Raw genomic sequence first — 121,269 nt, 5'->3', positions numbered from 1 at the left:
GTTCCGTTCATTATCATCACCTTCAGCTATGTCAACATCGTAAGAACCCTCAAGACTGTGAGTATTTGTATTAGACTATAATCTAATAGTAGATTGTATAACACGTGCATAAAATGCATCATTTTACCCAAGTCGTGAATATCCATAGGGTTGATAATCGAGGATAAAGTACTCTTCTTTTCACTTCGGTAGGGTGGGAGGAAATTGAACTTTTTTCTCTATAGAAACTTTTACAATAAAATTGACGTAAAAAGAAAAAATAGTACCTTATTTTTGTAATATAATGTATACAATAGAATATTTCTAGTTCACAATACCCCTTTCCGTACTTCAATATAATAAAGTGTACGTGGACAGGTAAGCTCTGGAAACGTATGTACCTATTATAAATATATATCTAATTTCAAAAGCTTGAAGCACCGATGTACGCTATACCTACCTATGTGATTCAGGTTCGGTATACAATATCAGTTAAAAAATCTATAAATGCAGTTTTGTTTCTTTTTAAAAATAAAAGAAATTTATTGTAGAGTCTTGGGTGTGTATTTTGCTATATAAATATAAATAAGTCTATCTATTTAAATAAGTTAATCCGTTGCCTAGCACCTACCCATAACACAAGCTTTATTTACATTGGGACTAAGTCAATGAGGGCTATCGCGTATGAATTCGCCGCTAGAGGCGCTAGTGTCGCGTGAGGTCTCCAAAATGTAGAAATGTCAAATCTCATAGTTTTTGGGTGAGCTACGCGGGTTTATTTATAATTAAAATAATTTTGTGAATATTTTGCATTACCTTAAATTAATTGTGGCAATTATGCGTTACGGAGCAATGAATGTCTGTGTTTTGAGACAGTTTTGTCTTTCGGAAACTTTTCCCCTCCCTTTTTTCCGGACAAAACGGGACTATGGAACACTGTGGTTGGTCGATATTTTTATGGTACGGTTTTAAGGTGTATTAAATATGATTTTAGTCTAAACTTCGTTTTCACGCCCGTAATAACAGACTTTGAAAGCCACACTTAAAACCTCACGCAACAGTGGCGCCATCTAGAAAGACAAAAAACGATAGCCCTCATTGGTGTAGTGAAGAAGAAGAGTATTTATTTATTTATTTATTCCCTTCAGGGCCCTTGAATTTTTCCCAACCTGTATGTTATAGTGTGAATGACAATACTAAGTTACGACAGGATAAGTGTCCATTTATATAAATCCTATTTCGCCCTTTGAAAGTTAACTGTGTGTACATTTTAATACCGTTAATGTATGTGTCATTTAGACTTGGCAAGCCGACATGACCCTAAACCCTTGTCAGCTTAAAACGTTCGAAGCGTTTGGGAAGGCCTTCCTATCGGAATTCGGGAAACCAGTTTTGCTACTTTTTCAACCTCCGAATAAAGACAACAATATACGGATATTTATATTGAAATCGTCAAAGGATAAATAAGATTAATAAAAAAATAAAATTACAATACACGGATGATAAAATTAGCGACAGTACAATTTGGTTTGATCTGTTCTAACTTACATATTTTTAATAATGTAAGTTTTATTTTTCAAAACGTGCGGGTCTGATTCCCGGACTGAGTGCAAGTTTTTTTAAATGTATCAATGCAGTTTTTCTTGTTACTAAAATCGATGACATGGTTCCTAAGAACAGATCTTCGTATGTCGTATAGTTTCAGACTTTCCATACTGACCCATCTAAATGGGCCACCCTGTATACAACTTTCGACGCTCTTCCTTCGAACTTCGGTCCCCAAGCATAACACCCGCCTGGAGAGAGATTTCTCTATTGGAGCCTTCCCCAAAGCACTGACATTCAATTGTTTTAGTTAATTGAGTAATTTATCAATACTTGTTTGTAATATTCTCTAACTTTAGGAAATAAATAAATTTATCTATCAATCTACCATACCTGAGTCCTATGTCCAAAATATTTAACATTTACCCGAGTAAAATGCCGTCCCGTTAAGGCAACTCTTCGCTACAAAATAGTAGTAAGTACATTTTTTTTTACTTAACTAAATTGCTGAAAAACACTGACTCAGGGATCTGTTAAGTTTACTCCTGGCGGTATTATACATCGTAGCTAACGACTAAAACTGTGTCAGCAAATGACTAGCCTTGGCGCTGTGATTTTCTTTTTACACCTCTCCTTCAGAAAAGTAACTTTTCCTCCCTGACGAGGGGAGCAAAGTGCAACTTTTCTGTTCAAGGCTTTTCTAAGTGTTTTATTGCAAATGCTATTTTTTGAAGTTGATAATTGTAAAGCCACGCCATTTTCTTATGCTGGTTGTTCTTTAATAATATTTCGATTTTTTTTTCAAGTTCCTCAATGCTCGGTGTGAAAAGTTGTATGAGCCACTCGGGAGCAAAATTATTTTCATCTTTGGCGTTAACACTTGAATCCCTCATTACGCTCAGGATTCTACTTTAGAATCCCTCGCTTCGCTCAAGATTCTATTGTAGAATCCTTCGCTACATTCTGGATTCAATGTACGCCCTCGCCGTAAATACACCATTTTGCTCCCTTGTGACACAAATAACTATTTATCACCTGCGGTAAAGTGGATGTAGCCGGATATCAGTGGTATCAAAGTGAGCTATTATTTAAAACTTTCATCGCTAAGTTTTAAATCTGTTAAATTATGTCTGTATCACAATTTATATTTTATTTTATAAAAGCCGAGCAAATCGCACCAATATAATCAGCCGAAATTGTTAAGTATGGCAACAGCCGCCTTTTTTATGTCCCAAGGCGCGCGGCAAAGGACTTGCGCCAATCAGCCACCGACATCCAAAGAGGATGAAAATGCAAATAATTTTTCTCCATCCAAATACTTGCATAATAGTATTTTATGCAACTGTATCGTAATAGGGGTCCTTAAAACACGAGTGTGGGCTTATGAAACGAGGCGTAGCCGAGTTTCATGATAGGGTCACATGAGTCTTTTAAAGCCTAATTACGTACAGTTGCATACAATATTTTATCTATGTCGATATATTAAGAACCTGCTGCTGCACGTGGCCGCCCCCCCCCCCCTGCTGTAATGATGTATGAAATCTCATTACGATACAGCGGGGTTCATAATAGAATCCAATGTCGTAATGCTGGTCATTACCTATGGTTTTTGAACGCATAATTGAGGATTTACTATAAGGGTGTATATAGATAGAATCTATATTTCCTACCTTTGTGATGTGAATGCGAATAAATAATAGAGTTCTAGACTTATTACACGAGCTTGGTGTCGCACTGCTTGACGGCATTACGATTAAGATCCGACCGCTGGAAGTGGGTCAAAATGATCATGCAAGATTTGAAGCAAACACACTAAAAGTTTGTTACAACAAAAAACAAAGTGCAAGTCGAACTTGTAGGTATCTATGAATATTCAGTGTTAGCAAAGCCTTTCTTCTAATAAAGCAAAATGTACGCAGTGTGGGGTCATTTTAGTTAATAACTAACAAAGTGTGGCAAACATAGTAAAAAAATATGATTTTCGGATTGTTTTCATGGCTTGTGCTACATTCATTCACACTAAATTTCAAGTTCCTCAGACGACACTGAAAGTATCTAGTACTCTATGTTTTGATTCCTGGCAATTTGTACGGTAACAGCTTTTGTAATGACTGACTGTGACTTAGAAGTTTGATTTCTTCTTTGTTTCATAAGCTAGCGGATCTGAATATTTGATATTAATTTCAGCTTGGTACGATCAAGGACTTAAATTCATGAGCCACCATGGAACCTTTTCAAAGGAAAATTAATAACCATTTTCTTTGTTAATTAATGCGATGTGACTACTTTTACTTTACTTTATAATGAATTAAAGTCCTTAACCGTACCTACACGCGTTCCTGAGAAAAAGGGTCTTGGCAAACGAACAGACAGGCAGACAAGAAGTGATCCTGTGAGGGTTTCGTTTTCCTTTTGAACTACGAAACTCTCAGAAAAACTTAATAAAAATACTCTTTCCTTTTACAAATACCTATTTTAGTAAACCTACATGTAAACACTTAACAATTTAGATAGGTACCTTTTTGCTATTTCAATTAACCTATTTCCCGCTGTAATGGTAGAGTGAAAGTGAATAAATAAATTATATGAACTCGAGACTTGCTTTGGAATCGATTAAGGTCATAAATAAACCGCCTACATTAGGCGGTGTAGCGGCGGTTCGGGGAAACTTCTGCGGAGATCTGCCACTCTAATAAATGTGAAATCTGAACGTATCTACAGACTTCTTTTACAAGGACTTTATCATTGCCGTGTTTCCTTAGATGCCTATTTTACTCAGCTGCTCGGTCCGTTATGACAAACATCGAAAACTCGAAAAAAATATACAAGAGTCAAGTACCCTAAAAATGTAAAACTCGTCTTATTGAGCCCGATGGTCATAAAACACTTTCAGAGCATAACAAAACAAGTTGGAAAAGTTGAAAAATCGCCGCCACTCTCTTTTCAAGGTTAAATACCTATCGCTACTTGAGAACAAAACCGTCACGAAATACGTCAGTTCGCAAAATTAAAGTATGCGTTAATATGTCATAGTTATAGTGTCATTTATGCGAGGTGACTAATTTTGTTTAGTGACGGTTTTGTTCTCAAGTAGCGCTATCTTATAAACGGTGGCGATTGGCGATTTTAATGAAAATTTGCTACGAAACGAACGAAACTTCTGAAGTTATCAACGTAAATAAACACGAAAATCTAGGCATTCCAATTATTTTGCTCAAAGTTCGTGTTTACAAACTGCAGAATATAATTGCTTAACCCCGCACGTGCCCGCATCATCAAAACGGGCAATTAACCCGGCTCAAAAGCGTTTATTCATCTGTGAATCTTAATTATTTCGAAGGAGTAACTTGAACACGATGCCGGCAGTTAAAACGTCAATTAAAAGCCTGCTCACGACGCCAGTTTTGAAGCCACTGTTAATATCAAAGCGGTACTTTTAAAAAATAAAAGACAGTGCCGAAGTTGGGGACAAATTGAAGATGTTTTTTTTTATGGCGAGAAAAGACGGCGGCGTAATTTTCAGAGTTCTGTAGCTCAGGCAAAAACACTGATTATAAGAGCACTTTGATGTCCGTTCGTCTGTATAAACGATGGATAAAAAGGAACGCGTGGAGGTATCATGCCGAAATTAATGCCAAATTAAGGGTGTGTAGTGATCGGTATAACAACATTTGATATAATTTCAAAGGATATAACAACATTTGATATAATTTGAAAGGATAGAAGCTTCAGATTCAGAGAACTATTTTATAAAATAAACCTAACTTAACCTAACCCAAAGTACATCAAATCGAATTAAAAACAATAGAAATAAGTTTGGTTTTTAAGATAAATTACATTATATCAAATGAAAATTATATCAATTGTTGCATTATATCAATGGTTGTTATATCCTTCGTTGCGCACCGGCAAGGGTTTACTACTAGAATGCGACACGCGTTTGGTCGGAGTGTCGTTTGTGCGTTCTTTATCCCGCAGGGACTAACTAATTATCCACGATAAAAACAATACTCTTTTCTTAGGGCTATCATTTAATAGTTATTTGTGTCACAAGGGAGCAAAATGGTGTATTTACGGCGAGGGCGTACATTGAATCGAGAATGTAGCGAAGGATTCTACAATAGAATCCTGAGCGTAGCGAGGGATTCTAAAGTAGAATCCTGAGCGTAATGAGGGATTCAAGTGTTAACGCCCAAGATGAAAATAATTTTGCTCCCGAGTGGCTCATATAACTTTTCACACCGAGCATTAAGAAACTTGAAAAAAAGAATTCTAAATATTATTAAAGAACAACCAGCATAGAAAATGGCGTGGCTTTACAATTATCAACTTCAAAAAATGGCATTTGCAATAAAACACTTAGAAAAGCCTTGAACAGAAAAGTTGAACTTTGCTCCCTCTCGTCAGGGAGGAAAAGTTACTTTTCTGAAGGGGAGGTGTGAAAAAGTTATTTGTTAGACAAATTGCCTTCAAATCTGTTCAGCCGTTTAACAAACTTCCATCCATACATCTTTTCTAACCTACAAGTACTTTCGCGTTAGTACAGATGTATTGAACAATGTTTTGACATGGTTTTTTTGTCGGAAAAGTTCGTAATTATCTTGCTTTCTCAACTAGCTTATTGAATTTTAGAGAAGATATTAGGGAAAGCAAGATACCTACTATTTATCCGACATAATACGATGAAAAAACTACTGATTTACTGAATAATTCACTAGATCTGGAATAATAGTAATATTAGGACGGGTTTTAGTAATAGTAAGCCATTATAAAGCTTAGCTTACGGTCCGTTACCTTTACAGCAGTTACAGACGAATAGGCAACCTGTGTAACGTCACACGACGTGCCCAGCCAAGCATAATGCATTGAAAACGATGGCGCATAATGCAGCCAATCGCATGATCGATCGTGATTTACACCTCACTTCATACACTGTTCAATGATGGTTTTTGTGACATCCAGTGTTGACAAAGACAGACACACATATATTTAATAAAAATTTTTTGGCTTTTACTATTGATTGGCAGTCGGCTGGTAAAACTGTGGATGAGACTTGCACTAGACCGGGCAAAGTGGCGTAGAAATGAAGAGGTTACACGGCAGGGGGTGGATATGGGCTGATTTGGTTGATATTGGTTGCGCTATAAGAGCTACTTTCATACCAAATTTCAAGTTTCTCTAACAACTGAAAGTAGGTACTTACTATAGATAGAGGTTTTGAGTCCCCGACAATTTGTATCATCATCATCATCATCATCATGTCAGCCGAAAGACGTCCACTGCTGGACATAGGCCTCCCCCAAGGCTCTCCACTCAGACCGGTCTAATTTGTATGGAAACACCTTTTCTACTGACTGTATCTTATGATTCCGTTGACTTAGGAATTTGATTTTTTTCACTGCTTCAAGAGGTAGCAGACTTAGGTATTAATTTGGGGATTATCACATAAGTGCGACCCCGAGTGTGCGATGTGCGATTGTGCGACATTTCTATTGAACGACAGTGCATTTCTGCGATGTATTACTGTTGGACAGTACAAATGTAAGACAGTATCTATGTGCGCAGTTAAATTGTACGCAAAAAGAACTGCAACCAGAAAAGTGGGTTAGGCTAGGTTAGAACCTCGACCCTTGCACATAGAGGAACTGCTACCAAAAAAGTGGGTTAGGTTAGGTTAGAACTGCAACCCTTCCACAAAAGGAACTGCTACAAAAAAGTAGGTTAGGTTAGGTTAGAACTGCGACCCTTGCACAAAAGGAACTGCTAAGAACCAAAAAGCAACATAGGTTATATATAACTGGGATCATTAGTATTGCATGCTATTGCACAGCCGTGCATATCGCTTGATCATACTTCGCACAAAATGGTTCGGACAAATGACGTGTCGCACAGTCGTGCATCGCCTAATCGTTTGTCGCACAAACGACACTCCGACCAAACGCGTGTCGCATTCTAGTAGTAAACCCGTAACTATGTTTGCTCGGGTGGAATCTTTCAACTCAAATTTGAAGTGGATATCTTCAACCGATTGAGCTGAAATTTTACACGCATGTATAAATCTGATGACAATGCAATATTATTATAACATGGAGTTGATCTGATGATAAAGCTAGCGGGTGACCATAGGAACTCTGTGATAAACCACACGACCGCATAGAGTTTGGACTCGTTTGTCGTCTTGACGAGTACTTTGGTAACCAGGGGCATAAAGTACAGTCAGCAAAAAAAACTTATATTAGAAAAATTTTAAGAAAATCTTTTACTGAACTGTTTTCGGAACCCTTCATATACGAGTCCGACTCGCACTTGACCATTTTTTTATATGATACGGGCAAATAATTAGCATTCTTTAAACAGACCCGCTTTGTTTCTTTTTTTTTCACTTTTTAGAACTTTCGTTACATATTTATTGTTTTAGATGACCCTGCGAAAGACAGTTACGTCGGATTTAAAAACTAAATTATTAAGCACTATAGGGACTTCGTCAATTTGATCACGGAAAGTTTAAGCCGATTTGGCAGGGGCCGGCTCTGGTCTTTTAATTTTACAAGCTTGCTAATTGCTTTCGGATTTAAGGTTGTTTTCAGATTTAACTAAGCCTCATTTAGCCACCTTTTAGGGTTGCGTTGACAAGGAAGGGACTGTCCATAAATTACATCACACTCGTAGAGGGAGTGGCAGGGATTTCGAAATTTGTGACACAAGAATGAAATAATGGACCGGTTTCGTAAAAAAATCTAATGAGATCGCCGGCAATAACTACATATATACATATAGGTACAAGGTGTTTGGCAGATGGATGGACATACGTATATAGGGGATAGATGGGGCCCTGGCAGCGTTCTTTATCTGAATAGCTAAGCTAATCTGTCCGAGGAAACGGCCAGCTGTTCGGTACCCGGTGACATCGAATAACCACTTTGCAAAGTGCACTACACGGACCAAGGAACATGAAGGACAAAACGTATAGGTATTTCACATATTTTAGTCCCCACAAAAGGACGAAAATCAAAATACCAACTTGCAGATTTTATGATATTCACGATTCCTAAAGATCATACAATTTATCATTAAATAGCACAGCGCACAGCACCGATCTTTATTCTGATATCACTTACGTATGCATCTGAAACTCGAGAGGCACGTTCTACCTATATACGAGTACACAAGGTGAGCCCCAAGGAGGTCCCTAAACTTGAAGCTGGTATAACAAGGGAGGAATAAGTAGTGCGCCTTTACCCGCAAAATTTATTTAATATATCCTTCAGGTTTGTGGGTAGCATGTGCTGGTAATGTACGAGTACTGGTAAATTTATGGCGGATTATATATGCTCCACTTGATGTTTTTTACTTGATATTAGTTTTGTTTTCAACCCTCGACGCAAAAAGAGGTGTGTTATAAGTTTGACCGCTATGGTGTATCAAACGACTTCTGTGTGTGTCTGTCTGTGTGTCTGTCTGCGTGTCTGTCTGTGCCTGCACCGTAGCTCTTAAACGGGTGAAGCGAACCGATTTGAATGCGGTTTTTAGGGTTCCGTAGGCAAAATGGCAAAAACGGAACCCTTATAGTTTCGCCATGTCTGTCTGTCTATCTGTAAACTATGCCGACAAAATGGTACAGTAAAAATTCAAAAAAAAAATTTTTATAGTAGGTACCTCCCGTAGACGTAAAGTGGGTGTGATTTTTTTTCTTATCTAACCTTGTAATGTGGGGTATCGTTCGATAGGTCTTTTAAAATCATTAGGGGTTGCTAATACGATTTTTCGGTTCAGTAATTTGTTAGCAAAATATTCTACTTTAAGGTGCAAATTTTCACTAAAATCGAGCGTCTATCTAAACCGGTAAGTATATCAAAATTATAAGGAAAACTATGACGGTTAAGTTTTCTTGAGAATTATTAGTAGTTTAAGAGTGAATAGCAGCCTAAGGTATAAGATACACCTAAATGATGATGAAGAATTAGGATTCCAGTGTCATCCGCTGAAACGAAGTTAGGGCACACAAAGTAGACTCCTGAGTGGATTAAGCCAGTTGTAGGACAAAATGAGGTCATAATATTCATTCGAGTTCGGTTTATTTAAGGGGATCCCATGCCCCAATGACCTTCGATCAGAATTCCTTAGTTTTCTAATGTTTTTTGTAAGCTTATTAAGTATATTAACAACAACGGCTTTAAGCAATATAGTATCCCATATTTACTTCAAAGTTCATTGTCTTCGAGATATTTGGGATCAAATGAACAATGTCAGATAGTATTTATTGCTTTTCCTTGTTATTTCTTTATATGTTAAAATTAAATATGTAGACATTCAAAAAAAAAAAAAAAAAAATTTTAGGCCAAAAAACTGGTTTTCTGGCCATAACTTTTGTGTTTATTAGTTTCAAATGAAAACCCTTGATACGTTTTTAGAGACTTCAAAGACGAACCCGAATATGTAGATTTGGTATATGTTCGATCTTTTACGTCAATAGAGATGCGAAATAAGTGTTTTTGTAGACAATGTTTAAAAAAAACACACAAAATTAAGTATGCTTTTTTTTTCAAAATCCGGTAGACAACAATGGAGATAAAAGATTGAAGAACCGGTAGCAGTTTGACTTATAATTATATCTGTAGTGCAAATAGATTCAAAACTTGTCAAAAATCGATGAAAACCTTGGGTAGACCCTTAATTTAAAGAAATCAACCGTATTGTATAACTGTTATTTGGCTCCTAAAAGTTATGCACATCTCCTGGAATGAGGCAAACACGGATTATACGCAGTTGGGACCTAATGCTGGTAATAAAACGATTTGCAGATTACTAGAAATGAATGGGTGTAGTTAATGTACGACTTGTTAATGCACGACTAAATAATGCACGGCCTGATAATCCGTGCTTATGTGCATGAATTATCATGTCGTGCATTATCACCCCGTACCGAACTAGAAGGGAACCAATAATTTACGCGCAATAATGTACGACGTGATAATCCGAAGCATTATGTCTTCTGATTATCATGCCTTACGATTTCCGTGATTGAAATAAAAAAACCTAACCTAACCCGGCCGTTTCGGTTCTGCTCCGACTATATCGATCGCACTCGTTGCGCTCGCTCGATCCGCGTCGATAAATGTCTATTCATTCGAATCGATTGGATTCAGATTATCACGTCGTACATTATCACTACGTACATTACAGCGCGCGCAATATTTTGTACGCCCTGATAATGCGCGATCATGATAATGTACCTACGGCATGATAATTGGAAGCAATGGGGAATGAGTGAATGGGGAATTGAGGTATATAGAGCATCTCAATATTAAAATAAGAAACGCGTTTTACAGACTCAAGACCCTGTACAGACTGCGGAAATACCTGTCTGTTAGAGTACGTGAAACGGTTACAGAGGCCCTTGTCCTTTCGCATTTGAATTACGGAGATATAGTTTACGGTCCTAGGCTTTTGGAAAAGACTAAGAAAATGATACAACGTCTGCAAAATGCATGCGTACGATTTTGTTACGACGTTCCTAGACGAGCTCACATCACTCCGTATCTTAATGACAGGGGTATATTAAACATGGCGAACCGAAGAAACCTTCACCTGGCTTTCACTGTCCGTAAGGTAATCGAATTCGAGAAACCTCGGTATTTGTTTAACGTGTTAAAATGGGTGAAAGATCAACGCAAGAAACCACTTCGGAGCCACAGAGCGACCAAGCTTATTGTACCGGAGCACAGGACCGTATCTTTCAGGGGGGGATTTAAATTTGCAGCATCCAAGATCTGGAATGATTTACCTCCACCGATGCGGGAGCCTATGCCTTTGCTCAAATTTAAAGAAACAGTAAAATCATACTATCTAAAACAACAGAAGCAAATTTAGGTCACCCGACACTGTCATTCACACATTCATGAACCCATACAAGCACACACTAATGTACTCACAAGGACTCACATTCTCACACACACAACACGCAAACACGACACACGCACGAACGCACACGCTCACACACACACACATACACACACACTTATCACACTTTCAACTAAACTCAGTCAGACCATGCTTGTTTTTTTTTTTGTAATTAGTTTCGTTTGTTATTTGTTATTTGAATATATTTTTTTTTACTATACGTCTTCTTCAAATAATGATTTTGTAGCATAATAATGTTACAACTAGCCTCCGCTAAAGGGGCCGGTCTGAAAATCAGCGCTGGGTGCATGCTGCCATGTGTCCAGCATTCGCTGAGATTGGTACCCATTGCCGGAACGTAGGTAGCTGCTGGGTTGTAATTATGATGTGGCAATAAATGATTTTTTATTTTTATTTAATTTTTATTTTTTAATGCTTCGGATTATTACGTCGTACATTATTGCACGTACATTCCGAGTTGTACATTATTGTTTCCCGAAATGAATCTCTAGAACTAAGTAGAGTATGATGGAGTTAATCTAATTGAACTAGTTCATACCTATAAATCACTCGTTCGGAAAGTACCTACACATCTCTTCTTCATAACGCAAACCTTCAATCACATCTGACGCGTAATGGTAAGTTTACACGAGCGTAGCAACTAACGCTTAGTTACTTGTCAGTTGCACTTTACACGTATGTAACATATTTTATTGATGCTTAATATTAGTGCTACGGCGAGTGAATAGGAGCCGATCGTGCTTAATAAGCAACAAGTAAAACTTTAACCTAAAAATCAAGTACGGCCACTACGAAGACTAAGCCGGGCCTTATAAAGTAAGCCAGGTTTTGGGTAAAACCGACGTCCGGTCTTGCACTTAAGGCGTTTAAGAACGGTCGGTAGTAAACAGGAGCCTATAATGCGGCTCCAAACTGAAATTGAATTAGTTTTCCTTGCTTACTTATTTAATACTGCCTTTTATCCTTTTGCCGTTTGCATTTATCCATTTGAGATTAGACTGCCTCTGTTTTGTCTGTTTTATGTATGAGTACCACCACCACCCCCACTATCGATGGGGAAGGGGAAGGGTGTTTTTTTGGAGTTTATACCCACAGTGGCGGTGTGATTGGGCTATGGTAGTGATACGACTCGAGCCGTTTTTTACTCGATACACTCAAGTTTAAATTCCCATGGGACGAGCATAAAATTACGACATCTCAACGGTTAGAAATATTAAATTTGGCGCGGGTGTGCTACATGCAGACGTTCATGAAATCCATGACTTTATTTTTGGGAATTCGTATGGGAATCAGTGACATTGCGGAATTTCAGTTCAACAGCTGGATCTAATGGTATACATACGCGTGCGAAGCCACGGGTAAAGTCTTGTATTATAATATTCTGTTTACATAAAATAAGCTTGAATAAAGTTCTCTCTCTCTCTTTCTCTTTTTAACCCCCGACGCAAAAAGAGGGGTGTTATAAGTTTGACCGCTGTGTGTCTGTATGTCTGTGTGTGTGTCTGTCTGTCTGTCTATGGCACCGTAGCTCTTAAACAGGTAGACCGATTTGAATGCGGTTTTTTTAATTGAAAGCAGGTTTTCTAGTGATGGTTCTTAGACATGTTTTATCAAAATCGGTTCAGCCGTTTTAGAGATATTGAACTTTGAAGTGACAAAGTCGAGGATTTTCCAACTTTTTGTTGGTAAGGTTATAAGTGTTGTGTTAATTTAAGTCAAATACAAGAACTTGCATGCGAGTTGCGTTACATTATGACCAGCGGAACAGTCTAAATCAATTGACTTGATATAATATAAATATAATAATAATTTTATATGAATTTGATATAATAGAATTTTATGTGAAATTATTATACAAACTTTTAAGATCGTTTAATCCACAGATTGGTTTACGTTAGGTCTGGTTTATTTTATAACAATCTTGTAAAAACTTAACGGCCATTATGTATTTGTCCATTATTATATTATATAAACTTTATATATTTTAATACGTACCCATCTACAGCTGAATAAGGCTTAATTGTATTTAAATCAGAAGCAGGAGAAGATGTTTACGTAATTTAGCCCTCATTCAATGCTACGTCATTCAGCGTAATATTAGTTTGTTAGACAGCGCTGTAAGAGCTACAGATTCCAAGACAGGTTTAATATACTTTATATCTTATTAGCCTTTTTTACAAGACTTCGTCTGCCAAGAATTCATCCGTGGCTCCTACAGCAACTATGCAATTTTCGTGGATACAACTATAAATAACCTCCTTCTTTTTGAAGTCGGTTAAAAAAGCCGTGGTGGCCGAGTGGTTTGTCGTATGGCCTCTCAAGCAGAGGATCGTGGGTTCAAACCCCAGCTCGCACCTCTGAGTTTTTCGAAATTCATGTGCTTAATAACATTTGAAATTTACCACGAGCTTTACGGCCCCAGCTCTCTCATTATGAGAGGAGTCCTGTGCCCAGCAGTGGGACTTATATAGGGTGGGATGATGATGATGAAAACTATCCTGTCCTTTCTTGTCTTTCTAGATCATGGGAAGGAAAGCCAAAACACAAGTAAGCACTAGTGGCGTAGCGTCAGATATTTCCGTGCTAAAGCCGAAGCAAAGATCGCTTACATGTCGCTTACGTCTTGTTGTTCTATTTTGTAAATATTGGGGAAGCTAATGGGAATGGGATTCTATGGACGCTTCGCCACTACTGCAAGCAGCTGATAAACCAATACCCATTGAAACTTCCGCACGCTCCGGTCGAGACTGTAATGAAATTTGGTCCGTATTAGATTTTATCCAATTTTCTCAGCCTCTGTCTTTTAGTGCTTCGTATGGCACTCGCGTTCGTACTTATACCTATTCCCTAACGTGAACTGACACGTACTGCCGTCCACGATTAAGACAGTCATGTGGGCACAGGTGAGTGAAAATAAATGAATATTTTCTCACTAAGTGACCCTACATTACAAGCTTTTATATAACTTGCACTGTCCATAATTATATCAAATAAATAAATAATATTGTAAATATCATGGGATACACTACTTGACACCAATTGACCTAGTCCCAAACTAAGCAAAGCTTGTACTATGGGCAACAGATAAATATACTTATATAGATAGATACATACTTAAATACATATTAAACATCCAAAACCCGAGAAAAACATTCGTATTATTCATGGCACCAAAAAACCAAAAAAAGGACAGGAAATTATGCACGTGTAAGGGGTTTTTAAATCTCGTAAATCGAATTTCATCTACTTTAGGTCGTCGGATTGACTTGAAGCTTCCTACGGTCATGTTGTAATTTGGATGACAATGCAAGTATTGCGTGAAAAACATTCGCAAAGGGTATTTTGTAAAACCAACCATGTGCTAAAATATTTTTGAACAATTTTGAATAGGTACACATTGTATATTAATTATGATTTAGGGGGGCATAGAATACAGTTATTTTGGCTTTTATAATATTTTTTAAATGTTTTTTATAAGAAGCAATACAAGCCTAGTGCATAGTTATTAGCTATGCCAAGCAAATACTAAACAATTACTAACGATATCGATCATAATGCAGAGACCTAGGAGCCATCCACGATTGACGTCACACCAATTTTGATAATTTTTAGCCCCATCATCATCATCATGTCAGCTAAAAGACATCCACTGCAGGACATAGGCCTCCACCAAGGCTCTCCACTTAGACCCCCGTAAACGACAAACACACACAACCTGACATAACCCTATATATAATATTAAACTGAATAAAATCACAGCAATTCTGCGAAAATTTCTCGCATATAAACGTAATAAGCCGACTGGTTATTTGTATCCATTTAATTTCGGCAAACTATATTGTTACTCCAGAGATTTGGGACTGGACGATCAATGTGTTACTATGTTACTTTTCCAATACTGTCGACGACTGACGAATTTATTCGGAACTATATTAAAATTTGATTGAAATTGAATTGACCCAGGACAAACAGAAATTAATAAACAGTTCAATAATTCATTCAAACTTTTTCAATATATTGTTAGTGTGCATGTCGTCTGGAATTACTGGAAGGACTGAAACTCTTGTTAAACACGGTAGATTAGATAATCTACCAATTTGAACCAATACTTTTATAAACAAATATAATATTGGTAAGTATACAAATGAAAAGACTATGACAATTATGTAAATAAAAAAATGTCGAAACCCTATTTTGCCGACCCACGGCAGCATGCCCAGCATGCTTGCGGCAATTCCCTTCACTACAGGCTGTGCTCAGCCGCTGGGCGAAATATCCTAACCATAAAAAAAACATTTTTAATACAAGCTTTTTTTGCTGACTGTACTTTTTGTTGACTGTTCTGGCATTGTCACCCAAACTACATTTGCATACCGAATTTCAAGTCGATGCTATTAACCGTTGAAGAGTTCCGTCCTGCGGAGACGATCCTGGCTGGACTAACGGAATGTCACTACTAGGGTAATTCCAGGATAGATGCCCCACTTTTTGAAAAAGCTTTATAACTCTATAATTCATCATTTTATAGCAATGCGTCCAATGCGCATGATAACTATGATCCTTAGGGGCTGTTTCACCATCCATTGATAAGTGTTAACTGGCGGATAGGTGTGATGCCGTCTCTATTTTTTTGTTCGATAAGACGGAGACGGCATCACATTTAACCGTAGGTTAACGCTAATCAATGGATGGTGAAACAGCCCCTAAATCTATTATTTTCCTGTACTTGTTTTGACATAAATGTCGTATAGATTTCGTGTAAATCGTACTTTTTTGACCCCTTAAAAATGGGATAGATGCTTACCGTGGGGAATAGACGACTCGGCGGCAAAAACGGGTTAGAAGATAGATTCCTTTAAAATCAAACAAGCTAAATTGAACATTATCAGTTTATATTTTGATTATTTTAAACTAATTAGTTTTTTTTTGTATTTGCAAATACAAGAGAACCACACTAAATACAAGTTTTGTATACTTATAATTTGTTTTTCGTCATTCCTGGTAAAACTTCGTCAGAGTCCTAGGCGGTATTCCATGTTATGGCGATAGCCAAAATCAAAATATTGTTGACTCCTTTTTCTCCCTTCTTCATTTCCTCGAAAGCTGCTTGCACGCCACTACAACGCCCTGTTTTCTCTTATATTATTTATGAGGCATTTTGGCCGTATCAATAACATCATTATCGGCCGTAGATCGTTCACTGTTGGTTGGCATAGGCCGCCCATATACCTCCAGTTGCTTCGGTTGGAAGGGACCTGCATCTACCGCCCCTCTGTAACAAAATTATTCTATATTTAAAACAAGTTGAGGATAGAAGCCCTTAGGGCCTTAGGGGCATCTAGGGCGATTAAAAAACGGGGCAACTATACTTTTCGAAGAGAATAGATGCCCTTTTAGGTACTAAATAAAGTAATGATAAAATCACAAAAAAAAAACATATTAATCAAAGTACTTGAATATTGTAATTGAATATTAATATGTTATGTATAATTTAATTAATGTAATGAACTTAAAATTGCCACGCCCCAACAGGGCATCATTATTTATAATTTTTTGTAAAAGGTGTTGCAATAAATAAATACTGAATACTGAAGACTTGATGAGTATGCGAAGCCCCTTTACCAGGTTTAGATACGAGATTTGATATTTGTTAAAAAGGTTGCCTGGTAGAGATCGCTCTTAAGCGATTAGGCCACCTATTGCTTCTTGTAATTTTTTCTCTGTGTACCTGCAGGTCTACTACGAAACTCGAAACTCGAAGTTCGTGTCGTGCGGTCCCTCTGACACTTATGCTATTTAATACGAGAGCGAGAGGGATCGCACGACACGAACTTGGAGTTTCGAGTTTCGTAGTAGCCCTCCTGTTTGTGTATGGCTTACTATTTGTGCTGTACAATAAAGAGTCATTGTACCTATTTTATTGTAATGTGTTTATCTACACCCATATAGTAAATCCTCAATTATGCGTTGAAAACCATAGTTAATGACCAGCATTACGACAGTGGATTCTATTATGAACACGGCTGTATCGTAATGATCATTACGATACAGATTTCATACATCATTACAGCACGGGGGCGGCGCGCCGCGCAGCTCGTGGGGCAGACATATCTACCTAGTTCTCGTTAATGCAGGTCATTCCCAGTGGTTCTTGAACACATGATAGAGGATTTAATATATGGATATAGATAAAATATTGTATGCAACTGTACGTAATTAGGCCTTAAACCACTCATGTGAAGACCCACACTCGTGTTTCAAGGACCCCTATTACGATACAGTTGCATAAAATACTATTATATTTGTCAACAGAACTCTCAGCGCTTGGGGCGCGTCAGCCGCGCGGAGGCCAAGGTCACGGGCATGGTGTTCGTCATGATCATCTCCTTCACTGTCGCCTGGACGCCTTACTCGATCTTCGCACTCATCGAACAGTTCGCCACCGACGGGATCGTAAGTTTAAAGTTTAGTTAATCCTTAGCTGACTGCAGTGTTGAAGCCTTATTGTCTAATGCACTCGGAATCAGAACCGTGTTCACCACTTCTTTCTGACACACGATACGAGTTAGAAGGTGGGTAGAAAGAAATTGTGAATCCAATCGCGAACGAGCGCCTTAATTAGACAATAGCTCTGCTAAGTTAGCTTCACCATATTGGTTACTCGGTGAGAACTGTTGGTAGAATGCCATTTACAACAATTTTATTTGGTAATTTTGTGTTGATGTACAGGTAGCTTAGAGCAACGCGGGCTTCCTACCGGAAGGGAGTAGCCTTAGCGGTAGATTACCTTTAAAATAGTTCTGGCGTTTGTTGCGGGGGGAAATATGCACACAAGCGCAGTTCCGCACACTTACATGCAAAAACGAAACTGCCAACTGACTGTAATGACGACGTTAACACATAAATAATCCAACAATACACTAATCCGAATTAAATATCACGGGACACTTGACACCAATTGACCTAGTCCCAAACTAAGCAAAGCGTGTACTATGGATACTAGGCAACGGATAAACATACTTATATAGATAAATACATACTTAAATACATATTAAACACCCAAGACCCGAGAACAAACATTCGTATTTTTCATACAAATATCTGCCCCGACACGGGATCGAACCCGGGACCTCAAGCTTCGTAGTCAGGTTCTCTAACCACTAGGCCATCTGGTCGTCAACAATTTCGTATGACTTTTAAACATGACGTTAAAGTGACAAGGTACAAGAGTGATCACTTATTTATGACGTTGACTGTACTTACATATTTGTCTCTTCCCTTCAATGTCATTATAAGCGGATTCTACTGTAAATCCATATCACAAAGCTTCGCCTATTGGGGACTTCAATTGGTGTCAAAGTGTCCCGGTCCCGTGATATTTATTTATTTCTATTGCAACTCACGGTGCACGGCACTCTCCTCTCAATCCTTTCCACCGACTCGCAGCAATCTAAATCGGAATAGCCTGCATTCCACTCTGTTAAATTGGTATGAAATTGACATGAGAGTATAGTCGTGGAATTTAGACAAGTTGGAATGAAAGTAATGAAACGTCACGTTGAAACTTGAAATGCGTGCTTAATTCATTTGTTTCACGATTCTTGGAGCGGCCTCAACGTCTGAAGTCGCTTAGTACCGAAATGGATTAAGTAATACGTAGGCAACTTTATGCAAAAGAGTACCTTTAAATAGGAATAGTAGTAGAATACTATTTAAAAAAATCGATGCAAGAAGTAAAAATCATTAAATCGAATCAGAAACGAGGAGATAAACAGGGTGTTTCCACAGGGTGTGTAATAATTATATTAAATAGGTGATATATATAAATGGACCTCCTACTTGCACTAAGTCTTCTGCTGCAAATTTAAATAGTGGTTTGTTCTTAACTAAATAGTCGATTGTAGCTCGGTTAATTCCCAAGCAGCCAAAGTGAAACTTTAGTTGTGTTGGTAGAACAGCTGTTACGAGTATAACAGAATAGTTGATTCTAAACATAACAAACCCTCTCTGGCTGCTTTGTTTTGTCTACTTTAGTTGACTGTAGTTCCCACTACGTGGAAACTATTCCGAGTGAGGACTGGTCACGTTTAGTCGGTAATTTACGATTAAAACCATACAACCACATGCTTCGTTAAATCAATTAAAAAACATGCAAATACAGATTAATAACATCCGTAACAAGCCTCGTCAAATCAAAGTTCGATGTCAGTAAAAAATCATAGTACCTATTAATCATAGTACCTTACCTGGATGCCTTGGGCCTGGTTTTACGAGCATATCAAGCTATCAATCTCTCAAAGGGCAACGCGCCTGTGATATATACGTCTGGTGTCTATGGGCGGCTGTGATTGCTTGGTATCAGGTGGCCCAAATTGTTTTCCCACTCTTATATAAAAAAAAACCTAGATAAAGACTAAAACTAGACAACACGCTTTTTCCTAGACATACTCGTAGTCTAGGCTAGATCGACAATTCTTCACCGGAAAACCCACAATGCAAGTTTCATCGAAATCGCCAGAGCTGTTAAGATATTAGATAAATAGGGTAGGATTAAAATATATATTTTATGTACTGTGTCAAATGTAACTTGTCTAACAAAAGTTCAGGGCAAACTGCCATAAAAGTTTTTGATTCGGTCCTGAAGATTCTGTGAATAAATGAGTAGGTATGTTTGTAGTTTGCGCTGACATCTTACCTGTCCGCAAGTTAGTTAGGTCAAGGCATTTTAACCCCTGGAGCGGCAAGCGTCCGGGTCCCGGCACACCCTTGTTTGGCACGCTTCCTTATATACTCTCTCTTTTACTCTGGAAACTTTTGACATTTGTTTTGATGCAGTCCGAATAAAATAAACTATTTATACCCTACTAGCTTTTGCCCGCGGCTTCGCCCGCGTGAATTTGGTTATCGCGCGCTGTTCTCGAGAGAATTGTGCATTTTTTTTTTCGGAATAAAAAGTAGCCTACGTCACTCTCTGGCTCGTAAACTATCTCTATGCCAAAAATCACGTCGATCCGTCGCTCCGTTACCACGTGAAAGGCGGACAGACATACAAACACACACTTTCGCATTGATAATATTACCTAATATGGATATATAACAGTTCGACAGTTGGTAAAATTGTGCAATTTCAATTCAGCTCTCAGACCCAACGGTTCTCGTGGTTCCGTACTAAAAAAAATGTTTTACAAAAAATAGAACCGACTACAAAAACCATGAAAATAATTATCTACCAGTCTGAGGTCGGTGCCTCAGCACGAGCCAGCAGGAGTGATTGAAGCCCAATATACTCGAGTTTTTGTAGTCGGTTCTATTTTTTGTTAAACTTTTTTTTTCACGCTTTTTAGTGTAAAAGATCTAAGATTTTAAGTTTTAAGCTCGTCACCTTTTACGAAAAATTGTTTTTCCCGATGAAGAGACGTTCATTATTGAGGAGTCCTGGTGCTTCATCACCCGTTCCATTTCATCATATGAATTACGATGAGCTTAAATTGCTTAGCAACTGCGTTAAAGTAATTGAAATTCAACCCGTGAAGTACTTGTTATTGAGTAGTCGCTCCATTGGTCAAATTTAGTCTTCATCATCAGTTTCACTTCACCAAATGATGATTTTTCAAAAGCAAATACACGAGTTACTCCTAAATATATCGAAATTACTATAGGCGTTCCTACAATATTTTAAGAGTTCCCTCAATTTCCTTAGGATCCAATCATCAGATCCTGATTTGGTGCTTATGGGACCTAATTGAAAGCATTTTTAGACGAACGAAAAAAATATATTTTCAAATCGGTTCATAGATCTGTTCTGTTTCTGGGAGTTCTGAGGTAACAAACATAAAAAAATACAACTGAATTGATAACCTCCTCCTTTTTTGAAGTCGGTTAAAAATAGTAAAAGCTAGTACTAAAAAAATTTGAAGAAGTGTCAGTTTTATTGCGAAAGACACAGTTACTTCTATATTTATTTTGACGTAGATACAGATAGAAAATTTAGTTGTAATAAGACAACTGAAAGACATCCTTTGCTTTCACCGTTTTCATATATAAAGTCTTATTTTCGTATTTTGAACATTGAAATTTTATTTATTTACCTCGAAATTTCTGCTGACATAGCACCTAGCAAGCGTGGCCGCAAGCGACCGTCTTTTGTACACTTTTAAACCAAAACTTGTAAACTAAAGTCAGTTACAATCGAGTTCATAAACTTGAGATCAAAAATTTGTATTAAAATATCTAATTGATTTTTTGGAGTCTTTTTGTATTGTCTTTTTGTCTGGGTGAGCGGTTAGTTCCGAAAGAATGTGACGTCTGTCGACGCAACATAGATGTCGCAAACAACGCAACAAAAAGCAACCTGAGATATGTATGCATAGGAAAAAAATCGTGTCTAGATTCCTGTCCAGCAGTGGTGTAGGGGTTATAGGGGTTATAGCACGCAGCACGGAATGCTGAGGACCTGGGTTCGATTTGAGAATCGAACCCAGGTCCTCAGCATTCCGTGCTGCGCTGAGCACTGAGGTGCTGGTCTCTTTTTCTGGTTTTTCTGTGCATCTATGTCTCAGTTGTATTTACGGTTTGTATTTACAAAATATCTGAACACGCCTCTACGCCGTTGACAATAGAGTCGTATTCAGATATTTTTGATAAAATTTTTGCTCACAAGTTTATGAACTCGACTGTAACTACTTATTTGAAAGCAGTGCCTAGTGACCTTAGTGTTGTGTTTTGATCTATAGCCTCGCGAGCAGAGGATCGTGAATTTTTTTATATAATAGGGGGGAAATGAGCATGCGGGTCACCTGATGGGAAGCATACTTTCCTACGTGTTGTCTATTTGTACTTATTACTATTGTTGTGTCTTGTGTTGTGAATAAATGTATTTTCTTTCTTTCTTTCTTTCAATTACCGCCACCTATGGACACCCGCAATACGATGGGTACCTCAGATGCGTTGCCGGCTCTTTGAGAGACTGTTAGGCCTGATATAAGTTCGGTGTCCACCATTATTTAGATAATTTTTCACGAAAGGTTTATTATATGTACGTATACGAATGGTTCATATACTAGCGACGCGTTCTGGATTTAGTTTTAGGAAATGGAGCTGAAAAATGTGAAGTGCTTTAATAAGAGACCTTTTTTGAAAATTGTACCTACCTGAGCAAAGCCGCGGGTTGCTAGTTGAAAATAACATAATTATTAAAATGTTTAATAGCATGTACATACTTACGTAACCCTCGCTACGTGAATTCGAATTTATCCGGTTATACTCGTATAACAAATTCTGGTGATTGAATGTTCTCATCAAAACTACATTCTTGTAGCATAAATGCATTGCGAATGCGGACGTTGCCATTCCAGTGCCGTTAGTCACCGAATACTTACCGTATTTTACCTTTCCAGATTTCTCCGGGAGCGGGGGTAATACCGGCACTCGTGGCTAAAAGCTCCATTTGCTACGATCCTCTCATCTACGTCGGGATGAACACTCAAGTAAATAACCCACACTTAAACTCAGGTATAATCTGCTCTTCGAATTCTACAGATCCGTTTTGTTTATTCGCAGTTTCGGCAGTCAATTAAACGCTTCTTCGGGCACCACAGCAAATCCGGGCTGTCGCAGACAGAGAAAGGCTACGACAACACCCTCATGTCCCCGGCCCACAGAATGTCCTGCATCAACGAGTCCTCCCGCTACTGCTCCGAGTCCAAAGTCTCTACTGTACTAAAAAAACAGAGGAACAAAAAAATAATCATCGCCGAAGATGCCTCCGAAATCACTAACGATGGAACTATAAGGAACTTTTTGAGAGAAACCGAGCTTTGTACCATTAAAGAGTTCAAGACGTCCTCGGAAGCAGGAAAGTCCGGAGACACGAGTAACGAAGAAGACAGCGCGGCCAGCAGGAGACATGAATACGAGGAATCCTCGCAGTTGTACGACGCACACGCCAACACCTCGCCCTGCCCTCACGATGACGTCAGCTACATGATGAAGAACATATACGGAAACCTCGCTTTCGAGGGACACGCTACAGACGTGCAACATTCCGAAGAAATCCCTACCGAGTTCCGAATTACCAAAAAACCTAAACTTATTAAACACAGCTACTCCCTCGACTTGAGCGGCGTCTCCAACCAAAACAAAAAGAGAAAGCTCTCAATAGAAAGCAAACTAGAAGCACTTAACCAGTCCAAAAGTTTTTTTAAAAATACAGTCGTTAGCAAGTTTTTCGATCACAACCCGAAACTTGGTCAGGATAACTTCAAGAGCTACCTCAGTCGGTTCGACAAAAATGAGAGTGAGGAGGACAACTTGTAGTTCATGATGCACTTGTCCAAGAGGGCACCTACGAAAATCGAAGTTCGTATCGTACCGTCCCTCTCATTCTCGTACTAAATAATATTAGCGTCAGCGGGACGGCAAGGTACGAAGTTCGAATTTTGCACTTCCTAGTATAGTGGGCCTGTTCGTAGCCTGATGGGATCAAAGACAAATGTTTTCAATTAGGTATATTTTTTGATGCGTGAACGATGTGAAAACGGTTAATATATACGTAGTGTTTATATATTCTGTGATCCTCTCTTATTGGGAAGGGTTTATCGGTGCTGAAAGCCGGTGCAGGCAACGTTTTTATGAAGAGAGCTATCGTCAAGCGTCTGTGATATAGGTACGAGTGCCAAACGAAAATATTTTTTTTCCTTGGTAATGTTATGCTAACGATAGGGGCTGTACAGTGGTTTTAGAACTATTTTAATAAACGACAATGCGGAATACCTTCAGTGTTCATTCTAAATTTTATTATACGTACGTGGACGTATGGGAATACAGTAGATAGTGAACTTGCCAATTATTGTAATTAATCAATTATAGAATATCTACTTACGTAGTGTAAAGAAATTTTACGAGGTCGGTTAGTTTTATATGTAATAATGTTAAATTTTTAATCGAATTTCGTGCGATTTGTGTGGCGTGATAAACGAATTAATTAAAGCTTAAGTAGATTAGTTTATTTTATTTGTAAGAAGTACTTAAGGGAATTGATTCGACATTGATTCGACGATTCGAAAGGAGATGGCTTTCACGACTGTCAAATTGGAAAAACCTAGGCATTACACGACGAATTAAATCTAGTTTTGCTACATTGTCTAAAGGAAACTAGTTTTTGCTCGTTTTTGTGTCATACATTTGATATTTCTGACTAATTTATAGGTTTCTTGTTGAAATTAAAACAAAATTATTATTTTGAAAATCTCACAACTATAAATTTCTAAATTGCTATTCCGCTACTAAAGTAGCGGTAAAAAAGTAGTGGTAGCGGAGTAGAAAGGAAAAAGTTTGTAGTTTATTAACGCCTGAATCTATCAATTATGAAAAGTCTCTATCACACATATTTTTGGTCAAAGACCACCGATGTACTTGTACACTGCAAAAGAATCAGTTCCATGGTCCATATTAAAACTAATTAGGGTTTGATTAAGTTTAATTGTTGACATTCCATTAAAAATCACGGCAAATATTAATAAAATAGTGCCTGACAAGAGATAAGCTTAAACTTTAAAAAAAACCTGTTTTTACAATCGAGAACTTAAACGTTCGATGTCAAGAATCGAACTAAGCATACATACTTACATACGCATTGGATAATTTAATGTTTGTCAGAAATTGAAAAAAATCTCCATCGCTTAATTAGACATCAATAAGTAGAAAAAACATCACCAAATATTATATTATACGTACTAGAGCTGCATTTGTTGAGTTGTTGGTACTCATGGGTTGTGGGGATCGCTTTCCCATCAGATGACCCTCATGCTCGTTTGCCTCTCTCTCATAATAAAAAAAAAGTTTTAATATAACCAATAAAAATTTGCTAATATGGACCCTCGCAAAATTACACCAGAATCTAGGATTCGTCGTAATAAACATGAATTACAATTTCAATATTTTCATAACACGTGAAATAACCAATCATGAATATTGCGACAGGCGAACAAATATCATGTTTTTCTATTACAAAATACTTCCATGCTGTAAAAAACACCACCAGTACCTTTTATAGTGGTAGTTTTTAATCATCCTTTTTTTTATTTTTGACGATATGGTGAGAACAACTACAAATTTTTATAAAGCTACAAAAATATTGTTATAATAATTATTGTAGAAATATTTATATTTATTTTTTCAGTGTCGAGGCAAGACCTAAATAATTTTGTATAAAATGACCCTGACAGGACAGTGCACAGAGAGCACAACTTTATAATAAGTTTTATCGCTGCGCGTGTCCCTTTTCATCGAGCCCGGAAAAGGGACACACCAAGCATTCAATCGTGGGGTATTTTTAGAATAGAAGCTGTATTTTATTTCAAGTAGAGATTCAAGATAAGAGGTTAAATAAAGCCTAATCCTGAAGAATTTTAGTAAATAAGATGTAGATCCAAAAACAACGTAAGTAACTACTCGTACGTTAAAAGACCACAAGGTGAAATCTAAAATTCGGAGCTGAAACAAGCCATCAAAATTGATTGTGCCAGCCGATTCACGCAACTGCCTTTAGAGAGGTCCAACATGAAGCTTTCGTTTTCATTTTTTAAAATTTCACTTGAGTGGAGTTAAAAGTTTAATTGAACATTATTTTGATTTATTTATTTATTCAATGAAATTACACAATATAACAGTAAAACTAAAGCATTGTGAATTTTAGAGTAAACTATACGTACAAACATGCAGATTATAAAAAAATGCTGTACTTATAATGTTCCATATTAGACTTGAAAGTGGAAGCTTCGTGAGATGGACCCAGGAACCGCTACAGTGCAATGTTTCTGTTAGAATAATGACGTTCATTGTTACAATAATTTAGACTAAGAAATATTTTTATGTAGGTAAGTAAGTTCTCTTAAATGTTTAAATAAATGATCTTTTTCAAATAAGTGGAATATTTTACTATTTCTAGCTGCCTTTCCCATATAGTATATCACATTCAAGTGCAAAAATATGTACCTATCTATTAGAACCACTGAAAAACATGTTGCCACGGCGGGCCTTATGACGTCGTAATAAGAATCTGTGGTACATATTTTTATTTAAAGGAATAAATACATTTTTATAGCTGATAGCCATTGTGGCCTAGTATAGCCGTGGTGGCCTAGTGGTTTGACCTATCGCCTCTCAAGCAGAGGTTCGTGGGTTCAAACCCCAGCCCGCACCTCTGAGTTTTTCGAAAATTCATGTGCGAAATTACATTTGAAATTTACCACGAGCTTTACGGTGAAGGAAAACATCGTGAGGAAACCTGCACACACCTGTGAAATACTTAATTCAATGGTATGTGTGAAGTTCCCAATCCACACTAGGCCCGCGTGGGAACTACGGCCCAAGCCCTCTCATTCTGAGAGGAGGCCTGTGCCCAGCAGTGGGACGTAAATAGGCAGGGATGATGATGATGATGAAGTACATTTTTTTGCACTCCACTGTAACTACACTGGTAGTTTACATACAGGAATTAATTAAAGTCATTTAGGTAAAGCTGCGGGCAATACCTATCTATACAGCGTTAAATATATATAATGTATACATCGATCTTATGGTTAGTGGCATAAAGGTGTACAGGTACATATTTTTGACGTCTTAGTAACGTAGGTACAATGTGTTTCAGTCATAAAAATATGAATGAATGAATAAAGATATCTCTATTCTGAGGTCTAATTTTGAGACCGTTAGAAATTCCAACAGACTGATGGTTTTAAATACCATCACCACCATAATGTCATGTCTAATGTCCATGTTGTACCAACCCCCGTAATAGTCGGAGACTCTGCGCTCGAAGTTGTTGACGACTATGTATACCTGGGACAAACGGTCCAGTTAGGTAGGTCCAACTTTGAGAAAGAGATCACTCGTCGAATCCGACTCGGCTGGGCAGCGTTCGGGAAGCTTCGCAGTGTCTTTTCGTCCAAATTACCGCAGTGTTTGAAGTCAAAAGTCTTTGACCAGTGTGTGTTGCCAGTGATAGAATAGAATAGAATAGAAAGAAAGGACTGATGGCCGATGGGGTCAGAAGGTTCTCGAATGGCGTCCGCGGACCGGGAGACGAGCTGTCGGTAGGCTTCCAACAAGATGGAGCGACGACTTGGTTAAGATCGCGGGATCGCGGTGGATGCGGAAAGCACAAGACCGGTCTGAGTGGAGAGCCTTGGGGGAGGCCTATGTCCAGCAGTGGACGTCATTCGGCTGACATGATGATGATGATGATGACCACCATAATAACATAGACTTTTGACGACCGGATGGCCAAGTGGTTAGAGAACCTGCGTGACTACTAAGCTTGAGGTCCCTGATTCGATTCCCGGCCGGGCAGATATTTGTATGAATAATACTAATGTTTGTTCTCGGGTCTTGGATGTTTAATATATATTTAAGTATATATTTATCTATATAAATATGTTTATCCGTTGCCTAGTATCCATAGTACAAGCTTTGTTTAGTTAGAGACTAGGTCAATTGGTGTCAAGTGTCCCATGCATGATATTTATTTATTTATTTACTTTATAGAACAACGTAATCTAAACAAATTTTCCCACTTCTTCGCTATTAACCGTGCTCCAGTTATGTCTGAGTGACACATATATTATGTTTACCTACAAATAAATATATATGTGTCGGGACACGGTTTGCAGCTGAAAAGCAAGAGAGCTGTGGGAATGTTGAGACAGAGAAAGAGAAAAAGGAAACACGTGCGTGCACGGGTAAATTAGTGAAGTTTATAATTATGGACCCAGTTCCATTTGGCCAGACAAAGTAACGCCTGAATCAATCAATTATCGAATTACTAAAAATAGCTAGCAATAACAAGAGCTAGCAATAGCTCGCGACTGTCCGCGTAGAATTCGTAAAATTTTCCGGGATAAAAACCTATTCTATGTCCTTCCCCGAGACTCAAACTATCTATATATCGAATTTCAACCAAATCGGTTCAGCGGTTTAGACGTGAAAAGGTAGCAAACAACAAAACAGACTTACAAACTTTCGCATTTAATATTAGCGGGATATAAAATTCAAATTAAAAAAGGAATAATTAACGTTCCATTAATTAAAGATACGGAATAGTGTAATAGTACATTACTGCAGAGGCCATGAAGTAAGGGATTGATGGACGAGTTTGGGGTAGACGGCCGAGTCGTAGACGAGGCCGGATAAAAGGAGTCCAGCAATCCCTGTTCTGGCCGAGGTTTGTATAGTGCTTTTCTCAAACAATGTGAGGAAATATTTCATTCATCCATCCATCCATCCATCCATCCGTCCGTCCGTCCGTCCGTCCGACCGTCCATCCATCCATCCATCCATCCATCCGTCCGTCCGTCCGTCCTTCCATCCATCCATCCATCCGTCCATCCATCCGTCCGTCCGTCCGTCCTTCCATCCATCCATCCATCCGTCCGTCCGTCCGTCCGTCCGTCCTTCCATCCATCCATCCATCCATCCGTCCGTCCGTCCGTCCGTCCGTCCTTCCATCCATCCATCCATCCATCCGTCCGTCCGTCCGTCCTTCCATCCGTCCATCCATCCGTCCGTCCGTCCGTCCGTCCGTCCTTCCATCTATCCATCCATCCGTCCGTCCGTCCGTCCGTCCGTCCTTCCATCCATCCATCCATCTGTCCGTCCGTCCGTCCGTCCTTCCATCCATCCATCCATCCGTCCGTCCGTCCTTCCATCCATCCATCCATCCATCCGTCCGTCCGTCCGTCCGTCCGTCCTTCCATCCATCCATCCATCCATTCATCCATCCGTCCGTCCGTCCTTCCTTCCATCCATCCGTCCGTCCGTCCGTCCGTCCGTCCTTCCATCCATCCATCCGTTCGTCCGTCGTCCATCCATCCATCCATCAGTCCGTCCGTCCGTCCGTCCTTCCATCCATCCATCCGTCCGTCCGTCCGTCCCATCCATCCATCCATCCATCCATCCATCCATCCATCCATCCATCCATCCATCGCATCGCATCGCAGTATCGCAAATGCTTACAGAGTAGTGGTGGTTGGCTGTTCGTAATTTTTCCTTTGTCAGTTTAATGTTAGTAAGCAAAATTAAAAAGTTAGAGCAGCGGACAATAATGGATTTTCATACATACTTCATGGCCTAGGCCAAGAAGTTATGTAGGGAGGTGGTAGGGAGCCATAAATGAGAAACTTCATGTCTCCATTTCGTGACATTAACGCATACATTTCCGAGCATGTTTGAGAAAATAGTTTTATTTAGGTGCTAAGGTGCCTTAGCACCTAAATAAATCCTAGGTCCATGTTTAATTTTTATTAGAGTTTGCCTCCGCAGTCCGCAAAGTTGCCCCAGATGCCATATTATCAAACGCAGCAATCCTAAAATTGTAGTCCGAAGCTTCTGGAGGAGCTCCGTCAAAGAACAACCCATAATCAAAATAAATAGGTAAGTACTTAAGGGGTACCTTCTGTGAGTTTGCAGAGAACTATGTTCCATTGAAAATGTTAATGTGGAGTTCCCTATTCGCACTGGGCCCGCGTGGGAACTACGGCTCACGCCCTTTCAATCCGAGAAGAGGCCTGGCCCTTAACTACGAAGTGCAAAACTCGAACTTCGTATGTTGCCGTCCCGCTGACGCTGTGTCATTTAATACGCGAGTGAAAGGGACGGTGCGATACGAACTTCGATTTTCGAGTTTCGTAGTAGCCCCTCTGTGCCCAGTAGTGGGACGTATATACTAACTTAGTTTTTCAAAAACATTCCGTAATCAAAAAACTTTGAGAACCACTGATCCAACGCATGCGTACTTATATAATTGCAATCACAATCTCTTTCTGGACACTCGTAATATGAGGGGTAGGAAGTAGGAGATCGTAAATGCGATATGGCCATCTATTAATTACAATGGGTTCTATCAGGTTCTCGTTAAATATTTATCCATTAATTACTAACACCCTGTATCCTTGGGGATTGCTTACATGGTGTCGTATTGCAAGGGTGGCAATTTTATTGAACTAATTATTATTGAAGTGGCAATGGGCAGGCCACATCGCTCGAAGAACAGATAACCGTTGGGGGAGGAAAGTCCTCGAGTGGCGACAACGAACCGGAAGACGAAGCGTTGGCAGGCCTCCCACCAGGTGGACTGACGACATCGTGAGAGTAGCGGGAAACCGGTGGATGCAAGTGGCGAGTTGTCGTTAATTGTGGCGTTCTCAGGGGGAGGCCTTTGTCCAGCAGTGGACGTCTTCGGACTGATGATGATGATGATGAATTATTATGCCCTTCACCTTCGCCAAATAACATCGCCTTGCTTATTTATTACATTACTAGCCTCTATACACGGCTTCGCTCACGTAAACCATTAGATCTATCAGTGCGATTCCGGAATTTACTAACGTCCCTCCCATGGGAATCCCCAAAAAATTAAATCGTGCTCTTCATTTATGTTCTTTGACCAATATCTGTGCAAAATTTTCTGTCTCTATAGCGGGGGCATTTTGGGATTTCACATGGAGCCTGTTTGATTATCGGGGTAAAAAGTAACCTACGTAAGAGTTACTTATTCCAGAATTTCCCTCTATTTTTCTATTATTTAAGAGATTTACGGAGGATATAGGTTAAGGTATACCTACTGTAGGCGACAGGCTAGCAACCTGTCACTATTGTACCGTTTTTGTCAAACTTAAAACCTAAAATTGCTAAAAGTGGCTCCGAAGCGGTAACGTTTCGTGTGCTCTGCCTACCCCATTTGGGATACAGGCGTGATGTTTGTGTGTTGTTTACGGAATCCTTGGAGTGCAAGCCCGACTCATTCTTGGCTGTTTTTAGCAAAGCTAAAAAGCTATTCGATAGAAATCCATGATGGTACTTAAATCTCAGCAACAGGCGTGATTGTCATGTCAGTGAAAGAAACTGAATGACGTACTAGGTACCAGGGTGGAACCTTTGAGCTACTGATGTTTATTGACAGTCCTTACTTCTGTCTGTAGGCGTCCTGTGGCACGGTGGACGGACAACCTAAACGAGGGGCTGAAGACAGTGTTGTGGCGCGCCATGGAAGATACCTATGTCCAGCAGTGGACTGCTGTAGGCTGATGAAGATGATTACGATTTCTTCTGACAAAGGTTCCATAGCGAAATTGGTTATGAAAAGGTCCCGCCCTGATACGATTCAGTTTCCTCAGCTGTGCGCGGTTTCGCGTTTTGAGCTATTCCTAAACCTCTTGCATTTAGCCGTGTATAGGTTGAAAGCTTTTATCATTCTTTCTGTATTACGCATGGACACCTAGAGCTTGCCTCTTGTATGGAAATAGGCGCAGAGTGTTTGTGCGGAACGCATAGTAATGTAGTGTGGCTTACGCAGTAAATGTGACAAGCAGCAAAGCAACTCAGTTCGACGATTTGACTGTTTGAGGACTGCTAAGAACGCGCAGTTTATAAAATGAAAATGCTGTACAAGACGTAACGATTAGGTGCTGCATAACATCTATTATTATAATGTACATGATTTTACAATAAAATAAATAAATATACTCACCAGCACAAAATTTGGCCTACTTTGCATACAAAATTACCTATTATCACAGAGTACTTTATACATATACCCTATTATTGCATACATTTGAGGGCCAGATTTTTTGCCGCTCGTAAGTTATAAAATATAAAACTTACAACGAAAATCGTAAATTATGTATGTTTAATTAACCCCTGAAGCAAAAAGTGGGGTGTTATAAGTTGGACGTTAATGTATGTCTGTCTGTGGTATCGTAGCTTCCAAACAGATGGACCGATTTTGATGCTATTTTTTTTAATTAGGAAATACGAATACAAATACGACGCCAGGGACCTAGTTACCACCTACCAACTGCATTATTTACATCACGGCCAATGATGTAAGTAATGCAGTTGTTCTTTCGATAAATAATATTTATTATTGCGTTTTATATATATTATTTTAATACTTGAACCACATTTAGATAACCAATGATAATTACTAGGTATAGGGACATTACATTGGAGATATTACATTAGTTTATCATTACTATGGGGAAGTGTCAAAAGAACGCTGTACAGTGCTTCGGGACAGGGAACCTGTTTAAATGATTACTGTGGTTTAGCCCTCTGCAGTATGCAAACGCAAGTAAGTATTTCAGTGTCTTGAATATGTATCAAGGAAGTGTAAGAGCTACACGATACTCAGCTGACTCCACGAAACTCCCATCTTGAATGCCTAACGTGAATTCACTATGTATACTGCTCTTTTAAAACACACATTCCTTCGTAAACTAGACTTGACTTTGTAGGGCTCCCCATACTTGCGGACTCTAATTCTTCGTTTATGGCTTGTACCAATATCAGTAGATATCTTTAAGAAATTGGACAGTAAAAACATGTCGGAAAGGTCAAACGGTTAAACCCCCTTCTGCCATGGGTACCCAAGCACCCACTTATACCTATTTATAAAAGGTCGTTAAGTTTATGTTTATGTTTACTTATTGACATGTTTCCCTTTTAGGATTATTTCCTACTAGTATATTACAGATACATTATTCATGAGTGTCCGGTACAGTTCCTCTCTCACGTTAATAAGACGGAAGGTACTTCGGTAGTTTATCTCTTTTTGCTGAGTACTTTGATACAGCTATCAGGTATAATAAAGTACTCAGCAAAGATACCTACAGCAGGGCTACTACGAAACTCGAAACTCGAAGTTCGTATCGTACACTCACAGGGACCGCACGACACGAACTTCGAGTTTCGAGTTTCATAGTAGCCCTGCAGGTCCTACAGCGATAGAAGAATTCTGCTCAGACGAAAATGTTTACAGCAAATAGTTCTACTAGTTATCTTATTAATATTATACATACATGTGGAAGTTTGTTTGGGTGTGCGTGCGTTCATGCTAAAACTTGCTGAATGTATTTAAATTATATTTGACATGTGGATAGTTGAACATCTGGTAGGTCAGGAATAAGTGATAGGCTACTTTTGATCCCGATATTTATATATTTAGTAATGTAGTTAGATCCCGAAACTTCAATTTGACTGCCAGATCTAAATCACGAGAGAAGATAATGATAATGATAATGTAAATGAGAATGATGGAGTGTTAGTAAGTGCATCACGCAAAAACGATTAAACGCATTGAGATGAAAGACACACTGGTAGTTTATAACTTATATAAGATAATAGTCCCGGTAAATTCTTAATTCATGCATACCTACCTAATTCAAACCAAAGTCCTAAGTAGGGGAGACCGACGAGAGTAGTGACAACGTCGATTCTTTAGAACATAGTAACTGCTAGCGAGCTCGCAATAGCAAGCGTTTTTTAGTTCAGGTCTTGAGCTATCAAACACACGCTGTTGCGAGCTTGCTGGCAGTAAATATAAGTTCCTAAAAATCGATGATGTCACAACTTTCCTCTGTCACAACTCCTCGGTCTCCCCTACCAATAAGTTCTTGTGCTTTCGACTTTACCTACAGTGAGGGTTTCTACAGAAGCGAAATATCGCTAGATGGCGTTCGTGAGGTCCGTTTGATTTGCTCGTGATTAGTTGAATGAGCCAATCGCAAGCGTCAAACGGCCCTCACGACACTAACGCCATCTTGCGATATTTTATGATATATTTGTGAAAACCCACATTCATACTTCTGTCACTCTCCATATCAACTTGCCCCCCCCCCCCCCTGGGCATCGGCTGGCGGCGCCCTTGAGAACAGCGAGCATTCGCCGCTTTTAAATTTGTCGAACTGAACAACGAACAGAGCTAAGCATAGAGCTTGTACTATTATGTACTTATTCTGTGATAGAGCCAAACATTGCTACGAACATTTACACGATCATTCTACGAAACGCTCTAGTAAATATAAATGGTAGTCAAAAACTTTATTATTCACAATTTCGGACGGGTGCTCGGCAATAACCTCTAAGCAAATTTACTGTGGTTTCGCTTGAATTGTCGCTAACGCTCCTGTTTACTTTATGCCTGTTTACTGGCGCAAACATTGCCCGATTTGATATAGAGTCGATAACTTAGCATCCGTATTATATTATAGCACCTAGGTTTTTAAACTTTTATCCCCGTAATAATAATCCCCGTGTAGATAAAAGTTTAAAAACCTATACGAGTGCTAAGTTATCGACTCTAAATCAAATCAGGCAATGTTGGGGCAGAAGGCAAAGTTGAAGCAGTTTATGGCACCTTTAATTTTATTTTAGACTATCGCGGCCATTACTAATTTTAATTTTGTGCCGAAATATCGAGCTTCAGTAAAATCATGGTACGCTAAACAAAACCCGAATTTAATTCATAAAACCTTTGATATTCTTACATAGTTGTATGGAGCGTAGCGCAGAATAAGCCCGGGAGCAGCTGCCATCCGGTAGTCATTTATCTCAATCACTTTACGTATAGGATATTGACGTTTACAGATACACCATTATTCTTTATTATCTTTAACAGTGTTGCGGAAATTCTGTGACGCTAGCATACTTGACGTAGATTCACGATGGGAATTACACAATGATAAAAATAACACGCGAATGTATTCGAACAGCCAAACAAACTGAATCAAGTAACAGGGTGGCACCTTTGTGTTACTAATGTCATGAACATCCCATACTTTTGTCAAGGAAATAACCATGGACGTACTATCTTAATATGTAAAATGGTTCCAGGTAGTTCATGAATCAGTTTGTTTGACTGTACATTCCAAACACATTACGCCAGACGTTTTCAATATTTTCAGGTGTGCCGCGATTGCCGCGCAGTGTATGCTGCATTGAAATCATAAATAGCTATTTTAATGAGAAAATAGTACAAAAACAACTGACGCGTGCCGTGTGCGATTCGCGTTGTCAGGTTGTTATGGTAAGGCCGCTTGTAGACGGTCCGTGGTTTTCATCGAACAACGGACCGTTTATTTTTTGCCGGACTTGCAGTGTTGTTATGGCTTACAATTAATGTGTGTACACGCACCGGACACTTGTCCGGCGATGAAGCCATACAACACCGCAAAAAACGGTCCGTTGTCCGGTGAAATCAACGGACGTCTACAAGCGGCCCAACGGAGCGAAAGCCGGTCCGACTCGCACTTGGCATTTTTTTACTGGAGTGCCGTGAAACTTTGATTAACGAAAAGTGTGCCGTTTGTCTTAGGTTGAAAACGCCTGCATTACGCAATGTTAGGTACAGTCAGCATCAAACACAAGGGAGCACCAACGAACGAACAGGGCCCGATACAAACGCAATACGTACGCGAGATGTATGGTATGGAAAGAAAAACGCGCTGTCAACGCGCGTCGAAGGCGCATTTAAAAAACGTGGTGTGCAAAAGGAATGTACCTCTACAGTGTATAGTACATACAGTACACTATAACCCCCTTATTCATAAAACTTAACAAGCCTATGTTAACTAACAAATGCTTTGTCCCTTTCTAACAAATACAAATGTCGAAGTGACAGATAAGGACAAACGAATTTTAGCGGCATTTTAACTAAAATAGGTTTAATTGTCGTTTATGAATAAGGGGGTAAGTGTATACAGAATATCAAGTACATATATTATTTGTCCGGTTGCCTCTGTACCGGCAACATGATATGGATATAAGTAATTGTTATGATATCCAATGTTAGACCAAAGAATAGAGATCTAAATTTTCACACCTCACCATTATAAAGATGAGGTCCAGAGTGCAATACTAAGGAGAAAAATAATTGTTTATTGGTGTCTGGAGTAAAACAATATTAGTGTTTCAAGTTTTTATTAAATAGTGTTTATATTAAGGTACAATATATTAATGTACAGTCAACAACACGTATCATCGCATGGCGTGCCAAACCTTAACAGCAAAACATGACATAATCACTTTTAATTACGGTTTATTTTTGCGTGAAAAGTTTTGAAACGCGCAGCCTGGTTGCATGCACAGCTATACGCTTAAAAAATACTGAACAAAACATAAAATTTACATACAAACTCTCATAGACACGCCATTTCAATAAATTACTTATTAAAATCTCATCGTAACGAATTTAGATTAATTAAAATTATATTTACAACGCATCAGAATAAAAAATTAATTTAATAGTGTTGGGGCAATGTAAATGTATCCAAAAAATTTATGTTAGTTATTAAAGTATTAAAAATGTCAAAATCCTATCGGCACGTACAGAATACACTCAATTCCTAATCTATGGTCTCCTCCCACAGACGTACTATAAAGAGAAACTTGAGCGCATCGAACTGTAGAACAACGCGTGTATAATTTATATTACATAGGTACTGTACACGCTTTGTAAGTCAAATTTAAAGGCAATTCAAAAGATCAATTTGAATCGACAGTCCCCTGACCGTGTACATTGATGACTCAATCATCTGTTGGGTAGATTCACTTGCATTCTATCTCTACAGTACGTCTGCGGTATCCTCGGTTAACAATTAGCATACAGTCAATTCCCTAACAGTCAGTAGTCACACAGAGAATAAGCAATATTTGTCCAAAATTTCACTAAGTACCGAGATATGTTCGAATACTGGGATACTAAATCCTATGACGTCCTCTTTGTATAAAAGACTATTTGTGTGCGGACCATTCGAGAAATCAATGAAATAATTTAGGCGATCAAGTGGCTTAAATCTAAAATACAGATCAAAATTCAAGCCAAATTGTAAGAATACAATTCCTCAAACGGCTCCCCACACAATCAGACTCCGTATTCAGCTGAAAAATTTATAAAATTCCATATCTGTTTTACAACCGTAATAATTTTATATCATTATAAAATTGTAGTAAAAAAAAAATACATGCTACTCTATGGTTATTCAAATCACACAAACGCTTATAGATAATGCTCTAAAATTAATAATGTCTATGGAATAACATGTACAGTCTTCGACGCAGTCAGTTCATGCGAGTGCAAAACACGGAAGAGCGACGTTAAAAAAAACGTCAAGAAAATTAGGCACCAGTCGAGCTGAATAGAAAAACAAAATGGCATCGGAGTTCACAATTCGTTGTCACACTACACTTCCTACATTTGTGACGGGCTTACTTGCTAATTCTTGGAGCGTTCCCTGGAGTCCTCTCTGCGTACGCTTTTGGGGGGGGAATCTCGTCCTTTCTGCCCCTTGGATGTTTTCCGGGACCTCTTGAACTTGGCGACGTCGTCACCGAACACGTCACCCGTTCTGAGGGCAGAGATGAGGTCATCGAACTCTCCCTTCTGCCCGTTGGTGAGGGTGGAGTCGCGGGAGTCGCTGTGCCCGTTGCAGTCGCCATTGGCTTTGCCGAGGGACTTGCCCACGGAACTGAGCAGGCTGGAGGCTTGCTTGCGCTCCATTGTGCGTTTTTTTAGCTGAAAAAAAAGATAAAAAATAATGAACTACAATGTTGCCTAGCTGCTTTGCAAACAAATCGCGCAGTTGCGAAGTAGCTAGGTATAAAATAAAGACGTAGCTTGTTTAGATTTAAAGGGGTATATGCGATACGCTATGGCATACGTGTTGAATCAGAACACCGGAAAGGCATTTCCATTATTACCTGTTTATCTAGATTTCTGTGGTTTAAGATGACTGATTTGTTAAAAAAAATCTTGTGATCTCATCCATATGTACTTAAAAAGAAAATCGCCAAGTTTAGTTTTATTTCATTCCCAATCTGGTCGAGCGGTCCCGGCTAACCGATAATCTCAATCCTCACTACACAATTCGACTACCGACCGGCAGTGGACTGGTCTTCATAACAACTTTCTCATTCGCGCTTACTGCACTCGTCGCTTTAAGATAGTGTATTTTTTGGTCCAGGGCCTTTTTCACGCGACGCCGCTACTATCTACTCAAATAGGAATTATGAGAAGCAAATGTGGGAATGTAGCGTGTGGAAGGCGTCTTATTGTCCCCCCCCCCTCCCCCCTCACCTCCTGCTCGTGCCGCGTGCGGCGCTCCTCGTCGTCGCGGCGGCGGCGCGCGGCGTCGCACTCTGCGCGCGCCTCGGCCAGCTGCGCGAGGAACGCGTCCAGCGCGCCGAACAGCTGCTCGGGCGACGCGCTCGCCTCCTCGCCGAATGCGTGCGCGCACGCCTCCAGCCGCGTCTTCATGTCCTAGTCACAATTCAAGGTCATCAGCAATCATATCAAACGTAAAACGTCCACTGTTCGGCATAGGCCTCCCTCCAGTTGCTTCTAACCACTACATCCGTCCATCTCCATCCATATTTACTACGCCAATCAAGATGATAGAGATACTGAAGTTACTACTAGAAACACTGGGGATACAAGGGACACTGACCGGGTATACAAGAGTCACTCGACATAATCGGTCAACCTCTGACAACCTCGACATTAGAATCTCAATTAGCAAGAAACATTTTGGATACCAGGAGAACTAAAGATATTTGCGAAACTTAAAAACACCAAAAAGCCAGGAAAGAGGTCATTCATAAACTACGTCACACATTTAAGGGGAGGGAGGGGTCCAGGTGGTTTGTGACTCAGAAACCAAAATATTTGCGATTTTGATGGAATCCATCCTCAGCGTCCTTTATAAGGAGGAGGGGGGGATGGTCAAAATCGGTGTGACGTAATTTATGAATGGCCCCAAATAATGAAGATAGCGGGGACACCAGAAACTAAACACACTGAGCCATCAGCACCTTCTTCTTTAGCTGTTCTGAACCTCTAAGGTGTAGGCCTCCTTCAGATTATGCAATCTGTTCCGGTGTTGAGCACTCACTTGGAACAAATCCTCGAGCTGGGTGAAGCAGCAGACGGCGTGGGCGTGGAACTCTCGCATCACGGGGAGGAACGCGTCGCACGGCGCCGGCGCGGACAGGGACGCGTGGTAATCCAGTTCGCGAGAGACCTACGGGCGTACAAGCATATTAACAATCTCTGACATTGTCATTCGAAAATTCCATCTTTACCCCGCCCCTCTAAAACATAAACGGTTGGGAGGAAAAATTTATAAAAAATCAAGGTGGTAGTACCTAAGTATATTAAATTTACAAGGAAAATTATAACGGCTCAGATTGCTTGAGAATTATTAGTAGTTTAAGGGGCTGTTTCACCATCCATTGATTAGTGTTAACTGGCGGTTAGGTGTGATGCCGTCTCTATTTGTTTTGTTCGAATAGACGGAGACGGCATCACATTTATCCGTCAGTTAACACTAATCAGGGGATGGTGAAACAGCCACTTAAAGTGCATAGCAGCCTAAGGTATAAAATATACCTAAACCTGGAAGATTCTGTACAGAATGCGAAATCCTTAGAAAAATATTACTTGATTTTTTCGTAATGGCTACGGAACCCTATCTTGGGCGTGTCCGACACGCTCTTGACCTGTTTTTTTATTTGTTTAATTGGCAAAAGAAAAAAATCCGTGTCCTATTTTTCCGATAATCTAATTGACAGATTTATTAGAATTTATTAGGACAGCCTATTGTTATACTCCGGCTTACCTCTCTTAGACCATTCTTCAACGCGCCAACATCTTTCTCCAGCTGTTCGACGCAGATCTTCGCCGCCGCCCTGACATGGGGCAGGTCTTCTTCCAGCAACAGAATGTCCTTGAACTGGACTTCGAGCAGTTCCACCAAGTAGTGGAGGAGGGTGGTGTTGCGGGAGACAGAGGATTTGGTGTCGGCGAGTTTGCTGAGTGAGGACAGGCGGAAGCCTGATGCGTTGCCTCGCGCGCCTCTGTGGAAAAAAGAAGTTTTGTTTTAACTTTGCACATCATGGTAAACTGGCTGGCTGTACGACATTCGACGGTACGGAGGTTGAGACTGGATGAGACGGGCACAAGATCGCCAAGAGTGGAAGAAGAGGGAAGAGGCCCACATCTAAGAATGGATTGGCTCAGTATCAAAAAAAGTATGATGATGATGATGATGGTTAGAAATAAACTAGCTTTTGAACGTGACTTGGTCCCCGCAGAATTAAATGAAAATGAAATCTCCTCATCTCCAAACATACTGTGCCAACATTTCACTTCTGAAGAGGTTTTCAAAAAACAATGAAAACCAAAGCTCAAATCTGAAAGTAATGATTTTCGTCTTGGCAGATTTATATTTTAATTGTCGTTCCCTTATTTCACCTCTTTTTTTGGGGTTGAATTTTCAATCAGTCACGTTACACTTACATACGACTATTTCTAGGGCCGGCAGGACGTGTCGTTTATTTTTGCACGCTCCGCTGTGGCAGATATATCAAGGTGAGTGTAGAAGCTGTGACCTTTGCCGCCGCCCAGGAAACTTCCTGTATGGAGTGGCACATTGAGTCCGGCAACTTTCTGCTTGGAATGACGCTTTAACGTAACAATAAAGTTATCCAGCACGAACACAAACTCAAGCCTAGAGTCGCTGCGAGCGTTTCTTAGCCCGCGCGGCGCGGCGCAATGTAGAAGCTCTGGCTTTAGCCACCGCCACCGAGAACTTCCTGTATGGCGTGACAGTATCGAAAACATACCTGTTCATATAGTTTCTCAGCACCAGCACGACCTCGAGCATCGCGCGCAGGCAGCGCCAGCGCTTCCTTTCCCGCGCGGCGCGCACCACTGTCTAAGATGTTGCTGCCATAGCGATGTTCCCGTATGGAGTGACAAAGTCGTCAACATACCTGTTCATATGGTTTCCCAGCACCAGCACAACCTCGAACATTGCACGCAGGCAGGGCCAGCGTTCATATCACACGCGGCGCGCAGCACTGTACAAGCTGTCGTCGCCACAGCTATATTCCCGTATGGAGTGACAAAGTCGTCAACATACCTGTTCATGTAATTTCCCAGCGCCAGCACGACCTCGAGCAGCGCGCGCAGGCGTCTCGAGCGCGTCATGTCGCGCGCGGCGCGCAGTACGGTGGAAGCGCGCGCGGTGGCCTCGGCCGCCGCCACTGAGAACTTCTTCTTGAAAAGCAGCGTGCGTACGCGCTGCTGATAGTGCGGGATTCTGGGTAAACGAGAAACAAGCGTTGTTAAAGGCCTCAACTAACTCGTGCGAGTCCACGGCTTGGCTTGGCGCGACGTGCCGTTTCAATAGTTTTCAATGGAGCAGAAGCCCGCCTCGCGCAGTACTGCTCTATTAGATGACATGAAACAAGCACGCGGCGCCAAGCCAAGCGACGGGCTTGCACGCAGGTGCGTGAGTTAGCGGAGGCCCTAAGGCCACCTTTGTAGTGCAATTCTTAGCGAGTAGGTGTAAAGACTAAAGGTCATCTTACATCATTCAACGCCGGGAAATGAGCCTCGAATCCATCTCTCAGGTCACGGTTGGTGATGCAACCTTTTGTGAGCATAACCAATTTTTTTTTCAATATTCACTAGATGTACTTAGTAATCTCGTATAGGAACCGATCAGCCCAGGCCATTTTATCGAATTCGTCCTGATCTAATCTTCCTCTGCTATGAACTTAACCGTTAGACATACGTCATGTCATGTGAACGATCAAGTGTTCCCTGATGTCTATGCTCATAAACGTACTTGGAGATTTCGTAAAGGAACCGATCAGCCCGGGCCATGTTGTCGAGCTCGTCCTGATGTTCCTCGAGCAAGGCGGCTTCCTCGGCGCTCGGCGTGAACTTGGCCAGCTGTTCCACCATGTCGATGGGCAACTGCTCTCCGCTGTCCATGCGGAGGATTGCTCTGTAAAGTAAATAACAACTGACGTCTATATCGCACTTAAAAGTACTCATTTTGTGAGTCAAGTTTTAAGTCTAAGGTTAGATGTGGAGGCTAAGAGACACACAGTCGCCACTCGCCATCATAAACATCGCAGCTGACACCGTGCTCAGGAAAATCTGAACACGCTGTTATGATTGAACGGTCGTATGCTGATACTCATAGCGTGTTACACTTTGATGGTCTTTCGGGGGAGGTGCGCTCCTTTATTTATAGTCGCTCAGAAATATCCTCGTTTAAATTTTAGGTTTGGTATTTTCCCGAGTCGGCAAAAGCAATGTAGTTAAACCAACGAGATTAACGTATGACCTGGTTAAAGCCGTGGGTTTACGGTGGATGCTGATAGGTATGATGACAATTTTCCCGAGGGCCGGTTATGGTGGGATGAGCAATATACTCGTAAGTACATACCGGCATATCTCTTCGTCCGTCATCTTGAGCTTGGACAGCAGGATGGTGCAGTTCTGCGCGCGCCGGCCGTCGATCACGGACAGGATCTTGGTGCGAGGCTTGGCGCCCAGCTGACGCAGATCCTCCACGGAACCCTCGTTCTGGAATCACGCACGAGGGATTTTAAGACAGCATGTGTGAAATGTGAAAAGAAAGTGGAGTTTGTTGGTCACTTGTGTTTTTCCTAGTAATTCGACGAATTAGAAAAACAAAATAAAATAATTCAGAATTCAACTGACCTTCCTCGTTTTTAAATGAGTTAAAAAACAAGAGAAAATGGTCAATTTCAACTGAGTTACGTTAATTTCATTGTCTGTATTGATAAATCTAATAGCATCCCCTAGTTCGGTAGCCACGTTTTCAGCCGTGTTGACTCTAGATTCTGTCGCATATAGTTCATTTTCAAGCGCAATATTTTTCTTGAAAATTTACTTGAAATATTGGAGTTTATTTTACTTGAAAACCTTTGAAAGTACTCACGCCATATCTTTTTTGAAATGGACTGTATGACGACGGGCACTAAACGTTGTAGTATTTAATGTTCTTTCCATTTATTTTGTTAATAAATATTGACAATCACCCACCTGTACACCATTCTTCTGATAAGCGCAGAACATCTTGTCAATAGTATGCAGATCCATGGCGTTATACAGTTTGGTGTCATCCAACTCCTGCCATATAGTGCCGTGCAACTTGGCATCGGGCAGTTTGCTCCAGTTGAAGCTCTTCAGAGGATTACCGGGCGTGGGAACATTCTTCTTAGGTTTGGGGGCGGCGGGGGCCAGGGGAGCGAGCGGGGCGGGGGGATAGGCGCCGACGGGGGCAGAGGCGCGGGGGGAGGGGGCGGGCACGCCGACGGGGGAGGCGGGGGCGGCGGCACGCTGCACGTCTCTATTACTGCGCTCTTGAGGTTGCTGACCTATAGTTGGAAAAAATGTGCGTTTTTTAGAAGTATTCGGGTGTGACGTTGATAGGGTGTTAGGCTAGGCACTACCAATCCGAACAGTATTATTGGCACCAGATTTAAGCCCTGGTTCCATATTAACGGTAAAATACCGGTGCTTATAGTACTTATTCCAATTTCGAATAAAATATTATTGTGGAAAAAACAGAGCTTTATTATTTGAACGAATTTGAGACTTAATTTTATACACCTTTGCCACCTGTAACTACAAAGAATGAATTGAATGAAAGAAATGGCCAAATAACCATGATCTTATCTTCATGGTCAGGGATCGTTCTTACCTGTATTAGGGACACACTGAGGAAATCATCGACATACATGGAAGAAATTTTAGCTTTTGCATAGTAAAATAACTTAAGGTTGGCTCTCACCGGGCCATTAATTTACCTTAGCATCATCCGGTATGCTGCCCTCAGTGACTAGTTTTTCAAACCTCGCACGTTCCGACCTCTCTTGGTTTAGCTGTGTGAAAAACACACATATTTCATTATTGAATAGTGTTACTAACTTTTAGTAAAATTCTAATTGCTTTTATGGTTCTGTAGTCCTAGAAGGAATCCTGCTAGTTTCGTCATAATTATCCGTAAGTCCGTCCGTCTGTCCGCAGCTTAGCTTACTGTTAGTGCTAGCAAGCTGTAATATTGATTAATAGATTAACCATGCGGAAGTAAAAAAAAATTTTTTTTTTTGTTTAAATCCGAAATGTGGGATATCATTTAATTTTGATACCGCATGATTCTCATATTTAAAATTATATTGAAACCACAGAAATTTCAGGAAAAATAAATAAATTAATGCAACCATTAGGTTACGTGCGTAGGTTACGTGTAGTATCTACGTAGCCCAAGTACTTACCTAAAATAAAATGAAAATTCGAGATCAAGTGCGGGTAGGTACTTCAAAATACGGGTCCCGTTAGTAATCGCAATCAAGTAGTTCGAAAGACTTGCGCCGCTAGTCTACTCGTGATCACGGCCACTGCAATGTGGCCGAAACGTCGAGGTAACCTCGTCTCATTAGATTTTGGCGCTTGGAATTAAGAAAAGCAGGGAAACCTGTTGTTCGAGCTGACAAGCCCTGACGGCCTGGTGGCGCGCTCTCTCGGTGCTCTCCATGTGTGCGGCGGTTTCCTTCTCGAGGCGGTCCTGGAGGCGCGCGAGCACGCCCTCCAGCTCCTCGCGCTCCTGGCTGTGCTGGTCCACCTGTTTGTCCTGGCATGCGGCGGGTTAACGGTTAGCTTGATGGGTGATTCATAAGCTTGACCAGATATTGGCGTACGGACGGGGATACCAGATAAAAATGTCTAAAAAATTATATTTGACTTTTAAAATCTGGCGGTCGGATGTACCTAAGTGAGTATGACTAGAGAACCTGACTACTGTCTCAGGTTCAATCCCCAGAAATATGAATGTAAAATACGCATGTTAGTTCTCGCCTTCGGATGTTTATTTATATTTCTCAGTTGTTGAGTAGCCTTAGTAAAGTTCAAAAATATACTTTTGAACTTTTCAAAACTATTTACCATGGTCTTATTACGTCGTACTAATATTATTTAGGTTTATTTGAGAAGTTTTGTACAACATTGTATTATAACACTCAAGTTCCTTGTTTAGTTTGTGACTCAACTGGTATCAATTCTAACATGATGTTTAAATATCGCAGAAGATTATGCCATTAAAATTTCTGACAAGTCAAATTTACTAAAACCGGCATCGGTCTGTCACACCGTTTGATAGTGCGACATCAAAATTGTTTGGAATATGAATATATGTATAGTGAAATGACTGTAAACACTTTTTAAGGGACGTGAAACTTCAAGAATGTCTCTCAGATAGTGTGATTAATGGATACCAATACAAAAACCTGCGAGGGCAAACGAACTAACATTAATGTAGAGTAAAATCCATAAAAATCTGGTCAAGCTTCGACATGGCATGGTTTAGACTGTGATAAATGTTTCAGTTATAAACTTATTTAAATAAAAAATAAATATAATTTTATATCCATAAAAAGCATAGTGTTCGATGCCTTGTCATAAAAAGGCATTGCGGCAAATAAATAACAAAATTATCTTTCAACCACAATTAACGATGTATGGACTCATCACCGTTTAATCGAATGTGAATGTCAAGATTAATTTACCATAACCGATGGCAACCAAACGCATCTTTGCCTATAACTTACCTTCTTAGCCAGTTCCGTGGCGAGGTCAACGTTTTCTTTCTGTAGATTCTCTGCTTTGGTTCTTGCGGCGACTAATTCTTCTTCCTTTGCGAGCAGATGGACTATTTCGCCAACGTTTATTTCGAGCGGTGCCCAGTCTGGATCATACACCTAAAAGTATAAATATTGTAACAATAACAATAGAATGCCATTCAATCCTAACTAATATTATAAATGCGGATGTATGTGTATGTTAGTTACTACTTCACGCTAAAACGGCTGGACGGATTTGGAATGCATTTTATTTATTTACACATAGGCTCCTTTTTATCCTGATATTTCCGCAAATCTCGAAATCTCAACCGTCAGGATTATAGACATGAAATTTGTCGCGGGTGTCGGGTATTTTTTTGGGAATTTCCGTGGGAATTTAGTAAAATCCCGGAACTTCAATTCAAAAACGGGAGCTAACATTTTAGGCCGCTTGTAGACGTCCGTTGTTTCACCGGACAACGGACCGTTTTTTTGCCGGACTTGCGGTGTTGTATGGCTAAAGTCGCCGGACAAGTGTCCAGTGCATGTACACACATTCCATCATCATCAGCCATACTACATCACAAGTCCGGCAAAAGAACGGTCCGTTGTCCGGTGAAAACAACGGACGTCTACTCCGTCTACTAAGCCGCGGGTAAATTCTAGTAATATATCAATAAGAGGAATAGGAGCTCCGCGGTGCGGTGCATCATCGTCCGTGGCTCGCCGTGCGTTGACTGTTACCTTGTTGATATCGCTGGTGTCTGCCTGGACGTTCTCCTGGCTGCTGGCGGAGCGGCTGCCGGCGGAGGGCTGCTGCAGCACCACTTGTTGCACGACGCGGTCTAACAGCAGCCAGTGTTGGCTGTGAGGGTTGTACTCCACTGGCAACGAAACAAATAATGATGGGCAAAAATGTATGGTACTCAGCCCAATCACCAATAGAATTAGAACGTAAGTATTAGGCTTATTGATCCCACTATTTGCCGTAATTGTTATTATGAAGACTAGACTGAAGACTGGGAGGAAAACGGTCAAGCGTGAGTCGGATTTACGAGAAATAGCATTGCAACGCATGCGTGGCACAGCTAGTTGTGTGTTTGTGTATATTTAAAGGCTGATAACTCTCCTCTCCAGGGTTTTTTTAAGTTTGTCCCCGTATTAGAAAATGAAGCTTATATTAGCTTTCACGTGATATACGAGATATACATGAGATTTGTATTGGTTATATCGGCCAATTTGCCCATCATTCTTTTACTTAGTAAGCAAGCAAGGATCATCAACAAATGCGGATAGGCGGACGTTTTTCTGTTTTAGGTGTCGATGCGCGCACCGTACTTGCCAGCTGTTTCTTATCATGGAGTCAGGGCTAAGCTTTATTAAGGCTCCATGGCAACGCAACCCGCCACCAATCAGAGAAAAGGCGAGACAGAAGAAACTGCAAGTACGGACAGTAACAAGAAAGAAAATGCATAGAGTTCAATGCAGTCTTAAGCCCAGTTTAGACATGCAAAAAATATCGTGCAAGTTCCACTACACACTCGTTGGCTTTACGGCCTCACAATTTAATGCAATTTGCACGTTTTTCTTTCAAGTTTTAACCGGGCTTTATCTGGTGGCGATTTGTTTCCTTAAAGTATACCTAGTGCCATCCACGAAGACGCGTGATTTTGACAAAATTAGACATTAATGAAATTGTAATAAGAACCACGGCACGCGTCATCGTGAATAACTCGACCTATACGTGCATATTTACATGGCAGCAGCAAAAGATGCTCCAACATAGACAGCAAATGAGGATAAGCCGCCGTGTGGCTCAGTTTCCGCCTCAACAGCTCGAACATGCCGCCAGCACTCTTGGTGTCCACGTGTTGCTTGTCGAACCGCCTCGCCAGCTCTTTCTCGTCCTCGTTGCGAACCATCTCGAAGAAGTCGATGTGACGGTCCAAAGTTTCGTTTTCGTATTTGCGGAGTTTCTCGATTACTTGAAATAAACATGAGAGAAAGATTGTTGCACTTTTCAAAATCAGGACATGCAAAAGACTTTTCTTCCAGTTTAATTTTGTAATAAGTAAGTTTCAAATATTTTCTGTCAGACTTCAAAGTTATTAAACACTCCTGTATTTTGGAGGAAAAGATTTATTTGAAGAAAAAGAGCACTATAAGAGTACCTACTTGCTTTAATACTCACTATCTCCTAAACTTCGATCGCTTTCTTAGCTATCCATCAAAGGAGTTCTCCACAATTTTATTTAACCTTCTTTCAGCCCACTCGCCAATTTAGACATGTTACTATAATTATTCATACTTTAATATTTTTTACCTATGCAGGATTAATTTAAAAACTCATATAAAAAAACCATTAATCTGGTAGCATATTGTAAAGGAAGCGAGTTCTACTACTACGCTTTTTATGCCTGAACCATTAATTATCTTGACTCACCAGGCTGTATCCCAAGCATAAGGAACTCGTATCTCAAATGCAGTCGGAACTCCAGGCTCTCCTCCCCCGCTCCGTAGTTCAGGACAGCGTTGACGAAGGACATGATAGCAGTCTTGAGCCCTAGGTCGTCGCGGTATGCCCCCGTGCTCCGATCCAGCTCGTTGATGACTGACTGGAAGCGGGCACGCTCCGCTGCGTATTTCTGGTAGTGGACCATCGCTTCTAGCACCTGAAGTTGGATATTTTAACATTGAACTATGGACTGATACAGATGATGATGCTCGCTGCAACATACCGTCCAACTACTCGATTCATATTATTGTTTCATCCTACATCGAACACCGTACCTTCTTGTGTCCTCCCGGCACCAAGCAGACGGCTCCGAGGATCTCCAGAGCGGCGATCTTCGTCTTAGCGTTCTCAGTGTCAAGGGACTGCGCGATCAGATCTATGCTGGTTGGATGCGCGAGCACATGGGCGCGACCCGTCTGTAAACAATAAAACGCTAATGAACGGTGGGGTTTCATGCCAAATTCGCTCCTATAGATGATAAGTTTCTCGACAAGGTTACTCCAACTAAATACAGCGGATCAGCTTGTAGTTCACTGTGTTTGAACGTCGTCTAAAAGATAAATCAGTTGAAAAGATTGAACCACGTAGCAAATTTTTCGATTAAACTTATGATCAAGACCCCATAGACTCATCCCATTGATTTTGGAACCAAGAAAAAATATATTTACTTGCTTGGAAGATGACCTGATGTCAACCGTATTGTTCAATACGCAGGCTCTTCACCATCACTTTCTACCCTCATCCTATACAGTTTGAGGAAAGAATCAGTGACAGCGATTGTGATTTCGGTATTACGCACTCGGGTGCCTTCCACAATATAGCCTTTGGTAACAGGAATTCGATGGATACGGGCGGTGCAGGACCAATCATTCGGGCGTTCACTGATGGAGACCTATATCCAGTCTTTCGGCTGACGATAACAATAACAATGTAGCAGTCCTATTCGAAACCTCTAGTCGTCTAGGTACACTCACCGAGTTGTTCATAAGCGCCTTGATCCCTGCGATCAAGTTATGCCTATTGATGGCGTCGTCCCTGGGAGCGCGTTGTAAGGCGTCCAGCAACGCGCCCAAACCGCCCTGCTTCACGAAGCGCAGCACAAAACTGTGCGCCCGAGTACGCAACGCTGTCTTGAGCCCGTCCAGGAGGGCGCAAGACTCTGGAGCCACGCCGTCTGATGAGGCGAAGGCCTGAAATAGAGGTAGATATTGGTCCAAATAAAAGTAAGGTCTGATTCATGTGAGATATCTAAAAAGAACCTTGTCAGATCCTACAGTCACCAGCACCAATAACTGACACATAAAAGCGTGCATAAATATATGACACGACTCTAATTTTCTAGGGCTGGTAGGACGTGTCAAATATGAATGCAGGTAACTGTACTGCACACGTTCAATTATAACAGACTCTGAAAGCACTAGCGAACCACTAACGCTTTCCATCCCATCCATCCACCACTCTGATTCTGCCAACTCAACAACCCTATTTTCCAATACTCACATCAGCGATCTCATTGAGCGCCTTGATGTACTCCTCAACTTGTGGGGCCGTGGCGAGAGGTAGCACCTGCCCCGGCGGCGGCCGGCGGCTGCAGTATATCTGCCACTTCTTCGCCGCCGGCAGATCCATCATGGCGGCTTTGTTCACCGCTGTCAGGTCCAGCTCTTCCTGTAAAGAGGAGAGAAGAAGCATTAGGCTCGGTTTCGTACTCGTACTATCGTAACAGAAACAGTTGCGCTGCATGTTATCGACTAAACAGGGCAATGCTGAAAAATTAATGGCTTAAATCCTTCAAAGTCACATTCTTCTAATTCACTAATGTTATATTTTAGCTACCGAGAGTTAAACCTAGCTATGATGCGTCTGAATAATATTTGAAGCAGTAACTTCTTTTAAAGAATTCTTGCTAATATTTTTTAGTAGGCGCTTATATCGGTCTGCAGCCTATTAAATATCAGACTCAGGCCCCTGTTTTAATTGGGCACTCTAGCCACATGCCCAGAGCCGCCACTTATTCTTTCGGAGTATAGTGCAAATGGCCCCATTACCCTAGAGTGCCCAACTGCCCAGGGCAGGCTCCCGCTAGGTCCTGCCTTGGCCAGACACTACAAGTATGTCAGAACTTTGTAACACAAAGTGTGTTCTGTGACTAAAATATAGCGACGATAATTGGCCCCAGTGAATTCCCAACTCACCGAAACTAACTTTTACTTAACCAGGTCATTCCTAAACAGGAAACCAAATTGATTTATCCTTGGCAACATTCACATCATTAGTCGATTTAAAAAAATATTTTAACCTAGGAGCCACCTCATGCAGCGAATTCCGAGCCTTGTACGGCTTCTAAAAGTGGCCATCCAAATAAATGACGTTCATGAATTAAATATGGTGACTTTTTATTTTGCTTCATGTTTATGTACAAACTGATTCATGTATCTATTTCGACTGTTTTATGTATGTAAACTGTTTATTACACAAAAAAAATCGGTCGGCCTGTTCAGTCAGCAGTTAGTCTGCGACACAGAATAAGTAATAGTACGCGATCTGTTGCACTGTGCTATTGACCGCGTATGATGATAGAACATGCCTATTTATATTTAAGTTTGTCATCATAAAGTCCGGATTTTGAATAAATTGTACGTAATGAAATCGGGTACTAGCATTAAAATAATAGGGCAGATGCCACCATAAAAAAAAACTCTGAAAACCAGTTTAAATTAGAACATTACATGCTTTAAAACTAATTAATAGTTAGTCGATTTGTGTTGGTGGATAAGTGACGTCATTACTAGCTATTGCCATTTAAAATCTATGGGAGAATCATGTTTAACAGCATATAAAAAGTACGTCAATTTATTGGTGGTCCCTATTACGAATTTGGTGTCTTTCTTTTTAGAATAAAAAATAGTTTAGATTTGCAGTTTAACTGTGAGTGGACCCTGAGGGAGTGTTCATGTAAACACGGGAAAAAAACTAAAAGCAACCGAAAATGAAATTATTTTAATTAATACAAACGAATCTAGGCCATTGCAGTTCAAACGTATATCAGTAATCGCTTTATCAGCCCACGGTAACAAAAACAAATGACAGTACACTTTAACAAGTCACGAACTGTCCGCGTTGGAACTAGCGGCGTCAACTTTAAAGGAATGATCAGGGTTACCATATCTCAGGATTTATCCTGATTTTCAGGATTTTTAGACTCTCTTCATGTGTACGGCTGGATCTTCTCGGGATTTCCGGAATTTTCAGTAAAATGTAGTAGATTTTTTAGTTTTCTTATTAAAAGGTAGAAATGGAAAATAATTTTCTCGATACACATCTATCCTAAAATAGTTATTTGTGTCACAAGGGAGCAAAATGGTGTATTTACGGCGAGGGCGTAGGTACATTGAATCCAGAATGTAGCGAAGGATTCTAAAGTAGAATCCTGAGCGTAATGAGGGATTCAAGTGTTAACGCCCAAGATGAAAATAATTTTGCTCCCGAGTGGCTCATACAACTTTTCACACCGAGCATTAAGAAACTTGAAAAAAACAAATTCTAAATATTATTAAAGAACAACCAGCATAGAAACTGGCGTGGCTTTACAATTATCAACTTCAAAAAATGGCATTTGCAATAAAATACTTAGAAAAGCCTTGAACAGAAAAGTTGCACTTTGATCCCTCTCGTCAGGGAGGAAAAGTTACTTTTCTGAAGGAGAGGTGTGAAAAAGATTTTTTAGATCTTATTGAAAAGGTACAAAACTTAAAGCCTCTCTCTATACGTAGGTATATTGAAAAAAAAAACTGTTTTGTTTGTATTTCCCGCGCCAACACGTGCGCAAGACCCCCGAGAATCAAGCAGTCCTTAGTACACAAAATTATGAATATTTCTTTTTTATTGTAGGTATATTACGTTTGCGAAAAAAAAATGTGAAAATGCGACTAATCCTCAGGATTTTTTGATAGAATCGGACTTTTCTACGGAGGTTTAAATGTTCATCTGGTAACTCTAGCAATGGGGACGCCCGCGCAACCTTTATGGTCATTCCTAACGATCTACAGATTCAAATGTCAAACGTTAAGCGGATTTCCTTGATCGAAGGAAAGTTGATTGAATATATCGCCTGCCAAGCACCAGCAGATGTTCCTGCGCTCCGACTTCTGGCCGGAGGGTGTGGTGTTCCGTCCTTTTAGGGTAGCGACCAAGACGACGTTCAAAAATACCTAATTAGCTTTTTTTCGTATTTGTTTTTTGTATGTTTTTCTTGAGTTTTATGTATTTTTGCATTTTTTCTGTATAATTTGTATTTTACAGTGCATTGATTTTCTGACTGTAATGCTGTAATTTTTTATTGATAATTAAATTAATAATAAATAAATAGATCGAATAAGATGGCCGATGTGGCGACAGTTTACTAATAGTTATTATTACAACCGGGAGTTAAATGCGACAAATTACTGCGAAAATTACCTCAACATTTTGACCTTTCGACCAATATTGCAGCTGTCCTGGTCACACGTGATTTCAGCCATAATTTGTCGGATTTAAATACCAGTTGTAATCCATACCTCCTTACGAATATTACAAACTACTGTTACTCGCGACTCCCTCCGCGTAGAATTCGTTTTACGGTATCCCGAGGAAACTGTGCAATTTTCCGGGATAAAAACTATCCTGTTTATGTCCTTCCCAGGACCTCAAACTATCTGTTTACCGAATTTCGTCTTAATCGGTTCAGCGATTTACACGTGATCAGGTAACAAACAAACAGGCTTACAAACTTTCGCATTTATAATATTAGTGGGATGTGAAAGCAACTCTGTCTGTCCGTTATCTCTTCCTGCTTAAACCGTTAAACCAAGTAAGATGAAATTTGGTACGGATATAGTCTGAGACCCTGGAAAGGATCAAGGATAGTTTTTATCCCGGAAAATTGCACACTTAGTTCCCGCTTACTGTTTAGTTTAAGTTACCTTTTATCATCGGTACTATTGAATCACGCGTTGTGGTACAGTTAGCATCAAAAGTAGCGAATCACATTTTTACTTTGTCGTATTAGCACATATGTCAAAGTATGGTATTAGTACGTTGCTGTAAAACGACAAAGTGCAAAAGTATATGCAGCTATCTTTAGATGCTGACTGTACGAGCTGAATATAGTCATAGTTTACTTAGTTTATAATTAAGATAATTGTGGCTACATTTACACAAGTGAATCGTCTTAATGTGATAGCATTCAGTGTGAGAGATTAAATATTTTTTATTCATTTCTATCTTGCTTGATGTTACTTTATAATTGTGGCCGATTCGCCTTATGTGATTCGTAGAATGCTAATATTATCCACGTTTTGGTTCTCTTCATAGTAAAAAAGAACATGACCACATTAATGCCACTAGCAAATTGATAACAATAAAAATAATTAATTATTATTTGGATTTTTTTTTATTTATTTCATTTATTGTTATTTTACTAATTTTGTTTTTTATTTCCTGGTATGAGTTTCAATTTTAATTTAATTAAAATATTTTTTTTGTTTTAATTTAATTTTATGTATGTACCTAATTACGTACCTATTCATGTAGTCTGAAATATTACAATAAAAATAATCTCATGTTTTTACGCCAAAACACTGGTGCAAGCAAACTAATCGCCTCTACTTTCGTTATTACTCTAAACGTTTGTCTTTCACAATGTTCGCAATAATCGTAACAACTCGCGAGCGACCGCCGCAGGCGCGGCGCCGGCGCCTTTGGATAAACCGAGCCATTACGCGCACCATAGCTGGCGAATTAAGTGAATACGGAACTAAACGCACTAGATTACAATGCTTTCATGCCCGGAAAGGTTATTTTGAATTAAGCTAAACAGCGCAATAATAAACCGTTTAGTTTCAATCTATTTTTGAATTTAAGTTTGAGGACTCGCGGGCCTAGTGATGTAAGTAACGAATATTCGCATTCGCATTCGCGAATATTCGCATATTTTTGTATATTCGCATTCGCATTCGCACAATTTCAGCGAATGTTTTGCGAATATGAATAAGTATCAGAAAAAAATACAATTATTAGATAATAGTAGGTTCATAAATCAAAATGCATCCATTTCTTATGTTTTTGATACAAGAAAAAAATAACTTAACCTCGTAATTACATTATCAGTCTTCACTTAATAATTTGTTATTATTTATTTATTTACTTTGCGATGCGTTCGTATAAACTCGGTAATTCTCGGAACAAAATACAAACGGAACGCAATTCGTTCGAACGATACTGCCATAGACAATTGGCGCCAGCTGGGCTACTATGAAACTCAAAACTCGAAGTTCGTATCGTACCGTCCCTCTCGCTCTCGTATTAAATAGTATAAGTGTCAGAGGGACCGCACGACACAAACTTCGAGTTTTGAGTTTCGTAGTAACCCAGCAGAACGAAAAACTGAATATTCATTGTCGGTAGCAGATATTTGCATTCGCATTCGCATTCGCGAATGTTCAAAAAATGACATTCATTACATCACTAGGGGCACACGGGCGGTTAACTGTTCCAAAGAGACGAAGTTCCTAATTTTGACAGTCACTGACATGCTATGCTAAATATTGATGTTAAATAATAATTAACACATTCTAAACTATAATTGTAGGGCAGTCAATCAATACAGCCCCTTAATTATCACATCACCGTGGCTCTCGTTACAAATTGATCTCAAATAACTTCCTAAAAATGCATTAAGAAAACGAATAGAATATCTATTCACATCACGACCGAGAATGCCAAGGTTCGGTCGCAAGCATTGGCCTATGAAAGAGCGTCAACTTTTTGACGGATCACCGTGACATAGGGTAGACATGTGACAAATTACAGCTGAGTTAACACTACCGAACAACCGAGAAGGAAATTCCAGTCCATTCGACTTTATTCAGACAAGCCATAGGAACTTTTCAAGTGTAACTTAACTTTAGGTGGTTTTGTTTTGCGTTTACAAAGTTACTGTTGCGACGCGTGAATCTAAAGTTTCTCGTGAAGATTGGTCGATAGAAGACGAATTTCAGATTTTTGTCAAGGTATAACATAAGTTTGTACTTACACGGTAGTGACACTCGGAGCTAATGAAGGGCTTTGTTTTATACATGAGAAAAACTGGGATGCTTGGAGCATTTGAGTTCGGCGACATGTGGACATTTAAGCTTGAAAGCTTGTTATAGTGGAATTTGGTTTGTGACAGAAATGCAAAACATGTCGTTTAAATTAACAAAGGGATAGCTGTTTAAGTTTGTTGGGGACTTTAAAATATTTTAACATTTGTAAAAAGCCTAATGAGAAGTAAGTAAGGAACTTAGTCCGCGGAAAGTGTATTGTTAATTTCATATTCATGAAGACATCTTTTTTTGTCTGAGGTAGGCATTGATGAAGACTTGAATACAAAAAAGAACAAGAAACCATTAATAACTTTGCATGTGCAGTTTTAAAATCGTTTATCCTGATTCATATATTAGCGCACAGCCAGACCTACGAAGTCTAAATACTCGATTTCCTTGAGACCCAACCATCAGATCCTGATTTTTAGACGACCAGATGGCCTAGTGGTTAGAGAACCTGACTACGAAGCTTGAGGTCCCGGGTTCGATTCCTGTAGATATTTGTATGAAAAATACGAAATTTAAAATGTATTTAAGTATCCATATAATCCGTTGTTAGTACCCATAACACGCTTTGCTAGTTACTTTGGGACTAGGTCAATTGGTGTGAGTGAATTGTCCGATATTTATTTATTTATTTAAAAAGATATACAACCGAATTGATAACCTCACCTTTTTTTGAAGTCGGTTAAAAACGGCCAGCTCAATCTTCTTTTAGCTACTATAAACGCAACTTTTAAGGCGTATAACTACGTAAAAAGATTTTAGGCCAGCAGGCGGTATAATTGCCGTGCGGCATCCATGCAATCCAGGCCTCCACATAGTCAGCATATCAGCGTCCCATTACGCTACAATTATAATTTGTGCAGTTAGTGAGATCATCGCGGCTGTCGACCTTTTGCCGTAAACCGGCCGGTGGCTTATGAGGAAAAGTGTGCGGTCATTATGTGTTATTATTTGGAGAGCGCGATGGATTTAAGTTGGGGAGAGTTTTGGCCCAAGGCGTGGATTGTTAAGTACATAACATGAAGATTTCAGGTGACCAGCAGCTTTTTTGGTTTAACTCAACTCAATGTTAGGTACTTGCTTAACCAATAATTCGCTACAACCTCTGGACGATTAATTAGACTTCTTGGAAGGAATTCGTTCCGACTAACGTATGTACTGTTTACAAAAAGTTACTGTACTGTGTGTTAGGTTTACAAAAGTGGTCGGAACTAATCGCTGTCGTTGGGAGCCAAAGTTTAGCTTATTTACCAGTAGGATGATTAAAACAAGATGTCATAGGAAAGAAAAAAAAGTAACTAATTTTTTGCTGTAGCATAGAGATAAAGTAGTAAACGGCAGGACGACCAGCAGGGCTACTACGAAATTCGAAAATCGAAGTTCATGTCGTTCGGTCCCTCTGACATTTATACTATTTAATACGAGAGCGAGAGGGACGGCACGATACGAACTTCGATTTTCGAACTTCGGAGAAGGCCCTCTGGAAGCACATGAAATCAAGCGGTAGAGGCATCCAATTGACAGAGAAGAGTGGAAGAAAGAAGTAGAGGCCTTCACCAAACAGAGGGGCATTCCGATAGGCTATAAAAAAAAATAAGACACATTTCAACACGTTAGGTAATTCAGGAATCATAAAGTTTCACCCTAAACGAGACACGTAACGCGAAAGCGGATGCACAATTTTAATAACAACGTATTACATTTAATAGATACATGAAAAAATCATTATGAAGTGCGAAGATTAACTTTCCCAGCTGCAAGGAAAGTTATTAAGTTGTTTGCACGTCGTAATCGTAAATCACTGCGCACGAGTCGCCGAACTGACCTAGCCCAACATTGCAAGTGTACGGTCAGCTAAGCGAAGTGGCTTATACATTTTGAAAGATATAACGATAGGAAGGAACTTGCCGCTTGAAGGAAACAGGGATATGACGCTGCAAGGAGATACAGTAACACCGCGATATTGGCCCTGAAGGGTAACTTAGACCATTGGAATTAACTCGATCCAAATTTTATTATTGCATTAAAATTATAATTTATAACACATTGCTATATACCTATAGGTGAAAAACTTAAGGTAAATGACCTGTTGTATGAAGTAGTAACGTGCCCGTATAAACAAATTGACGTTCCAAATTCGAAAAATGACTTAAGCTCTATATCAATTCTGTGCACTACTACATGCAAAAGGTCATTTACATTAAGTTTTTTACCTAGTAGTTGATCTTATCTGACCGTCCAAGTTTTTTAAGAACCCACATTGAGTCAAAGTAAATTTTGTCAGCCCCACCCCAATGGATTTACTATACTTACTGTTTAGCGCACTTTAATTGAACCCAAATCGCATTCACGATTTCTTTCTGTCAGACGGTACAAAATGAGGGTAGAAAGAGATGGGTTCGCGAACCCACGCGTTAGGTTAATGTCCTGTTTATAAGTTTATTATGACAACCCTATTAAGACAATCCCAAACGACCATAAAAGATTTTTAAAGGGATTTAATTATTCTGTTGCTTTTTCACATATTAATTCAGTGTGCACTGTACTTCACACGGTCGTATCGCGTTACGTTGAAGTATAGAAACAATCCGCGGCTTGCCAGCGCTCGAAAGCTATTGCCTTCGGCCCAGCACTCCTGACAGTTCCATTAACCGACGAGCTTTCTACGCCCTGCGCGTACGCATAGAGATTGAGATGTATATGTTGATGGCTGAAGATAAAAGACCATCATTAAGGAATTTGTAGTGAGATGCAGGTATATACGTTTTAAGGGCATCTAAAAAGCTCTTGACGGGACTTGGAGGATACGAAATCGACATAGGTACGATACCGGAAGCAAGGACTCACTAAAGAGAGATTGAAGTAACTATAGGGGTTGACCGTTTACATTACACAATGACTCTGACAGACACGAATGAACAATATAAACTGGCACTAAACGTTGCATTGCATGACTTGGTAAATTATAGCAAAGAAACACAGAGAAAAGCGTTGCTATCTGCGACAGTTTTAAGCTTTTGCAGGTAGCATCGTTTTAATTTTTTAACCGACTTCAAAAAAGGAGGAGGTTCTATGTTCCAATTTTTGTATTTTTTAATGTATGTTCACCGATTACTCAGTCAATTGTGGACCGATTTTCAAAATTATTTTTTAAATCGAAAGGTTATTTTTCTGAGGTGGTCCCATTGTCACCAAGTAAAGATCTGATGATGGGATCCTAGGAAAATCGAGGGCAAACCTCAAATTTTATAGGCACACCTATGGCGATTTTGGCATTTTTAGCATTAAGATGAGCATTTACATTCAGAAAGTATCATTTCGTAACCTGGACCTCATGAAGAAGACCGTGATGACCAATGGAACTCATCAAAGCTAAGTAATGCTAGCTCGTCTATGAACGATCATGATTAATATACCCAGATAAGCGACTAAGAAAAAGCTTTAAGTTAATGATTAGTTCGAACCGATCTGATGCTGAAGCCAGAAGGTAGGCAACGGAACTCTGTTATAAAACAAAGCAACTAAGTCGTGTTTGGGCTTAATGGAATCGTTGTGTTTGGCTAGGAATCACTAAAAAGTGAGAAATAAAGAAATGTTTTAACAAAAAAGTAAAACCGACTCCAAAAAATAAAAAAAATATGGAACCGACTACAAAACCCTTGAAAATATTTTTCTAGGTACGTACTAGCTCGAAGTCGGTGCCTCAGCACGACCTAGCAGGAGGGATTGAAACCCATAGTATGTAAAAGAGGTAGACGACTATTGTCCCACTCCTGCTGGCTCGTGCTGAGGCACCGACTTCGAGCTTTTTGTAGTCGGTTCCATTTTATGATATTTTTTTGGAGTCGGTTTTACTTTTGTAATGTACCAAATAGTTATTGTACTAAATAAAGATATGTCTTAATGCAATTCTGACAACTTATAACACACGATCTATCGGCCTTGCACAGCTAACCGCCTTATTAGTTTTTCGAATGGCCCGAGTCATCCCACAGATCTAACAGTAGCTTCCAAAGCTACTTTAAACAATAAATATCGTATCGTCTACGTAAACTGTAAAGTATTTTACCCTGCAATGTCCGCACTGCGGCTTTCATAGGAAAGTTACGATCACTTTGCATATATGCTTTTCTCCAGCCCAATGCCGCACCGTCTAAACACTCGGAACTTTCAAGAGTTTTACTCGGAAATGTCACAGGTTACGTACCTATTGGTGACAAGTTATTTCCCATTATGTTAATGTGTTAGAAATAGCTAAAGCGTGCAAATTGTTGTGATCTTTATGATTTTATGCTTGTAGGAGCTGCTTTCTATGCAAAACATATTATCATTTCACCATAGCGGTGATAATTTTGATTAAATTAAACAGCTTTCAAGCCTATTATCAAACTAGCTTTTGTCCGCAACTTCGTTTGTGAACCAACTTCCATGGGTACTTTGCATTTTCTCAGGATAAAGTATTTTTATAATCAGGAATATTTTAGCTCTATCAATGAAATACTTTAACCTGTTCAATTGTTTCCAAAACCACCTACCCCTACACAAAAACAAATTTTACATCTTTATTTTTGTATAAACTGGCCTGTATAATATAAGTGGGACATATTATGTCCCACTGCCGGGCAAAGCCCACCATTTTTCTCTCTTATACTCGTATAAGCACAGAAAAACAAACGCTCCTATTCCTTTTTTGTTTTCATGCCGCAAACTCTCACAGCGAGTATACTCAAATTGTTTATCTTCTCCTATTGACATACCAGGTCATAACGACGTATGCGCGTCCATGACCTTACATTATATGTCAACGATGCGCGACCACAGTGAAACAAAGCGCATCTCACGACAAACTGTTACTTGAACTTGGTTTATCTCTTATCTTATCTTGAAACTAATGAGGAAAGACTTATACTTGAGAACGTAAGGTTTCAAATGTCTTTGAAGATTGTCAATTGAAGGAAAACTTTCTTTTTGTAACTTTAATTGGTGGGTATTCGGTAAAAAGATTACATTAAAAAAGTTAAAGGTTAACTAGCTTAAAGACTTTCCTTTATCTTTATTATCCTTTACTTTAGTCGTTGTAATTAGAAATATTTCCGAGACAATATTAACTTAGGTTTATCCAAGCTGATTGGAAATTACCTGACATGGAGTATCCGCAACATTTTATTTATTGAATATAGGCTGTAGCATTGTGAATGAATGAATAAATGATAATTTTTTCGCTGAATATGGTTACAACAGGTGGAATATAATATAACAGTAGTTGCGTCGCTCTATCCATTACTAATATTATTTATGTAGACGATATTGCAGGAAACCGATCTTAAAATCGATAGTATTATTAAGTAATCGTAATAAAACGCGCTTCAAGGCTCAGTTTAGTTTACACATGGATTTGAGATAAGAGCTTTTTGCAATACCATCAGATACTATCAGAAACATCAGGCTGTTGAAAAGGTCAAAATTATTGATAAACTTGTCCCAGAAGGATTCCGAGAATTTATGTCAGCTCCGACTTTGTATCACAAGTTATAACGAAGAAAAAACTCTGAATAAAGATATACTGTTGATTGAATTGTTATGTAAATAAAATAAACTCTTCTCTCGTGAAAATTGAGCATCGTTTTAATTACATTAGTAACGGTATTAACTTTAGATACTTTTGAAGTAATCACAGCCATTCAACTACATCGTCATTTGTTAACCGGCACCGAGGATGACGTTGACACACGTGTCACTAATAGGTTGGTGACCTTTCCAGCGTGACGCACTTAGCCCATGCAAATGATCTTAGTATATCTTTAGACTAGACACAGATATAACTTTGCTATTACTTACGAAGAGGTCAGCGGCAGTCGAAGTATATTCAATCACTTGTTTCGATAATACCAACTTTGAAGAGGTTGGACGAATTTGAGATAAAATTAAAATAATGAAAAATTTGGAGCGTAAATTAATGTGAAAAACCAAAAAACATTGTGGTTTATACAAAATAAATATGTATTATCATTTCGGCCTACAAAAAATGAAGTAAATCTATGAAAGTGGTAGCGGAGTAGAAAGATAATCATCATCTTCATCATATCAGCCATAGGACGTCCACTGTTGGACATAGGGCTCCCCCGTAGACCCCCAGTTGCCTCGGTTGGAAGCGGCTTGCATCCACCGTGAATCCGCGACTTTAACCAGACAGATCATCCGTCCAAATACGACTCCACTCTCTGGACTCTCTCTACTCTCTGGTTGTGTTTGAAATACGACTTAAAAAAAGTCAGAACTAAACAGACAACAGAAACACATTTCAAAACAGCGATCACTAACAAGAAATGCTCTACTATTATCGGCGTCCGAACAATTCAATACGAGTAGGCGCGTGGGACCTGTATGCCTTGGTACGAAGATCGTGACTCTTCGATGCCGAAGGTCGCCTAGAGAATTATAACCAGTCGTAATGAACTGGAAAATGCGTGATCTAATAAAGCTATTCAAATTCAAATATTAATTGGACCAGGAGAGGTCTAGTGAGTGACCTTTGTAAATAGGTAAGTTGGGTTTAAAAAAACACGCGAAGAAAAATGCTAATGAAGTTTTTGTCAAAAACATATCTAGAATTTAAGATATAGCAAATTCGCTAAGGCTTGGTAGCAAGTTTGAAGACACATTATCTAAAATAGCTAATGGGCAGGATATAACCTATCGATTCGACAAATAACATCCGATATCAAACTGTGAGTCAACAGGATGATAAATTGGAGTAGACGTCATCAAGAGAACCTAACTATGATTGATTGTAGTACAGGCGCTAACGTTCAGGGTACGGAAGAAATCATTAATAACTCGTAGTGGCCTGTAGACGCCAATCATCTCATGACTCCGCAGGGGTCTAGTGAAAGTGTCTACAATCAGCACGATTCTGCATTGTCAAGTCATTGCGAAGAATGCAAAGTCAGCGATTGCCAAATATGAGCAGACAACAGAAACCTGTCCCCGTACATGCGGAGTAAAGAAACCGCAATGATTTAAGAGAATTTTAGTCCCACGGCTAACAATGTTTGATGTAAATGAAAGTAGACGTACTAAGTAAAGATTACATTCAGTTTTTGTCTAAAAAGCTAAATTTAATGTGGCTCGTAGTCGTAACCCATCGTTGTATCTGTATCGTCTCTATTTTTTTTTGTTCAACATACATGAAACGATTTCATAGTCAGATTTTCCATTGTTTACAAATATGTTGCATGGGATCGGTAATGTTATGACATGTTATGACTCCATGCTGCATTTCGAAGCATTACATACCGGATCGACGAATAAATTTGACAAATGTTTACCAACCTGTGATACATCCTGTGATTGATAATGTTCATGAACACGTCTGACTAGTTCTTTTTTATTTATTTATTTTATATAGTTTCATCGATATTATCGATAACACGACCAATGTCAAGGTCAATCTCTCATCTGACAGATTAGTTTCAAGTGACACGCTTATCTTCGCTTAGTCGCTCAGTTCCTCCTATCGTACCAAACATCAGATAAAGTACCGACAGACATCTTTCTTGGGCTCAGCAATGCTCTGACCAACTGTTAAATATTATCAAGAGTGAAAGTGATATATTATGTTATACGTTACATCACTATCTGTTTGTAATTAACCCTTCATGTACTTGACAGAGACAATCACGTTTAATTTTAATTTGTTTCCGCGTTACGTAATTTACAAAATAACAGAAACCATTTGGTGTGCGCTCAGTTTAATTTCGTTAAATACAAATTTTATCGAATTGAAGAAAGACATAAAAAACGACAGAAGAAGTACAAAGTATCGTTAGCATGAGAATAAATTAAGTCAGGGCCAATACTCAAATATCAAACATGACATAAGATAATAAGACACCACGTATGAAGGTACAGAAAATTAGCAATACAACCCGTACCTAATACCTACTCGAAGAACAGTTTTTAATTGAAAAAGAAATGCTGACATCGTTGTAACCTTTTATTGTTTATTGATCATAAATTGGGTGTTAATTTAGCATTCTATGGGGCCATTATCTACTTTACGCCATGCCGTTTATATCTTAATGTGGTGAAATTTATAAGCCTTTGATTTATGTCGATAGTTTACAAGTTTTACAACTCCCGTTTAGATCTAGTTCCGAACTGAAATTGGTGGTTATAAAATGGCCACTTTCAATAAACAAGTTGTTAATTGTTTATTATACGTTACGAGTTCGCCAATGTAACAGCATCATCAATATAGATGACTTAATTTATGTTTTGGTTATATTCGAAAGTAAAAAGCGGCGAGGTTGTTTACGTCCAATCTACCTTTGATACCTACATATTAATAACTTTTTAACCTCATAGATCTGGTATCAAGAAGACACGAGAAAATTTGATGATTGAAAACGTATTGGCAAATTTGAAATGAAACTTGAAAGCTTATTGGCAAAAAAATACGATATCGTTCTTGTAAGATTACAGTATATTATGCATATAATGGTAATAAGTAGGTTTATTCCCGCGGCTTTGCCCACGTGAAACAAAGAAAAAAAAACTAGAATCAGAATCAGAATTATTTATTTGTAAAACACACGTACTTTGCATGTTTCAAAAAAAACCTTCTTGATGCACCTCTAGAATGCTCAAGTACAGTCAAGTGCAAAGATATCGACACGGCCAAAGTTACAAAAATATGTATACACGACTTTATGCACTTAACATTAAGGACGTGTATACATATTATTTTAAGGCAACCAGATGGCCCAGTGGCACAAAACACAGATAATTCAGAAGTCAATCTCCATACAAGTGCGCTCGAGCAACGCACACATAGACACTGCTCACGGACACGATATCTCGGCCCGGTTGGGACCAGTGCGAGCGCGAGTGCCATCAGCTTGAGACACGCGTCTGTGAGCTTTTTTGTGCAATAATGGAGCAACAAAAAAAAAATTTATTATAACTGTTTAGTGGACGGTTGTTTAAATTACATGGTCGCAAGATATTTTCTGTGACAAATTTATAATATACTTAACAATGACATTAAACTTAAATTTTAGTTATTAATTTATTTTTCCATTCTCCCCGTTTCATTCTCAACAATAAATCAAACAACTAGATAAGAGTGCCACTACCACGATAGTTTTTTGGTGCATAAGCCATAGTTGACATCCTTAGAGCGACCGCCGAGCGTAGGTATGAAAAGTGAAGTACCTACATACAGGAGATTGACTTCTGAACTATCTATATTTTGTGCCAGTGGTTAGAGAACCTGACTACGAAGCTTGAGGTCCTAGCAGGGCTACTACGAAACTCGAAGTTTGTGTCGTGCGGTCCCTCTGACACTTATACTATTTAATACGAGAGCGAGAGAGACGGTACGATACGAACTTCGAGTTTCGAGTTTCGTAGTAGCCCTGCAAGTTCGATTCCCGTGACGGGGCAGATATTTGTATGAAAAATAAATTTGCTAAGCTTACTTTGGGACTAGGTCAATTGGGGTGAATTATCCCGTGATATTTATTTATTTATGTATTTATCTATATAAGCATGTTTATCCCTTGCCTAGTACTTATTCATAGCACAAGCTTTGCTTAGTTTGGGACTAGGTCAATTGGTGCCAGTGTCCCACAATTATAAAAAAAAATTGTAACTTTGGCCGTGTCGATATCTTTGCACTTGACGGTACGTGTCTGCTAAATTTCATGACTTTACCTTCAGTATTTAATTTAAGCTGTACTTTGTTAGTCTAGTTATTCTTTTGTAGGTATATAGAATAGACCACAGAAGTTTTGCCTATTTTATAGCGGCACTTAATACAGCCCTGTAGGCCTGTAGGTTATCAAGGTGTAAATATCTACGTAAAGGCCGACAGTAGTTTAGAAACCTGGGGTGTCTGCGTGGAGGTGCCGTTTTGACAGATGCGAGGGAGGCGCCATCCGGACGCCGGGAGTCGCCACTTTCTAGTTGCACCGCCGCGGATACTATGATAGGGTTGCCAATGTACAGTCAAGGGCAAAGATATCGACACGGCCAAAGTTACAAAAATATGTATACACGTCTTTATGCTCACATTAAGCTTATATTAAGGCCGTGTATACATATTTTTGCAACTTTGGCCGTGTCGATATCTTTGCCCTTGACTGTACCAACAGCCAAATATGTGGTCTACCACCCTAAAGTTGATAATGGTTTGCATGTCATAAAACAATAATGCCAATAGACGTGTCTGTCAACTTGAAAGCTCAACTTTTGCGACATATTCATTTGATAGGAACTTGTTTAAAAATTAATAGACCACTTATTTGGCTGATGGTACATATTTGACATTAAGGTTACCACAATATTCAACCCTTTTATCAAAGATATCGGTGGACCGTATTTTGACATATAATTTCAGTAAGCGCAATAAACGCTATACTTAAGTACTTTCAGCTATACAACTATGAGCATTGCCAGAAAACATTGAAACAGTCTTAGATATGCTACAAATAGCACTTCTCTTAAAGACGCTCATCGCTCAACTATTATCTAAGTTTCTGTAGCAACTTTGTGTTAAAATTTAGTTAAATAGTTATATAACGTGCCAAATCATAGGTAAATGGTTAATGAACCTGAGGTATAGATAGATTCTTCAACGTTCATAGCCTAAATTGAATAGAGGTATTTTGACTTTTATTTTAATTTACCTAAAGGCATTTTGTACAACTATGTAAACACCGACCAATTACAAACATTATTTAGATATAACAGGACTGAAATAGACTGAATGCGAGAGACAAGGATGACAGCCCTAAAGGCCCGGCGCTCGCACACATCAGATAACAAACCCGCACGGGAGCGATACGCGTCGTGTGGCGTTTAATTTGATTTATTGCTTCGCAAATTGCAGCGAGCGAGTTATCGCTATCATCACCGTAATGCTGCTGCAGGGCTACTACGAAACTCTAAACTCGAAGTTCGTATCGTACCGTCCTTCTCGCTCTCGTATTAAATAGTATAGGTGTCAGAGGGACCGCACGACACGAACTTCGAGTTTCGAGTTTCGTAGTAGCCCTGCAGGGTTGCTAGTTACTTAGAACATTAAGTTCGATTGCTAGAGTAAAGTAAATGAGTGGTTCTCCTGGTGATGTTCTGATAAAACAATTTGTGTTAAGTTCATTCTGCTGGTCAAAGGCATAGTAATAATGACTAGTACAAGCGAAAGCAAACATAAATATATCACCGATTTGTAAATGGCTTGTAATTTAACGGATCACGAAATACTATATTTAGCACAAAAATACTTTTTAGTACCAAACAAAACGGTCACCAAAATTAGATGTCCATTTTAAGAAGTTATATCCAAAACATAAATTTTAATTCTATAAAAATAACCAAAACAGTAATATTATGAGACTGTCAACGTACGGCGCGGGGCCATGTGTTTCTGTAAAGTTAAAGTGTTTCACGCCTTGACGCAACTGTAACCTAACTAATCAATCAAAATAGGAATTTAAGTCACTAACTTGTTTGTCATAAAATGTTCTATTAATATTACAAACCGGCACGCGCGTCGCGTCAACCCGTAGCACAAAAGCTTAGCCAGACGAGCAAGTTGCATAAGTTTCATAAATTACTGGGGGAGTTCGATTTGGGTCACTGTTCTCAACTGCCAGGAACTGAGAAACAACTGACTCCTTTATTTCCAAATTGAAAACAAAATATCGAAGCTGTTATTATGGAAACGCTTACGGACTTATTATTATGAGAACTTGATTGTAATCAGAATTCCAACAATTTAATTCCCATTACACGTTGGGACGTATAATGCCATTATCTGTAATATACAAGATCATTCAATGACTGACCAGTAGTGAGGTTTAAAGATCGTTAATTTTAGCAAATTTAAAGACCCTTCGCTTTTCAATAAGATGCTTCTGACACAAACTTGTATTAGAGAGGAAGGTTGTTAAAAGCGTGATTACTTCGGAGTTTTTAATTGCAACTTAATTAGGCATTGATTGATGGTAGGTATATCGCATGAGCCTCTCGAAAACGTCACGAAATGTTATCACAACATTGTGAAATAAAATAATACATACCTACTTATCGAACTAGAGGTAGGTTTATAACTGTTACAATGCATCGCAAGGGAAGGTGGCGTAATGTCATGTGACTTTATTTAGAAATAAGGTTTGTTCACTAATTAAATGAGCCATGAACGCTTTGCCTGGGATAACAAAAATTATGCAAGTGCATCGCAGCTTGCTTTACGCGGCATGTTTAATGCAAGTTGAAGAAACGCTCACTGCAGCCTTAAAAATAGACTATCTAGCAGCGTTGTTAGTATTGCGTGTTGCTATTTTGTCAGCAGGAAATAAACAAAACATTTCAATTAACAAAATTACAATTAATGACCTCCATTTATTCACCAGTAACACGCCTGCTACGACTAGGTACTACAAGTAAACCTTACAATTTTAAACCAGATTATAGATACTATAAGAAAAAAGTAAACAAATTTTGAGAGGTGTGCAATCAAACTTTTATTTAATTTGCTATGTGAATGCAAAAGTTACTTTAACATTTTAACTTATGCCACTTTTGCGTTCACCCAGCCAATAGAACGCATCTACCTATCTAGCGAGGCTTTGTTCATCGTCGTTGAAAGATCACTGGTACACTTACCACGAGCTCGGCAAATTTGGCGTCCAACTCATCCTGCGGTGGCATAGGGTGTGTAGGAGTGACGGCCTGTAACGCCAACCCTCCCTCGCCTCCCACAACGCAGTACGTGATCTCGGGGGGCTCGTCATTCTGTAAATAAAATGCGGGTTAAAGATGCTGTAGTCAAGAAATGCCTTAGTGACTAGCGATTGACAGCGCTGAGATGCTAAACAAACTAGCCTCCTAGTCAAGACGTGTAAGTACATGTAATATCAAATCACGTCGTTTTCGCAACCCCGCCAAATAAAGTTACTTTTACACGTTTCTTGTATGAGAATACATTGTCGCGCTTAGCGGCTAGCGGGTCAGCTTGTAGGAGAGAAAGTAAACAATGAATTATCTGAAGACTCGATTTATTCAATTAGGCTCTCCTACAGAACGCGGCATGAGATTTCAGGGCGTAGGTTCGTACAAGTGGTTGGTTCAGGAATTACAGGCAGGCAACTCCCTTGGCCCGGGTGTTCAGGTGGCGCAGGTGGAGTAGCGGCTTGACGTGCTGGTCGGAAGCCTCTTGAGCAGCCGGTGCGCTGGCCAGGTGGTTACTGGAGGTGCAGACGTTGAGAGGACCTCGGAGAGTTCTACTCCGTAGGGAGTCATCTTGAGTTCGGCGATGTGAAGATATTAAGTAAATTAAATAGGTAAAAAAATAATTTATCAGCTTAGGGCTTTTCAGTGCTGCTTTCTGCTCTTAGATGTGCTCGAAGAAAGTCAAGCTTTCAGCCGAGCTTTCCTTTATAAAGGTCGTTGACCTGCGATCAGCTGTCCGAATCAGCTGATCGACTACACGCCGTAAGACGGCGAGAGTGTAATTTTTTAATAAGCTATAAATACTCAGGAAATTAGCTGTTTTTATTCAGGACCCTTTTTGAGTACTTATTTTTAATATAATAAAATGTAGCTAGCATTCATGTGAATATTTACGCTTTTAAAACAGCGCCCTCTAACGGTGAGTAGCAGAACTAAACACAGCTGTCATTAGGCTGTCAACAAAAGTATTAGGGCTACCGCGTGACAACTTCGTTTTTCAACCTTGTTCGATTTTAGTAGGTAACTGTTGTTAATAGTTTTTAAAAATACTTTATCTTTATTTTGTTTACTGGTTGTGAAATTGCCCATCTATTACGGTTTAAAAGGCACAGCTCTGTGACCGACGGATGGATAGATTAATGGACCTAATGAAGAAGGTCCCCGTTGGTACCTATTAGGCTGAGAATACACAAGACTGTCGTTCGTGTCTTTACGTGCTCGAGATTTTTGCTTGTACGAAGTTTAACATTTGTGTACCAGCTACTTACACAAAAATGTGTAAGCTATAGGCACTTACAGGTACTCCTGGCTTTAGGTACCGAGTACGAAATCCAGAACACGTCGGGCGGTCGGTGTTTTTAAGTGTATACTCAGTGAATTATCAAGCCCTTAAATTTATGAAATATTTTAAAACAACACATCACCGTATCCGGCCGTAAAGTGGAAATCGGATTCACATGTCATACTGTTTACCGCAGTACTTTACCCCGTCCAATTGCTCAGTAAAATTATGCAACATCCTGCAATAAGTACTTAATTATCATTTAAAATTGAGAACATTGTTACGAAACGCTCAAAATGAAGATATAAATCAGCCCTGAACAGCGATTTGTCTGCAAAATGAAATACAACCCGAGACAGAAAAAGAATGTCAATTTAAATTGCAAAAGTTAAATTTTAAAACGAGGAAGACTGCATTTCCTTAAACGGCGTATAGCCAATAAGGAAACGCTGTGACGGACGGAAAGGAAGAAAAAACAAAATGGCTGTCGCAATCCGAAACGAATACACGAGATGATTACCATAATCGGTAATTAATTGCATTGTGACACGTTTAAGTCACTGTATCCGAGAAACATGGCACAAAACATCCACATACTTCCGTGATATCCATAACTTATAATGTGTTAAGTGACCCTTCTCTTAGGGTAGATACACATTTGTACCATTTTAGCGTGTCGTATCTCCGTCGCGTAGCACCAACGAGTGTGGTACTATACCATTTTACACGGTAGTGTATCTTTTCGAGCCCTAATTTTAACGATCCGATAATATAGGAACGATGATATAGGTAGTGCCACGAGAGTCGAAGTGAATGATTACACACACAGCTACATAAAGAACTGATTGCATAAAATAATAATGAATTAAATGAATGAGTACACTACATGACATGTTATTGTGTGCGTGACCTCAACTCTGGTGGCACTACCTATACGCGTTGGTGCTACGAGATACAATACGCTAAGATGATACATATAAATGTGGAATTGTGGACTCACGATTAGGAGACTGTTGTACCGACACGTATGACTTATCCAAGCCACTCTAGGCCATTGTGTCAAGTAAGATGTTTATAAAATAGCCCAGCCCTAAACCGAAACACGACTAACATAATTAAAACTAAAAAAAAACAAAACGGCCACCTATGTTATTTCTTCGAGACATCTCATGTGCTAAAGTAACTTGTATCGCGATTAATTTAATCAACCAATTTCCTGATCTATCCAATATTAATCGGAGCCCCAACACGATATACAGCGGGACCTTTTGCGGCAAATATTGACATGCCTTATAAGTCACAATCGCAACGAGTGTTGAGTCATCGTCCAATTCCGACCCTTAAACGGCGCCTGACTGGACGCAATTCCTTGAATTGTCACTAACGTCTCGCGAAACCATTGAGATCCAGGGTTAACACTTTCATATCAAGATATTAGTAGATAGATACATAGCTTCAGCCATGCGATTATGACGGATAATCTTTGATTCACTAGCCAAAACAATTACAGCGAGCAGCTCGGATCGGTATGGAGTCATGTAAAATCTCAAAACCACAACCGCCAGGCCTAGCTAAAGAGAGACGCGATACAGAGCACGATGTAAAAATGGGAACTCCCATAGGAATTTAGTGAAATCCTAGAATATCAATTTAACTGCTAGAAGTTAGTCCGCGCAAGCGAAGACGCGACTCAGGGCTAATTAACCATAATATCTCATTTAAATAGCTTACATAAAATAACAAATCCCAAAGAAAACAATTAATATCTACAGGAAAGAGTTAATCCATTAAATGATGAAACTGCAAACAATAGCTATCTAACTGTTTATATCACCATTATAGTAAACAATAGGGCGAGTGCAAGAATAATATGAAATCGTAAAATTTTAATAATGAGAAAAATACTATATTTAATTCACTTTCAGTAGGTAGTGAAATTCTAAGATTTTCGTAACTTTGCCTATTGCCATTCAAGATTTGATGAGAATCGAGAAAAAAAAGTAATTACTTACTGGATTTTTTGTCACTTGGATGGATTTAATTAATTATGCTTCGGGTGGCGAAGCAATTATCTTTTTATGACCATGGAGAAAACCAAGTGAGAAAGCTTAACATGCCAAATGATCTAAAAGCGATAACCCTCTGTATGAAGCGTTATGCGTCAGTATTTCTGTCGATGATTTCACTGGGACCGTCGTCTGGCCGCTAAATTATTTACGCTCATAAGGGCAGCACGGATCGCTAACTCAACATTTACAACTCGGTTCAAACATCCATAAAAAGTATTTACAATAACTCTGAACTTGCTCCGGCGCAGCGATCCTTGGAAGCCGTCCGCTGATCAAATAATTTAGGCGAGGATCTTCAAAAGAAAACGGCACCGCTCGTGCAGTTCTCGGAAACATTATCACTTTAAAGTCTGTGCAATCTGACGTGTTTATTGAAAGATCCGTATACTTACGCTATGTAAGGCGAGGCTTAGTTTTCTTTTCAACGTAAAAAATCCTTTGGTATGCTTTTTCGTGTCAATACAACTCATGATCACTGTTAATTAACATGAAATATTCACAACAGAATGCGACATGCAATATCTGTACTGTACTGGCTGAATGTTCACTTAGAAAACACTGCACTCCTGGCGCCATGCATTATGTCTCAATCAATTTGACAACTCGTCTGGCCTCAATGACTGCTTCCGTCGATACATCAAGACGTATTGTCTCGCTACTGTTCGATTAAACATCCAATTGACGTCTAATTATGCCCGCTGTCGCTACTCGAATAGCCCTTAAGAATTCTTTGTCTGACGGACAGCTCCTTTAACGACTCTGCGATAAGCGCGAGCGCAACGTGACTTTGACCTTGTTTATATTATTTCGTAAATGGTAACCAGCTACAAAAGGAACCAATCAGCTTTATCCGTTTCTTCAATCAAATGTTTTGACTTGAAAATATTAAAAATGGTAACGCATTCTGACCTTTTCGTAATGGCAAATCCATGTTAGAGCGCAGTTGCGTAAATATCAACGCAACGGTTTCAAATCCGAAGCCATGATAGGTCTCGTTGTATTCTTTAATAGTTCGTTAACAATGCATCTTCTATTCAATTACTGTTGACCCGCGTGCACTGCTAGTTTGTTTTGATTCGTCAATAGAAGCGTGTAATGCCAATCAATTTATTGACAGTAACTTTCTTAAATCACCATCATTAACTTCAATCAAGTCGATTGTTTAACTCTATCAAAACAAATGTTCCCTTAGCTTTTACTTTGGCGTGTTGCGTATTAGAAGAACATACACAATTAAGGAAGATATACAATTTGTTTTTGGCGGCTCAATCCAAATGAGGGAAACCGATTTCAATCAGGATCTTTATTGATTGACGTACGAATGCTGGCGGTAGTTAGTGTATATTTGTAAACGACAAGCGAAAGGTCGGAGGTTGAATCCTCGTGTCACTGTAGGGACATGAACGTACACACTTGATGGTAGGTATCCACTGAGTGTTTATGTTTATGACTTCGCTGTAGAAGATTAACGATGCAGGAATGGCTCAGTAATTGATTAAACTATAATTATGATTACGTGATTTTCCAATAGGTACTAAAATCAGTATAGTATTTCAGGGAAATGACAGACGTTATCAAGAATGGTCACATTAAAATAGCAACTGAATTAGACCTCGCGGAATAAACTCAAACATTCTTATAAGCATTTCAAGACAATACAGTTCACATCACACCGGTATCGTGCAGTTTCGCGCAACACGTGGTCGCAAGTCGCAACGCATCTCCGCCAGTTGTTTAAAATATGTATTGACCGACATCTCCGGTGGCTTTCCAATCCGAACTGGTTTCTGATAGAGCCGGCCGGCATAGGGCCGACCCTAGTCCATTGTGGGAGAATAAATCTTAATTAACATAGGAACTGATGATAATGTATAGGTGTGAATGATTAGGGAAAGCACGGGCATTTAGTGAAGCCATCGCTCAACGTCGCGGAAATTGGAACTTCGAGGCTATTAATTTTGGAGCATTGAGTTTTCTTTTCCGTTAAAGCTTGTGTACTTTCTTCTTATGCAGATTCTTGTTTATCTGTACTGTCTTGGTTGTGAGAGCGACTTTCAAAACAAATGAACGAGTCAGCCCTGTTTACAAGTGTTTTAACTTATTCAAACAGAGCGGCATAAATCGTTTAATTATCACATAATTCAAAGCTGTAGCGAGAGTCATAACTGCGGCAATTGTAGAGTATTAATCCTATAGCAAGTGGCTGTGAAATGTGATAGTAAATGCGGACCAGTTTCAGCTCAGAAGCAGAACGAATGTGACAGGGTATAATCTAAGACTTATATACTTACCTAATATAAACATATTGAAGAAGGCAATTCAAATTAAGAAAAGGGAGCTAAGCAGAACTGATTGTGTAAAACACACCGGCAGTCCATAACAAAACTGATCGATTTATAAGGATGTTTTTTATTTGTTAGCCTATATGTGTCCCACTGCTGGGCATAGGCCTCCCTGCTTGACCTCCACATCTCCCTATCCGGAGCCACATCCAGCCACTCTCTCAGTTCTGCGTCCAGGTCACCTCGCCATCTAAGCCTCAGCCTGCCCATCTTTGAGGGTGCATCCGGCAATATGCCCGGCCCAATCCCATTTCAGCTTAGCGGTCACTTTCCCAACATCAGCGATGATTATGAAACCTGACTAATGCGCGTACGCTATGATGTGAATGTGGCCTATTCCCCACAACGTTGAAGGCATTCTACAGAAGCTTTGCATCTTCCCAGGATGAAATGGAATGAAATATGGACTATACCAGACTTTATTAAATAAAACATAGAAATTTTAAGCAAAAAATTTGTAATTGGCACTTATTACCTAGTCCAGAATTTATTTGACATTTACAAAAATTGCTCTTCACAAAATGCTTTACTATTCTCTCATTATTCTAATCATAAAGCACTTGTATAAATAACCCTCCTTCTTCGCAGTCGGGTAAAATCCTAAAAAAATCAAAATGGCGATAGCACGTGCGTGCGTCCATGTAACTTCGCCACGATTCACTGCCGGCCGGGGAGTGACAAAAGGCAGCCAACATCACTAAGATAGCAACGACATTGAGCGGAATACTACAGTGATCCATATAATGTTCCTCGTCCATATTAATGGAAATTATTCTTATGTTAATAAGCTTCAGATTAATTTTTAAATCGATTCAGTACTTCCAAAAATAATCATCTACGTATTTGTGACAACATCGCGAGTACCAAAATTATTTAAACATTCAGTCGTACAAGATACTTTGACAGTGAAAGTACTATAACGATATGTTTGATATACAACTTGGAGATCAAACGTAACGCGATAGCCACGTAACGGATACTGATCTCTAGGATATTGATATGTTCTGGAACGGTGCACGCGAAGCACTAGATTCTGGTTTGATTTACTTGCTAGTTAGTAAAGGTCTACGCCTAAGTCATGACTGGTTTATTAAATGGAAACACAGCAGATATTAAACTTTCCCCTTTTGTAAAAACAGGAATGTTCAAAATTTTTAACGTTGAAAAGAATCAGGATTTGGTAACATGACAAAATGCTCTCTTTAGTTTGGAAACGTACATATTGAAGTATTATAATGAAGATATACAGGAAATGCATTGATAACTCAAGCGTATACATTTACAAGATGCAAACTTCATTTCGAAATTTATTCAGCTCTAAGAGAATTTTATAAACATGTATTCATATTTTATTGCTATGACATTAATAAACTAACCAATGATCATGATAGATTAGCGGGATTAACCAATTTTGCATAAGTAGGTTAGGTCTTACAAATAAATTATACAGATTAATCTGAGCGGAAATTACACTTCTATCGCAAATTTCAAAATTAGGTAAATCCAATGACGCATTTAAGTCGAAAATGACACAAGATTAAACATAAATAAATATTTATAAAACAAGTTTTCTACCCAAAATAGCATTAAACAGGTCTTAAATCAAGGTTTTTGTAGCGATGCTAATTATATGATGAAATATTAATGCAGATACAAAAACTTTGTTAGCTAGACCAACAAGGAACGATTTTTAATTACTTAATTGGATTCAACAAAATACTATACAATGAAGGCCAATAGAGACAGAAGAGAACGTTATTTTTTAGAAAATTATTGTAAGTACATAATCCAATAGAACACTTTTAATTTCACGTTTTCTTTAACTTTTCGCCTTTTACATTTCCACCGCTTATGACATTGACCTGATTACTGATTAGATTAGTTCTTACCACGTGGATAACGACTGGCGTCAACGCTTTAGTACCAGATACTGATACCGATTACTAGTTCTGTTATTCTCAGAAGCTCATCAGCTTTACGTAGTAGCTAATGAACGTAGTTGAAAGTGTTGAACCCACAGATATACGATAAATTTAGACAGCAGTGGCGTAGTCTTGTAACACAAAACACAGATAGTTCTTGTAACAACTCGACTCCCGCCAGAAAGCCTCGCCCGTTTTGCTATACATCTACGTACTTGTGTCACTAGTCTGTCAGTTTCAGTAAATACACAAATACTAACTGCGAAGTGTTGCATCCAAAGACATACCTTAGCTAACTCGCCCATTTCTCACTCTTCGCTTTAAGGTATGTCTCTATTTTGATCAGAGTAGTCTATTTTTATAAAATATCATTATTCACGAGTAAAATAAATAATAATTAACACATTATTTAAGACATGTAAAAAATGACAGAAAGGTAAAATGACGGTACAATGGGGCTACAGCTAGGGTTGCCATACGTCAGGATTTGTCCTGACCTGATATGTCAGAATTTTTGACCCTTTGTCAGGATTGGGGCCGGACTTGGGAAGTGTCAAGGTTTTTAGAAATGACCTCATTAAATAAAAATAGTAATATACGTTTTCATGATAAACTTTAGCTAAAGAAATCTCATTTTCTTTAGCTAAACACTCAAGTGCGTCTTTCAACCTACGTCAAATCTCTGACACAAGAAATTCCAGGACTTTTACGGTGAAGTAAGGATTTTCGTCAGGACATTTCATTTTGCCACATGGCAACCCTAGCTACAGCTAGAGCTGTCAATGGTACCCGTACCTGTAGACAGGGGCACAGCGGCCACCGGCGGCGGAGCGCGTGCGGCATCTTCTTCCGCGGGGGGTCCTCGGGCGCGGGCGCCTCTCCGCACGCCCAGCGCACGAGGCGCGCGCGCGCAGCCTCCGCCGCCTCCAGCCCGCGCGACCACGACGGTAGGCCCTGAGGGAAAAAAAACTCCTGTTAAAAATTTAATATATATAAGGTACTTTAATTGCTTGCACTATCTTGCGTAGACGAGTCAATACTTAAAAAAATACAACATATGTACTTTAGTTTCCTGTTAACCTTAGCGGTCCCCCGACACCGACGACGCTTAGATAAAAAAAAAATTAATAGGTACTTATACTCAATTAACTTAGGCTAATATTGCGGGAAAGCAGCATAGTCCCCGCGGGATAGGGATAAACGAATTCTTCGCAGATGAAGTCGCGGGCAACAGCTAGGTAGTGCATAATTATTTTTTACTTTTTAGTTGTACTTTTTGGCGGCGTTTTTTTGTCGGAGTTTTTTTTTCGGGCGTTTTTTTGCTGGCGTTTTTTTATGGAAAGACGTTGTTTAATGACTGTAAATTTTGATTGCGTTAACTTAGAAGTTTGATTTTTTCAGGGCTTCAAGGGACCGCAGATTTGAGTATTCGATATCAATTTCAGCTTGATACGTCCACGCGTTCCTGAGAAAAAGGGTCTTGACAGACGGACGGACGGACAACAAAGTGATCCTATAAGGGTTCCGTTTTTTCCTTTCGAGGTACGGAACCCTAAAAATATTAAGATAAAGAATTAGGTCAGTCCATGATGCCCTGCTGGAAGGGCACAAAATAACAATTTAATGTAGACACATTAACGTGATATAAATACAAAATCTATTTATAAGTAATTCATAAGTAATACGAAATTATGCTAAGTCAATTACACTCTAAGTCAATGCTACGTCATGCATTAGAATGATAAAATTTAATGATCTTATTTCTATTGACAATTGGAAGTGGATCAAAGACTTACAAGGAAGCCTAATAAGGCTTGTTGTTGTAGCAACAAATAGCGATATCCTAATAAAAAAGGCGGCAGTACAGTTTTTGTTAAACAAATCACAGTTAGTAGATACACGTACATAGCAAAGGAATCCGAAAGTTTCCTCGCACAAATGAAAACCTTGATTGATCACTGGAGTAATTTACACCGAATGGTAAATAAACAATATCAATCACAGAATGTGTTTCGTTCAATGCCCCCGTTTAATGAAATGACTGTTCCTGTCAATCCATCATTTCGTTTGGCAATTGGGGAACGGAATTATGGTATTTAGATGAAAATGTGGTTTGGATATGCTTGCAATACGATCGGTCTTGGCTCCTAATATTTTAAAACAATCAGGTGTACAGAAAAAATGTCTTCGCGAAGATAGCAACTGTAACAGTACAGTGGTGTGTCGTTCAAAGCTAAGAGTCTCAGGGATCAGGGTGATCATGATGACGTTCATTTATGTAGGCATCTAAGTATTTACCAGTTACAACAACGATTGTGTTTAGATAGAACTTCGTTTACAAAAGATGAATTGCCATATTTAAATTTAAAAAACAGTTCGACCGTAGTAGTAAGTACAGAAATTGTTTTCGTATACCTAATAGGCATTGCATAGGTGTTTAGTTCTCCGTCATAGACATCTATATCCGGAACTCATCATAATATGACAAAGCGGTTGAAGCTTTACTTACCCCTTTACAATTGCTATCTGACAATCGACCACACAGATCGGTGTAAATGTTAAAATATAACGAATGTAAGTAACAAAATATCCTTCAAACAATACAAATCGTTTTGGTCCCTTAATGCCACAATAAAATTAAGAAAATATATCTTTTCCGCACTTATCTATATATCCTAAGGATGCTTTCATAGCTCTAATTTTACATATTTTTAAGTGTATGGCTATAGCTGTTATTTCTTTACAATCACTAATATTTATAATCACCTGCTTAGCTCCAACTTTTTGTAAAAACTTATACATGCCGTCCACGAAATCATTCTAACCTCTAACCTAACACTCACATAGTCCGACGACCAACTGACTACATTACATCTCACCTAACGGTATTCCGACGGTAAGAGTGAAATAATCCACGTATAACATAACAGTAACGTAAAAGCGACAATGTTTGATCAAACTTTCTTCACTGACGCAACGCTTAGGATGTATTAGATATATATTTAATGCCTTTACAACATGAAAATATTTTTATTATCAATAGTAAGCTATTGGACTTGACAGTTTGTCAATTTATGAGCTCGGAAAGTAGATCAGTTTGAAGTTGGTAATTTTAGATTCATTTTTATAGCTTTTGAAAATGAAACAGCAATTTACATAATAATATTCTATCATAAATAACGTTCTAGAAACTCGAAATGTAATAAAGAATCCATCCATCCATCCCAGCCTATATACGTCCCACTGCTGGGCACAGGCCTCCTCTCAGAACAAGAGGGCTTGGGCCATAGTTCCCACGCGGGCCCAGTGCGGATTGGGAACTTCACACGCACCATTGAATTGCTTCGCAGGTTTGTGCAGGTTTCCTCGCGATGTTTTCCTTCACCGAAAAGCTCGTGGTAAATTTCAAATGTAATTCCGCATATGAATTTCGAAAACCTCAGAAAGAATACTTGAATACTTGTAAGTAAACGCAGAATATATAAAACGTCTGACTTTCGCAACTGAGGTCCGAGGTAACCATTGAATGTAGGTACATGGACTGTACTTATTCCACTGCAGATTTTATATAACTTGTATTATAATTCATGAGTGTTTTGAAATGATAACAATTCGTGTTCTAGAAGGACGTTTACCGCATACCTACTAATTAAAAGAGTAACCAAATTATGAAGCCAACCCGTTTACCTGCGTCCTATTGGACGTTAGGTTAGTGCAATGCAATAATGATTGAGGTGGCCCTAATTTGATGTGCGTCATAAACTAAATCAGGTTAACGGATGCACTAACCCTGGCATCGATAGGGGGGGATAATACACGTCGAAGTGGGATAGGTCGGTGCAATTCATCTGTACTTTTTAACTTCTCCGAACATTTTGGGTGATGCGATAGTAATGAGGATAAAGATATCGTCGAGGTACAGTTTGTAGGTAATGTACTGTAATTATGACTAAGTTGATGGAGTTTTTAAAGAAACGTAGATTATGTATGATATAAGTTTTTAACACCACTTTCCTTCATGTTAAGTTTGAAGTTGAAAAAGAAAACGTTGAATATAAATAAAGACTGGAACGTGAAAATAGTTGGCTAGGGAGTATATGTATAGGTATTGTACGCAAATGCAAGGACGAAAATCTCAATTATCGACTATATTAAGAGTGATTTAGCTTTGTTACTTCTATTTGATGCTCTCAGAATTTTCTCCTTATATATAGTATCCCCTTTCAAAACGATAACTTTCTTTTCAAAACGATAACCTATCACCAGACAATTTTAGAAGTCGTATACTTATGATACGACCTAAGTGCACGTAATATGTTTTATTAACAAAAAAAGTGACAGCAAAAGCGGCGCGTGCGTTGATTGTGCAAATGTCTGGTCCGACTCATTAGGAAGCGGTTGGACAGGCTCCTAGGAATTCCGTGCTCATTGCTAATTGACGTAAAAAACGGCCGGAGGCGTGCTGGACGTTGTCGCTGCGGTAGAAGGGCCGTCGGCACAATTCACTATTCTTTGGTAAGTTCTTGATAATCTACGTGATCTGTGATTGTTTTGTAAAAATAAAGAGAGACATTTTTTAGATTTTATCTCTCTCTAAATAATTGGTGAAAAAAATAGCCGCGATTCCACGAATTTTCATCATCATCGTCATCGTCCAGGGTGCAAGATGTAGGCACATTTGATGACTAATATTTAAATATTCAAAAAAAATTCGTAATACTGATGGGATATACAAGTTTACAATAATTAAGCATAAATGGCCAACAGGCATACATATTTCATTGAATGTTTGTTCTCGGGTCTTGGATGTTTAATATGTATTTATCTATATAAGTATGTTTATCCGTTGCCTAGTGTCCATAGTGCTTTGCTTAGTTTGGGACTAGGTCAATTGGTGTCAAGTGTCCCATAATATTAAAAAAATATTAAATTAAATATTACACGTAACATAATACTGCCTTTGTAAAGGTTGGTTAGTAAGTAGTAACATAATGTAGGGACACCAATGAGATAGAATTACATTTGTTACGACAAACCAATTCCGACTTAGACTACTGGTTGCACAGCAATAGTATTATTGCAATACATTATATTCACTTATATACGACTACTGGTCTTTCAATTTCAATTATCTTTACATAATGCAGTTCTTCTGTTTCTATATCAACTTTAGTAATGATTCGCTAATATAAAAATTACTTTCAATTTACGATAAGGTCGGATATAACTCAAATTCGTCAGTAGATTGATGTTGCCAGTATGACAGTCAACTTTTTAGATGTATTTTTGCTATCGCCACGATAGACGGATTGATTTAGGATTTGATACACATAGGCATATGCTGGATGACAAAAAAATATTGTGTTATTTTTTTTATCAAGAAAAACTTATGCGCGTAGGTTAGTTAGGTAGGTTAAAGGAGCTAGCTGCTGGGTCGTGGTAGTATACCTAGTGTAAACAAGGGTTTACAATCACAATATAAATCCGGAGAATTTCGTTCCTACTTGAGCAAAATATCTAAATATTTTGTTCGTTTTCAAAAGATATTTTATCGGAAATTTTCATCCAAAATGATGTCATGTCTTTGACGCTTTTCGCTTCAGACATCAGCTAAATGTTCATTTGACATATTCTCTCAATGAAATGTGCTCCATCGCATCGTGTGTGAACTGGCCCTAACCCGCACAGAGACATAAATATTTATGATCTACTCAACTAACCAGAGGACTGGCATTAAGCTACGAGTATCTTGTGGTTACTAATATCTAATCTAACTACCCACGCAACGTTTAGACTTCCGTATCATCACAATAGCCGATTGCCAAATATCTTCGGCTGAAGATTGCAATAAACGCATCATACAAAACAACCACTAATTGGAAGCCGGTCGTTTTGTTGAAAATTTTCGGTGAATGTTATGTGATTGGCTCTGTACCAGTCAACTTGTGATTATTATCTGAAGCAAATGGAAATGTGTCATTGATTTACTCTCAATTCAATTCAATTCATTTATTGCTAGAAATTAATGTAAGTACAGATGTTATTACAATATAGTACATTGTTGGGATTCTCATTTGGGGTTTATCCACTATTAGCTGCATGTGCAGGACATGTATTTGACGTCATGCATTACAATTACATGACCGAAAGCAACATCTTACATGTAAATTAAAGTATCGGAGAGCGATAACAAGTTTTCTTTATCAGCAGCCTACTAGGTACATTGTGAACCAATTTATCATCCCGGAATCTATTAATTTATGCACACCCATTTGATTTATTCCACATAGCTGGTCCCTTTCAACACAGACCGATCCATTGTTCACTTGAACTTTTGTGCGGCATTTACCGAAATGTTGCAAGTCCGATCCAAACGGATGATATGCAGCGATCCGTTGTTTCTGAGTGCTATATGTAATGCTAAGATTGAAGTCTTGCTATGTTTTAACATCTCTATTAGGCCGACAGTGCATTGGTGTTAGTAAAAAAAGCCGCCCAACAGTCTACTATACTAACTAGTAAATTATTCCTGTTATCGACGTAACTTTTAACCTCTTTTTCCTGGCAAATTACAAAGTATTTCATGCATGACACAGGGTTCCGATCACTGATCTATCAGTTGTAAATCTATTATAAGGATTTGTTTCATGAATCTCACGTCGATCGATAGTTGTCGCCTCTCAAATTCATCAGAGGAGGGAGCCGTCAAGATAGTTGCACAATCTAAACCTAGTTTTATGGGTATTTAATTGTCAAAGGGGCATAGAAATTATTCACCTACTTATTCTCTCAATATAACATTACAAACAGATATTAATTATTGATTATTGATTATTTTTTCCTTTTTTTTTCTTTTATTTGTAAAAAATGTCACGAATAAATGTTTTCCTTTCTTTTCTTTATATTATATTCTGGTGACGGCCCCAATCAAAGCAACTCATGCTAGACCAGATACAAAAAGCTTTATTTCAGAATATTCTTCTCTTTTATGGATCTTCATCTTTTAACTGCTTTCGACAAGCAGCGACACGGCGGCAATCTTAAACAGGCCCATAGGTATTTTATAAACGTGACTACGGCAATTCGAAATACATCGCTGGCTAGAGAAATTGTGAGTTATCGCCTGTCTCATTTATGAAAAGGGGCGTGCTCTCTTCGAAGGAAGGGAAGGATATTTTGTTAAAAGATTACCAGTAGATGATATTAAGCTACTGTAACAGACTTAAATTACTTATATAATTCGCTTTTTTACTTATTTTTGTGCTTTATTGAAGTTAGTTCAAAGTTTTTTTTTTATTTGAAATTAAATGCTTTACTTCTATCCCAAATTTTGAAGCCGTGTAAATGTGTTTCAAATCAATGGTCAGGTGGTCACTTTCGTGCGACCGTGAAAAGCCATATTGCCGTGTCACTGGGCCACGATCGCCATGAGTGTCACGTACCATGGGTGACTAGGATGTGGTGAAAGTGAACGCGGCGAAACAAGGAAAACAATTGACCACCTGATTGAATAGGTACGTCATTGGTAAGACTGTTTTTTTTGGGAGCACGTCGTATCGCCTAACGTTGTTTATCATAATGTAGTCTGTCCTAATGATCGATTGTACTAACACCTGAAACTGAAAATACGTCATAACACCCTTAATCGCCTTAATCGGCTACTTATAGAACAAACATTACATTAGGACAAACAATCATTCGGCGATTTCGGCGATACGATATTGTTGTTTTTACTAATGGAGTTTTATATTCTGCGTTATTACTAGGATATTTATTCGAAGTAGTATATTTAATCATTTTTTTATTTATATTATTATATTCTTTACTTATATTTCTCATTATTTAGATCTATAAACGCAGTTGTTTTATGAATTCCTGTAGTTTCGTTTAGTTACGTACATTTTATGATCACTTTAATAGTGCGTTCCAAAAAAAACTCAAAACAACATTACTGAGCTTCAGAATATTACGTCACTTTGCATATTTAATGAATTTAATCGCAGCACTGGCTACGTAAATAAAAAATTGCCTTCACTTTAAAATACGCACAAATTTGTGCACTGCACATTCACGTTATTTATACGCTCGGGGCATTATGCTACAAAAATCAGCCATGTCAAGGCAAACACTGATCGTAACAATATGAAATAAGTAAACAAATTCATCATTAATAGAATTCATTAAGCAATAAACTAATTGAGTGGCATATTAAACCTTGACACTTCTGTCTAGCATTCCAAAAAGCAAATTGCGAGTTAGTTTGAGGTTTTAGCTATTATGTGAGCATCAATCAAATGGCTTTGGCATTTTCGTTTTTCTGAGCAAATACTACTACATACTACATTATGTTATAGGGAATAAATTAACACAGTAACTACTTATAAAACAACTCGTTAGTCAAATCATCATCGTCACCTACTTCAGAGTTAAATATTTCGTATTCGATAGAACACTTCATACTTAAGATGATGATGATGATGATGATGATGATGTGATCCTGTTATCCCTCACTAGGGACATAGGGCTCGTAGAAGAGTTTTCCATTGGCTCGATCTTGCGCGGCTTCTTCCAGCTCTTCCCAGCCGAGACCAATTGAGCCAGCCTCCTTCTCTACTGATCGCCTCCAAGTGCTGGTTCGAGGACGTCCTGGCCGTCTTCTGCCAGTAGATTGCCAAGCTTGGGCAGGTGATTATTCGACCCTCGAAGCGTGTGCCCATCGCCATTTCCTTGTCAGAACTTCTCGGCTTACTGGCTTCTGGTCAGTCATTTGCCACAGTCTTGCGTTTGAGATACTTAAGTAAGATAGGAGCATAAATTATAATTTTAATAATTTTATTCCGGCCTGTAGACTGACAGACTGCTGGTGCAGTAAGGATTGGAAACTTCAAACATACACACCATTGAATTGATTCGCAGGTGTGTGCTGAATTCATCACAATTTTTCCTTCACCGAAGCTCATGTTAAATTTCAAATGTTTCGTTTACAGCTGCAAGTTACCTAGTTTCACATTCAATTCAAGTAAAGAATTAGGCATTGAATATACTTAGACACCTATATAAAGAAGCAGAAAATGGATGTACATTTCCATACAAAATTGTTGCCATACTTGCGTCAAAAATAGTTACACAGGAAGGGACTCTTTTATTTAATATCTAGTACACTTGGTACACACCAAAACATATACCTCTGTCAAAGTTTTTAAATAAATAGGTCAAGATTATGTTATATATGGTCATGCATGACTCACAAATGACATATTTCAAAATTCATTTTAGCATATCTTTAATTAAACTTCAAAACTTCGCTAGTCCGATGACATATGCATTTATGATGACGGCTCAATTTGCAATGACAGATTAATTAAGATATGACTTTAATTTCCTAGCATCAGTGCCGTAACAGACCTTTAAAATTGGTACGTAAACGAACAACATAAAAACTGCAGTCGGGACTATAAAACGTTTTTACAACTGTAATAAGTCTAATGCTAAGAGAAGAATGACAATGCCTAATTTTCGCAACGTGCTCATAAAAGTGCAAAGTAGGTCGTCAGTACGATAGCTATAAAAATGTAAACTCTCCTGTCGCGAATGTGAAGTGAAATATATCTGCATGATTTATAAAAGGTAATGCTAAGTAACAATGATCATATTACACTTATAAAAGGTGATAAAGGTGACAAGTTCACGTGAAGAGTGGTTCGAGAACTATACATATAATATAGGATATGTTATGCTGTCTACAAGTTTATTTATTTATTATTTAGTCTAGTTAAGAACTGTGACAAAAGTCCTGTTAGTGGATGGTCGTTGGTGCAAGGACTTGGATGTGTGATTATCTTAGGTTGACCTGTGAGTGTAAAGATAGTTTTTTCCAAATCTCACACCTTTCATTAATGTAACCTTTTGTACATATAAAACAAACATAATTTAATAAAACTATAAATTTCCAATACATGATGGGAAATACGAGTAATGTACATAAGTAAGTAACTGCAGGGCCTACAGCCAAACTTGAAGTAAATAAACAGTCATAAATAAATGAAGTACCTGCACTGCAACTAGTTTTTTATAGCTCAGATTGTTTATATATACACAAGTTTATTTATTTATTTATTTAGTACGTCCGCATCCTATATATATTTGGAAAAAACTATATTTACACTCACAGGTCAACCTAAGATAATCACACATCCAAGTCCTTGCACCAACGACCATCCACTCACAGGACTTTTGTCATAGTTCTTCCTAATAGCAAAGCCTTTTTTCACACGACTAAAGTTAAAAGTTGCGCGCCCGCGCACGCGGAAACGGCAACCGGATCTAGCGCCGATGCAGGGCGATCTTTCTATCGGCTACAAACTTGTTACGCAATTTATTAATGAGCTAAGCCACTAGGCTATGAACTTCCTATTGTGGATCAGTGTTACGACTTACGAATGTTGCATGACGTTGATGATGATTTTTGGTAGCGATGGACAACATTGATTGATAAACGTAGTACGTTTTACGGTGTTTGTTAGCGTATCAAAATAGGTGTAAAGCATCTGATAGGTACTACAGTGCTGTACGAGGCATAAGGTAGCTTATTTAAGGGCGTGCGAGGAAAAATCCAAGGAATATGGAACGTCGATTTAAATCTATACGGACACTTTACTACTACACAGAACAGGTCATCTTCTCAAGTTTTTTTACTTCGTTTTCCTACTTTTGCTCAATGCGCTCTGTAAAAAAGAGACGTTTGAATTTGAGGTGAAATTAATCAAACCAAGTCAAAAAATATGCATGAAAGGGAAAATCGCAATAAAGTGAAATCTTGTGAAACCGTTCGGTAATGAACTTATCGCTGCAACACAACCCAATTAGGAGTCAAGTTAAGACAATTTTGAGAAAGGCAATAAAACATTTAGTGACAGGCAGACAAATGCAATGGCGCTTGGCCTTTCCCAAGTGACACTCGGCCGGCTAGCCCACTTCACACTCGATTGGGAACTGCAGTGCAATAGGCGACTGTGAACATTAAAATTTAACGAATCGCTTAATGATTCGATTTATGATCTATTCTAGTCAGTTAATTAGTGTTTGGAATCGATTTATACAACGAATTCATAAATCCACTATCATCCTAAAGGTAAACAATGGATCATTTGCAAAGCTTGTATGACACAGGTTTATAAAGAAGTGAAAAAAGAAGAAGAAATGGTCCACTTGAAAAGAAAAAAAACACCCCCTTATATTACCTACAAATAGAAATAGAAATAGAAATGTGTAACTACGTAAATAGGTAACTATAGGGTACTGCTAGTTACTGAGCAGCTTGAGTGTATGTTTATTCGCTTTTTCACAAAAATACATTGGTAATACAATTTAAACAAATAATAAAAAACAAAAAATAAAAACAAGTTTTTGTGAAATCGCGAAGCGGTCCCAGCTCAGTATATTGTTGGCCGTGCAGGTCAACGCTCGCTGGTCTTCCGCTGTGACCGCTTGGCGACTTCACGGAAGGCGACCGAACTTACAAGTCAAAAACAAATCATGCACTATGGAAAGAAAGAAAAAAAAGAAATATAAACACACTACTACTAATAGAAATAATTAAAAATGAAAACTTTTTCCAACATCCCAAATATCAATGAAGTGAATACAATACAAATACTTTATCGGATAAAGTTTATCCAATAACATAGTAAGCAATACTGAAATCACACGTAGACTTGAAATTTACATGATTCAACAAAAGTATAAAAATACCGGGTTTTCTTTCAAATTATACCCCTTTAAGATGTTTGGCGAAACCTTTACGTACCGTTACGTAACAGTTCCAACACAGAAGCAAAGAATTTTATCTGTACCCTTAGTGTAAGTTTTCGGTTACAAAATACGTCTCGATCGCGTTCGCGTTAAAATCTCAATTTGTATGCAAACACGAACAGCGCCTCTAGCGGAACGTTTGCGATGTTCGTGTTTCCATACAAATTGAGATGTTGACGCGAACGCGATCGAGATGTATTTTGTAATCGAAAACTTACACTAAGGGTACAGATAAAATTCTTTGCTTCTGTGTTGGAACTGTTACGTTCATACGCATTCGTACATCGTCGAGAACCGTACTAAATGGGGTAACGTACTAACGTAACGTACCGTATCGTAGATACCCCGTTTGAACGTCCACACAGTGAATTTGTATTACCCACACAAGGAAAAAAGCAAACATAACCTAACCAACAAAGAGTTAGAAAACCCCCGACTTTGTCACTTCAAAGTTCAATATCTCAAAAACGGCTAACCGATTTTAATGAAACATGTCTAAGAACCATCGCTAGAAAACCTGATTTCAAATAAAAAAAGTTAAAAGTTCGTCCACCCGTTTAAGAGCTACGGTGCCACAGACAGACAAACATAGCGGTCAAACTTATTAACACCCCTCTTTTTGCGTCGGGAGTTAAAAAGCGTAACTCAACAAACGTTTTTTCTTTGTGGACAGTTATAATGCTTTATGCACGCCAATAAGGATGTTATAAACCCCAGCACAATTATCCACTAAATGAAATTATTTTCAGGAACAACGAACATTCCATTAATTTAAGTGTTTACACAAATACGCCTCGAAAGAAAATACCTTTCTACATGTAACTCATAGAATAGTTAATATATACTTGCTTACATTGCACGAAGGCATTTAATTAGATATGGTTAGTTAATTTATTTGCTAAGTCACGGTTCTTGGGCTCGGCAAGAAAATATGCGGCTAGTTTTAAATTAACACATATTTTTCTTTCCTAGTCAATCAATCATATACATGTCACAAAGGAAATACCAAAAGATGTTATTGCCATTTTAAAGAGCAGATTTTTTTGCATCCAATCAGAGATATATGTATAAGAATACCCAAGAGTGAATGAGCTATTATTTTTAGTAATAACTTCACTACCATTACATCCAAGAGAATTGTTTTTTAAATTTTCATATACCTTACTCCCATACTTACTACTATACCATCTCACGTAACCCTAAACAAAATCTTCGAGATACAACCAATATTCTTCTCACGCAACATACATATAAACATGTCAGTGTTAACACCTGACAGTACGTCAACCGTAAACAATAAATACACTTTTTTATGTAAAACCCCTTCAATACACTTGAAATTCCGATACCGTTCTGGTTTAGGAATGCATTTATTATCTACAATGAGGCGTTTAAAGTTTTTCGCACATTATTTGAGCAAATAGTGAGAATGGTGGGTGAGAAATGGTTTTGTGTGAAGTGAAATTGTCTTGGAATCAAAGATATAATGGCATGACTTATGACTAGGTGCAGTTACACCACGGGAATATCAAGTCACTTGCCACTGTTCATAATTTATCCGAGTAATACTTACTCGTAGTGAAGGAAGACGTCAAAAATATATTGCCATTAATAAATCCGATTTGCATTTCACGTTCAAATTAAGAATAGTGGCAAGTGGCTCCGCAATCCTGTGTTGTGACGACTGTAGGTACCTCATTAATCAATGCGGATGAAAATAGTACAGCACAATTGTTTCGATGTAATATTGATTTAAAAGCGAGGGCTAAAAATTAAAAATGAAGTAATCCTTTTAAAGTTACGTGGATCGTGTTATCCGATAAATAATAAACATGTGTAGTGTGTTATAACAATGGAATATCCTTTTAATATTCTGATATTACCATAAAGTTAAACGCATTCCGCATACATGAAATTGATTGAACTATTGCCAAGAATTACCAGGAAAATTCTCGAAAAATTCAAATGCATTGTTATTTGTTAGCTTTACTTTAAATTATTCTATAGTATAGGTAACATCGCAGTACAACATTAATGTTTAAATAATAAATGAAACACGCACAACACGCAGCACTTTTTGACGCTTACCTGCGTATTCATTTCATTGGAGACTAGAGATTGTGTAATAATAGGTTATTGATCCAAACACGCCTATTAATATATATAAAAATCAATATAAATTAAATAAATTTAAGCTTTAAAGAATTTAGAGTAATATTAACAGATCAGATTAAATTGAACTGTTTAAAAACCATCAAATAAAAGGCGAAATGTACTATAATAACTGAATTGTACTTACTGAAGAAATGTGTACATTAACAACAGGTGTAACCACGGGTGTTACCCTAATCCCAGTTAAAGAAACACGCATCACAGGCATTGTTTTAAAACGCTAACTTAAACAAGGTCAAATCAAAAGTAAAAAAAAAAAACGTTAAAGAATAGACAAGGAGCGCACGAGGGTCACAATTCAAATCATACAAGTCACTGAACTGATCACATATCGGAAAAAAACAACGTTTACAATGGAGATGAAAACAATGAACTAGGCGTCAGTCGAAATCGAAAGTAAACATTCTCGATCAACAATTTTAACTGTTTACTAGTTGGAGACATTGTTACTATTATGTTTACTCGTGTCAATGTGATGTTTTAAATATCTGAACACTATTTATTGCTAAACATGAAGGTCTGTTAATATCAATTGGCAAGAATAAAGCAAGACCAAATCAATTGAGCGAAATTTATATTCAGATTTCTTTTGCCTTCACCGCAAGCTCGCAAAAAATCGTTTCAAGAAACATCACAGGGGAGGGGGCCACCTAACAAAAGTTTAATTTCAAAACGAAACAATCCTGTAATTGAGAGTTCTGTCCAATTGTTTTGTTCTAGGTTTCAAAAGTAGTTGAGACAGCCGCTTCGCAATAGGCGCGTACCTTGATAATTGCGAATTTTTGCACTGCCATTAACTTGTGCACCGTTTCAAAACTGCAACTACAATACCCGTCCATGTTACCACATTATAGCGAGTTGTAACAAACGGTTTACCTACGATGCGTTAACTTTAATGTAGCAAGGCCATTATTTAAATTAATTACCACTGGAACCTGTCAATAAGATTGGCGATAGACCAGCTTTTTTAACTAAATGTTCGGAAAAGTCACCTGGATCGCTGCTCTGCTAGCTGCCATAAGTAGCTCTTCTATCTCTATCAATTGGTCCCTTGATCTCAGCTAGTGAAACTAACAGCTAACAATCAATTAGAATTGTACTTCAAAAATAAGGTCACAATAATAGTAATGTTTTGCCGTATTGCAGCTATTTGCATATCTCTACAAATCTGCCTCTTTCGTTACGTTTTATCTAATTCGCAATGCTAATGGATACTTAATGCACAATAAAACAACGTTGGAAGCACCTAAGTGGAAAAAACTGACGATAAAAGTATTACGAAGGCTAACGTAACCGACGTTTAATTGGGGCATTAATTAAAACATCGATCATGGTACGGAACGCTGAGTACGTAAAGTTTTGTGGTAAAAGCCTTCATACATATCCACTGTTCCTAGACCTGTATCCACGCGTATTTGGTTTATTATTACAGTTTTGATTACAGTAGTCTAGTCTAATAATAGCACAATGTCACGGATAGCATTATGCGGTTTATGTTGTTACATGCGGACCCTAGATTGCTTCGTGAATCTTCTTCGTAATTGCGCAACGTGTTTTCTGATCGTTATCATGATAATCTTTATAAATATCGGGTAGCGTCAGGGAGTTCGCTTGAGTAACAGTCGAGTATTCCATCTTATATCATGCACAATGCACATTATGCTTTTTAAGCCGTATCAATCGATTTAAGTTGATCATAATCATAACATTTACTGTCTTCGTTTATTTTTACGGCAACTCGTTATACTTTAGACTGATTTACTGCACAACGTAGTTAAGACAGGTATTGTACCAAATAGTTTTTCCTGGAATTGATCGTCAGATCACACGCTGTAAAATGTCTGTTACATGTGAAAGATGAATAGAAAAACTATAATTTTTTCAACCGAGAAAGAACTCGGAACAACAATAAACTACAGAATCAGATACGAAGACTTATTGATCACTGGAGTCTCGTTCACACTAACTCGAGAAAGCAAATACACAAACGCTTTTCGAAGAACGCCCTTTAAAACTTTTTTTATATTTCCAGCAAGTGAAACTAAAATTCAGTTGTTACATCCTAACTGCGTAAATTTGACTTTGAAATCAGTGATTCAAGGTTTTAGATCTTTCGAGATGCGGCAGTAGAAACCACAAGTGTGTCTTAAGTATTTAGTACGTAGTTAAGACTGGAAAATTCCATCCGGATTGGTAACAATATATTGGAAAAGATATTAGTAGCAATTATTGTCTCTAAGCAGCAGTGCTTGCAATTTTATGTTCGCCAGGAAAATTTTGTATAAGATTTAAATGCACCTGCAATTTGAAACGCCTGCGGTCAACCATTTAAAACCGAAAACATTATGATCGTCCTTTAGCTTCTTTGAAGTTGGACAGACAAAATCGTGAATGAATATAATACCGTCCTTAAACAGCTGACATTAGCAGCCATTGAGACTAATAGCGATCTCCGTCAACTGATAAGTGGCTCGATGCACGAGATAACAGCGATCAACTGACAACACAATAGTTACCATTGACTTGGAAACCCAGTTTATTAGTATTGTTTCAGAATAACGATTTGATTAGAATAGTTTGTTTAGTAATACATTTGTCTAAATGCACTGGATGATTATTGATTGGTCATGCGTAGTAAAAATAACTTTATTTCATGTTGTTAATAAAAATTGCAAAGTTGTTGATTTCGCTATGTCAGTCGAAACTTCTTCTTAATGTTAACTCCAAAGTGATAATTAATAAATAATAATAAACCATTTCTACAAGATGTTAAAGTAAGTGTTAATTACCAAAAATCGTAATGAGAGATAAATAGAGAAAAAAATATGGCAGAGTGAAACTCGAACTCTCATAGAAATTAAGTATTTTCGGATTTTTCCTTCACTTTTGCTGTGAAGCCTTGTTTATTGCCAAATTTCATGATTTTAGGTCAACAGGAAGTTGGTATCCTGTACCCTAATATTTTAGCATTTGATTTATTTGAGAATATCAAAACTTCATAGTCACAAGCGAACAATAAAAAAAATATTCTGTAACAACTCTATCTTACTAAACGCGGTCAGCAACCCCAACCTCGATCGCAAGAGCAGTACAATCTTATCACTCGACACTTTGAATAAGAATTTCGGCAGCATTGTAGAAGCAATCACAATTATGTTTTTCGGAAGCTGTCTAATGCGGCTACAGACAGCCGTATACAGCAATACCCAAAAAATATTCAAGCTTGAGTATGTTGAACTACGAGACGTTCTGGGGGCCTACCACGCTCTCTTAATACGATCCAGTTTAGGCTCTAAACTGAACTGCATCGCTATTTCGTACCACGACGTTTTGCTATTCAGTTCAAGCACGGTTCAGCGACAGCGATACAGACATTTTCATTCACTCACTTCAAGCGGTTTGCATACCATGACGCTTAACTTGAGTGGGAATTGAATCGCTTCAGTGTCAAATTTAGCGATTCAGTATAAATTACTCATTCTGTCAATTCTTTTGGAATTTTAATTGTTTTACTTAGAATATTTTTAAATTTCAAGAACTTTTAAACTTTTATTCAAATTTTATAACTTTTCATAGGTACTCACGACATTGTGCTTCTTAACTCCTCATTGATAAAACTATTTTTTCAGTGAGAAAAGAGACTCGTGTATTAGTGATAGCGAAAACATTTTATTTGTAATCAAATCAACACACGATTGCTAAGAACACGGAATGACATAGAGTTATGGTTTTCCAAAATAAAGAGGTTTTAGTATACAATATTTGGTTTGCATATAGCGGCATCCCTTTCGCGACTTAGCGTTTCAGTTTCGGACCAGAGACAATATCAGTCTTTCATTCACTTGTAAACCATTGAGACTCAGCTCTGAGAAATAAACGTCGTGGTACCAATTTCGACGATTCAGTTAAGGTGCCTAAATTGAACTGCTCTGCGTTTGGATCGTTTATGAAAAGATCATGGTAGGCCCCCTGTGCAATAAAACAAACTGTGTAGTGTAATACAGTGACAGCACGCAACAATCGAGAGTGCTCACGACTCCGCTTACAATTAAAGTGGTTCTAGGCTATTGAAGAAGCGTCTAATTGCGTACTTTTGTGAACTACGAAAGTACCAACCATTCATGGAGACACGATTGAATTGATTACTGACTCGCAACTAAAAGAAGACTCGAGTTAAACTGCTTAGAACATTATTGTTGACAAAGCAATTGACAACGTTGTATTTGTAAAGAATAAAATACACAAAATAATGTTATAACCAAATGCATTAGCTATTAATATCTAATTATGAAACCACACATAAAATAGGTTCACTTGTTTGACAGGCCAATCAATCCTGTGTTAGGGCTAGTTATTACTATACAGTGTTATAAGTCACGGTTGCGGTCGCTATTCCGGCGTAGGCACTGATCGGAGCAGGCGGAATGCTGAACATGTTAAAACCGCAAAGGTCGAGCGTGACATAACCGAGAGTCGACCGCCATCAATCATTGTAACTTGAGCTGCACCTGCATGTTAAGCGAAATTAGTAGGAAGTCCAATTAATAAATTTTACGAAGTGTCTTTCAAGTTTTAATGTCCGCACAATTTTGGAATATTTGTAGACAAGTGATTCAAAGAGTGCATTACCGTCTACATTTGTCACGTACAGACATCCTATGTGAAACGCGAAACACATTCTAAAACTATAACACTATGCAAAGGTACACGCCGTACACGTAGTATTCGAAGCTCAGTTATGCGAACAATACATAATAGTGATTGAAAGAGAACAACAGGATCTAGTCTAACCTTTTAAACTGATTAAGATGTAATCACTTAAGAGCAGTCTATTCTGAAGAGCCGTTGGGCAAATTTACGTAATTTAATTAGAGTTAAGTGCAAAACCATTTCAGTTTAGGCCTCTAGCTATTGCTATTGACAGAATTTATAGACCACCTGATACGACCACACACGACAACAGCACGCCTACGGTGAAACATTATTACGGTGTTAATGTTAAGCAAGAATAGCTTTGAGCTAAAATTGCACGAGCAAATATTAAAACATGTCATATATTTAAGTAAAATACAATTAGGACAGCGTTTTTTGTATCTAGACTGACGTGAGAAATGAAAGTCAAAGTTGCTAAAGTAAATGAAGACGCGATTAAAAGTCTATCAAATGGAACAAGATTTTGCACGTCACTCTCTTGATCACAATCATAAGCCATAGAAACAGCGATTTTGAATGAATCACCATAACCGTGTTATCCGTCTGACATTGACACTCGAATTTAACACCCATTCTCATTTTTATTGGCCTATTCATATCGCGTCTCACGCATCTGTTTCGGTTAAACTGCACAATTTCACCTTGATTTCATCTTGAGACGGTTTCATAACCTCTCGCCGATCATTCAATTAATGATTTTAACGTACCATCATCGAGGACCTTCAGGTCTTCACGATCGTTACGCTGTCCCATTTAGAATAAGCACAAAATGTTCACGCACGACAAACGTTCATCCTTGCATGACCTCAATCAGAAATGAAATAATTCTTCAGCGGCTATTTGACACCTGGGCCCAATTGCATAACAATTTACAAGCTACTTAATAGGTTTAGCGACTTGGTATTGAAATTCACTAATACTATTTGCTTGTAATTTGTTATGCAATTGGGTCCTGGTAGCAAAAAAATTAAACATCTTTCGGGCCATAAGGTTTCTTAGAAATCGAAAACGACGTAAAGGTCACACATTAATTATTATTATTATTATATTTAGCCTATAACTGTGTCCCACTGCTGGGCAAAGGCCTCTCCTCTTGACTTCCACATCTCCCTATCCAGAGCTATATTTGGCCACTCACTCAGTTCCGCGTCCATTAGTTAATTAATTAACTCAGTTAAACAATTTAAAAGAACTTTTTATCTATTACCTGCGATATTGTGCTTGTGAAAGTTGATGTCTTTAGACCAAGCCCAATAAATAACTGTTCACTATAATATAAGTCAAGTCAATAAACGTCACTACACGGGTATTTGTTTACTGCAACTTGAACGCAAATTGGGAAGGCATTTCACAATTAGATGTTTCAGCCACTGTTCACGGTTTTAGAGATTATTTTTATTTTACCTAGTTATTTGTTTCAAAATTAACTTGTCTATTTATAATCTGGTCGCTTTCAGAAAAAAAAAAAAGTCTGAATTTTGTTTTAATTTTTTTAATTTTGTAATATCACTTCACATCACATTTCACACAAAAATATTTGTATTGTATTGTGCTTCCATTTAATTGCAGCATTCGCTCAGCATTCGCCTTATCATTTATAATATTTATGATATTTAATTAAGTTACTGTATCGTTGTATTATTTTCTTAAATACAGCAAAAAGATGAAATACTGGTAGCCAAAACTGACTAGACTTTTATGCTCATAATGTTTTCATTAGATTTGCATAGTTCTTAACTTTATTAAAAGTAGAAACATCTGCAATACGTCTTAAACTGGGAGCAACGTCCGTTGAATCTTATAAAAAGTTCTTTGCCCTTTAATAAATTTAGGTCCCAAGTACGAACGTCAATTTCAGACTTCGCGCTGAATGGGCGCAAACCCTCTACTTAAACCAAGGTGAAGGTTCAGAGCGTGGAATATGTAATATTATCTCTTGAGGCAACAAATTTTATAAAAAAATCTTTCAGTAACTGTTTAAATAGAAAAAATCTAAAAACAAACCACATCTCGGCATAAGCTTGCCACCAAAACTTGAAAATAACATTTCATCTTAGGGACTAGGCTTATTCGCAAACTTTGTAATATCCTCTTAGGGAGTTGACACATAAAAGTTTCCAGTCAGATCACTTCTTTTACGAGTATAAACAATCGTTTATGAACTTGGCAATCTCTCACATGTATGTTTTCGATGAAATAGCTATTAGTACGTTTCAGACATTAGTTTCTTCATCCCGCCCTGTAACCTCGTTTATCGTCATTAACCTTCACTTAATGAAAAAATTAGCTTCATTTGTTTATTAGAATCGAGCATCCGGTTCATTATAATGAACACCTAATTCTAATTGTATTAACTTCAGTTGGATGGAGTACTTAATTTATTTTAACTACAATTTCTTAATCAATATTCAGTGAACACATTTATCTCGCTTCGACGGTTGTTATGTTACACTGTTAACGCTTAACGACCAGTATGTAGAACAATTATTATGACATATACGTAATAAAACGCTATCTTTCCCATTAATCTTTTAAGGGCTTTTCATTGCATGCCGAGAACATTACAAAATAAATAAAATATGTTACACAACGTGTTTTTCATTGAACGAAAAACAACTCGGGCATTCCAATGCATTGCAAGAACTAAGGATTTACAGTCAATCAGTACAAATGGAAAATTCGCCCACTTGAATTGATATTTTGAATTTGGACCAAAATAAATATCAACCAAAGTGAATTTTGTAAAAATGTATTTGTGCTGAAAAATATTTCATCATCATCATCCCAGCCTATATACGTCCCACTGCTGGGCACAGGCCTCCTCTCAGAACAAGAGGGCTTGGGCCATAGTTCCCACGCGGGCCCAGTGCGGATTGGGAACTTCACACACACCATTGAATTGCTTCGCAGGTTTGTGCAGGTTTCCTCACGATGTTTTCCTTCACCGCAAAGGTCATGGTAAATTTCAAATGTAATTCCGCACATGAATTTCGAAAAACTCAGAGGTGCGAGCCGGGGTTTGAACCCACGACCCTCTGTTTGAGAGGCGATAGGTCAAACCACTAGGCCACCACGGCTTCAAAACTAAAGAAAAATATTTAATACAACCAAATTTATTATGTTGTAAATTATTTAAACCCAAATATCTATAATTAATTTATTATAATTTTATTAGGAGCAAAATTAAATAAGCCGTGGTGGCCGAGTGGTCTGACCTATGGCCTCTCAAGCAGAAGATCGTGGGTTCAAACCTCGGCTCGCACCTCTGAGTTTTTCGAAATTCATGTGCGGAATTACATTTGAAATTTACCACGAGTTTTACGGTGAAGGAAAAACATCGTGAGAAAACCTGCACAAATCTGCGAAGCAATTCAATAGTGTGTGTGAAGTTCCCAATCCGCACTGGGCCCGCGTGGGAACTATAGCCAAGTCAAGCCCTCTCATTCTGAGAGGAGGCCTGTGCCCAGCAGTGGGACGTATATAGGCTGGGATGATGATGAAAATTAAATAAGCAATAAGTTTATGTTGTCAAATCTTAACTTAATATGTCGTAGGCCCAAAACAAATGATTTCGGATGGAACATATTTACAATTCGTCATATTTCTGAGTGCAGTTTTTTTTCGGCATACATCAAATTTATAAATTTTACCATAAGACAAGGTTCCATTTTCGACGATATTCAGGATGGATAATTTTCCCTGTTGATGTATATGTTGATAATTTCGAGTTGTCTATTTTCTATTTGCACCAAATGACATTAAATCGAACTAAGATATAACATTCATGATTTGAAAAGTTGCAACAAGTCACCCATTTCAGACGTAGGTACAGTATTACGCCAGACAGAAAACTGCTTTAAACTCAACTGTCAACGTCTCCACACAGTCGAGTCCAGTATTCATCAAAGCCCTTAGTGTAAGTTTTCGGTTTTTGTAACACGAACATCGCAAACGTTCCGCTAGAGGCGCTGTTCGTGTTTCCATACAAATTGAGATTTAACGCGAACGCGATCGAGACGTATTTTGTAGCCGAAAACTTACACTAAGGGTACTGTAAATCTTCAGCCCGGTTTAGACCCGCAGGAAAAATCGTGCAAGTTGCATTACATTGCGAGGCCGTAAAACCAACGAGTTTGAAGTGGCCAATCGAGCGCCGCAATGTAATGCATTTTGCACGATTTTACGCTAGCTAGCGCGGGTCGGAGCGGGCATACATACGCCTGCGGGTGCGGGTACAGGCTTCTACCATTACTTATTCTGTGGTATAGGTAAAATCCGTCGCACGCGACGCGCACACTTAGCGCTGATCATACTCTTTTTCGTGCAAACCGGGTCAGCAGGGCTACTACGAACTTGAAACTCGAACTTCGTATCGTACCTCTCTCGCTCGTATAAATAGTATAAGTGTCGAACCGCATGACACGAACTTCGAGTTCAGTTTCATAGTAGCCCTGCAGCTTCATCTTAAATCTCACCTTAAATCTGAAAGTCGAAAAAAACACTTACCACATTGATCTTCCCGAGTATATGATTTATCTGGTCCCTGCTGCACATTTTGTCAATTAGTTATATTCCAGGTTACTGTCAATCACATTTTCTTCACTTGGACGATTGTCAGTTTTAAAAAGTTCACTGCTGTTGACAAAAATTACGATTGTTTTTTTTTGGTGCCGTAAAAAGAACAGTGCTGTTTAAACTAACGGGAAAGCTTAAAGAATCTCTAGTAGAAAACTATTAAATCATATTTAAAGCGCATCATTAATTATTTTTTAAACAGTATAAAAGTTAGACCACTAGAGTTTCGGATAAATACCTGTTGAATATTCCCAAGTTAACACAAATAAAAAAAACCGGCCAAGAGCGTGTCGGACACGCCCAGATAGGGTTCCGTAGCCATTACGAAAAAAGCAAGTAATATTATGTGCGTTATAACACAATTAAAAGACTTACTAGTCTTAAACTCTATTACCAGAAAAAGAGCGTATCTTCACGGCACGTCCTTTTGTTGAGAAGCGCAGTTTTTCGGCAATAACTCTAAAACGGTATATCCGATCATGTTGAAACCAATTTTCGTTGAAAGTATTTATTAAGCGTTACCTTTCCATATTTTTTGGACAAACGGTTTACAAGATAGAGGGGGGAACACAATTTTTGCTAAGTACTTTGGGAGCGATTATTTCCGGAAATCTTTTCTTAATCAAAAAGTTTTTGAGAAACCTTACTATATCTTTTCAAAAGAACTGTCTAACTATGTGCCACACGTTGATGCGAGTCAATTTCTGTTACGTGTATATGGAGAGCCCCCCCTATAAATATTTATTTTTGTAATTTAACTACAAAACTAAATAGCGGCTTTAACAAGAGACCTGTACTCCAAATTTCATTGATATACATCTTGTCTTGTAGTTTTCGAGTAAAATGCCTGTGACATACGGACGGACGGACGGACGGACAGACAGACAGACAGACGGACTTGACGAAACTATAAGGATTCCGTTTTTGCCATTTTGGCTCCGGAACCCTAAAAATAGCACGTTGTATAATTCTATTCTCGCCGTTTAAACGGAACATAGACAAACTGAACAGTGTAACACCTACTTAATCCGATTAATTGACCATTTGACAGCCAAGTCGATCACCTATACGTAATACACTTTCCACTAAATGCACTTCCAATTCCGGTCTTCTATTGACAATTACCTCGCGAATCGAAAGCATTACTAATTCCGGATTAAGTAACATTAAAAATTAATCATTAGGTCACTAGTCAGTCAGATAAAAATAATGCGAATTACATAGCTTTGCTTTGTTTTCGTCTGTGTAGATGAAACCATATTCAAAGCGGTAATTTTAGGAGCGTTACTCTTACAGAGAAGTACATATCATATTATTTATTATAAGTTTCTGTTAAAATATATATTTTTTAATAAGTACAAGCTTTTATTGCTGACTGTACTTTTTGTTTTGTTGTACTTGCATTTTCATCCAACTTACATTACAAGTAGGTCAAAATGAACTTGCGAGATTTGACCCAACAACATCACAACAGAGCCAGTTAAATAAAGACTGTAATAATATTTCATCATTATACATGGCATGAAAACGTTCAGCTTCTTTTCAGGATTGTAAATCCAGATTAAAGTCTTTTGATGCATTTTTAAACACCAAAGCTAACGCTCGCCGTTGTTGCACGGCAAAATGACACCAAAACAAAGTCATGTTTACTATGTGTTTGTTTTGATTCTTATGGTCCGCCATTCGCGATAAGACGGGGCATATTTGAAATTTTTTGGCCAAATTTCAGGTATGAAGGTAGGGCTCTGTCATACCACTGATATGTTTAAATTTTTAAGGATTTGTAACAAGTAAATCATGATAAAATCAGTGGATGGAACAAAAAAGTTTTTCCCCTGACTCGGTTGAATCGCAAAAGCCGACAATACCCGCTATAATGTTAAGCCTTGGTTTTAAACCGACTTTGTAAAGTATAACTAGTTATGATAAGAGGTAATACCCTTACATAGCCAAGTAACCAGAGTAAATGCAAATATATCAAGCTGTCAGTCGGTAATTTAATTTTAATAGGCAGAATAACGACAAACGAGGTTGCTGATACTCTAATTAATTACATTTAGTTATGATTATTAACAAACCACACGCAATCTCTATACTGTATGAGTATGGCAGAATAATTTCTAAATATTGAAGGCGAGGCCTACATTTTCTGGTCACAGAATGCTTTTGATACAATACACATTTAAAAAGTAACAAAATTATAAGAATCAGTCAGTCTTTCTACACTCATCAAAAGTGCCTAGGGATATACAGTTTGAACATTTCAATATTTGCATAATTACTACCGAGTCAAAACATCAAATTTTTCTAGGAATATATGTATCCCCAGAATATTTGTTTAGTTCATTTTTGACAAACGTTATCTAGAATTGAGTCCACGTAAAGCATGTAACTAATTAAATCTCCGAAATACTCCGAATGACTGTTAATATAAGCTTATTCAAAATATTGGTATTTAAATCAGTACAGATAAGGGCAATAACGTTACCGTTGCGAATACAGACAGATAGCAATCGAATTATTCAACCGATACAGTAATAATTAGTGTATAATGAACTTACGAAATGTGTTGCCATTTGTAATAAAGTGCCCACGCCGAAGCAGATCAATATCACTCAAATTGAAGTCATTATAATTGGAAAATCTAATTGAATTGACGAAATTTTAAATTAAAAAAAGACAAATTCTACGCCCTGTAATGCAGAAAGCCTGCTTTTATTGTCCTTCAGTGAATAAAACCTTTTATCTTACAAAAAAAAAACTGTGCATTTAGAAGATAGCAGACTGAATCCTAAACACAGATGTTTGTGAGAAGCTGACTAGCTAAATAAATTGGTGATGGTTCCAAATCAACACGGAGATAATAATTTTGCACGAGAGAAATGCATATCCATGAATAAAAAATCTTCAATTACTACTACAATATAGTACTAATATAACCATTTTAAAAGTTTTTTTAAACCTGATATTTACTCCTGATTGATACAAATTAGTGTACGCCACGCCCATACAACTTGAAATGCTAATAAAATCGATTAGACGAGTGAAACCGCGGCATTCAATAGTATAATTTGGCAGTTTAAATGTTTGTTGACGCAATTTTTTTTCTTAAAGTGCTAAGCCTAGCGCATACCTCGCTTACCGCATCGCGATATTCGCGATGAATATTTATGGGATGCGTAACAGTGAAAATATGGCATTCCTATTGGTCTTGGTTATCGGACGATCTTCTTTTGTTTTTGGATAACTGCTGACAACCTGGCCGTTGCTAACTCGCAGAAAAACATGTCGTTGATTACGTCTCTCACACTGTTGAGAATGAGTCTAAATAATCAATAGAGACAAACCAAAAGTTGTTGGGTATTATTCTTCCTATCTATCACGTTCCTTGCCCTGATAACAGATTTTTGAGAGTTGATGTAGATAAGATGTTCATAGTGTCAGCAAACATTATGATAATTTTTTCCCCGCTCATGCTTAACAAACGGAAAGACGATATATTTGACAGTTTAGTTCACACGTTTAAATTACACCTTCAGGGTTACTACGAAACGTGAAGTTCGTGTCGTGCGGTCCCTCTGAAACTTATACTATTTAATACGAGAGCGAGAGGGATCGCACGACACGAACTTCGAGTTTCGAGTTTCGTAGTAGCCCTGCTTGTCTTTTAACCAATCTTATTTTTTTAATGTTATAATTGTGACTTTTAGGTAAACTAAACTTACATAGGTACATATTTGAAGTAACATTATACAAAGACCTTTAGATTAATATGTATAGTTAATTTTATTCATGTCTTATAACTCTTTAGCGTTCCTTGTAAATATAAACTGTATTTCGTAGGTAATAAGATGGATTTCACAGAAACGGGATTCTACGAGTTACGAGGTTTTTTTTTATATTCATGACTCCGACGAAACGACGAATTGCTTTTTATCTTTTTACTTGTACTCCAAAGCAATTACAAGTGAACATCTATTGAAAGAATTTATGCTTGCGTTCCAGCAATTTCACGCCTTTTGAACGAATCGTTTTCAAATCGATAACATGTACAATACCTGCCTGTTTGAAGAGATCACTTTCACTCTATTAAAATATGTATACTTTTATGACAAGTAGAAAACAAATTGCTTCTTTTTGTGTGTGCGGAATTAAATTATTTATTGTCAAAGTGAAAATGGAGGTTCGTATTTACGATCAATTTCAGCGCCCGATAGGTCTCTCTCTAGTTATATCAAAATGCAAATCTAACCGGAATGTTTCCCGCCATTGCGTTAAGATCGCTTTCGCTTAAGTTCCGTTACGATATGAAAATACGTCATACTCTGCCAACTTTGTAATAGTTTTTTTGACAGTCTAGTAAACTTGTATTAGTACCGGCTAAAAACATAAGCGCAAAAGAGAGAAAAAACTGCACGGAATTTATTAAAGTGATGCAACTGCAACACTAACGCTAGCTATGTCCGACGCGTTTGGGAGCTGTTCGGAAACGTTCCGGGTTCGATGTTCCCGATAATAATTTAGGCTGAAAAAGTGCAGCGCGTGCCATCCGCTCGGCCGGAAAAAAAGAAAAACTCTTGTCTATTACGCAACATGGCGCCAGACGTCGTGAGAAGATGGCCAGTGAAATGGTGTTGAGCCCTTGGTGTGTATGGTAATGTTTCTTGTGTAACATAACATAACGGCTTTATAATTCAAGTTGATGTTTTGATTGAGGTCCAAAATCGGGTTCCTAAATTCTAAGCGGATTTTAATTGATGACTTCTTGATGAGGCAAGCGGACTTGTTTACTATTTAAATAAAATATGTTATTGATTGATTGTTTTTACTAGCCCGATATTCGGAGAAGTACGCCCAAGCTGCAATATCACGAACTGCCGATTCGATTTAAAAAAATCTTTACCTACAGGCACTTTCACTCAAGGACTTAAATTCGACGGACGATTTTCCTTGTTGATTAATGCAATGTCACTATGACGTTTACTGTGAAATGGTTTCATGGTGGCTCATGAATTAAAGTCCTTGACCGTAGCTAAGTCTTATAGTCTAACGCTCTCGGATTCACAATCGCTTTTAGTACTTTCTGGGAAATACATACAATACAATACAAATATTCTTTATTGATCACCAAAAGCAGTACAGACACCAAGTTCCAATGTGACAAGGACAATGCAATGCAATTAATTGGTAATCATTTCCTACAACCTACTACGTATACGACCAAATTACGTCAATCTTTTTTATACTAAAACATCGTCAACATAAACGTCTAAAAGGCCGCAAGAATTCCAAAAGCATACATTGTCATAACATAACGCTCATCTGCATAATTACCACTTAGGGGTAACGCAAGAACCACGGTGAGGTGCCGATGCAATTTGCAACAATAGGGCAATGTGGAATTATGACAGATGTACCGGTAAGCGAGGAGTCGTGTACCGCGCATGCGTTGAACGGAACCATTACCGCGTGGCGCAATGGAATACCACCGCACCGTGGAAAGGTTGGGGTGAATAGGTTCTTACAATTTTGTATCTAATACCTGTACCGCAAACACGAATTTTGTTCGATGTTTGGAACTAGTGTACCAGAATGTTTTTCTTTTCTTTGGGAAAACAAAATCAACTGTCGCAAAAACATGGCTCAAGCAAGACTCAGATACTTACTCAACTTAAAGAAATTACCAATAGGCGTTAATAGTACCCAATAACAAAGCACATCAAGGATTCTATGAATTTCTATGTGATAAAAAATCGTAGTATTTTTATACTTACGTATCCGATTATTATTATCACCAAAAAAATGTAATGAGTATTTTTTATATATTTTTTTTATTCGACTGGATGGCAAACGAGCACGTGGGTCTCCTAATGGTAAGAGATCACCACCGCCCATAGACACCTGCAACACCAGGGGGATTGCAGATGCGTTGCCAACCTAGAGGCCTATGACGGGATATCTCAAGTGCCAGTAATATCACCGGCTGTCTTACTCTCCACGCCGAAACACATCAGTGCAAGCACTGCTGCTTCACGGCAGGATTAGTGAACAAGATGGTGGTAGCAATCCGGGCGGACCTTGCACAAGGTCCTACCACCTGCAAAATACGTATATTACGTATGTTACGTAGCCATTAAAATTAAAGACATGATTAGGCCTGCCGGTTTTGTTGTTTGCAATATAATTTCTAAACAACATTCCTGAACAATTTAAAGCATAACAATATACGGATCTCGTTCGCCAGACATGACGGAAAATTAAGATAAAATGATTTCGGAGAAAATCCTTATCAATCAATGACAACATTTTTTAACAAGACGACGCAATAGGAAGGAACACCGAATACGGCAGTAAAACTTGAAATTGTTGTAAAAATGTATCTTTCTGTATTTGATAATAATGATGTGACCAAAGATGTTTAGTGAAAAACAGTACAAATTCTAGTTTTTGAAGATCTCGTAGAAACAATATCGTACCTAATGAAGACTAATTGATGCAGCACCGAGTTATCAATTACGTTACCGTGTGAATAGATGACGACAAACAATTACTTCATTCAGCTCAAAATGAGGGTAGTCTCTGTTCGCAGGCCATTATCTGGATTGAATTGGTTAATTTTGTGCCATAATGAACGTAGCGTATGTGTTGGGCCCTTTCGTAATACAGTCAGTTGACGGTAATTGCTTTATTTTAAACAGTATAAATTATTAAAATTAAGTATAATGTGATTAGCTTGAATGAGAGGGTAGGCTAAATCTTACTAACTAAGATAAGCAATAAAATAACTAGATAATAACAACGAAACTATTATACATATAGTTTTCGGCCGATATGTGTACATCTTACTGTTGGGTACAGTAAAGGCCTCCTCTCAGAATCAAAGGCGTTGGGTTGTTCACACGGACGCGGGCCCAGTGCAGACTAGGAACTTCACATACATTCATACATTATCATATTTATCATCTCAGGCATTATACGTCCCACTGGTGCATCCAGGTTACAAAGGCTTCCTAACGAAAAGCTCATGGTAAATTCGCAATGTAGTTTCGGACATAATATTCGAAAAAGAAGTACGAGTCCGAGCCCACGTAATGATCAATTAAACCTTCCCTAGGTTACAACGACTTTTTCAAATTATGTATTACCAAAATGAAGACATTATCAAAAGTGTTTAAACTAACTTAAAACCAATAGTTTAAAAATTACCATAAACGAGCACTGTCCAATTTAACCACGCATCAACAAAAAACAACCCATGCACTTGTAACACTGGCACAACGTTCCACTTTCAAAAAAGAAATTCGCGCCTAAAACGAGAATTCAAAATATCGAATCGATCGATTAGGCGCGCACGCGGTGCGGCATCGCGGTTGTTTACAAGCGCGTAAGATCCACGGCAGTCGGCAGGTGACTGCGGCTGCGCGAGCGGCGGTAACCTGACAGTCGTTCGGTTGCATTCAGTTCCGACCGCGCCGGCACTGCTGAACCGAGAAGTAGGTAGCGATGTCACGGTATGTCAGAGAAAATAGTCGTAGAAAACAACCATCATTACTTACCGTACCGTACTTGTGTTCGATGATCGTATATTTTTATTGTGGATGCCCGTGTGAATGCAAAGTGCCATGTACCAACCTGTTGACAAAGAAATCATTGTTAGATCGTTTTGCTTTCGTTTAATCGTTTTGTTTGATTGTTAGGCAGTAAACAGCGCAATGCGTATTTGATGAGCAGAAGTTGATACCATACTACTCGTACATGTGATATGAACTACCATCGATAAATAAGACGGATGAATATATCAGGAAGTACATATTAGTAAATATATTAGGATTTGAGGAAATCGTTATCCTTGATCTCCTTTGGGAAATTCCTAAAACAGACACGAAGACTGAGTTTATGTACTTTAAAACACCTCTTGGATGTTGAAGGTCCAATAAATAAATAATTGTGGATAGAATCAGTGTCCCATCTACAATCCCACGTCAGTATGATCAATTTGCATAATCTTCTTTAAAAATTTTGTAATAAAGAAAATATTAAATCAGTAATTTTACAAAAGACGTCATAAACACAAACAACCTACATAAAGACAATTAAAATTTGATAAGTAGCAACGCCAAATAAAAAAAAATACTGAATAAAAATAAAAATGGTATTCATTACGTCTGCATATAACTGCATCCTGTAATTTTAAAAGCAGAGATAAGGTAAGAGGAGGCTTTCAATCATGATAACGTATCTGTTTTCTCACGTCAAATGCTGATAACGATCATGGTCGAAGCAGAAAACTCAAATATTCCTCCGTGATTTAAGAACAAAGAAACGCGTGCTCATTTACCTATTTACTGAACATGCAGCAATAACAAGAGATCAGATTTTCCTGTAGAATTTATAATTACAAGAACATGAAAACGCTCCACTGAATGCAACTCTATTGAACTGGAGCATAAACTACCTACTTAAGCTGTTACAGCATTTATTTGTAGCCCACTGCGTTTTAAAGAAGTTCTCTCATAATGTCGCAATAACATTTGTATTGAATTAAAAATATGTGCAAAACAACATCTAAATTCAAAATGTAGCGACGTAATAGATGGCGGCTATTAGGACATAGTATCTTAATAGACTTTTCAGGAAGCGATTTCATGTCATTTCCGTCCTCACCTAATTTAGGGATCCGTTAATTTTAGACTCGATGAAATCTGGGATGTAACGCGTTGAGAGAAATATTGTTGATTGCTCATTAATCACTCGTTACATAGTGAGCAGATTGAGCTCATCAGTTCATCACATGGCTTTGTTGATCGATAATTTAATGAAAGCTGTGAAAGCGAACAATCATGAGTGACGTTTGTGTTTACCATTACCATATGCAGTTTTTAATACCTACCCACCCATGAATAAAACGGGATAATAAAGTCTTCAATTATCGAATCTTAATTAGCTTAGCGTCATTAAGATGCCTTACGCTTATAGCTATTTAGCGATCTCTGTGCCTGAGATGAAACTACAAATTATCGGTTACTTGATTGAAAAGATTGTGAAGATAAGGTTGTAGAATCTCAATATGTTTAAAAATACTGTAATCATCTAAATTGCAATGGTCGTCTCAAAACGTGTAGGTAATTCTCGATCGAACTCCGGGTCTAACAAAACCATTTTCATCCTTAACTGATAGTGTGTGAAGAAGACGCCTTCGCAAGTCAAGATAGATTGAAAAAGGGATCGCGAACAGAAACAATCAACTGTTCGCGCTTCGCAAATTGCCGGATGCAAACTGCCGGTTGGTTAACTGATTGATTGGGCCAGAGCTCTGATACTGACAAGTTGATCTAACCAATAAAGTAAAGGTAAGCGCATTTGTTGAACGAGTTGAGGGAGTGCTTAGCCGATTTTCTTACCTTGAGAGACGATTAAGGTTAACCTAATATACAATCATCTACAAACACTGATTGACATGATTGAGCGATTTGTAGTTTGTTTTTCTAGTGCCGTAAAGCCAATCATAATTTAAAGATATGCCTCAGGTTTTTTCACGAGAAAAATTGTGTTTTCAAGACAAATTTACTTTTTGTATTTCCTTTTTGTACAATAAAGGGTATAAACAAACAAACAAATATATTAAATAAAATTATGAAATCGGCGAGATATACAAGGTTGCAACATTGATAAAACACAGCGTAATTGAGTAAAACCAATGGCAGGTACCGCGGGATAGTGTGTTTTCTTTGTTAAAATGGCAATCACATTACTAAGACTGCAGCAGCTGATACATTTATTACATAGGGGCCAGATCAGATACTCAGCACAAGGAATAAATGGAATAATGCATAGACCTTACACCGTTCAACATAAATCAACGCGTATAATTATATGTCGTGCAAGCATTTCCTACCGCTCCAAGGCTTATCCATTAAGAGTAACATGAGTTAACAGTTGGCTAACCTGTTATTTATGTTTATGACCACTAATGGCAAATGTGTCACCGAATTTCTATTATTAACCACTTAAGTGGCCTAAATACTTGGACCTTCAATTGCTTTTCTTGGGTCAGATACTTGATTTATGAACAACTGGTTGATGAAGGTGTGGTTTAGAATTCAAAATTAATATATTGAAATCTTTTACGATCATATAATTTCCAAATTCTATTTGTATTGTGTATTGAAGTGTTATTACCAACGAAAAGAAAAAAAATCTCAAGTGGATTAAAAAATTCTGCAGGGATACAAAATAGAGAATGTATGGCATTTACTGACTGAAAACTTCAGGTCATTGGCATTATTTTTTTCTTTGTTATGTTTATCCTTCACTGTAACAGACAAGCAAAAGTAAGCTCCCGGACATTCTAAAACCTCTGCCATACATCACCATCAAACAAAGTAAAGACGAGTTGTCGACGCCCGTCTCACACTTGGCTAAGCGTGAACAATGGACCCACAAACTACCGACGGCAAAGATACAGAATCTGCATTTCCGGTACTCATGGCGAAAGGAAGCTGATGGTATGGTAACAAAGAATTCAAGCGAACAAGCATCTAAAAACATAAACTGACAAAATCCATTCAAGTTAGAAGAAAGTTTAGCAAGTAACTAAACTTTGTTAAGAGTAAAAGTACAGTACATCGTTGGAAGTAAATTATACCTTACTAGCTTTTGCCCGCGACTTCGTCCGCGTGGAATAGTAATTTTGCGAAGTATTTAATTTATTTAGGATACCTATTCTGCCAATAATAGTACATAGAAACTTCTACGGTTTACCGAAAATAACCTATTTTAATACATTGCTATAAATATAAACTATTTTTTTTGTTCTTCCATCCATCCATCCACCCGATGTTCTTTGGTAAAACATAAATATTTTGCGGGTAGCTACAATTTAGCAATACGACGTGTATTCTACCCTGCCAACACAAAAGGACTAATTCTTCATAGTGAACTCTTGACACCTTACGTCCTTTATTGTAAGTTAGGAGGGTAGGATTATAATTAAGACGGCATTTTAGACTAAGCATAGCTACACATAATTCCGATAAATATACTTATATGTAGTAATTTGTTTGGAATTCCTTAAGAACTTTTATCCCCATATTTTCAAGTAAATAGGTTGAAATTCGAAAAGCGCTGGAGCAAATGTTTTTTTGGGTTCCGTACCTAAAAAGGAAAAAAATTGAACTCTTATAGGATTACTTTGCTATCCGTCCGTCCATCTATCAAACCTCTAAGTCAAGGCAATCAAAAGCTACAGTCATTAAAAAGGTGTTTCCAAACCAATTGCCTTAACAGAAAAAGTTATAGGGTACTTCCGGCTGTCCTAGAAACTTGGAATTTTGCATAAAGGTAGCTCTTATAGCACAATTAATAAGAAAAATCTGAAAATCATAATTTTTCATGTCTGACTGTCTATGTGAATACGCCATCTAAAATGACCCCACATCGCGTACATTTTGCCTATGAGCTTAGAAGGCTCTACTAACATTGCATCATCTCCTCTGCTAACATCCCCTCGCAGGTAAAATTTTCAAAAACGCTTGAACAAATATCTATTTATTTCTTATAAGTAGTCTAATGCCAAGTTTCATAAAGAACCATCGATTTATCTTCGACAATGACGATCTTCCATGTAAAGTTTCATCCCCGATTTCACCCCTCACAGGAAGAGTTTTAAAGACGCGCGAACAAATATGTATTTATCTCTTAGCACGTGCCCAAATGCCAAATTTCATAAAGAACCGTCGAATTATCTTCGACAATGATGATCTTCCATATAAAGTTTCATCCCCTATTTCACCCCTCACAGGAAGAGTTTTTAAAGACGCGCGAACAAATATGTATTTATCTCTTAGCACGTGCCCAAATGCCAAATTTCATAAAGAACCGTCGAATTATCTTCGACAATGATGATCTTCCATATAAAGTTTCATCCCCTATTTCACCCCCTCACAGGAAGAGTTTTAAAGACGCGCGAACAAATATGTATTTATCTCTTAGCACGTGCCCAAATGCCAAATTTCATAAAGAACCGTCGAATTATCTTCGACAATGATGATCTTCCATATAAAGTTTCAACCCCTATTTCACCCCCTCACACGAAGAATTTTAAAAAACGTGCGAACAAATATCTATTTATCTCTTTTCATGTGCCGAAATGGCAAGTTTAATAAAGATTCATCGATTTATCTTCGATAATGACGACCTTCCGTATAAACTTTCACCCCCTATTTCATCCCCTCACAGGTCGAATTTAAAAAAAATCTCAAACAAATATAGACTTATTTCTTATTAAGTGCCTAAATGCCAAGTTTCATAGTTTTATCTTTGACAGCGACGAACTTCCACCATATAAACTTTCATCCCCTATTTCAACCCCTTAAAGCCTTTTTTTCGCGATAAAAGATAGCCTATGTTCTTTCCCAAGGTTTATTCAATCGCTTTACCAAATTTCATCAAAATCGGTTCAGCGGTTTAGGCGTGAAAGCGTAACAGACAGACAGACAGACAGACAGACAGACAGAGTTACTTTCGCATTTATAATATTAGTATGGATTAGAGGCAAATGTACGTAACATCATGGTTGATGGCAGTTAAGATACATAAAATAACAAGAAGACATCACTTAAATATAAGTGTAACCACTTACCGAAAACGGATACAACGTAATTTTTATATGACACAAAACGATGTCGGCAAATCTTAATCTGGTGTAGATATCTGTGTTCTGCATCTACGAGTAAACGGAAACTTCGCGTCTGTCTAGATCTAAATTCGATATTCACGATGTGTTAGCGATTACCCATCGATTCACTTTCTCCGCAATTATCGAGGCATCAAATAATCGAACCCGTCAATCATATCTCCGCCACGATAACGCATCGAACGCCTTCAATAATTATACCGCGCTAAATACAAAACGAGAAACTCATCTGTGCATTACATAATTAATAAGTAGCACACAAACACACATTACATCTATCTAATTAATCTCAGATGCATGGATCTATGAATTAAATCTGTTGGAGTGTAATCGAAAAAATCTTTGTATAGGAATTATAAACAAGATTGATAAAGAAATTACATAGTCGCGTTTGTAACGCTCTGGTGCGTTCTGTATCGAATCTCCTATTGATTAGTTAGCTACAGTTGAGTAGAGGATGACGTGACTATTGATTGGACTAGCTGTGATGATTGATTGTTTGCGCCAACTATTACAATCAGTCTTCTTTGATTTCTCGCTCGTAGCTAAATATCTAGAAAGAAACTACAGCGCTAGTTTCCCAAGAGGACAATTATCCTGTGAATAACAAAGTACCTACAATTATAAGAAATTTCACAAGGCAGTAAATTCCTTATCGCACAACTGTCGTCATTTAGTTCAAATGATAAAATTAATACTCATTTCACAAACTCCATGACTAAGTCAGATGACCAAAAAGCAAAAATATGACGGCTATTTCGAAACAACATTTACACGGCATAAACACTGATAGAGCACACTAAATATTTGGTAACATAATGAATATGAAACAGCGTTTAAATTATGGCGCATTAGATGTTAACATGCCGATGTAAATATGAGAGCCAATGAACTCAAAATCGAGGGCATTCACTAAAGATTCAGTTTTAGTTTTGACAGTGTAAGGCCGTACACTTATCCAACCAACACCTACCTATACAGACCATGAAATGATGCCAGTGCCGTATCCATCACGCGTTTGAGCAACTGACGACGATGGTGCACTTACGCGGTGCAATATGGCGTGAAACCCATGGGTGCCTGTTAACCTGATTGCAGCGTATATGGTCCGGCAGACGCTTTGTCTCGCCGCACGTAGCCACAGAGACGTGTTCGTAAACGCCTGGAATACTTCATTAGACAGCTATTTTTCACTTCTATGCACACCAGTGTCCCTAGGATTTCTTAGCTTGTATTATTTGTAGGTATAAGTATTTCCTGAAAATTTTAAATGTGTTTAACCGTAAATAATGGAAATATTATACCAGACTCACGAATGCCATTACGCGTACCTATTATTGTCATGAAATTGAACATCTGAGAAGCGGAATGACTGTCAACGGACGATTGCTTTCCGAATAAAAGGAGGATCGTGTCAAAATAAAAAAGTGAGATACACGAATACGTGATAAAACCAACAGTTCATTCGAGTCGCGTATAATTTTAAATAAGCAGGCTATAAAACGCAAAACCCGAGACGAAAATATTTCTATGTAATATTTTAAAGACAACCCCGAAGTTTTAATTTACGAAGTTGATACAGGCAGTCAATAATTCCATTCGTTCATCACAAATTCGGGTGTTCCATGATTAAGATATCTTTGGAGAATGCTCTCCTTTTGGTGCTACCGTTTTAAAGTCTCGCTTCCGTGAGCTATTTTGAGAATGTGATAAATAAGGAACGAGGTCTCCAGTATGGAGACAGCTGCTGAAGAAAAAGAAACACAACAAAGTAAATTAATGGTTTGTGAAACCAATCTGCTGCTTATCGAATGGTTTAACATAAATGGGAATGACGTCATTAGTCAAAGAAGCTCACAGTAACGTAAAGTTAATTTTAGAGGGATGCAACATTTCAGAAAAGTGTATTTATTTTTAGGGTAGATATGGAATAGAAATAGAAGAAACAATCTTATTTTACAAGCTTTTATTGAACTTCGCCTCGTATATTTGTTGTTCTATTTCAAATGTTGCAAGTTAATTTTAATCCACTTTCAGCGGTCGAATTGTCTTTTTTTGTATGGATATGCAGGTTGGATAACAATGCAAGTACAGTGAATAATAATTAATTACGGTACGCAAAAAAAGGCCTGTATTAAAAATTGTGTTTTCTACTCGTATTCAGCATCAAATACGTTACCAGCACATTTCAGTGCAAAATATCTACATTTTGTCGGCCGACTGAATTTGAATGTCTCAGATTCTGTTAAACGTATCCGCGGCAACATACGGGCTGGTATTAGTCAATCTCAATTTTGACAAAAAAAAAACAAAGTTAAAACTTATAAATAACTATGAGATCTAAGTGTCCGTGATTTAGATCATCCCGCCTTCTATAAAACGTAAAACATAAAATCGATATCGTAAGTTTATTCTCAAACAGCTATATATTTATTATGGTACGGTGTCAGAAGACAGGCTTGCACATGTGACAGTTAACCCACATGAACACCATACTCAATAAAATAACTCGTCTCAATAAACGTGAATCAAAAGATAATATAATTAGCTTTTTAATACGTTGCGATTGAACATTGTGATGTTTAACGTCTGCTATAAAATGCAGATCGTAAAATTATCAACTAAGCGTCTTGTCAAAGATATTTATTTATAGAAATTGAGACTTTTGTGAATCATGTTGCAGTCGCTGCATTAACGCTTGCAGTCCCAATATTTTTCGCACATTTTCGTCAGGGTCGCTACTTTGATCTTCCTCGCCGATTCTACCGACAAGCAGCATTACATCCTGTGTTCCAAGGAGAAAGACAGCCAGTAAATTTATCAGCACAGCACAGGTCTGTGGAAATCTACTTTAAACTTTAGGTGATGCACTTATCGTCTATTTCATAAAAATTCCGGCAAATTCCGGCCTTACGCAGTATTAGTTTTCCGTACTAAAAATATGAAGCTAATACTCAATATTAAGTTTCGTTATCGACACTTTGTGTATGTACGTGGTAACATTCAAAATGAAAGCTTTCTACCATTAGTATAGCTAGCTAGTAGCTAGAAGTAACTAGTAGTAGCTAAATCCCGGACAGATGGACGGACATGGTAAAACTTTATCCTTGTAAGACTACAGAACCTTAAAAAGGAACAACAAACACAACTATTCGGGCGAAACAATAACTAAACTAGTGCGAAGACTGATGCGCAAGCACTGTTATTTATTCCAGTCACAATGTGACACAGTGCGTAATAGTACTACCAGCAGAAAACCTTCGGGGTCCGAATTTGGAGTGTTCGGCGAAAGTAGAACGACGCACAGTAGCAACTTCAGACAAATATCGAATTTCTAATTGGTATTTATGCTAACAAAGTTATGAACAAGCTCCTGCTGCGAACAAAGCAATTAAAAGTATCAACTTTCGTTCGATAGATGGATTAATAAAATATTTTAGCCAACATCATAGACGAGAGGTCTCTGAGTGGTATGAATAATAATGCTAATGAATGATGATTGATGGCATGGCATCCAATTTTATAAAAACAAATAAAGTCGTCAGAACAAAATAAGGAAAAAAATAGCTATCGCTAACAAGCAATACAGAAGCAGTCTTATCATTAGACTGCGATTTGAATAGGATTGTGATATCTGTAATGTTTCATACACAATAGTTTTTTTTTTTTAATTAATCCTGAATATTTCAGCAGATTTGAAAATTTTAAAAAATTACATTGAAAAAAAAAAGATGGGTATAACGCGGTACTTATCTTGAATTGACTCTAGGTCAGGTCAGGTCGCGGGTGAGCAAAGAAATTCTTTCAGTTGACTCTTATATGTTCTTTTTTTCAGAGTCTCGAACTATCTCCACCAAATTACCTAATTTCATCAGGATCGGTTGAGTACCTACTTTAAGCGTGAAAGCGTAACAAATAAACAAACAGACATATTGTAACATTTTTAAGGATAACTCTCTATTCCATTGATAATTTAATCGCAATCTCATAATACCAATGAGGCTTCAGTCAACTCAAACATGACTTTTATAATTTTTCCTTCTGCTACACAACATCAGACACTAAATACTAAAGCATGTTGTGATCAATCAAACCGTGCACTTCTTTAAAAACCCTCTTCACTCAACTCCCAACTCTTTAATTGTCCGTAACACGTCAGGTCAATTGCAAATGTGAAGCGCAACACATCTTCCGCAGTCGTTTGAGAGTCCATAAACGTCAAGTTCGTAATCATAACGACCTCACAGTGATCCAGTACCTAAGTCAAGTTAATGATAATGGCTATCGTAAACCTTACATGGACGATGTTATTGATATCAGAACGCCCGTCACACGGAAATGAGAGGAATGGAAAGCTGGCATAGTGAATGACTCATTATTTTTATGCAAAGGATATGAAAGTGCTTAGACAACGTGTCAGCAGAATTAGAAAAGTGTCAATATTATTATTGTTATGAAAACTGAGCTCATGTCTCGCGTCAATGTTACTAAATGCGATTCTGTCTCGTATCGTTACTTTAATTTTAATTAATATCGTGGGACAATTTATACTAATTCATTTAGCATCAAACTAAGAAAAGCTTGAACTATGTGCGTGCTAGACAATGGAAAACATAGTATCCTGATTGGTATTTCGACTTAACTTCTATCTCATTTGCAATCATTTTGGTCTAATCACGTAAGAGGCTAAGCTGAGTGGTTCTCGGATTATTTAATTGTTTTCGTGCTTTTAAAACATATATTACTTAGGACATTATACGAGTAGCTACTTTTTATATCTAAGGCCAATTAGATGAGTGGGAGTTAGTTTTTTTATTAATTCAAAAATTTAAACCCAATGCCGCATTAACCAACAGAGAACTGACAGAACTGACCGCAACAATTTCAGCTTGATTAAACAAACTAATGCTAACACATATATCAACATATATGTACAAGGTCGTGGGTAACTAACCGTTAACATAGAGTTAACCAATGACTAAATTAATATACTGACACAAACAAGACACGTCGGGTAGTAAACACTTGTTCTATTTAAGGTAGTGTATTAGTTTAAATTTATTAAAGTATACCTACGTGCTTTGAAGCCTAAAATAAATAGCTGTGCCAAGCTGAGTTTGACCCGCTGCTTCCGAAGTAAAGTTCCTTCGCGTTTTAGATTCAAAATTACCATATTAACCCTTTTCCAGGCTTAGTGCATTGTAGTGACCACGTAGTGTACACAAATACCTTGCTAAAATGTTAATGTCGTACAAAATCAATTGAAGTCGTTAAAAACATTATTCGTTATATAATTAATTCCTCATAAGTAAACAATAGATAACACTATGATTCATTTTGTGATGACGTACACACCTAAATTCGCGGAGCCTCAAAAACCGTTAATATCCACCACACACCATCGTTTGATTTTTCGCTTGCTTTACTGTTTATGTTATTCTATTTTTAACTTTTTACAATTCCAGAAGACTTTAAAATGTAGCATTCTTTGCTTCTCTTCAACCTTTAATTTGCTTGTAGGTGGCCGTCCCCGTATTATTTGTCAAAAGATCGTACTTCTAAGAAAAAAAATATGAAAATTGAATAGCACATAAATGTACATCGTGAAAAAAGACCATTTTAATATTTCCTTACATCGAAGCCATAAGGAAACGTATAAAACATATATTACGTACTTAAAACATTACGTGTAAGTTGCGGCTGACAGTTACGCCTTAAGTTTAACCACGAAATTACCTCAAGAAAGGCAAGAAGCGGCAATAATACAATGTAAAATTATGAATAAATTTTTGCAAACTTTAAAGGATTATTTACCCAAATCATTCTGTTGATTGCGCTTTTGATATTGAATTTATAGTTATATCAATCCGTATTATTAAGTAACAAAAAACGGTTTGGACGTCGTCGTAAAATAGACTCGATGAAAATGACTGAAACTTTCTTCTCCGCAAAGTTCTTAAGCTCCATTTTAATTAATTGACATAATCCCTCTTCAAATTTGCCGCTGCGATCCATTATATAAAACCGTGGCTTCAACTTCCTTGCCGACCTAAATTTTGCGAGATCGTCAACATAAATTACATCTTTCCACCAGAGATCCAATTTTCGAAGCCATCGAGTTACCAGTTTCAATAGAGCTTTTTTCGTGGTGAACTGGTGGAAAACTATAATTTTTCCTTGCGATTTAATAATATGTTTTATCGAGGGTAACTTTTCATTCTGTGATCTACAATTGGAGCCAAACCGCTGAGTTGCGTAGAAACAAAGTTAACGTCGTAGTTTATTGACATGGAGAAAAGTAACACCCTGAATCAGTCAATCATTTTTTATTCAGCACACTTGTTTCTCGCACAACAAAAAGAGGACAAAATTACAGTACAGTACCACCTATGCAATATAATTTTTTTTATTTTTAGCTAAATGCCTCTTTTCCTACATAACTCTATAGCTATAAGTAAATATATCAACTATGTCACTGAGGAAACTATGAATAGGTATAGTAACGCTTAGCAGTATCGAGCAAGTGTTATAGTTGGACCGCATATTCCCTATTAACCGGCAACCAGGAAGAAGCGATAATAGCTTTGTGGTTACACTATGTTAACCGTCACGTTAATCACGAGAACATTTATTAAACTATTGGCTCTGTGACAGGTCACAGGTGTTTTACGTTTTCAACCCTGGCATGATTAAAGTAAAAAAAATAAAAAAAAGAATGAAAATTGTAAAGAAAAATAAATATGAAAACCAGAGGCAGTCATCCATCCATCCATCCAAGGGTTCAGCTATTTTGAAAGATTTAAATCCATAATATACTCAGCGGCACAAAATTTGGCCCACCCACTCTACACACAAAATTACTTATGACTGCATACATTTGAGGGCCGGATTTTTTGCCGCTCAATATATTTATTTATCGATCCTACCTACAAAATTTCACGATAATATGTTAAGAAATGCGACCTGAAGAGATCGACCGGACATCCAGACATATTTGAAATCATTTTTGCCCCAGCTGAAAGAGAGACGTTTCACTCGCGCTTCACGCTTGCTCGGTCAATTAACAATATTAATTTCTAGTTCGAGCTCATTCCATTATCAGGTAAAACGTAAAACTTTGTTTTAAGTACTAATAAGTTTAAGGTTTATTATTAATTAACGTGGGTTACCACATCGCAGGAATAATTCACAGAACAGTGAATCGTTATATCATTATGAAGCTCATAGTGTTATCTTATCACTGGTAACAACTCGATATCGATACCCATAGGGTTGCCTACATTTTCACCATTCGCGCATATTAATGCATTGTTCGCCCTTCCTTCACTCGTCGCTTGAAGGTACCTAATATGTAGCTATATAGTAGGAAGCTTGGAGTTGCTACCAGTGATAACACTATGAGCTTCATAATGATATGACGTTTAAATACTTGCAATATTGACTACCTAAATAGTATTTAATGTCGCTTTTGCTTTGCCTACTGTATTTTTTTGACGTCACGCACCTGTTGTTTATAGAATTGAAACCAATGTTAAATATTGAATACCAAGATAGATAGTCAAGAATGCTGGGCTCTTCAATAATTCGAAACGCTACTAGTTTCAACACTTCAGTAAACTTTATTATTTCTGGTGTTGCATACAACACGGAAACATATATATTTAGACATATAATCATTGTATTTTATTGGGTATTTGTATTGTTGACTAATTAAAATAGCTTTTAGTAGGAAGTCAAATAGTGACGGTTGGTAATATTTTAACATCAAAAAAGTAAATAGCCTAAATTTATTTCTTTATACATATAGATTTGTTTACTCGACACAAGGTGCGTAAAAAACGCATTTGAAACATGTTCCATAATATGTTTCAACATAAATCTGTCACTCAATAAATCAACATTCCTTTAAGATAATAAATTACCGATTACGTTCACGAAATACATACGATTAATCTTTCAAATCTCGATATAATTAAAGAATAATCTTGCCTTAATTACTTCATATAATTAAATTAATGATTTTTTAGTAACGCCTTTAATTACTAACAAGCTGCAAATAATTAAGATGATTTATTCTGTTTCGAAATTTTTTTATTTGAAACTTAGATTAACTAATCACACTAATGTGAAGTTTGTCATCAAGGTCGTAAAAGTCAATGCAATACTTGTTAACCACATTAATAGTTGTGCATGCTGCGCGGGGGGAGGAGGACGGTGCTGTACAGCGGCGGGCATCGCCTAATTTGGAAGAATTATATTTTTCATTTAGAAGAGAAAAAGAGTTCGCAAATGTGACGAAGAATTGTATGTCGCACGGGCGGTACTAGAATTACGAACTTCGATTTAAAGCCCTCAGCTTCGACTTCGGGCTTCTAATAGATCTCGCATTGGGTTAAGATCGGGGCTGTTGGCTGGCCAATCTAAGACAGAAACTGATTGCGATGTGAGGAATTCCTTAACGGTACGTGCAGTATGCTTGGATCATTGTCGTGCTGGAATGTCCAAATAACCGAAGCACGCCTTCAGCATATGGTAACATTGTTTCTTCCAGTATGTTTTTGTATTGAAATTGATCCATGTTTCCTTCTATCAGCCTAACAGGTCCAACACCATGTCCAGAAAAACATCCCCAAATTTTTACATTTCCCCCGCCATGCTTTAAAGTCACTTTTGTGTACTTTGGGTCGAATGCTTTATTTGGAGGCCGTCTTACATATCGTTTGCCATCAGAACATACCCTATTTATTTTGTCTCGTCAGAAAAAAGAACGTTTTTCCACTGTCTGACTGTCCAGTTTTCATATCTTCTTGCAAATGCAAGCCGGGCTTGCCTATGACACCGTTTCAACATAGGCACCTTCCTTGCTATCCTTCCGTGCAACTTTTCTTCTACAAACGCCTTCGAATAGTGCGTGCGAGATTGCTGAAGGGTTGTTTTCGCCAAAATATTCTTTCTCAAACTCATTAGACCCTTTAAAAGGATTTTGTTTTGCCAAACGAACGATATTTCGATCATCTCGACGAGATGACTTTCTTTTGTTAGGTACACGCGGAACATTTGAAGTAGTTTGATACGTGGCAAAATGCTTTATGGCGTGGAAAACCATAGTTTTTGAACATTGCAGATGATCGGCTATGTGTTTATACGACCAATTCTTGTCGCGAAGTTTTAGTATTACTTCTCTTGTAGATTTATCACAACTTTTATTTTTTCCCCATGTTTTTATATGAAGCAATCGCCTTTAAGACTATTACGGCACTAAATGGCGCCAAAATTATTCGAATAATAACTAAAACACAAAGCGGCCGGTCCTTCTCTATTTAAATTGAATAAAAAATAAACTATCAGCGTTCTTAATTATATGACCAGCCAGTAAGTAGTAATACTAGGTTTAGATGTAATGTATAAAGTTTATATATTTATTTTTAGCCAATTATATGTATAAATGAAATTTACGCTAGTACGGAAAAAGTTTTACGATACCGAGAGAAGTACAAAAATATACATGCAGTTAGTAACACTTGTCAGTTTGAAAAAATCTTCTCTATAAAAATCGTTCTTAATTATATGACCACAACTGTAGTAGATT

The 121,269-nt window shown here is 38.1% G+C and overlaps 2 protein-coding genes across 3 annotated transcripts in view; one reads left to right on the top strand and one right to left on the bottom strand.

The window, feature by feature from the left end:
- LOC141429542 (parapinopsin-like) overlaps positions 1-26,369 on the top strand; it is a gene marked incomplete in the record, with an annotated part of 194,628 nt that extends 168,259 nt beyond the window's left edge. For both annotated transcript variants that reach the window (XM_074089888.1, XM_074089887.1), the window contains 4 exon segments: positions 1-57; positions 17,758-17,898; positions 22,842-22,931; positions 23,005-26,369. In XM_074089888.1, coding sequence (XP_073945989.1) covers positions 1-57; positions 17,758-17,898; positions 22,842-22,931; positions 23,005-23,760 — 1,044 coding nt within the window.
- A 9,812-nt stretch (positions 26,370-36,181) lies between these two features.
- DAAM (disheveled-associated activator of morphogenesis-like protein) lies at positions 36,182-106,417 on the bottom strand. The gene is given in 22 exon segments (XM_074089881.1): positions 36,182-37,792; positions 38,354-38,536; positions 39,168-39,296; positions 39,894-40,131; positions 41,199-41,378; positions 41,910-42,071; positions 42,519-42,658; positions 43,142-43,365; positions 43,368-43,476; positions 43,909-43,983; positions 44,577-44,732; positions 45,706-45,855; positions 46,462-46,601; positions 47,474-47,701; positions 48,161-48,389; positions 48,508-48,648; positions 49,207-49,422; positions 49,733-49,900; positions 68,035-68,163; positions 76,511-76,669; positions 98,918-99,046; positions 106,193-106,417. Coding segments are annotated over 21 exon segments (3,504 nt in total). The 5' UTR covers positions 98,966-99,046; positions 106,193-106,417; the 3' UTR covers positions 36,182-37,492.
- Between the last annotated feature and the right edge of the window lie 14,852 nt (positions 106,418-121,269).

Source organism: Choristoneura fumiferana, chromosome 7 (assembly GCF_025370935.1).
Source record: "Choristoneura fumiferana chromosome 7, NRCan_CFum_1, whole genome shotgun sequence".
NCBI lineage: Eukaryota > Metazoa > Arthropoda > Insecta > Lepidoptera > Tortricidae > Choristoneura > Choristoneura fumiferana.
Note: the sequence above shows the minus strand (reverse complement) of the source record. Positions and strands in the feature narration are given on the sequence as shown.